The sequence below is a fragment of the Megalobrama amblycephala genome, linkage group LG1 (assembly GCF_018812025.1).
Source record: "Megalobrama amblycephala isolate DHTTF-2021 linkage group LG1, ASM1881202v1, whole genome shotgun sequence".
In the NCBI taxonomy this organism is placed as follows: domain Eukaryota; kingdom Metazoa; phylum Chordata; class Actinopteri; order Cypriniformes; family Xenocyprididae; genus Megalobrama; species Megalobrama amblycephala.
In genome coordinates, this window is record NC_063044.1 from 67,598,077 (window position 1) to 67,705,907 (window position 107,831).

Genomic DNA, 107,831 nt, shown 5'->3' on the forward strand with positions numbered 1-107,831 from the left:
ATGTTTTCAGATCTGCTGTAAATTGACACTCATTTCATTGGTGTAAAATGACTGTGGGCGTTTGTTGGTTTCAAATGTACATGTTTTCACTGTTATACACAATGGGGCTCAATTACACATCTCCCGAATGAGTGCAGAATCTCCCAATTAAAAACAGACTCAGATACAAATTCAGAAAAACAGAAACAAGCAATCTCTAAGCAGATGCATATGAAAATTAATATGATCATCAACATAAAGCAGCTTATAAATAAAAACTACCTGATATTTCCAAGTGAAATGTTGATCCAGGAAGTGGTATAAGTTTCTGCAAGCTTTGGGGGTGGAAGTGATATACGACATATATGCTTTGATCATCATGCTTAATCTGATCCAGATGCAGTCTTTGAGAAAAGCTCAAAATGTTGCTTTTTATGAAACTTAAGCTATCTACATGCAAGTGTTAATAGAAATGAAAGCTTGAAAGTAGAATAAAGATATTTGTTTGAAAGCAGAGGCTCTGTTCTTTATTTGGATGTATTGCATGTTCAGATATTAATGCAACAACATATCCTGACGGCCATGAAAATTCAGTGAAAATGATCAAAAACGCTGGTGGAAAAAGAATTAATGAAGAAGAAGGATAATATCTTGCAGGCTAGCCATACAATTAATGTGTGAATTAGCATGAGTTACTTTGTGACATACAGATAACGTAACATAAATACTTAGATGTGACATTTACTATAAAATCATCATCAATGAAGCTCCTCCCACATCAATCACATCATCAGTGAAGCTCCTCCCACATCAGTTCTCCAATAAATGCTGGAATATTCCCATCAGACGAGCATCAGAGCATCAGGAGGAGCTGAAATCTGCAAAGACTGAGTTTATTAAAGAGGACAGTGAGAACATGAGTGATCCAGAACCCTGCAGAATGAAACACACTGAAGATACTGAAGAACAAAGAGGTTGGTGTTTATTCTTCATTCATTCATGATGCTGAACAACATTCATGATAGAAAGATTCAAACACTTCTGCACATTTACATTCAGATTTACTGCTAAAGTTTTTTTTATAGAAGTTATTCATAGTTATATAGATATTCTTCGTACAGTAACTTTGGTAACAGGGTCGATGAATGTGATCAACACTGTACAGTTTGTGTAAAACTGAGACAATGGATTGAGAGTTTTTCTTGTCCTCTCATCATGCTTTAGAAAGAGCCCAAATGATGTCACAATTTTAAGAAATTATCTGTTTTAAAAGGAGGAAAATACAAAAGTCAGATGTAACAGGGTTGAGGAGTTAAGTAATGTTAATAAAAATTGTTCATTTAAAAATAGTTAAAGTAGTACTCACAATAATTATTTATAAGAACACAACACAGCTATTAATATCTGAATTACTAAAATGTCATTGTAAATATAATAACATTATAGCACTGCAGGTTGCATCTTTATAAGTACATTCATGGAAACATACGACTGAGTAATTAATACTTATAAATCAGTGTTTAATAAATTATGAGCACAAGAATTGAAAAAGCAAATGCATGACTTATAAGTAACAATAAAATAATATAAATGTAACTATAACTGTTCTTATAATGCATTATAGGTCATAATGAGTCTTTATAAATATGTTTATAAATTAATTCACTATACAGATGATCTTCAGAGAAAGTGTTACCAACAGATTTGGTAAAAACAAATATCAATCTAAAAGTTGATGTCAAAATATGACAGAAATATATTTAATACTTCTCACTACAGAAACATGAGATTTGTCTGTAATGTTTTAAATATAATAACTGGAAGATCAATGTACCTCATTCATGTAAAGTTTCAGGGACGTATAATTAATTTATAAAAAGGCATTAAAGTTATTATTATATTTTATATCAGTTTTCCACTTTGTTACCTGAGAGTTCACTTTTATGCCTTTTCACTTTAAATTCTTTGTTTTTGAATTTGTTTTTGAAAAAATGAAGTTTATTCTTTGATTTCAGACCTGATGGAAGAGAGCGAGGAGAGTGAAGAACTGAGTGAAGTGGAGGAGGAACATTATGACAAACCTGGAGAAAAACCTTTGAGTCGCTCAAAGACGAAAAAGACATTTATAAAGGAAAGAAGAGCAAAGAAATTGACAACCTGCACTCAGTGTGGAAAGAGTTTTACATCTAAACATAGTCTTGAGATTCACATGAGAGTTCATACAGGAGAAAGACCGTTCACATGTGATCAGTGTGGGATGAGTTTCTCAACCAAAGGTAATCTTGAGGTTCACATGAGAGTTCATACTGGAGCGAAGCCGTTCACTTGTGATCAATGTGGGAAGAGCTTCACGAACAAACGTAATCTTGAGCTTCACATGAAAATCCACACCGGAGAGAAGCCGTTCACATGTGATCAGTGTGGAAAGAGTTTCATATACAAAGAAAGTCTTAAGATTCACATTAGAGTTCACACCGGAGAGAGACCGTTCATATGTACTGAATGTGACAAAAGATTTCTTCAGGCATCAGACCTAAAGAAACACTTGACAGTTCATAGGAAGGAGAAGCCACATTCATGTTCTGTGTGTGGAAAGAGTTTTTCACGGTGGTCATATTTACATGCACATCAGAAAATTCATACTAGTGTGAAAGAGTTCATGTGCTTTGAGTGTGGGAAGAGTTTTATTTATGAAACCAGTTTAAAACAGCACCAGAGAATTCACACTGAAGAACAACCTTACAAGTGTTCACACTGTGACAAGAGATTCAGTCAGTCATCAACTCTGAAAACACATGAGAGGATCCACAGTGGAGAGAAGCTGCACACGTGTGATCAGTGCGGAAAGAGTTTCTCTTGTAAAAGTCACCTGAAGCGACACATGAAGATCCATGAAGTGGAGAAACCACGTCACTACAGTCTGAGATCACGGTGAGTAGTTCATCTGTATGAGCTGAGCAACAAACATTTCTGCCGATAATGGAGTTTCCAGTGACCCTTTTCTCATCCTGTTGCTGTTTTTCCAGCAGCATCAGCTTGATCTGATCTTTCCTCTCAGGAACCTGATGAATTTGAATCTTCAGCTGGAGACTCTCCTGAAACTACAACAGAACGATCAAATCACTGTTAAAACACTCTGTATGGATTCTTCCCTTAAGATCAGTGTGACAAACAAAATGCTTACACTTAACAAACTGCCATATGTTTCTATTGTTATTGTAATTTACAACATAAACAACAATAAAACAACCTTGACAATATTGACTTTGCTGTCACTCCTCTTAATTTGTTCTGTTGGATGAACAGTTTAGGACCCTCGACCAGATATGTTGAATGAAAGACCAGGAGGTAGAAGTGCAATTAATTGAATAATTGACTGAAGAATAGTTTGCAGTTTAATCATTTCTTTAATCTTTTTAAACACAAAAGAGCAACTGAGTCTAATGTGCTGGAAAAGACAGAGGCAATAGTTTCTGTCAGGGTTCTGTCACTTCGGTCTAGTTTATTTCTTGGTTTTGTGACAGAGCTCTGACACTCCCGTTCTTGTCGTGTTTTTGTGTGAGCGTACAGTCTCGAGTGTTCTCGGGGCTGTGCGCTCTCTTGTCTGCGTGCCTTGTTTCATGTTGGGAGCGTGGCGTTCGGATCCCGGCACTCGTGTCTAGTTTGGTTTCGGTTTCGTGTCGGGATTCGGACACTCGCACTCCCAGTCCTGTCTTTATTGTGAGCGCACGGTTCGTGTGTACTTTCACTTGCCGTGCGCTCTTGTCTCGTGTTTTGTGTAGCACGCGGTTATTCCACCTGCCGCGTGCTTTCATGTTGTGTTTTTGTCTTGTGTTGTGTAGCACGCAGTCTGTGTTTCATGGGCTGCGTGCTCTCATGTTGTCTTGTTTTGTGTGAACACGTGGCTTATGAGTTTTCATAGTCACGTGTTCATGTCTCGTCTTGTGTAAGCACATGGCTTGTGATTTGTCTTCCTTGGCCATGTGCTTGTGTTTTTTGTTTTGTTTGGTGTGAGCACATGGCTTGTCATGTGTTTCTTTGTACCATGTGCTCTCATGTCTATTGTCTTGACCCCACCCACCTTGTTACCTGATTATTGGTTGATTTGCCCCACCTGTCCTCCCTCATTACCTGCCTTGTTTGCTCTCCTATTTATTCTCCTTGTGTTTGCAGTCCTGTGCTGGTTCGTTGTCGTTTATTCCCTGGTGTTTCCATGAGTCAAGCCAAGCCAAGCCAAGCCAAGCCAAGTCAAGTCAAGTCAAGTCAAGTCAAGTCGAGTCCTGTTTGTCAAGTCTGTTTTTCCCCCACGGGGTAGTTTTTCTTGTCTTGTTTTGTTTTATTTTTATTATTAATAAAGCCCTTCCTTCCCTGCATTTGAGTCCTCGCTCCTTCCCTAAACCTGACAAGTTTCTGTTTCAAGGTCTTCTAAGCTATCTGGTATGCTGAGGAGATGAAACTGATCAGTAAGATTAATTATAAACCAAACTTTAGTGAAAGAAGTGATAGTTCTAGTACATTTGTAGCCGGGAGTCAGCTTTGCAGCATTGCCTAAATGTATACATGAGACTAGATAATGATCAGCATCAATATTGATTCCATGTGACAATATTAGATCTAAAGTATGATTAAGATAATGAGTGGGTCCTGACACAATGTTGTTTACCCCCAATAGAGTTTAAAATATCTCTAAATTCCAATCCCAGTGTGTCTTTTTCCTTATTTATATGGATATTAAAATCACCAATAAGGACTTTATCCGCAGCCAGTACTAACTCTGATAGAAAAACAGCAAATTCTTTGATAAAGTCTGTATGGTGCCCTGGTGAAGTCTGTATACAGAAGCCAGCACAAATATTAAACGGGATTCATCACATACACTAGATAACATTACATAAAGCACCATCACTTCAAAAGAATTCTATTTGAAACCAGACCGCTGAGTAATACTGAAGATATTGCTATAAATTACATCAACATCTTCCCCTTTGCCTTTCAGACGAGGCTCGTGTTTATCACAGTAATCTTGAGGGTTGGACTCATTTAAAGTAATAGCCTGGTTATAGCCAGGTTACTGTCAAACACAGCACATCTAGGTTATAGTCTGTAATCATATCATTTACAAAGAGTGATTTTTTTTTTTTTTTTTTTTTTTAAGGGATCTAATATTAAGCACACCAGGCTATATAAGTATCTTCAGTGTGTTTCTGTCATGGTAAAATCACAGAGATGAACAGACAAGATCCAACTGCAGCATATTTATTGTAGGGTCATCCAAAATCGTCATCCAAAACACAGGTAAGGGTCAAAGTCCACAGTAACAGTCAATAAAACAGAAAGCCAGAAGTACAAGGTGCACGTAACACAAATTAACGAACCAGCAACCAAGGACAGAAACAACTGAGTATAAATAGACAGACACTAATGAGGAAACACAAAACAGCTGGGTGTAATGACATGGAATAATGAGTCCGGGAAGTGAGTAATGGGTAATGAAGTCCAAGGGGTGAAAAACAAGAGTCTGGGATGGATTGCCCTCTAGTGGCTGATAGGGCACTCTCACTAGTGATCATGACAGTTTCATTCTGCAGGGTTCTGGATCACTCATGTTCTCACTGTCCTCTTTAATAATTTGCAGATTTCAGCTCTTCTTTGATACTTGTCTTCAGTTGTAGGCTGATGGGAATATTGCAACATTTCGTGCTGAATTACTGTGGCAGAAGCTGATGTGCTAAAATAAAAAAATATATACGTGTCAGTATATGAATATACATATATATACATATATGTATATGAATTTGTTTTTATACTAAATGTCACATCTAAGCAATTATGTCTGTATATTGTAAAGTAACTGATGTGAGTGCATAACTTCACTCTCCTGCTTCTTCTTTAAAATATAGGCAGATATCTAGAATTAAAAATATAAAATATATAAACATCGTAATGAAATGCCTTCCAAATATAAACCCTGGTCAAAAAAGCAGTTGAAGCATAGAAATAAACTCATATTTATAAGGACCAAATACAGTCTGCTGACAGCAATGAAATGAGCTTTAAGTGTCAATTTACAGCAGATCTGAAGACATCAGCATAATAAATGAGGTGAAAACAGGAACTATTGACATGAAATAAAGAGTGTTTTTAGCAGTTTCTCTGTTAATATTGATGATTCTCAGACCTGTCTCCTTTAAGAAACAGATTATTGGAGTCAGGATATTTGCCAATAGTCTATAAAACAGCTCTACTGAAAAGCAATAATTTTATTTCTCACAATATGACACTAACTCATCTTCATGAACCATTACATCTAAATAACTGTCATATAGACTCAAGGATGATCCAAGGCACTCGAATTAGGCAAAAGGTAATATTAAAAAGGCTTTATTTCATCTTGGCTATTATTTAAAAACAGATGATACACACAAGCTGCACACCTTCGCGTTGCGGCTAGTATTGCCTTCGTCAGGATGTGAATAGCAAACACATTGAGAGGTCATCTTGAGCAGCAGTTAATTAGTCTAATGACAGTCACCTGGTTATGCTACTCCAGGGAAACATGAAATAAAGAAATTGGAAGGTTACATATCAAATGATATCAAACACAGTATACACAATAAAAACAAACAAACAAACAAACAAACAAACAAATAAATAAATAAATAAATAAATAAATAAATAAAAACATGATCACAATATGCATTGATTTTCTTTGTGTAACTGTCATATACTTTGATTTAGTTCATTTACTACATTCATTGCACTAATGTTTATTAGATCTGACAAACTTCGGAAACATAAATTAACTTCAGCTCAATTCTGTTCAGTTTATAAGCAGTCAGATGAGACCAAACATGTTAGAAGACACTAGTAGATCAGTAGTATGTAGTGAAGAAGCATGTGTGTCCTGTGAAGCAAACAGCACAGATTAGAGGTGTAAGAGACTCAACTGTCCTCAATCAGCATAATGACGATTCCCTCGCATCTGATTCAGAGCATTAGCATACTGTGATGATGATGAAGGCCATTTATTTAACTCTCATGAATACTAGGCCAGTTCTACCCATATTTCATGTCAATAGTTCCTGTTTTCACTTCATTTATTATGCTGATGTTTTCAGATCTGCTGTAAATTGACACTTAAAGCTCATTTCATTGGTGTAAAATGACTGTGGGTGTTTGTTGGTTTCAAATGTATGTGTTTTCACTGTTATACACAATGGGGCTCAATTACACATCTCCTGAATGAGTGCAGAATCTCCCAGTTAAAAACAAACTCAGATGTGGAAGACACAGAAACAGGGAATCTCTAAGCAGATGCATATGAAAATTAATATGATCATCAACATAAAACAGCTTATAAATAAAAACTTCCTAATTTTCCAAGTGAAATGTTGATCCAGGAAGTGGTATAAGTTTCTGCAAGCTTTGGGGGTGGAAGTGATATACAACATATATTCTTTGATCATCATGCTTAATCTGATCCAGATGCAGTCTTTGAGAACAGCTCAAAATGTTGCTTTTTTATGAAACTTAAGCTATCTAAATTCAAGTGTTAATAGAAATGAAAGCTTGAAAGCAGAATAAAGATATTTGTTTGAAAGCAGAGGCTCTGTTCTTTATTATGATGTATTGCATGTTCAGATATTAATGCAACAACATATCCTGACGGCCATGAAAATTCAGTGAAAATGATCAAAAACTCTGGTGAAAAAAGAGTTAATGAAGAGGAAGGATAATATCCTGCAGGCTAGCCATAAAATTAATGTGTGAATTAGCATCAGTTACTTTATGACAGACAGATAACATAACATAAATGCTTAGATGTGACATTTACTATTAAAACAAACCCAGTAACTGATTTTTGATTTTGGCAGATCAGCTCCACCCACACTGGAAATCATCATCAATGAAGATCCTCCCACAGCAATCGCATCATCAGTGAAGCTCCTCCCACAACAATTCCCCAATAAATTGCTGGAATATTCCCATCAGACGAGCATCAGAGCATCAGGAGGAGCTGAAATCTGCAAAGACTGAGTTTATTAAAGAGGACAGTGAGAACATGAGTGATCCAGAACCCTGCAGAATGAAACACACTGAAGATACTGAAGAACAAAGAGGTTGGTGTTTATTCTTCATTCATTCATGATGCTGAACAACATTCATGTTAGAAAGATTCAAAAACACTTCTGCACATTTAGTTAGTCTTAAAGGATTAGTCCACTTTTAAATAAACTTTTCCTGATCATTTACTCACCCCAATGTCATCCAAGATGTTCATGTCTTTCTTTCTTCAGTCAAAAAGAAATTAAGGTTTTTGGATGTTTTTCCATATAGTAGGCTTGAATGGGCACCAAACAGTTGAAGGTCAAAATTAGTTTCATTGCAGCTTCAAATTGTTCTACACGATCCCAGACGAGAAATAATGAAAATAAAAGTCTTATCTAGAGAAACAATCACTCATTTTCTAAAAAATAAATAAATAAATAAAGTTTTATACGTTTTAACCATAAATGCTCATCTTGAACTAGCTCTCTTCTTCTTCTCTATTTGAATTCCAGCAGTGTAGACACTGATAAGTGTGTTACTGCCCTCCACAGGTCAAAGTTTGAACTAATTGTTATATACTATTGAACTAGCATATTGCATATAAAAATTAGTTCAAAACATTTTTTTGACATCATTTGACCTGTGGAGGGCAGTAATGAGCGATAGTTTGAAGTCCACTGAAGTCAACTATATGGAAAAAAAATCCTGAAATTTTTTCATCAAAAAAAAGGAAGAAAGAAAGACATGAACATCTTGGATGACATGGGGCTGAGTAAATTATCAGAAAAAGTTTATTTAAAAGTGGACTAATCCTTTAAGAGCTCTGAAATAAAATAAACTATGAAACGGGTATCATTTATTATGATTATTATTTTGATTTTGAATTAATAGTCTGTAAAGGGAAGTTTGACACACTTAGATAATGATTGTCAACATCAGGACACTAAATATTTTAGTTGTTTTATTTATATTAACATTTATTTAAATACACTGTTTTTGCAAAAGTGTTTGACATTTCTCAATATAGTTTACAATTTTTTAATCTTTGGAGTAAACAGGAAATACCAAACTGTCTCAAGCAAATTCACTTTCCAGAATGGCTGACAGTTTTAAGAAATGTTGTATTTTTCAAGGAAAATAATGCCAGAAGTAACAGGTTTGAGTGAAACATGTAAGACAAAGATAATGCTAATAGAAGTTGTTAATATAGTTAAGTTGTACACACACAAAACACACACATCAAAATAATCATAATTATCGTTATCAAAAAAATCAGATTTTTTTTTTTTTTTTTTTAATTTTCAACATCCCTAGACACTGTTGTATAAATGTTAATATTACGTTAGATAATTGCCATTATTCAGATATATTTAATAGTCCTCACTTCAGAAACATGCAATTTGTGCCTAAAATGTTTTGAAAGTAACTGAAAGATCAATGTTCCTCATTCATGCAATTAATTTATTAAACCAAACTAGAATGATCATAATATTTTATAGAAGTTGTCTATTACTGCTATTACATCAGGGCTCTCTTTCATATTTCTCTCTTTGAAATATTTTGGTGATTTTTTTTTCTTTGATTTCAGACCTGATGGAAGTGAAGGAGGAGAGTGAAGAACTGAATGAAGTGGAGGAGGAACATCATGACAAACCTGGAGAAAAACCTTTGAGTCGCTCAAAGACTAAAAACACACTTTTAAAGAAAAGAAGAGACAAGAAATCTGCATCCTGCACTCAGTGTGGGAAGCGTTTCACAACCAAACAAAGTCTTGAGGTTCACATGAGGATCCACACTGGAGAGAGACCGTTCACATGTGATCAGTGTGGAAAGAGTTTCACATACAAATGTCATCTTGAAATTCACATGAGAGTTCATACTGGAGAGAAGCCGTTCACATGTGATCAGTGTGGGAAAAGCTTCACAAAAACATCAAATCTTAAGACACACATGAGGATCCACACCGGAGAGAAGCCGTTCACATGTGATCAGTGTGGGAAGAGCTTCAGTCAATTATCAGACCTTAAAGAACACATGAGGATCCACACTGGACAAAAGTCATTCATGTGTGATCATTGTGGAAAAACATTTATACGGGCAACAAACCTGAAGGCACACCTGACAGTTCATATGAAGGAGAAGCCACATTCATGTTCTGTATGTGGAAAGAGTTTTCCACTGCTGGGAAATTTACATAAACATCAGAAAATACACACTGGTGTGAGAGAGTACATGTGCTTTGAGTGTGAGAAGACTTTTATTTCAGCAAACTGTTTAAAAGTGCACCAGAGAATTCACACTGGAGAAAAACCTTACAAGTGTTCACACTGTGACAAGAGATTCAGTCAGTCATCAAATCTGAAAACACACAAGAAGATCCACAGCAGAGAGAAGCCGCACACGTGTGATCAGTGTGGAAAGAGTTTCTCTTGTAAAAGTCAATTGAAGCTTCACATGAAGATCCATACAGTGGAGAAACCACATCCTATTTGACACCTGATGTCACCTGTTGGAATTTGAGTTCCTTGCCGCTGTCGCCTTTGGCTTGCTTAGTTGGGGACACTTGACATTTGATATTCAACAGTGTTTTGATCTGCCTGCATTGACACCATTTTCTTTAAGAGCTGCTGTGCAGCCAAAATGATATACCAGTTATCACTGTAAAGCTGCTTTGACACAATCTGCATTGTAAAAAGCGCTATATAAATAAAGGTGACTTGACTTCTAACTATTTGGGAGAGGTTCGTCCAGTTATATTCTTTATTTACACATATTTGTTTGAGTTTTGGTGTGAAACGATGATCTGTCAACAATTGTTCTCACATTTTTGCATAGTTTAGAGGCCTATAAATAGGTAAAGCAATGCTTTTCTTCAACATTTTTCTTTGAGCAGCTTACAGCAAACACTGAACCACTATTTCAATATCGAACAAGCAAGTTCATGAGCTTGAGTCTTGTAGGAAATGATGTGATATCTTACAGGTTACATGTCAAGCCTGCGCCATCTAGAGTTTCATGACCAAACTAGTGATTTATAACACAAATCATCTTCATGACATTAAAATAGTTCATAATCGTGACACAGCAGTTGTTGATGGGATTAAAATGACTATTGAACTCATCATGAGCTTTGAGCTTCACTTTTCATTTCACATTTGTCTCTCATTTGAAGTCTCACTTGATTTAATGTTTCTTTTAGACCTGATGGATGCCAAAAAAACTGCCCCCTGCTTTCAGTGTAAAAAACGTTTCAGATGTAAATCAAAGCTGAAGATTCACATGAGATTCACACTGGGAAGAAGCAGATCAGTGAAATCAAATCTGCCTTCTCATTCTGAAGAAACACAATTTAACTGTGATCAGTGCGGTGAACATTGAGCATCAGTCCTGAAGAAACAACTGAAGATTCACACAAAGGAGAAGATTAATTCGTAATATTACAGCAGAGAAAAAACACGGCGTTTTTTCAGATTTTTCAACTTGCGTGATTCACGTGAATCACGTGTTACGCACGTCAAACGCCCAAAACTCTCAATCCGTGCCGCATCATTCGCGCCCTTCGCGCCGCTGGATCTATTCACGTCTTTGCATTGACTTAACATGTAAATCACTCGTGCTTAATGCTATAAAGCACCATAACCGTGCTGAATCGTTCTGGTAGAATCTGTGAAGTGATGTCGACACAGGATTGGTCACTTCTGTTGCCTGGCTACCAGTTTCTCCATAAACACTCTATTTGAGCAACGTAAACACAAATTAATGATACAATTAAAATAAAAATCGAATCATTTGCTATAACACAGTCGTTATTAATAATAAGATGGTCCGTTTAGCCAGTCTGTCTGCTTCCTGACCTGGGCCATAGTTTGTCATGTTTCATTTCTAAGACTATGTGCCATATTAATAGAGAGAAGAGGAGCACCATCCCAGGAGGGATGAATACCATCTCTTTTCAACAGGTCATTTCTGCCCCAAAAACCTTTCCAATTGTCTATGAACCCTATATTATTCTGCGGACACCACTTAGACAGCCAGCCATTGAGTGATGATAATCTGCTAAGTATGTCATCACTCTGGCAAACAGAAAGGGGGCCAGAGCAAATTACAGTGTCTGACATTGTCTACTCTGAGAGCTAAGTGTGGTAGATGGGTCGTGAAACCTGTAAGGCTTAACCTGTAAACAAATTGTATTTTACTATTTTACTATTGCACTATTGTGGACAATGCACTACCACTTAATGTACATATTTGTAAAGAAAAAAACTGAGAAATTGTTCAAAATGCAAAGAAAAATGTTGTAATTGCCTGTTTTAGAATTTAGGAGCAGACCTTCCATAAAAAAGGCAGAATGCAAGATGGCGGCTCGTTTGTAGACGTGTGTTTGTTGCTCTGTCTTCTTATTCGTTTTATTTCTAAAACATCTTTTCCTATCAACAGGTTTCCTCAGACTTTATATTTAAATATGTTTTTTCCAATATTGAAAACTCAATTATTAATTAAAACTGCTAATAAAATAAATACAAACCCATGAGTATGCAGGGGGTGTTTGCGATGCACACTACAGCAGCAGTTATGTCCTGTCAATAGAAAAGAAAACAACAAAATATGAATCTGCAAACTAAAGAGGAGAGACCTGGTAAAGAATGATACAGCATAAATATAGAGAATAGCAGCCATGTTAAAAGTAATGAATCTGTCAAGGCCATTATTTTGTGTTTAAATACAAGTCATTTCGAAAGTGTATTATTTACATATACATACAAATTATCGTTATATATATATTTATACACACAATAAAAAGTCTTAACATACCTCATCATCTCACAGTGATGGTGTTTTCTTTAAAGAACTTCGCGATGCCAGTCTTGCCAGTCAGATGTTACTGGATCTTCAGATATCTTCATCCCTTCACCCCCAAGTCTTTACTGGCCTTTCCTTTTCATGACAGTTCATCTGGTAGCCTTTATTCGAAGGCATTAAACCGCTTTAAACACAAAAGTAGGCCGGTGCGCGTTATGACGAGCGGTTAACGTTCCAACACCTGGATGTGTGAAACTAAGCACGAACCGCATCACTGACAAATAAAAGTTAATTAACGTTTACAACACACTATAACACATATGCAGTAAGGGAACATCCACGAATATGAACTAAATTATTCAATGTGTGACGATATGCATATAATGATAAATGCGATGGCTCCCGCATTCATTTGCCTAACAAGCCAGACGGCAACCAATAACTTTACTTAAACAGCTTATTTGACATGTAACAAAACATAATTCTAATATTTTACCACAGTAGTGTTAGAACTGCTTCCACAAATCCGAAATCCGACTTTAAAAAGAAACTGTGACCGAGAACATCTGCGTGTGTAATGGCGCTTGCGTCTCAAACTTTTTGCGCCGACCAGGCTCTTGTTCCCACAATGCAACGCGTAATTAAAAAAAACGGATAAACCCCTGTAAAACTCAAATACGGAAAATTCGTTCAGATTAATACAGTACATTGTACCGTATTTTTACGGAATTTTTTTACAGTGCATTGATCTCTAAGTACAGCGTCCCTGGGAAGGCCAAACAAAGGTGATTGGACTGCGGGATGAAAATAACAGCGTTTCGACGACATGGCGACAAACACACTCTACAAACGCAACTCTTGCTCTTCTCCGTGGGAGCGCAACAAGACCACGCCCCCTTTTTTGTGTATTCCTGTGGGCGGAGGTTAGTCAAAAAACTGTTTTAGTGACGTCATTAAAGAAGGAAGTAGAGGGATGTAGTCCAAACTGGCCGTTCGATGTAGGCGACTTCTGTTAAATAAAATATCTCGCTTGGCATTGAACTTTGAGCTTTAAAATTTTACAGATTTTATTTATACTCTAACAACAACATTACACACTAACTAAAGTTTGAAACATGGGATCACAAAGAACGGGACCTTTAATTCCACTAATGCTTAGATCTGACAATGATAATAAAAACCTCATCATAAACTCATGTATTTGGCAGTATCTGTTCCAGTGTATTTTAACAATGTAACGTAACAGATTTTATTTGCTAAAGATGGAATAAAATGGCAGCAACAACAATGGATCGATTCCCATCAATTCCCCCCACAGATTTCAAACATTGACTTTTGACTTGACATTGAGTAACAGTTCTCACTCCAAACATTGAAACAACCACATAAAATCACTAGGTTTGGATGAATTCAACATATTTCCCTCACATTCTCGCTGCTGCTTCACTAAATGTCACTTCAGTAGGAAGACGCCAGAAAAGACGTAAAAGTAGCAACACAGAATAAGCCTGTAAATTGTCGCTTAAACAAACTAAAGTGTGTTTGATGCTTGTGTAAATATGTGAAAAAAAAGAACTGCTCCACTCACCGACTCTTCTTCTTCTTCTTTATTGGCAGCTTGTACTAGAGCATTAGTGCCATCTGCTGGGGTTTATGGATTCAGAGAATCATTTTACTCCTCTATCGGGACTCGATGAGGCTGTATTCCTGTCGCATTCCTCTAGGAGGAACGAGAAGGAACCCAAACACACAAATATCACTTGTATAAGCGGTTTTCAGCTGATAGCCAATGAGCTGTGATCACGAAAATGTAGTTTCATTTTCACTTTAGGCTCATTTGTGTTTCCTGAAGTCACACGATCCGATAACTGAAAGTGAAATATTAAACCTCTGGTATATGTCTGAAATTAAAAGCAAAACAAAAGAGGAACTATTTTAATCTTACTGAAAATATCATCATAGCAACAGCATCAGACCTCTTCTCTTGATTTGCACATGCAGCTGTAAACACATAGTGACTTTTTAATTTTATTAGAAGCAACAATTTCCAAATGTAAAGATTTTTATTTTTTGTTTTTAAAACACAATCATAATATTTTACTTAAACCACAGAAGATCCAAATAAACAGCAACGTGTTTAATTGTCCAAGAAAAGAACATAATCATCCATACATCGTCTTAAACAGAATTACGAACCAGTGTGACTTTATTTCTGTCAGGCATCTGCATCTATAGCTAATGGCATAATTTGGTTCTTCAAATGAATTAGTGGATGTTATTAAAATGTCTTCATTAAGTTATCTGTTTCTGTGTTCATTTTAAACAGTTAATGTATCAATAATCAAAACACTGTACTGACAGATGTCTTTAGTACCTTTCTGGACCTTGACAGTGTTAAATTGCTGTCTATGGAGAAGGGTTTGTATTTAATCAAAAATATCTTAATTTGTCTTCTGAAAATGAATTACAGAAATTTCATTTTTGGGTGAACTAATCCTTGTGTAAGACACAACTGTCCTCAATCAGCATAATGACGATTCCCTCGCATCTGATTCAGAGCATTAGCATACTGTGATGATGATGAAGGCCATTTACTTAATTCACATGAATACTTTTAAAGTGATAACTGCTGTACTAGGACAGTAAATAGTCCAGTTCTACCCATATTTCATGTCAATAGTTTCTTTTTTCACCTCATTTATTATGCTGATGTCTTCAGATCTGCTGTAAATTGACACTTAAAGCTCATTTCTTTTGTGTAAAATGACTGTGGGTGTTTGTTGGTTTCAAATGTACATGTTTTCACTGTTATACACAATGGGGCTCAATTACACATCTCCTGAATGAGTGCAGAATCTCCCAATTAAAAACAGACTCAGATACAAATTCAGAAAAACAGAAACAAGCAATCTCTAAGCAGATGCATATGAAAATTAATATGATCATCAACATAAAACAGCTTATAAATAAAAACTACCTGATATTTCCAAGTGAAATGTTGATCCAGGAAGTGGTATAAGTTTCTGCAAGCTTTGGGGGTGGAAGTGATATACGACATATATGCTTTGATCATCATGCTTAATCTGATCCAGATGCAGTCTTTGAGAACAGCTCAAAATGTTGCTTTTTATGAAACTTAAGCTATCTACATTCAAGTGTTAATAAAAATGAAAGCTTGAAACTAGAATAAAGATATTTGTTTGAAAGCAGAGGCTCTGTTCTTTATTTGGATGTATTGCATGTTCAGATATTTATGCAACAACATATCCTGACGACCATGAAAATTCAGTGAAAATGATCAAAAACGCTGGTGGAAAAAGACTTAATGAAGAAGAAGGATAATATCCTGCAGGCTAGCCATAAAATTAATGTGTGAATTAGCATGAGTTACTTTGTGACAGACAGATAACATAACATAAATGCTTAGATGTGACATTTACTATAAAATCATCATCAATGAAGCTCCTCCCACATCAATCACATCATCAGTGAAGCTCCTCCCACATCAGTTCTCCAATAAATGGTGGAATATTCCCATCAGAGGAGCATCAGAGCATCAGGAAGAGCTGAAATCTGCAAAGACTGAGTTTATTAAAGAGGACAGTGAGAACATGAGTGATCCAGAACCCTGCAGAATGAAACACACTGAAGATACTGAAGAACAAAGAGGTTGGTGTTTATTCTTCATTCATTCATGATGCTGAACAACATTCAAGCTAGAAAGATTCAAACACATTTAGATTTTGAGAAATCTTCATAGTAATTGTCAACATCAGGTTTTATTTTACTTTTATTTTATATCTGCTAACAATATTCAACAATGTTACCAACAGACATGTTTCAAAAATAGTTTACATCAGTATTTTTTTAAGGAATAAACTGAAAACATCATACTGTATCAAGTACATGAAGTTCCAGAATGTCTGTCAGGGTTGTAAGCATAAATTAAGCAAAATCTGATTTATAGATACTGGAGAAAAATTGTATTTTTCATAAATGTAATATGTTATTCATAGTTGTCGAGATTATTCTTCTTACAGTAACTTTGGTAAGAGGGTTGATGAATGTGATCAAAACTGTACAGTTTGTGTAAAATCTGAGACAATGGATTGAGAGTTTTTCTTGTCCTCTCATCATGCTGTAGAAAGAGCCTAAATGATGTCATAATTTTAAGAAATTATCTGTTTTAAAAGGAGGAAAATTCAAAAGTCAGATGTAACATGGTTGAGGAGTTATTTTAATGTTAATAAAAATTGTTCATTTAAAAATAGTTAAAGTAGCATATTTATAGAGATTTGTAACTATTATTACTCACAATAATAAAAAATATTTATAAGAACACAACATGCTATTAATATCTGAATTACTAAAATGTCATTGTAAATATAATAACATTATAGCAATGCAGGTTTTATAAGTACATTCATGGAAACATATGACTAATTAATACTTATAAATCAGTGTATAATAAATTATGAGCACGACAATTGAAAAAAAAAACAAATGCATGACTTGTAAGTAACAATAAAAATAATATAAATGTAACTATAACTGTTCTTATAATGCATTATAGGTCGAAATTAATTCACTATACAGATGATCTTCATAGAAAGTGTTACCAACAGATTTGGTAAAAACAAATATCAATCTAAAAGTTGATGTCAAAATATGACAGAAATATATTTAATAGTTTTCACTACAGAAACGTGAGATTTGTCTGTAATGTTTTAAATATAATAACTGGAAGATCAATGTACCTCATTCATGTAAAGTTTCAGGGACATATAATTAATTTATAAAAATGCATTAAAGTTATTATTATATTTTATATCAGTTTTCTGGTTTGTTACCTGAGAGTTCACTTTTATGCCTTTTCACTTTAAATTCTTTGTTTTTGAAAAAATGAAGTTTATTCTTTGATTTCAGACCTGATGGAAGAGAGCGATGAGAGTGAAGAACTGAGTGAAGTGGAGGATCATGATAAACCTGGAGAAAAACCTTTGAGTCGCTCAAAGACTAAAAAGACATTTATAAAGGAAAGAAGAGCAAAGAAATTGACAACCTGCACTCAGTGTGGAAAGAGTTTCACATACAAATGTAATCTTGAGATTCACATGAGAGTTCATACAGGAGAAAGACCGTTCACATGTGATCAGTGTGGGATGAGTTTCTCAACCAAAGGTAATCTTGAGGTTCACATGAGAGTTCATACTGGAGCGAAGCCGTTAACTTGTGATCAACGTGGGAAGAGCTTCACGAACAAACGTAATCTTGAGCTTCACATGAAAATCCACACCGGAGAGAAGCCATTCACATGTGATCAGTGTGGAAAGAGTTTCATATACAAAGAAAGTCTTAAGATTCACATTAGAGTTCACACCGGAGAGAGACCGTTCATATGTACTGAATGTGACAAAAGATTTCTTCAGGCATCAGACCTAAAGAAACACTTGACAGTTCATAGGAAGGAGAAGCCACATTCATGTTCTGTGTGTGGAAAGAGTTTTTCACAGCGGTTTTATTTACGTGCACATCAGAAAATTCATACTAGTGTGAGAGAGTACATGTGCTTTGAGTGTGGGAAGACTTTTATTAATGTGAAACATTTAAAACAGCACCAGAGAATTCACACTGGAGAAAAACCGTACAAGTGTTCACACTGTGACAAGAGATTCAGTCAGTTAACAAATCTAAAAACACATGAGATGATCCACAGTGGAGAGAAGCCGCACACGTGTGATCAGTGTGGAAAGAGTTTCACTGTTAAAAGTCACCTGAAGCGACACATGAGGATCCATACTGGAGAAAAACTTTACAAGTGTTCACACTGTGACAAGAGATTCAGTCAATTAACAAATTTAAAAACACATGAGAGGATCCACAGTGGAGACAAACCTTACTGTGACAAGAGATTCAGTCGGTCAGCAACTCTGAAAACACATGAGAGGATCAACACTGAAAAACAACCCTACAAGTGTTCATACTGTGAGAAGAGATTCAGTCATTTAGCAAATCTGAAACCACATGAGAGGATTCACACTGGAGAGAAGCCGTACACATGTGATCAGTGCAGAAAGAGTTTCACTGTTAAAAGTCACTTGAAGCGACACATGAGGATCCACACTGGAGAAAAACCTTACAAGTGTTCATACTGTGACAAGAGATTCAGTCAATCAACAAATCTAAAAACACATGAGCGGATCCACACTGAAGAAAAAACATACTGTGACAAGAGATTCAGTCATTCAGCAACTCTGAAAGCACATGAGCGGATCCACAGTGGAGAGAAGCCGCACACGTGTGATCAGTGTGGAAAGAGTTTCACTGTTAAAAGTCACCTGAAGCGACACATGAAGATCCATGAAGTGGAGAAACCACGTCACTACAGTCTGAGATCACGGTGAGTAGTTCATCTATATGAGCTGAGCAACAAACATTTCTGCCGATGATGGAGTTTCCAGTGCTCCTTTTCTCATCCTATTCCTGTTTTTCCAGCAGCATCAGCCTGAGCTGATCGTTCCTCTCAGGAACCTGATGAATTTGGATCTTCAGCTGGAGACTCTCCTGAAACTACAACAGAACGATCAAATCACTGTTAAAACACACTGTATGGATTCTTCCCTTAAGATCAGTGTGACAAACTAATGACTTACACTTAACAAACTGCCATATGTTTCTATATGTTAATGTAATTTACAACAATAAAACAACCTTGACAATATTGACTTTGCTGTCACTCCTCTTAATCAGTTCTGTGGGATGAACAGTTTAGGACCCTCGACCAGATATGTTGAATGAAAGACCAGGAGTCAGAAGTGCAATTAATTGAAGAATTGACTAAAGAATAATTTGCAGTTTCGTCATTTCTTTAATCTTTTTAAGCACAAAAGAGTGACTGAGTCTAATGTGCTGGAAAAGACAGAGGCAATAGTTTCTGTTTCGAGGTCTTCTAAGATGTCTGGTCTGCTGAAGAGATGAAACTGATCAGTAAGATTAATTATAAAGCAAACTTTAGTGAAAGAAGTGATAGTTCTACTACATTTGTAGCCGGGAGTCAGCTTTGCAGCATTGCCTAAATGTATACATGAGACTAGATAATGATCAGCATCAATATTGATTCCATGTGACAATATTAGATCTAAAGTATGATTAAGATAATGAGTGGGTCCTGACACAATGTTGTTTTAACTCCAATAGAGTTTAAAATATCTCTAAATTCCAATCCTAGTGTGTCTTTTTCATTATTTATATGGATATTAAAATCACCAATAAGGACTTTATACGCAGCCACTACTAACTCTGATAGAAAATCAGCAAATTCTTTGATAAAGTCTGTATGGTGTCCTGGTGAAGTCTGTATATAGAAGCCAGCACAAATGTCAAACGGGATTCATCACGTACACTAGATAACATTACATAAAGCACCATCACTTCAAAAGAATTCTATTTGAAACCAGACCGCTGAGTAATACTGAAGATATTGCTATAAATTACATCAACACCTTCCCCTTTGCCTTTCAGACGAGGCATGTGTTTATCATAGTAACCTTGAGGGATAGACTCATTTAAAGTAATGGAATTGTCTGGTTATAGCCAGGTTTCTGCCAAACACAGCACATCTAGGTTATAGTCTATAATCATATCATTTATAAAGAGTGATTTTTTTTTTAAGAGATCTAATATTAAGAAAACTAAGCTATATAATTTGCTCATCTGTATTATATCTGTTTTTTTATTCAACATCAATTAACTTTTTACACTCAAATGGGTTTGAGAATTTTTTGTATTTACTAATTCTGGGAACAGACACAGTCTCTGTGATGATATCTAGATGAAAGAGTGTTTGGATTTATCTGACTTCTGCAATGAAAGACAGCTAGCAGATGGTCAGTTTAACCAGTCTGTCTGCTTCCTGACCTGGCCGTAGTTTGTCATGTATCAGCTCTAAGACTATGTTCCATATTAATAGAGAAGAGCAGCACCATCCCAGGAGGGATGAATACCATCTCTTTTCAAAAGGTCAGATCTGCCCAAAAACGTCTAGTTGTCTATGAAACCTATATTATTCTGCGGACACCACTTAGACAGCCAGCCATTGAGTGATGATAGTCTGCTAAGTATCTCATCACTCTGGCAAACAGGAAAGGGGCCAGAGCAAATTACAGTCTGACATTGTCTACTCTGAGAGCTAAGTGTGGTAGTGGGTCGTGAAACCTGTAAGGCTTAACCTGTAAACAAATTGTATTTTACTATTGCGGAAAAATGCACTACCACTTAATGTACATATTTGTAAAAAAAAAAAAAAAGAGAGAGCGAGAAATTGTTCAACATGCAAAGAAAAATTTTGTAATTGTTTGTTTTAGAATTTAGGAGCAGGCCTTCCAGAAAAAGGCAGAACAATCCTCTAAGGTCTGTTGAGACAAAGGTAGCCTACCCTTTGATCTCTACAAGGGGTGATGTGGTGATGTTGCTATGGTTTTCTAGGTTGACATGAGTTATATGATGTCACGAGATGGCAACATGGACATGCCAGTGTAATGTATGTATGTATAACATTGCCAAATATTAATTTAACATCGCCGTTAAATTAAGCCTTTGCCATGACACTCAAAATTGAGCTCAGGTGCCAATGATCATCCTTAAGATTTTTTTACAACTTGATTGGACTCCACCTGTGCTAAATTCAGTTGATTGGACATAATTTGGAAAGGCACATACCTGTCTATTTAAGGCCCCACATTTAACAATCCCTGCATTCCATTCGGAAGGGCTCATCCCTATGCCCTAATCCCTTCAAAGGGTTTACCCTCCGGTGTGAGAGCTTCGAAGTGATGAAGGATGTAGGGGTCAAAAAAAAAAAAAAACATTTTTTGGCACACATTTCCATGTCATCTTAACAAGACAATGGGGGAGTAGATTGTGCAAGATGCGTCCTTTGTTTAACGTTTGTTTATTTATTTTTGGTTTATCACACCATATCGTATATGTGTTTGAAACATTTGAATGGACTGATAAAGGGAGCTGTAAAGTATTTTTGTTGAAGTACAATGTCATTTTGACCATAATAATGCACCAAATCGAACTCGTATAAATATTACAGTGGTGTAGAAAAATACTATACATACATTTATAGGTCAAATCAAACTCCTAACCTCCTGTGCCCATTCTGTGATGTCAAAGAACTTCCCTGTGCAAAGGACCATGGGGGCCCAAAGTGTCCATCAGTTGTACCCTTCGAAATCCTTCATTTCGAAGGGCCCTTTCAAGAGGCCAGTTTTGAGTACTTCGGTTTGGAAAAGCCCTTCAATTGTCAAAGCCCTTCAATATGGCGGCCATGATTATTTTCACTCCGAAGTGCCTTTCAGAGGGCAATATATCCGGTTTGGAACACACAGAGTTTCACAGTCACCGTCTCGTCCCTTTTGTTTTGATTGTCATGTGCTTCTTTGTTTTCAGTTCCCGCCACTCATTATTCACCATGGACACTAATCACCCTCACAGCTGTTTGGTATTGTTTGATGTTATTTGTTTGCTGTCACCAGTGCTTCCATTCCTTGAGATTAAACTACGTTGTGTTAATTGTATTACTTGTCCTCGTCTTCCTGAAAGTGGTGCCAAAGGTGCTTCAACAAAGTATTGAGCAAAGGCTGTGAATACTGAAATACATGTGATTGTTTTTGTTTTTTATTTTGAATAAATTTGCAAAGATTTCAAACAATCTTCTCTCACATTGTTATTATGGGGTATTGTTTGTAGAATTTTGAGGAAAATAATGAATTTAATCCCTTTTGGGATAAGGCTGTAACATAACAAAATTGGGCTGGGCTGGGCTGGGTTAGTTTTACCTACAGTCACCAAACTTGGTACATATATTTACAGTCATTAGCTCTGATCAACAGGAAGTCCGCTATTTTGGTTTGAATATGGATTTTTTGAAAAATCGGGCTATGAATTTTAAACTACTACTTAGAGGGTTTATATGATTCAGTCTAAAGATTTTAATATGGTGCTTAGACATTAAAGATGTTAAACTGAGAACGGATAATGGATAGCTCGAAATGTGTTGCCATGGCAAGAGATTAAATAATGTCAAAACTGTAATATATATGAATAGATATGAGTCTCATATCTTCTAAACAATACACAATACATTCATTTCTATATAAAACAATACAAATCTTAGAAATAAACACTTTATTTATTTATTTATTTTCAATTCAAGAAGCATGTCTGAAAAAAATTGTAAATTTGTCTTTTTAACCTCTGGTTGAAAAGGTAATACATACTGTAACCACTAGATGGCAGAATTTGCATATTTTTAAACTGGGTTGAAAAAGCTTGAAGACATTGTTTGATAAGAACGTGTGGTATGAAAGCCACAAATGACTTTCTCACAAGTCATTATTAACATTTCACAATAATGAAAAACTTTCCAAGCAGATACTAAGCAGTCAGAAAATGTCCTTTTTGGTCATCATGACTATTAGGAAACTAACTGTTTCTCAGCACATGAAGATGAACTACTTAACATAATTTCAGACTGCGGTCATGTGGTTTCTCCACTGCATGGATCTTCATGTGTATCTTCAGGTGGCTTTTAAAAGAGAAACTCTTTCCGCACTGATCACACATGTGCAGCTTCTTTCTGCTGTGCATCTTCTCATGTTTTTTTTTCAAATGTGATGACTGATTGAATCTCTTATCACAAAGTAAAAACATGTAAGGTTTCTCTCCAGTATGGATGATCTCATGTGTTTTCAGATGTTCTGACCGACTGAATCTCTTGTCACAGTGTGAACACTTGTAAGGTGTTTCTCCAGTGTGGATCCTCTCATGTGTTTTCCAACTTGTTAACTGATTGAATCTCTTGTCACAGTGTGAACATTTATAAGGTTCTTCTCCAGTGTGGATCCTCTCATGTGTTTTCCAACTTGTTAACTGATTGAATCTCTTGTCACAGTGTGAACACTTATAAGGTTTTTCTCCAGTGTGAATCCTCTGGTGCTGTTTTAAACAGATCGCTGTAGTAAAAGTCTTCCCACACTCAAAGCACATATGATCTTTTACACCAGAATGTATTTTCTTGTGTTTATGTAAATATGGCAGCCGTGAAAATCTCTTTCCACACAAAGAACATGATTGTGGCTTCTCCTTCGTATGCACTGTCAGGTGTGCCTTCAGGACTGTTGATGTTTTGAATGTTTTTCCACACTGATCACATGTGAATGGCTTCTCTCCAGTGTGGATCCTCATATGTTTCCTAAGTTGTGCTGATTGACTGAAACTCTAACCACACTGATTACATACATGTGGCCTCTCTCCAGTGTGAATCTTCATGTGTTCCTGAAGATTTCCTTTTCCTTTGAAGCTCTTCCCACATTGATCACATGTGAATGGCTTCTCTCCAGTATGAACTCTCATGTGACGCTCAAGACCTCGCTTCGTTGTGAAACTCCTTCCACACTGAGTGCAGGTATTGTTGAAAAGTCGTTATTTAGTTTATACAAAAAGTATTCTCGTTGCTTTATAATATTATGGCTGTGCCACTGTAGTGACATGAACTGTTTTAAATATGTTTTAATGGATCTTGAGAAGTTCAGTAGCATTGTGTTTCAAAGATGAACAAAGGTCTTGCCGGTGTAGAACAACATGAGGGTAAGTAATAAATTACATTATTTTAGTTTTTTTGGTGAACTAACCCTTTAACTTGATAGAACTTGGACAATACAGCGTAATTATTGTTAAATAATTACATTAGTTAAGTGTCATTGATCAAATATATATTTATTGATATATACAGAAACATCGGATTTGTCTCTGTAAAAATAATAACTGGTAGATCATTGCAAAGTTTTAATTAAATTATAAAAATGCATAAAATATTAATGCAAAATGTCATTTAACCTCATATTTCGCTCTTTTAATTATTTTTATGCACTGTTACAATGCAATTAAACTGTTTCTTTTGATTTCAGACTTGATGGATGAGAGTGAAGAACCGAGTGAAGTGGAGGAGGAACATCATGACAAACCTAGAGAAAAACCTTTGAGTCGATCAAAAACTAAAAAGACATTTTTAAAGAAAAGAAGAGCCAAGAAATCTACAATCTAGTGTTAGCCGCTTTCAAAACACTGCTTTGAAGTTTTAACAATCTTTTGTTTTGAATCAGTTGTTCAGAGCGCCAAAGTTTTGTTTCTTTTTGGTGTCACTCAAGGTTAAAACACTGTAGTAACATGAACTGTTTTAAATATGTTTTTAGTACCTTGATCTTGAGAGGTTTGGAGACATTGCTGGAAATGCAGGCCTCGCTGAGCCATCGGATTGCATCAAAAATATATTAATTTGTGTTCCGAAGATGAACAAACGTCTCACAGTTGTAGAAGGACATGAGGGTGATTAATAATAAATTTTCATTTTTGGGTGAACTAACCCTTTAAGATGTGTGACTTCAGTTACTTCACATAATATTTATCATACCATAATATTTTATAATAATATAATATTTTTATAGTTTTAATGATGTGCAAAGCTGACATTATAAAGTATTTCACTTAATTGAAAAAAAAAACAAAAACACATCTTGAGAGTCCAAACACATCACTGTGTCACAACCGCACTGCCTGCACCATCAGACACGGACACTTACGCCACGCCCACTCGTTCACAATCACCAGAATTCTGATCACCTGTGCATCATCACCAGAGCCACATATAAGCACGCCACACTCAACCACTCACTGTCTGGTCTTGTACCTAACCCCTTACTGTTATCTGCGTCTACTAACCTGTGGATTACTTACCTGTTCCTGTCTTCATCATCATCTTCATCTCCTGCCTCGTCTTCATCGTCTTCCTTGTCCTCCCTGTCTACAAAGGAAAGTAAGCTGTTATCACCCTAGTTTTGTTATCTACATGTCAAGATATCCTCCTGTGTTCAGCTTGTGTCCGATACCTCTGTTTAATAAACTGTTTCACATTGCACTTACCTCTGTGTCCTCGTCTGTGTCTGACAGAAGACCGGACCCAATGCAGAGCTCTCCGGACACAGGCGGGGACCGCACCGCTGACCCATTCACTGCCCTGGTTCAAGCTGTACAGTCCTCACTGATGCAAGACACCACGAACACCAACCCCTCACCACCAGCGGCCAGCACGACCGTACAGCCATCACCTGCAGCACCCGTCACTTCTTCAGCTAACTCTGCGAGTCCCATGGCCCGACCAGCGACATACAGCCGCGGGGCAGAGGATTGCAGCGGGTTTCTGTTACAGTGTTCGCTGTACATGGAAGCGAACTCCCACCTGTTCCAACATGAGAGAGGCCGAGTGGCATTCACTTGCTCTCAGGACGAGCACTGCAATGGGTGAAGTCCTTGTGGGAATCGAATGCTCCGGTCACTGGCTCTGTCTCCGCATTCTGTTCTCATTTAAAGGAAGTCTTTGGTCAACACGCTGCCGAACTGTCTGTTCATGATCAACTCTTCAACATTCGACAAGGAAAGAGAGAGACCGCTATTTCCTATGCTTTACGTTTCCGCACGTTGGCATGTATTAGCGGTTGGAATGAAACCGCCCTCATCACTGCATTCCACCACGGCCTCCGAGATGAGGTAAAACAACTAACCGTAGTTTATGAAGATTCCATGGGTCTTGAGTTATTAATCCAGAAAACTGTCTGAGTATCACAACGTCTATCAGCCTGTGGTATCACCACGCCCGCTGCCAATCCTCTGCCCATCCAACCATCTGTCGCACCTCCAGCACCAGAACCCATGCAGATTGACACTCAACATCTCACCACTACAGAACGCCAACGCCACATTAACCAACAGTTGTGTTTGTATTGTGGGGGAGATGGACACGGGATTTCCACCTGCCCGGTGCGACCTCCACGCCCAGCGGTGAGTACAATTCAGTTACCTCCACATACTGCTCATCTTACTAAGACCCTTGTGTACGTTAATAATTCTCACTCCTCCATTTCAGCGCAAGCCCTCATTGACTCCGGGTCGGCTGGGAACTTCATCAGTCAGCAAACCCTCCAAAGACTGAATGCACGTCACCAACGCTGCCCAGTCGACCTCAGGATCACCACGATACATGGAAAGCCGCTGGGCCGAGGTCATGTCCACCATTTCTCCCCCACACTTACTCTCTGCATCGGTCATCTGCATGAGGAGACCATCACATTCATGGTGCTGGAGGAGTCAACCGCTGATATCATCCTGTGACGCCCATGGTTAAACCTGTATCAACCCCACATTCATTGGTCCTCTGGCGAAATCCTCAAATGGGGTGAAAACTGCTTCCAGAGCTGTATAACTCGTCCAATCAAAGTCAAACCCAAATCCTCTCCACTCTACCAACAGCTTCCAGTGCAGTCTACATCTGTGGAAAGTCCTGACTTTCCTGACACCCACGTCAAAGTAACCATCCCTCCTGCTTACCGAGCGTTCCAGGATGTCTTCAGTAAGCGGTTGGCTACCAAACTTCCACCTCATCAGCCATGGGACTGCGCCATCAACCTCCTGCCTGGGGCTACCTTACCCAAAGGCCGCATCTATCCACTGTCCATCCCGGAGCAGCAGGCCATGGAGGAGTACGTGCACGAAGCGCTCCAACAAGGGTTTATAAGACCATCTACCTCCCCTGCCGCTTCGAGCTTCTTCTTCGTGGCAAAAAAGGACGGAGGCTTGCGGACGTGTATTGATTATCGTCATCTCAACTCCCAAACCGTTAAATTCAGTTATCCCTTCCTCTGGTCCCTGCAGCCCTTGAGCAACTCCGAGGTGCCACCATCTTCTCCAAGCTCGACTTAAGAAGCGCCTATAACCTCATTCGCATTCGGAAGGGTGACGAGTGGAAGACCACCTTCATCACCCCTTCCGGACACTACGAGTACCGGGTGATGCCGTATGGGTTGTCCAACTCACCTTCTGTCTTCCAGAACTATATGAACGAAGTCTTCCGTGAATTCATGAACAAGTTCATCATCGTCTACATAGATGATATCCTCATCTACTCTCGAGACATGAGAGAGCATGAAGACTCCAAGTTCTCCAAAAACTTTGTGAGCATCACCTTTATCTCAAGTTGGAGAAGTGTGAGTTCCATACCACCTCAGTCCAGTTTCTAGGATACATTATTGACAACCACAGCGTCAAGATGGACCAGAGGAAGGTAGACACCATTCTTCACTGGCTGTTACCCAACACCATCAAAGAACTACAGAGATTCCTGGGATTTGCCAACTTCTACCAACACTTTATCCACAACTACAGTCTACTCAGCTCACCTCTCACCTCCCTGTTAAAGAACCGGCCCAAGTCTCTGTCCTGGAACACCTCTGCCAAGGAAGCCTTCCATCAGTTGAAGCTTGCCTTCCAGTCCGCTCCGATCCTGGTCCATCCGGATCCTAACCGCCAGTTCATCGTGGAGGTGGATGACTCCTCTACCGGGGTCGGAGCGGTGCTGTCACAGTGGCAGGGGGAACCCTCATGACTCCATCCATGCGCCTTCTTCTCGAAGAAGCTATCCCCGGCAGAGCAGAATTATGATATTGGTAATCGGGAAATCCTGGCTATCAAGCTCGCCCTGGAGGAATGGAGACATCGGCTGGAGGGAGCTAAACACCCCTTTGATGTAATCACCGATCACATATCGTCACATATCGTCCTGGAGATCAAAACAACAGAGCTGATTCTCTATCTCGACTATATCAAGCGGATCCTGAACCTGAAAACCCCGAGACCATTCTCCCTCCAGCCATGCTCGTCAGTCCCATTCAGTGGGCCATCCATCAACAGATCCAACTGGAGAACACCCAAAACCCTGCTCCGCCAGGAGGTCCAGAGGGGCACCTGTATGTGCCACCTAACCATCGCCTTCCCCTCTTGGACTTAGCTCATTCTTCACTGGGCTCTGGACACCCAGGCAGGAGAAGGGCCCTCTCGCTCCTATGTCAGCATTACTGGTGGCTCTCCATGTCTCAGGATATCTCCCGATACATCAAGGGGTGCTCAGTCTGCGCCATTCCGGATACTCCTAGGAGATTGCCTGAGGGGAAGCTAGTGCCTCTGCCCATCCCTGAACGCCCTTGGACTCACATTGGGGTGGATTTCATGACGGATCTACCCCTTTCTCAAGGATTCACCTGTGTCTTGGTCGTCGTGGACCGCTTCTCGAAGTCATGCAAGCTCATTCCCCTCAAAGGGTTGCCTACCGCTCTGGAAACGGCAGAGGCACTCTTCCAACACGTCTTCCGTCACTTTGGGCTCCCTGAGGACATCGTATCCGACCGTGGACCCCAGTTCATATCCCGAGTCTGGTCAGCCTTCTTCTGTCTCCTAGGAGTATCTGTCAGCCTATCCTCCGGGTACCATCCTCAAACTAATGGCCAGACTGAGCGCAAGATCCAGGAAATCGGGAGATTCCTGAGGGTTTACTGCCATCGGAACCAGGATTGTTGGAGTCAATATCTACCCTGGGCCGAGTACGCCCAGAAAGGATGTTTGTCCCTGGAACAGGCACTCACCCTGTTCCAGTGCCTCCTGGGATATCAGCCTCCTCTCTTCCCATGGTCGGGTGAGCCCTTGGAGGTCCCAGCGGTAGATCATTGGTTCCGACAGAGCGAGAGGGTCTGGAGACACAAGGCACAAGCTGACGTCAGGAGACGACCCACACCGCAATACCAACCTGGGCAAAAGGTTTGGTTATCCACCCGGGACATCCGTCTCCGGCTGCCCTGCCGTAAGTTGAGTCCCCGCTACATTGGACCTTTCACCATCGAGGGGCAGCTTAATGAAGTGACATACCGACTCAACCTCCCTGCACAGTACCGCATATCACCATCATTCCACGTATCACTACTATGCTAAAATATTACACTGCTCTACTGAAAGATGACTGAAAAGCGCGAGTTGTGACATAATAGGTCGTCAACAGTAGATGCTCAAAGATGTGCCAAATACTGTCCACAACGACAAAACATCAACATAATCACACACACAAAACACAAAGAGTACACTGCACTTATCTTTATTTCAGCTGCTCTCTTTCTGCTGGTTGTGTAAAGCTGTGGTGAGATGGTAGCTTTACAAAAAAGTTCATTTAAGGAAGTACACTTATATTATGATCAAGTATTTTTTTAAGTATGTAGTAAGTGTGATATCAATGTACTAGTAAACTTGTAAAATGTTCTGCTTGAAACTAAAGTTGCCTGATTTAGTATATAAAAAGCATATGTTTTATTGTACTAAGTGTTACAGTAGTAAACTTTAAGTGCACAACCTTGTTTCTCAGTTGTACTGAATCTGTACTACTGAGACACAGGAGACAGGTAAGTTGCAAAGGAAGTCCTTGAGGTAAGCATAGAGGTAAGTCCTTTGATGCGAATGAGACGGGACAATGTGAGGATGTGTGTGAGTGTCTTTTGTACTGGTGCTGATTAGTGAGTTGATGAGGAGATGGAGTGCGCTGTGATTGGTGGGTGTTGTTGCGTGTCTGTGACAATATAATTTTTGCACTTTAATTATACTGCTATGTTTATATATGTGTATTACATTTTAAATGCTTGAAATATGTCTTTAACTGTACTTTAAATTTAAAAACATTTTATTCTAGCTTCATTGATCCTTTTTCTCAACACTTGAATGAGGGTAATTGTTCTGACTTCATGAAGCCTCATGGTGTGAATGAACATCAAACTGACAAGAACAAACTCTTTGAAAAGTATAAACATGATATCAATGGTGAAATAATAATGTAGACAGACAACAATCTAATTCAATGACAGTCATGTGTGTGGTGAAATATGATTTATTATGCATTAGTAGAAGAGAAGCAAAGTGTCCAGTTTCAAGGCTATATGAAAGTATATCTTACATTTGAATGGAAGAGTAGAAGTGGAAGAGAAACTAGATGTTTTAATGAAAAACAATAAAGAACGATATAAAAAAATATCAGATTGTCTTTCTATGCCTCTTCTTCAGCTCCCTGAATATGAGCACAACAAACAAAAACAAATACTAGTTTCCTTTTTAAAAGAGAACTGAGTGATACAAAAGCATTAGGAACATTAACACAAACTGCTGAAGATGAACTTTGGTGATGTTTCTTTGTCACTCATTGACACAACCTCTTTGTTCTTCAGTATCGTGAAGTTTCATCTGCAGGTTCTGGATCACTGGATCTCTCTGTCCTCTCCTTCCAGATGCTTTCTGGTGGTTCTTCATAAAAACAACAGGCATACAGACATGAACAGATATCAGATCAACCAACAAAATGTCATGTCACTCACTGTGGCTGTAAAGAAACTAATGAGTAAATGGATGAATGAATGAATGAATGAATGAGGCACTTATATACTGAACACACAAACTGCTTCACATTCACACCAAGTGTCTCTTCACAACACCATCAGCTATAGGTGGAGAGGAGAGATCTGACTGACTCACACAGAAAAGACTTTGTTGATGATAAAGATGAACAACTTACTGTGATTTCAGACTGTGGTGATCTGGTTTCTCCACTGCATGGATATTCATGTGTCGCTTCAGTTGACTTTTAAAAGTGAAACTCTTTCCACACTGATCACACGTGTGCGGCTTCTCTCCAGTGTGGATCCTCTCATGTGCTTTCAGAGTTGTTGACCGACTAAATCTCTTGTCACAGTGTGAACACTTGTAAGGTTTTTCTCCGGTGTGAATTCTCTGGTGACGTTTTAAACGGTTTGCTGTAATAAAAGTCTTCTCACACTCAAAGCACATGTACTCTCTCACACCAGTGTGTATTTTCTGATGTTCCTGTAAACTTTGCAGCAGTGAAAAACTATTTCCACACACAGAACATGAATGTGGCTTCTCCTTCGTATGAACTCTAAGGTGTGTCTTCAGGTTTATTGACCGAGTAAATGTTTTACCACATTGATCACATGTGAACGGTTTCTCTCCAGTGTGGATCCTCATGTGAGCATTAAGGGATGATGATTGATTGAAGCTCTTTCCGCACTGATCGCATGTGAACGGCTTCTCTCCTGTGTGAATCCTCATGTGAGCATTAAGGGATGATGATTGACTGAATCTCTTTCCACACTGATCACATGTGAACGGTCTTTCTCCAGTGTGGATCCTCATGTGAACATCAAGATGTTGTTTGTTTGAGAAACTCTTTCCACACTGAGTGCAGGTTGTAGATTTCTCAGCTCTTTCCTTTAAAAATGTCTTTTTAGTCTTTGAGCGACTCAAAGGTTTTCCTCCAGGTTTGTCATGATGTTTCTCCTCCACTTCACTCAGTTCTTCACTCTCATTGCTCTCTTCCATCAGGTCTGAAATCAAAGAATAAAAGTTTATTTTCATTTTCAGTACATCAAAATAATAATAAAAAAAATAAATAAATAACAGTGTAGGCTCAACTGAATTAGATTCCTGAGTGTTGATTCAGAATTCAATGGGATATTCTGTTTGAATGAATCATCTGCAAGATTAATTTGTGTCTAGTTCACCCTCAAATTCTACACACTAGACAACTGCTATAAAATATTACTATCACTTTGATGTCTTTTTAACTGTGACATACAGGAAGTGACATGATCTGGTCTCTTTCTACAGCATGATGGGAGCACAAGAAAATAATCTCAATCCATCGTATTTAGTTTGTACAGTGTTGACCGCATTCATCAACCCTGTTACCAAAGTTACTCAAAGAAGAATAATCTATATAACTTCTATATCAGGAACTATAAATCAGATTTTGCTTAATTTAATCTTACAACCCTGTCAGCCATTCTGGAAATTGTACACCGGCATGAAAAGTATGTGAACCCCTTGCAGAATCTGTGAAAATGAGAATTATTTTAATAAAATAAGAGGGATAATAAAAAATGCATATTATTTTTTGTTTAGTACTGTCCTGAGTAAGATATTTTACATAAAAGATGTTTGCATTTTAGTTCACAAGACAAAACAATAGCTGAATTTATTAAAATAACCCCATTCATAAGTTTGTGAACCATTGATTCTCAATACTGTGTGTGGTTACCTGATGATCCACGACTGTCTTTATGTTTTGTGATGGTTGTTCATGAGTCTCTTGTTTGTCCTGAGCAGTTAAACTGAGCTCTGTTCTTCAGAAAAATCCTCCAGCTCCTGCAGATTCATCAGTTTTCAAGCATTTTTGCATATTTGAGCCCTTTCCAGCAGTGACTGTAGGATTTTGAGATCTGTGTTTTCATACTGAGGACAACTGAGGAACTCAAACTCAACTATTAAAAAAGGTTCAAACATTCACTGATGCTCCAGAAGGAAACACGACGCATTAAGAGTCCGGGGGGGTTGTGAAAACTTTTGAAATTCAAATATCAAGGTAAATTGTACTTAATTTTTCTGCCGGGAAACATGCAAGTATCTTCTGTTGGTTCCGAAGGGTAGTACTAAATGAAAAACAATGATATTTAAACAAAATAAGAAAAATTGTGACATCTTCATCCTGTTCAAAAGTTTTCACCCCTCGGCTCTTAATGCATCGTGTTTCCTTCTGGAGCATCAGTGAATGTTTGAACATTTTTTAATAGTTGTGTTTGAGTCCCTCAATTGTATTCAGTGTGAAAAGATGGATCTCAAAATCCTACAGTCACTGCTGGAAAGGGTTCAAATATGCAAAAATGCTTGAAAACTGAAGAATCTGCAGGAACTTTCTGAAGAACAGAGCTCAGTTTAACTGCTCAAGACAAACAAGAGACTCATGAACAACCATCACAAAACAAAAAAACAAGTATTGAGAACCAATGGTTCACATGCTTATGAATGGGGTTATTTTAATAAATTCAGCTTTTTTGTTTTCTTGTGGACTAAATGTAAACATCTTTTATGTAAAATATCTTACTCAGGACAGTACTAAACAAAAAATAACATGCATTTTTTATTATCCCTCTTATTTTATTAAAATAATTCTAATTTTTAACAGACTCTGCACGGGGTTCACATACTTTTTCATGCCACTGTATTTACTTGACACAGTTTGCCGTTTACTGTTTATTCCTGAAAAAAAAAAAAATCAATGATGTAACTATATTAAAAAATTATGGTTACATTGCAAATTGTGAACCAGATATAAATTAAGCAGTAAACTAATTTCAAACAATATTTAGTATTATTTAATATTTAAAGTTTCTCAAACCTCCCTTTATTCAACATTTGTTTAAAAGGAAAAACAGATCATTCTGTTTCATAGTTTGACTGTTTATCTAAATGTGCAGATGTGTTTGAATCTTTCTAGCATGAATGTTGTTCAGCATCATGAATGAATGAAGAATAAACACCAACCTCTTTGTTCTTCAGTATCTTCAGTGTGTTTCATTCTGCAGGGTTCTGGATCACTCATGTTCTCACTGTCCTCTTTAATAAACTCAGTCTTTGCAGATTTCAGCTCTTCCTGATGCTCTGATGCTCGTCTGATGGGAATATTCCAGCATTTATTGGTTAATTGATGTGGGAGGAGCTTTTTTTCAAGTGTCAGTTTATCTGAAGACATCAGCATAATAAATGAGGTGAAAACAGGAACTATTGACATGAAATAAAGAGTGTTTTCAGCAGTTTCTCTGTTAATATTGATGATGCTCAGACTATCAACACTCATTCAACAAGACATTCAGATCATTAGCAGATCATCTCACTTTATTCTGAGTGTTTGCTGACAGAAACTGATTTGAGTCAGGATATATGCTAAAAGACTATAAAACTGCTCTATTGAAAGATAATGATTGAAAGGGAAGGTGTGAATAGTGACATAATAGGCCGTCAACAGTAGATGCTCAAAATTGTACCAAATACTGTCCACAATGACAAAACATCAACATAATCACACACACAAAACACAAAGAGTACACTACACTTTATCTTTATTTCAGCTGCTCTCTTTCTGCTGGTTGTGTAAAGCTGTGGTGAGATGGAGACAGTTCCTTACGAAGAAGTTAATTTAATGAAGTACACTTAAATTATGTTCAAGTATATTTTTTGTATGTAGTAAGTGTGATATCAATGTACTAGTAAACAGTGTTGGGGAAAGTTACTTTTAAAAGTAATGCATTACAATATTGCGTTACTCCCTAAAAAAGTAACTAATTGCGTTACTTCGTTACTTTTTATGAAAAGTAATGCGTTACTTTACTTTTGCGTTACTTTTTTCTCACTGGGGATGGGCTTGTTTGTTTTTTAATAACAACAAAAAAGTTCTATTTTTTTGCAAAAAGGCCCTTTCACACCAAAAGTGAAATCAATAAGCCTTAGGCTGAAGGAAAAGCATATTTACACCTGTACAGTAGAGGGCGCAGCTCAAACAAACCTTTCAGATGTTCTGTCGTTCTGGATTTAAGAAGAATAGGATACAGGAGAAGGAAGTTCTAGTTCTTATTTCTAAATCTAATCTAAAGTATTTTTTGCTTATTAGTATGGTTGAATTGAAGGTCAGCAGCAAAGACATTGGTTAATAATTGAGATTAAATACATAAAGTATATTTGTGTAATTTAATATAGTTAATTATTACAGGTTTGCAAAAATTCTGAGATTGCATTTCACTGTTTTTATTCATTTTGAGGAATACTGAATGATTTCGTGCAAGTGAGATGAGTAAATGCATGTTCACATTTAGTCTAGAACTACAATAACCATCATTGCTTACACAGCGCACACAATATCTTTGCACTGTATTCCTCTCAACATGGGGACAACATGTCAGTCAATAAATGTGAAAAAGTAACTTGGGTTACTTATTTGAAAAAGTAACATAGATATTTTGTTGTAAATTGAAAAAGTAATGCGTTACTTTACTAGTTACTTGAAAAAGTAATCTGATTACGTAACTCCAGTTACTTGTAATGCGTTACCCCCAACACTGCTAGTAAACTTGTAAATGTTCTGCTTGAAACTAAATTTGTCTGATTTAGTATATGTTAAAGTGTTACAGTAGTAATCTTTAAGTGCACAACTAGTTTACAACCATGTTTCTCTATTGTACTAAATCTGTACAAGTGAACTTACATATATTAGTAGTTTACTATGTTACTACTTCAAGGACATTTGCTTTATTAAAATACACTTTGAAGTATACTCTCAGTAAACTATTTAGTTACTAGTTTATACTGCAATAAAGTTTTAAGGTAACAACATCACACTTATAGTTTACAATTGATATATCATTTTTGCACTTATACTGCTATTTTTATTGCTTTGTACCACACTTGATCTGCATCTGCTTGGTCATTCTCCCGAGATCTCGCGCTGCTGCTGCCACACATCACAGGGGTTGAGGCACCTGTTTCTTAACTGATGACTGGGATTACAAATATTCTACCTATTATTGAGATTTTGATCTAACAGTTCCTATTTAGGTATTACATTTTTATGCTTGAATTATGCCTTTAAGTGTACTAAATAAAATTTAAAAACATTTTATTCTAGCTTCATGGATCCTTTTTCTCAACACTTGAATGAGGGTAATTGTTCTGACTTCATGAAGCCTCATGGTGTGAATGAACATCAAACTGACTAGAACAAACTCTTTGAAATGTATATACAGGATATCAATGGTGAAATAATAATGTAGACAGACAACAGTCTCATTCAATGACAGTCATGTGTGTGGTGAAATATGATTTATTATTCATTAGTAGAAGAGAAGCAAAGTGTCCAGTTTCAAGGCTATATGAAAGTATATCTTGCATTTGAATGGAAGAGTAGAAGTGGAAGAGAAACTAGATGTTTTAATAAAAACAATAAAAAAAGGATACAAAAAAATAACAGATTGTCTTCCTATTCCTCTTCTTCTTCTTCAGCTCCCTGAATATGAGAGCACAAGAACACTTATTTAGTTTATTATTAAAAAAAATACTAGTTAATTAGGTACATTAACACAAACTGCTGAAGATGAACTTTGGATGATGTTTCTTTGTCACTCATTGACACAACCTCTTTGTTCTTCAGTATCGTGATGTTTCATCTGCAGGTTCTGGATCACTGGATCTCTCTGTCCTCTCCTTCCAGATGATTTCTGGTGGTTCTTCATAAAAACAACAGGCATACAGACATGAACAGATATCAGATCAACCAACAAAATGTCATGTCACTCACTGTGGCTGTAAAGAAACTATTAATGAATGAGGCATTTATATACTGAACACACAAAGTGCTTCACATTCACATCAGGTGTCTCTTCACACCACCATCAGCTATAGGTGGAGAGGAGAGATCTGACTGACTCACACAGAAAAGACTTTGTTGATGATAAAGATGAACAACTTACTGTGATTTCAGACTGTGGTGATCTGGTTTCTCCACTGCATGGATCTTCATGTGTCGCTTCAGTTGACTTTTAAAAGAGAAACTCTTTCCACACTGATCACACGTGTGCGGCTTCTCTCTGCTGTGGATCCTCTCATGTCTTTTCAGATTTGATGAACAACTGAATCTCTTGTCACAGTGTGAACACTTGTAAGGTTTCTTTCCAGTGTGAATTCTCTGGTGCAGTTTTAAATCACCGGCTGTAATAAAAGTCTTCTCACACTCAAAGCACATGAACTCTCTCACACCAATATGTATTTTCTGATGTCTCTGTAAATTTCCCAGCTGTGAAAAACACTTTCCACACACAGAACATGAATGTGGTTTCTCCTTCGTATGAACTGTCAGGTGCTTCTTCAGGCCTGATGACCCAAGAAATGTTTTTCCACACTGATCACATGTGTACGGCTTCTCTCCAGTGTGGATCCTCTTGTGCATATTAAGATATTGTTTTTTTGAAAATTTCTTTCCACATTGATCACACTTGAATGGCTTCTCTCCGGTGTGGATCCTCATGTGAACCTCAAGAATATGTTTGTATGGGAAACTCTTCCCACACTGATCACATGTGAATGGCTTTTCTCTCAAGTGGTTCTCAAGGTTTGCTGATTGTGTTAAACTGATTCCACACTTCTTCTGTCCAGTGTGAATCCTCTCATGTCTTTTCAGATTAGATGGCTGACTGAATCTCTTGTCACAGTGTGAACACTTGTAAGGTTTTTCTCCAGTGTGAATTCTCTGATGCAGTTTTAAAATACCGGCTGTAATAAAAGTCTTCTCACACTCAAAGCACATGTACTCTCTCACACCAGTGTGTGTTTTCTCATGTCTGTGTAAATTTTGCAGCTGTGAAAAACTCTTTCCACACACAGAACATGAATGTGGCTTCTCCTTCGTATGAACTGTCAGGTGTGAACTCAGGCTTGATGCCTTATGAAAAGTTCGGCCGCATTGATCACATGTGAACGGCTTTTCTCCGGTGTGGATCCTCATGTGAAGCTTAAGGACTGATGATTGTGTGAATCTCTTTCCGCACTGATCACATGTGAATGGTCTCTCTCCAGTGTGGATCCTCATGTGACTCTGAAGATGTTTGGTTGATAAACTCTTTCCACACTGAGTGCAGGTTGTCGATTTCTCGGCTCTTCTTTTCTTTAAAAATGTCTTTTTAGTCTTTGAGCGACTCAAAGGTTTTTCTCCAGGTTTGACATGATGTTTTTCCTCCACTTCACTCAGTTCTTCACTTTCCTCCATCAGCTCTGAAATGAAAAAAATATGTTGGTTTATTGAAAAAAATATAAATATTATTCAAACAGAGAAATATTAAGTGAAATGACATAAGTGATGTAGCCTAATATACAACTGCAATAAAATATTATGATCATTTTGATGCATGTTTCTGTAGTGAGAACTATGAATTATATTTGATCAAAGACACGATTATCTAATGCGATTAACCCCCAGTTTCACAGACAAGGCTTAAACTAGTCGAAGATTATTATTATTTTTTTTTTTTTTCTGGTGGACTTTCAATAAATGCTACTTAAATATCCTAATTGAACTAAGGTTTAATCCTGTCTGTGAACAGACCATTAACATTAAAATATACAATCCTGCCATATTTTGACAAAAAAACAGTTAGACACTGTTTAATTAATTGTACTAAAGACTTTTTAATAAGTAAGGGCCGGTCAAATTATTTTTTCCTTCCATACACATGTGAATGTGGGACATAAGAAACACAATATCAAGCAAATTTCCCTGCATTTCAGTTTAAGTTTACTGTGTCCGTAAAAGCATTTCTTAAAATTGTGACACCCAGGAAGTGACATCATCTAGGCTCTTTCTACAGCATGATGGGAGGAGAAGAAAATAATCCCAGTAGTCAACATTTGAAGTGGATCATCAAAGTTGTCCTAAAACCTTCTATTTTGATCCACTTCATATGTGTATCACTGTATATTCACATACCTAGAAATATTGTGTGAATATGCTTGTGAATGTTTACTAATAAACACCAACCTCTTTGTTCTTCAGTATCTTCAGTGTGTTTCATTCTGCAGGGTTCTGGATCACTCATGTTCCCACTGTCCTCTTTAATAAACTCAGTCTTTGCAGATTTCAGCTCTTCCTGATGCTCCGATGTTCGTTTAATGGGAATATTCCAGTATTTGTTGCTGAATTAGAACTCCAATGATGATGTAATTGTTGTGGGAGAAGCTTCACTTATGTGCAGATTTCAGCAGATTTGCTGAAATCAACAATACATCATTTATGTTTGAACTAATTTACAAGTAGTAAAATAGTAATGCTGCATTCACACCGAACATGCCTGGGGCGTCAAATTCGCGTCAGACACGTCTAGTTGGACGCTTGAACATTTTGAAGTCAGACGCGCGTCTAAACAAAGTGTGTTCAGACATGAATTCGCGTCATGGGAGGGGCTTTCATCTCTTTCTGCACAGATCCTCTGAATAAACACATCATCTCATCAGTTGGAAACCAGTAGCGGCAATTAAACTCGGTTATGCCAGCCGGCTTTTGCTAGCTAGCAGGTGGGCTAGTATCGACGGCTAAAATTATGCAAAGCGTTTTACAACTAACCAGATTGTCTGATTTCTTCGCTTATTCTCTTCCAGGCAAGGTCCTTTTTATTCCTGTCTTGATAAAAATATGATGACACATCATAGAGCTCAGGGAGGCCATACACAGCGACTATTATCTTTGTTCTGGTCTCCACTGCTGATCACGTCATAAACAAGTTACAACCAAAGCGTTACAACACGTTTCAACTCGGGCGTCATGGTGCGTTCACACCAGACGCGAATATTCGCCTCATTCGCGCAAATAGCGCCACAAGATGTAAATTCGTGTCTTTGCATTGACTTAACATGTAAATCACTCATGCTTAAAGGGTTAGTTCACCCAAAAATGAAAATTCTGTCATTTATTACTCACTCTCATGCCGTTCCACACCAGTAAGACTTTCATTAATCTTCAGAACACAAATTAAGATATTTTTGATGAAATCCGATGGCTCAGTGAGGCCTTCATAGGGAGTAATGACATTTCCTCTCTCAAGATCCATTAATGTACTAAAAACATATTTAAATCAGTTCATGTGAGTGCAGTGGTTCAATATTAATATTATAAAGCGACAAGAATATTTTTGGTGCGGCAAAAAAACAAAATAACGACTTATTTAGTGATGGCCAATTTCAAAACACTGCTTCAGGAAGCTTCGGAGCGTTATGAATCAGTGTGTCGAATCATGAATCGGATCGCAGTTCAAACCCGCCAAATGGCTGAAATCACGTGACTTTGGTGCTCCGAACTGCAGATTCGACACACTGATTCACTGTGCTCCGAATCTTCCTGAAGCATTGTTTTGAAATCGGCCATCACTAAATAAGTTATTTTGTTTTTTTTGGTGCACCAAAAATATTCTCGTGGCTTTATAATATTAATATTGAACCACTATACTCACATGAACTGATTTAAATGTGCTTTTAGTACCTTTATGGATCTTGAGAGAGGAAATGTCATTGCTCCCTATGAAGGCCTCACTGAGCCATCAGATTTAAACTAAAATATCTTAATTTGTGTTCTGAAGATTAACGAAGGTCTTACGGGTGTGAAACGACATGAGGGTGAGTAATAAATGACAGAATTTTCATTTTTGGGTGAACTAACCCTTTAACGCTTAATTCGACGCTCAATTCGCGCGTCAACGGCTGATTTGACGCCGATTTGCGCCGCACTAGACACTTGATTTGCGCCGCAGGACGTCTAGACATGCGTTTACATTAACTTAACATGTAAATCAGATGCCCCAGTTATGTTCAGTGTGAACGCAGCATAAAGCAGACATCTTTGAAGATCCCATAGCCTTCTGGTTTATAGCAGCTCTAGAATTCAGCACTCTGTGTTCAAGTCACGCCACATTTACTTGGTTTGCTTCTTAATTATTAAAACCAGGCAATTGGTTGATGAAACATTGATACAATTTTTACAAAATGAAATTCACTTTAAAGAAAATCTTTCATTAAAACTTAATGAAGTGGTCAAAATCATGTCTGACCCACTCCATGTCTCCCGACATAAATCTCATGATAGTCTATCTTACTCATGCTCTTCACATTTCATTTCATAATCAACATAGATTAAATAAAAAATAATATTGCAATATTTAAATATATATATATATATATATATATATATATATATATATATATATATATATATATATATATATATATATAATGAAGTTATTCAGTACACTTCAATCAAATTGTGATGCATCTGTGAATATTAAACTGCAAAAAACTAATAGAAATGTTTTGTTTTTTTAACTATTAATATGGTTGTTTTTATTCATTTAATTAATTAGCATTATTAAAAAAAAAAAACATTTCATACTAGGGCCTTAAATGTCATTATAAGTGTTTCATCACCATATTTGAGTGATCAAAAATGTGAAAAGTATTATATTCTGTTTATGTACTATATTCTATAAGGTATGAGTCAAATGTTTGGACATGAATTGGAAAGTGTGTCCATACTTTTGACTGGTACTGTACTAAAAAGTTTCCAGTGTCTATTTGATTTTAGATGTCCCCCATGGCTCATTATATCGGCTCAGTAGGCTATTAAGTAACTATCTGATCTGAAATGTACCCATATAAAGTAACTACAACAGATTTGATCTACCAAATCTGAGAAAAAACAGTTGGTAACATCGCAGCATCAACACAGAGATAAGTTTGCATCAATTCCCCTCATTCAGTAACAGCAACATTATCACTGGAAACATTGAAACAAACATTCACACAATCGAACTGAATGAACTTCTGATTTCCTCACAAGCTCGTCGTGATTATTTAAGTCATTAAACACACAAACAGCGCTATACTGTTGCAAACAAACTGTGTGAAGAGCATTTTACAATAGTTTAAATGTGCAAAACACTATGAACTGCTCACCTCTCTTCAGAAGACTCGACGCTGAACGAGCGCGCGCTGCGCGCGCTAGTGGTGACGTCATCGCCGCGAGGCTACGTCATCATATCGTCAGCAGGGTTGTAGAAAAACTTCCAGCTACTCAAAAACCACCCACCCAAAATATTTTAAAGCCTTAAATCTATTCTGTGAATAAATTGTAATGTCTATACTTGTTTATACATGTGACATTTTTGCTCCTTTCTCTTCTTTTTTTAATTCATTAAAAAAAATATATATATATATATATATATATATATATATATATATATATATATATATATATATACAGTACAGTCCAAAAGTTTGGAACCACTAAGATTTTTAATGTTTTTAAAAGAAGTTTCGTCTGCTCACCAAGGCTACATTTATTTAATTAAAAATACAGTAAAAACAGTAATATTGTGAAATATTATTACAATTTAAAATAACTGTTTTCTATTTGAATATATTTGACAAAGTAATTTATTCCTGTGATGGCAAAGCTGAATTTTCAGCATCATTACTCCAGTCTTCAGTGTCACATGATCCTTCAGAAATCATTCTAATATGCTGATCTGCTGCTCAATAAACATTTAATGTGTACAATTGTACAAAATATTTGTGTACAATATTTTTTTTCAGGATTATTTGATGAATAGAAAGTTCAAAAGAACAGTGTTTATCTGAAATCTAATCTTTTGTAACATTATAAATGTCTTTACTGCCACTTTTGATTGATTTAATGCATCCTTGCTGAATAAAAGTATTCATTTCTTTAATTTCTTTTCAAAAAAATAAAAATAAAAATTCTTACTGACCCCAAACTTTTGAACGGTAGTGTATAATGCTACAGAAGCTTTGTATTTCAGATAAATGCTGTTCTTCTGAACTTTCTATTCATCAAGGAATCCTGAAAAAAAAAGTACACAACTGTTTTCAACATTGAAAATAATCATAAATGTTTCTTGAGCAGCAAATCAGCATATTAGAATGATTTCTGAAGGATCATGTGACACTGAAGACTGGAGTAACGATGCTGAAAATTCAGCTTTGCATCACAGGAATAAATTACTTTGTCAAATATATTTAAATAGTACACAGTTATTTTAAATTGTAAATATATATAAACATTCCAGGATTTTTCTCCATATAGTGGACTTCACTGGGGTTCAGTGGGTTGAAGGTCCAAATGTCAGTTTCAAAGCAGCTTCAAAGAGCTCGACATGATCCCAGACGAGGAATAAGAGTCTTATCTAGAGAAACCACTGGTCATTTTCTTAAAAAAAAAAAAGTGTGTCTTGGTCGTCGTGGACCGCTTCTCGAAGTCATGCAAGCTCATTCCCCTCAAAGGGTTGCCTACCGCTCTGGAAACGGCAGAGGCACTCTTCCAACACGTCTTCCGTCACTTTGGGCTCCCTGAGGACATCGTATCCGACCGTGGACCCCAGTTCATATCCCGAGTCTGGTCAGCCTTCTTCCGTCTCCTAGGAGTATCCGTCAGCCTATCCTCCGGGTACCATCCTCAAACTAATGGCCAGACTGAGCACAAGATCCAGGAAATCGGGAGATTCCTGAGGGTTTACTGCCATCGGAACCAGGATTGTTGGAGTCAATATCTACCCTGGGCCGAGTACGCCCAGAACTCCCTCCGGCAGTCCACCACAGGGCTCACGCCGTTCCAGTGCGTCCTGGGATATCAGCCTCCTCTCTTCCCATGGTCGGGTGAGCCCTCAGAGGTCCCAGCGCTAGTCATTGGTTCCAACAGAGCGAGAGGGTCTGGGACTCAGCTCACGTGCAACTCCAGCAGGCAGTCTGGAGACACAAGGCACAAGCTGACGTCAGGAGAGGACCCACACCACAATACCAACCTGGGAAAAAGGTTTGGTTATCCACCCGGGACATCTGTCTCCGGCTGCCCTGCCGTAAGTTGAGTCCCCGCTACATTGGACCTTTCACCATCGAGGGGCAGCTTAATGAAGTGACATACCGACTCAACCTCCCTGCACAGTACCGCATATCACCATCATTGCACGTATCACTACTAACACCCTTCACTGACCCTTTGTCTCCTCCTTCCACAGAGCCTGGTGATGATGCCGTACCTCCTCCTCCTGTCATCGATGAGGACCCCAACATCTACCGGGTGAGAGCTATCCTCGACTCGCGGCGGCGGGGATCACAACTGGAATACCTTGTGAACTGGGAGGACTACGGCCCTGAGGAGCGGTGCTGGATCAACCGTTATGACATCCTTGACCCCAATCTTCTGACTCATTTCCACCAGGACCACCCTGACCGACCCGCTCCTCGAGGCCGTGGTAGACCCCATTGCCGCCAACCATCACAGTCGTCCTCCCTGTCTACAAAGGAAAGTAAACTGTTATCATCCATTTAGTATTCTACGTGTCAAGATATCCTCCTGTGTTCAGCTTGTGTCCGATACCTCTGTTTAATATACTGTTTCACATTGCACTTACCTCTGTGTCCTCGTCTGTGTCTGACACACTGCATGATGAAGCCTATAGAATGCAGTCAGAATAACTGTATAATTCAAGTTATGAAAGCAAAAAATATCCCTATGTATGGGTTTTTGTTTTTATATTTATAATATGTGATGTAGTTCAGTAATTTTAACAAGCTAGAGTGCTGTTTTTCTCGAATACCATGTGAACACTGTCTATGAGGGTCATTGCAAGGGTAAAATTGATTATAACACTTCAACAAACAAGTTAATATAATGAGCTGCATTTTAGACAACATTGATTGTTTTTGCCAACAAAAATGTTCAAACAAAGCCATATCTCAGAGATTTGCCAGATTTTACCATCTCGTTCCTGAATTAATCTGATTAAATTTTGAGCGAATCAATGATCCATACAATAAACCATATCTGCCCTAAATATTAATGAAAATTAGTAATGTCACATACTATTTAGGATGGATAGTATGCACAATGAGACGCAGGCAAAAAAGGGTAAAGGGTGTTGCTCTTTGTATTGTCATGAAATACATTGAAGAAAAATAAGTAACATTAAATTGTATTTATAATTACTATAAAATGTAACTATAAACTAGAAATTAAATGTATACCACAGCTTATTAATGAGGCAGTAACATATGATAGATACGACCGAACAAGATATTAATATTCTATTCTATTAATAACCGTTCAATGTGTAAAAGTATTATAATATTAAAGGCTCCAAATACAGAGCGGGAAAGCACAAAGAAAAATAGAAAATATATAGATTTTTGGTCCGATATGCAGTAGAAAGATGACATGATTTAGAAACAAAAATAAACTACAGCAAGACAAAGTTTTTTATACAAAACCACAGACCTTTTTTACCTACAAATAAAATATAATAATACACTGATCTTGGAGGGAGTTTTATCTTATTAATTTGTGATGCACTGTTAGAATGCTGAATGAAGAATGACTGAGGAAAGATGATTTTTCATTAACTTAACATTATTCATTTAACAATATTCATTGATTCAACTTATTCATTTTGTACCGCACATTATATTGAATGGCTTCAGAAGTCTTGGAATACAGTGCACAATATAAAAAACGCATCATGAATGAATGAAGAATAAACACCAACCTCTTTGTTCTTCAGTATCTTCAGTGTGTTTCATTCTGCAGGGTTCTGGATCACTCATGTTCTTGCTGTCCTCTTTAATAAACTCAGTCTTTGGAGATTTCAGCTCTTCCCACATAGCAAATGTTTTCTGGCCCAGCTCCGGGCCACACGATCACGTTTCCCTCGGCCCAAGTACCGCAAAGAATGACGGCCCTGAAGTGGCCCAGAACTGGATTAAAGACAGGGGTCACACATGGGCCATAACCGGCCCGAATCTCAGCCAGTTAATCACCCTTAACTGGCCCTGAAGTGGGCCAATACAGGTTTTATTATTGGTACCAATTCTCAGCCATATGTTAACCATATCACCACCACCCTTTAACCAGAAACCCCAAAAATGAGCCATAACCCAGCCTAATCTTACCCAAACCATGTGAACAAATGAGTCACAAGAAAATTCAATTCTCAAAATTAGTTTATTTAACAATATTGCACAAGCCAATAATAATAATAATAATAACCACATTCAGAATTGTGTAACTGTGTGAAGGCTATTTTATTTAGTACAATCAAAGCATATCTTATTACCACCTCATGAATATATGAATGAATCTAGCACTGAAATGTAAAGATATTATAATGTAATTTTACTCTCAACAAATATAGAGCAAATTAAAAAAAAATACTTAAAACAAATTTACACATCAGAATGTTTGTATGTGTGAGGGAGAACGTGATCCTATTTAGGACTGTCCTCAGGAAGTGAAGTACAGCTCTGCAGCCCCTCATTTCTCCACAAGTGCTCTCTCCTTATTCCAGCAGACTATTAGTCTTGTCCCTGACAGCAACATAGTGTCGGGCCAGATCCGGCCCACATCTAGTCCGCGTGTAAACCACATGTACCAGATGTGGGCCGGATCTGGGCCACACTATGTTGCTGTCTGGGGTGGTGTCAGACAATTTTTTCCTCACAGCAGCTAAAAGACAAAATAATAATACAAAATTAATAAATACATATACAAACATTCATCCATCTACTGTAAATAAATGTAGGTAACAAATGAAAAATAAGGTTGCTTTGGTGTTTTTTACAGGAAATGATTGCCAATAATATGGCACTACTGAATGACTAACTGGCTTGTCAGAGTTTGACAACAGTATTATGACAAATAAGACCATTTTAGCAAACAAAAACCTTAAAAATGTTGAGATATGGAAACTGTGGTGTAAACAGAGTAACCAATGCACTGTTGAAGTACTAATAATGTAACGCATTCAAAGCATAACATCTTATTTCCACCTCAAAAAAAGTGCATTTAATTTCAAAATGTACTGGTCTGTCTTAAACAGTTACTTATTGCATAGGTTAATGTAAACTAACAATGACCTCCTACAAATACCAAAAACATGTCTTTGTTTATGTGACACAATGATTATTCCAGATTTGATTCTACATGACTGATGCAAAATGCTTACGAAATAACAAATTGCTTTCTTATTGTTTTAAGAATGTCTACTAGCTAAAACAAAAATATCAGACATAGACCTATCCTGATTATCAAAGATTATCAGAGATTAGATTTAGATATAATTAAATCTGATTGTACAACCTTTGAATCACTTTCAGTTAAAAAAGTCAATTACTGTTGCTGATTTTGCTGTGATTTTTTAACAACAGTGGGCTACATTGTTCCGCACACTGGACAGGAAGCACCGCGCCTCGGACATCCCGCAGGCCGGTCTATCTCACCCCGGTCGCGTCAATCCTCATATCTGGGTTCTCAAGTTCAAGGGGCAGTGAATCAGCTACCTTATAGGCAAAATTCACTTCAATAAAGAACTAAGTGGCATCCGAGTTTCATGTATTTCAAAAAGCGCCAAAAATGGGTTGTTATTCTATTTTTAAAGATAACGTTAGCTGTTACGAGTGATGGAATTCATTAATCATAATAACCAAAATAATCTGCGAGTTTTAACCGCATTTGGCGGCTTTTTTTGTAAAAAATTTTAAGTTCAATTCTTTCCAAAAGGCCAAATATTGATTCAAAACATCTAACATAACATAACATCTAATGTTAGGTCGTACACAACATAACTTCACTTACCTAGAACAGCGGTTGTCCGACAGACGTCTTCACCCTTCAGTGGGAGAAATTTCAACCGACGCATCACGTGAACCTCATCCACCAACCAGAAAAGCTGCTGTTACCGTGGAGATCGCGCCAAAATAAACAATCCGCTTGTTAAGTCGTGACGTAAGGAACGCCGTTTCCGGGTCCAAGCCTCAACTCATTTCACTTGAGAATGCCATCGACGGCCGTTTATGAGCGCTATTTATTCATATTAAACATCAATCATTTAAAAAAGTTAAACATTTTAAATACTTACAGTCTACACAACAGTCGTCGTGCTCACAGCATCACAGACATTAATATTTTAATGATTTATAAAAGATGAAAAGATGAGTCTGGCCATCTGGAATTTTGGCATGGAGATAAAGGTTATGATTATAATTTTTTTGTAGTATTACACCACATCATGTGTGTATAATAGCACCATTTGTTGTTTTCTTATGGTATGAAATAGAGCGTTAGGACCCGGAAGCGCTGCCGCGTGACGTCAGACTTAACAACCGGATAGTTGACCGCCCAGTTGTATAACTATAACTTTACATATATTTTTAAATAAACTGTTATGTAGGGAAAATATATATATATATACATATATATATATATGTGTGTGTGTGTGTGTGTGTGTATATATATATAACTGTAAATCTTGCCTTGAATATAGCAGGCCTAAATACTTATAATTGTCCAGTACACAGAGTATGGCCCATAATCGTTACACTGATCTGGGCCACACACCTCACATCCACAATCGGCCCAAATGTTGTCTGCCGTCATGCATGCAGTGCCATCATTGCCACACATGGCCCACGGTTGGCTGACATGATGCATGCCAGTGCCGGCAACACGCCAGCAGTGCCATTATGAGGCCACATTTGGGCCAAGTCTGTTTGCTATGTGGGTTCCTAATGCTCTGATGCTCGTCTGATGGGAATATTCCAGCATTTATTGGAGAACTGCTGTGGGAGGAGCTTCACTGATGATGTAATTGCATGACAATACTGTTATCTGAAGACATCGGCATAATAAATGAGGTGAAAACAGGAACTATAACATTAACAAGAATGTTTATATAGGCCTATGCTAAAATATTAAACTGCTCTACTGAAAGATGACTGAAAAGCTCGAGTTGTGACATAATAGGCCGTCAACAGTAGATGCTCAAAGATGTGCCAAATACTGTCCACAACGACAAAACATCAACATAATCACACACACAAAACACAAAGAGTACACTACACTTTATCTTTATTTCAGCTGCTCTCTTTCTGCTGGTTGTGTAAAGCTGTGGTGAGATGGTAGCTTTACAAAAAAGTTCATTTAAGGAAGTACACTTATATTATGATCAAGTATTTTTTTAAGTATGTAGTAAGTGTGATATCAATGTACTAGTAAACTTGTAAATGTTCTGCTTGAAACTAAAGTTGCCTGATTTAGTATATAAAAAGCATATGTTTTATTGTACTAAGTGTTACAGTAGTAAACTTTAAGTGCACAACCTTGTTTCTCAATTGTACTGAATCTGTACTGCTGAGACACAGGAGACAGGTAAGTAGCAAAGGAAGTCCTTGAGGTAAGCATAGAGGTAAGTCCTTTGATGCGAACGAGACGGGACAATGTGAGGATGTGTGTGAGTGTCTTTTGTACTGGTGCTGATTAGTGAGTTGATGAGGAGATGGAGTGCGCTGTGATTGGTGGGTGTTGGAGCCCGGCGTGTCTGTGACAATATAATTTTTGCACTTTAATTATACTGCTATGTTTCTATATGTGTATTACATTTTAAATGCTTGAAATATGTCTTTAACTGTACTTTAAATTTAAAAACATGTTATTCTAGCTTCATGGATCCTTTTTCTCAACACTTGAATGAGGGTAATTGTTCTGACCTCATGAAGCCTCATGGTGTGAATGAACATCAAACTGACTAGAACAAACTCTTTGAAATGTATATACAGGATATCAATGGTGAAATAATAATGTAGACAGACAACAATCTCATTCAATGACAGTCATGTGTGTGGTGAAATATGATTTATTATGCATTAGTAGAAGAGAAGCAAAGTGTCCAGTTTCAAGGCTATATGAAAGTATATCTTGCATTTGAATGGAAGAGTAGAAGTGGAAGAGAAACTAGATGTTTTAATGAAAAACAATAAAGAACGATATAAAAAAATATCAGATTGTCTTTCTATGCCTCTTCTTCAGCTCCCTGAATATAAGCACAAGAACACAAGAGTTTTTTTAAAAGAAATACTAGTTCCCTTTTTAAAAGAGAACTGAGTGATACAAAAGCATTAGGTACATTAACACAAACTCCTGAAGATGAACTTTGGATGATGTTTCTTTGTCACTTATTGACACAACCTCTTTGTTCTTCAGTATCGTGATATTTCATCTGCAGGTTCTGGATCACTGGATCTCTCTGTCCTCTCCTTCCAGATGATTTCTGGTGGTTCTTCATAACAACAACAGGCATACAGACATGAACAGATATCAGATCAACCAACAAAATGTCATGTCACTCACTGTGGCTGTAAAGGAACTAATGAGTAAATGGATGAATGAATGAATGAATGAATGAATGAGGCACTTATATACTGAACACACAAAGTGCTTCACATTCACATCAGGTGTCTCTTCACAGCACCATCAGCTATAGGTGGAGAGGAGAGATCTGACTGACTCACACAGAAAAGACTTTGTTGATGATAAAGATGAACAACTTACTGTGATTTCAGACTGTGGTGATCTGGTTTCTCCACTGCATGGATCTTCATGTGTCGCTTCAGTTCATTTTTAACAGTGAAACTCTTTCCACACTGATCACACGTGTGCGGCTTCTCTCCAGTGTGGATCCTCTCATGTGTTTTCAGATTTGTTGACCGACTGAATCTCTTGTCACAATGTGAACACTTGTAAGGTTTTTCTCCAGTGTGAATTCTCTGGTGACGTTTTAAACGGTTTGCTGTAATAAAAGTCTTCTCACACTCAAAGCACATGTACTCTCTCACACCAGTGTGTATTTTCTGATGTTCCTGTAAACTTTGCAGCCATGAAAAACTCTTTCCACACACAGAACATGAATGTGGCTTCTCCTTCGTATGAACTCTAAGGTGTGTCTTCAGGTTTACTGACCGAGTAAATGTTTTACCACAGTGATCACATGTGAACGGCTTCTCTCCGGTGTGGATCCTCATGTGAGCATTAAAGTTTGATGATTGATTGAAACTCTTTCCGCACTGATTACATGTGAATGGTCTTTCTCCAGTATGAACTCTCATGTGAACATCAAGATGTTGTTTGGTTGAGAAATTCTTCCCACACTGAGTGCAGGTTGTAGATTTCTCTGCTCTTCTTTCCTTTAAAAATGTCTTTTTAGTCTTTGAGTGACTCAAAGGTTTTTGTCCAGGTTTGTCATGATGTTTCTCCTCCACTTCACTCAGTTCTTCACTCTCATTGCTCTCTTCCATCAGGTCTGAAATCAAAGAATAAAAGTTTAATTTCATTTTCAGTACATCAAAATAATAATAATAATAAAAAAATAACAGTGTAGGCTCAACTGAATTAGATTCCTGAGTGTTGATTCAGAATTCAATGGGATATTCTGTTTGAATGAATCATCTGCAAGATTCATTTGTGTCTGGTTCACCCTCAAATTCTACACACTAGACAACTGCTATAAAATATTACCATCACTTTGATGCCTTTTTAACTGTGAAATACAGGAAGTGACATGATCTGGTCTCTTTCTACAGCATGATGGGAGCACAAGAAAATAATCTCAATCCATCATATTTAGTTTGTGCAGTGTTAACCGCATTCATCAACCCTGTTACCAAAGTTACTCAAAGATGAATAATCTATATAACTTCTATATATAACTTCAATAAGAGAAATACAACTTTATCAGGAACTATAAATCAGATTTTGCTTAATTTAAGTTTACAACCCTGTCAGCCATTCTGGAAAGTGTATTTACTTGACACAGTTTGGCATTTACTGTTTATTCCTGAAAAAATCTCAATGATGTAACTATATTAAAAAATAATGGTTATGTTGCAAATTGTGAACCAGATAAATATTAAACAGTAAAATAAAACAGTACAAACAATATAGTATTATTTAATATTTAAAGTTTCTCAAACCTCCCTTTATTCACCATTTCTGTAATGAAGTGTTTGAATCTTTCTAACATGAATGTTGTTCAGCATCATGAATGAATGAAGAATAAACACCAACCTCTTTGTTCTTCAGTATCTTCAGTGTGTTTCATTCTGCAGGGTTCTGGATCACTCATGTTCTCACTGTCCTCTTTAATAAACTCAGTCTTTGCAGATTTCAGCTCTTCCTGATGATCTGATGGTCATCTGATGGGAATATTCCAGCATTTATTGATGAACTGCAGTGGGTGGAGCTTCACTGATGATGTGTGATGAGGGAGGAGCTTCACTGATGGTGTGAGTGATGAGGGAGGAGCTTCATTGTTGATGATGAATTTCAGCGTGGGAGAAGCTGATCTGCCACAATGGAAAATATATCATTAACTGAGTTTGTTTTTAAATATAATATATAAATATAAATAATGGTCAGAAAAAGAGTTGAAAGCATAAAGACAGAAATAAATGTACATATCTGTAGCCATCAAACACCCCCAGTCTGTTGAAAGTAATGAAATGAGCTTTAAGTGTCAATTTACAGCAGATCTGAAGACATCAGCATAATAAATGAGGTGAAAACAGGAACTATTGACATGAAATAAAGAGTGTTTTCAGCAGTTTCTCTGTTAATATTGATGATGCTCAGACTATCAACACTCATTCAACAAGACATTCAGATCATTAGCAGATCATTTCACTTTATTCTGAGTGTTTGCTGATAGAAACTGATTTGAGTCAGGATATATGAGAAAAGACTATAAAACTGCTCTATTGAAAGATAATGATTGAAAAGGAAGGCGTGAATAGTAGAGGTGCCACGGTTCAAAATGCTCACGGTTCGTATCATGGTTTTAGGGTCACGGTTTCGGTACAGTTCGGTATGTGCCATGTTCGGTATGTGCCATGTGCCATGTCAAATAAAAATTAGGAAAATAAGAACAAATAATCAAACTACAAGCAACATCACAATTAAATACAATAGAGCAAATATTCAAATAAACTGTGATTTTAAATAAAATAAACTGATTTTTCAGGTATCTAACAGTAGTTTTCAGGTACACAAAATGGATAACGTAATCAAATCTAAAATAACACTACATATTAACTTCACTGTATGAATTAAATATTAATCATTATTTAGTTACAAAAGCTATTCATTCAAGAGCAGTGAGTGATTTCTTTCATTTGTTGTTTGATTTAACATTAAAAACGCTTTTATACTTTAAAAAAGTTCACAGATGCAGTTAAACAACTCTCACTGGGACATTCGCCTGGCATTGATGGAATAACCACAGATTTCCATTGTCATTTCTGGAACATTTTGGGGCAGTATTTTTATGAAGTAACAAAAGAGTCTTTTAAAAATGGTTGTCTTCCAAGCAGCTGTAGAGGGGCAGTATTGTCTCTATTACCTAAAAAATGGGATTTAGGTTTTTTGAAGAATTGGAGACCTATTTCTCTTTTTATGTAGGGATTATAAAATTGTGATTACATGTTTGATGGACAGGTTAAAATGCTATCTGGACACAATTTTTTATGATAATCATACTAACTGTGTACCCAAACTGTCTATTATGGATAATTTGTTTCTTTAAAGAGATGCAATTGCTTTTGGTGACAAGTTTATTTCTTGGATAACACTGTTATATTGTGATGTTTCTGTACAAGTGAAAGTGGGAGGAAGGTTGAGTGCCTCAATTTGAAAAAACAAACAAACAAAAAAAAAAAAAACGAGGAATTAGACAGGGGTGCCCACTTTCTGCATCAAACTTTAGGTGACATTTATTTCTTGGATAAAACTGGGGTGAAGTAAACATCAGAGATGCTTTGCCACAAGCTGTACCTGTAGGAACTACGCTAACTATGGTGATGCAGATCTACTTCTGAGGTGGTATTCCTGGAGCATCCACATTGTTGGAACCCTTCCGCATCGTCAGCAGGGATCTCAGGGTCTCCAGTGTTTTGCCCCTTAACCTGAACACCTCGCCTGAGTGGGGCAGCAAAGACTGACTAGTCTTCACCTGCAGAAGGGTTCCAACTGTGGGCTCTCTTCAGCCACAGCCATCTTGAACTAGACTCGGCTGCTGCAGCAATGTCCCTGGTGGCTTTCTTCAGTTGTTTAGACTCCAGGCCCACACTATGGAGGAAACAGCGCACCGGTTTTGCTGGGAACCCACGGCAGCCGACTTCAATGGTGTAGCTGATTGCATGCCACCCCTTTAGAACAGCATCGTCAACCAGGTCTTGGTACTTGGCTTTTTTCAGTTGGTGGGACGTGGTTAGCCTCTCTTCCCAGGGCACAGTGAGCTCGCTCAGCAATTATGATGGTTTTCGTGCTCATGAATAACAGGACCATATCTGGTCGCAGGGAGGTCACTGCCACATCCTGTGGGAAGACAAGCTTCCGCTTCAGGTCTACTCTCAACTCCCAATCAGAAGCTTGTTGCAAAATAGAGGGTGGGTTCTTGGCCACCATGCCGGTCTTATAAACCTTGTCTCCTTTCCTCACAAAGGTTATGGCTTCAGGCAGATGGACCTGCTTGTTGTTGGCTTTGACTCGCTGCTGTTCCACCCATTTGGCAATTTCCGTGAGGACCTTGTCGTGCCTCCATCTGTACCGCCCCTCTGCCAGTGCCTTCGGACACGCGGTCAGGATGTGTTTCAGTGTACAGGAGGCTGCTCCACATTGGTTGCAAGATGGGTCTTCCCCTCCACCCTAGATCCTTATGTTTCTTGGTGTTGGCAGCAGGTCAGTCACTGAATGCAGGAGAAAGCTCAAATTCTCTTGGTCAGTCTGCCACAGTTCCTTCCAAGACAGAGGTCGCTCCTGTGCCTGGTCCCACTGCGTCCATCGACCCTGAGAGGCAAGTCCAATCGCTTTCACCTGACGCTTCTCCTCTACTGCCACACGGACTCTTTGCACCACAAGGCCTCTTCTGGCTCTGGCATCCCTGCTCCACCTCTTCTCGCTGTAGTTTCTAAGGCCCAGGCGTCCCTTGCATACCACACCCACAATTTCCTGGTGTTTCCAGTAGGATTCTGCTTCCATCACGGCTTGCTGGGGTTTCCACTTTCTGCAGCATTTGATGGTCTTGTTTGCAAATCTTACTTTCCCATCTTTAGACGTGAGGAGTGTACTGACTGCCCTTGCCTTGGTGGCTTTAAACTCCTCGACCACTGATGAAACTGGCAAGGGAAGCTTAGAGGTCTTGCTGTAAAGGTTAATTGTGCTGAATGATGGGGGAACTCCCAGCCATTTCTGCAAGAACTTACTGCACAGTCTTTCCATTCCTTCCACCTAGGGCATGGGAAAGCCATAAAGTAGGAACGGCCACTGCAGCTGGGGTATGATGCCATACTAAAAATACCAGACTTTAAACCTCCCGGGCAGTTGGCTGTGCTCGATTGCCTAAAGCCAGGTGTTCAGCTGGGCCTTGGTATTAGTGAGATTGCTGCTGTCCTTTAAGGAGCTGTCGTACTGCTTTCCGAGGCATCGGATCCCTTGCTCTTGAATTATTGGGATCTCAGAGCCTTGGATATTAAAAATGTTTCCTGTTAGCTTCCCCTTCACAATACTGAGGCTCCTTGATTTTTCCGATTTAAACTGCAGACATGACCATGTTGCCATCTTTTCCAATGCGCTCAGGATCCACTGTGTCCCCTGTATAGATGGAGTCATCACCGTTACGTCGTCCATGAAAGCTCTACAAACAGGGTGTCTGATGCCGTCATCTGCTTTCGGGCCTCTGCACGGCGTTCCTCATGCATTTAGTAACAGGTTCATAGCCGCTATGAACAGGACCACGGAAATCGTGCATCCTGCCATGATGCCCTTTTCGAGCCATTGTTATTTGGTAGTGACACTTCCCACGATGAACCTCATCTGTTGCGCATCCATGTGTGCCATTACAAGCTCAACTACCTCTGATGGAACACAGTAGTGATCTAATGCCTTTCGGATCAGCTGGTGTGGGATACTTGAACAGGCTTTAGTGAGATCCAGCCAAATAACAGAGAGTGTGTTATTGTTACTCTTGGCTTCATTGATGAGCTGGCTAATCACTGCTTTATGCTCCAGGCAGGCGGAATATCCTGGTACTCCTCCTTTTTGGACACTGGGATCGATGAATTCATTGACTAGCAAGTATGTTGTTAGCCTTTTAGCGATGATGGACCAGAATATTTTCCCCTTTACGTCCAGCAGGGAAATCTCCCGAAACTGGTCAAGTCTTGTGGAATTTAGCTCTTTTGGCACAAAGCAGCCCTCAGCGAGAGTCCAGAGCCCAGGTTCCAGCTTTTTCTTCCACAGTGTCCGTAGGAGCTTTGAGAGCCTCTTCAGCAGCAGTGGGCAGCATTTGTAGATTTTATAGGTGGTGCCTGATGGTCCTGGGACTGATCCTGCCCGTGCTTTTGTCACCACTGCCCTCACTTCATCCATGGTGAAGTCTGCCATGTTAAAAGGGGTGTGTGGTGTAAGAATTGGCAGTTGGAAAGGACACTCACCCAGGAATACCTTTGGAGGAGTTTCCGTGTGCGGTTGCCACACTGTTTTCTATTTCCTCCTTTGCACATGACAAAGTCCCCCCTTGGGCTTTCCTAGAAGGTTCGCGGTGAATTGGAAAGGGTTGTTAAAAAGGCTTTCCTCTTTCGGCGCTTCTCCCTCTGTTTCTCCCGTGTGGCGTCAGGTCTCCGAAGCTGGATTTAGCCTTTTCCATGTCTCTGTACTGATCTCATCCAGAGCCGCTCTTTCCTCGTCCCTTGCTTCCTGCCACCTTCTCTTGAGTGTCTTTAATTCCTCCTGCAGCTCTGCCGCTGTCTCCTACTCGGTCCTGCTGGTGGCTGTACAAGTGAAAGTGGAAGGAAGGTTGAGTGCCTCAATTTGAAAAAAAATTAGGAATTAGACAGGGGTGCCCACTTTCTGGTCAATTATAGACTATTGCCTTTGAACCATTATTAAGAAGAATGAGAATAGATGTTAAAAAATGTTTTTATTACCAAATGATTCTAAAATGGTAGATATAATGGTAGGAAATTCCAAATGTACTTGATAGGGATGTGATCTCTTCATCTTGCCATGCGGTTTTTTAGAAGAAATATGCTCCTTTTTGCCAGGATTTTATAGAGAAGTTATAAAAAGAAAATATCTGAATGTACAGACTGATGATATTCCTCAAAAACTATTAATTTGTTATGCTTATGACAGCAGTATGTTGGAAATCTCTATTTAGATCATTTTAAATGCTTGAAATATGTCTTTAACTGTACTTTAAATTTAAAAACATTTTATTCTAGCTTCATTGATCCTTTTTATCAACACTTGAATGAGTGTAATTGTTTTGACTTCATGAAGCCTCATGGTGTGAATGAACATCAAACTGACTAGAACAAACTCTTTGAAATGTATATACATGATATCAATGGTGAAATAATAATGTAGACAGACAACAATCTCATTCAATGACAGTCATGTGTGTGGTGAAATATGATTTATTATGCATTAGTAGAAGAGAAGCAAAGTGTCCAGTTTCAAGGCTATATGAAAGTATATCTTACATTTAAATGGAAGATTAGAAGTGGAAGAGAAACTATATGTTTTAATGAAAAACAATAAAGAACGATATAAAACTATCAGATTGTCTTTCTATGCCTCTTCTTCAGCTCCCTGAATATAAGCACAAGAACACTGAGGTTTTTTTAAAAAGAAATACTAGTTCCCTTTTTAATAGAGAACTGAGTGATACAAAAGCATTAGGTACATGAACACAAACTCCTGAAGATGAACTTTGGATGATGTTTCTTTGTCACTCATTGACACAACCTCTTTGTTCATCAGTATCGTGAAGTTTCATCTGCAGGTTCTGGATCACTGGATCTCTCTGTCCTCTCCTTCCAGATGATTTCTGGTGGTTCTGCATAAAAACACCTTCCAACAGACATGATATGAGATCAACCTGTCCTGTCACTCACTGTGGCTGTAAAGAAACTATTAATGAATGAGGTATTTATATACTGAACACACAAAGTGCTTCACAATCAGATCAGGGGTCTCTTCACACCACTATCAGCTATAGGCGGAGAGGAGAGATCTGACTGACTCACACAGAAAAGACTTTGTTGATGATAAAGATGAACAACTTACTGTGATCTCAGACTGTGGTGATCTGGTTTCTCCACTGCATGGATCTTCATGTGTATCTTCAGGTGACTTTTAATAGAGAAACTCTTTCCACACTGATCACAAGTGTGCGGCTTCTCTCCAGTGTGGATCCTCTCATGTCTTTTCAGAGATGCTAACTGATTGAATCTCTTGTCACAGTGTGAACACTTGTAAGGTTTTTCTCCGGTGTGGATCCTCTCATGTCTTTTCAGATCTGATGACTGACTGAATCTCTTGTCACAGTGTGAACACATGTAAGGTTTTTCTCCAGTGTGAATTCTCTGGTGCAGTTTTAAACAGTCTGCTGTAATAAAAGTCTTCTCACACTCAAAGCACATGTACTCTCTCACACCAGTGTGTGTTTTCTCATGTTTATGTAAACTACACCTCTGTGAAAAACTCTTTCCACACACAGAACATGAATGTGGCTTTTCCTTCGTATGAACTCTAAGGTGTCTCTTCAGGTTTATTGACTGAGTAAATGTTTTACCACATTGATCACATGTGAACGGCCTCTCTCCGGTGTGGATCCTCATGTGAGCATTAAAGTTTGATGATTGATTGAAGCTCTTTCCACACTGATCACATGTGAACGGCTTCTCTCCAGTATGAACTCTCATGTGAACTTCAAGAAGACATTTGTGTGTGAAACTCTTTCCACACTGAGTGCAGGTTGTAGATTTCTCGGCTCTTCTTTCCTTTAAAAATGTCTTTTTAGTCTTTGAGTGACTCAAAGGTTTTCTCCAGGTTTGTCATGATGTTTCTCCTCCACTTCACTCAGTTCTTCACTCTCCTCGCTCTCTTCCATCAGCTCTGAAATCAAAGAAAAAAGTTTAATTTCATTTTCAATAAATAAAAATAATAATAATAAAAAGAAATATGAAAGGACATAAAAATGAACCATTGTAAGAGTACACAGTTCAATTTAGCTCAAATGGAATTATTAGTTAATTTATAGGGAATTTTACAGTCACTTATTTTATGACTGAGCAACTGAATCGTCCAGCATTCATTTGAACAGGCCATAACTATCAGCTCTGTAGCGTATATAAATATCCAATCTCTAGTGACAACAATATTTATTATCAAGGTAACAGAGATCGGCAGTTTAACACATTAAATTCATAAGCACACAAGACACTTCTCTTTAAAGTCTTTTCGTGTCTGGATTGATGTTGTGGGAAGCCAATCACATTCTGGTGTGTTGGCGGAGGAGTGGAGTCTCATTCGTGGCTGAGGTTTGAAGTTTTGAGGCAGCAAAGACTGTAGAGTTGTTGATTAAACTTTGCGGGATAAACCTAACTTAGAACACAAGACTCTCAATGTAAAATAAAACTAAAACAAATGAAAGTGAGACGAGAGTGTGATGGCTTGAATGAAGCTGATCTGCCTTTATCTTCTTGTCATTGTCTTGTCTACTCGTCTGAAGCTTTGTTCGTATTCTGAGATTTTAAACTTGAATTTCTGTCCAGCCTCTGAAGGGAGTACTGACCAATTAAACATTGTCTTTTGTATGATGTATACATTTCTCCTCCTCTCACCATAAATCACATTATCTGATGGTCTCTTATCTCCCTGATCTACCCAAGAGTACAGTTTAGACATGATTTCTAAGAATACAATGAATTTAATTCAAAGAATGATTAAAGCGGTAAGAGGACATTCACACTGATACCAAACACTCCATGCTCCCATTAAACCATTCGACAGTTATAACAATTTCATGAATTATGTGTGATCTAAACAGGGGTGTAAAATATCAATGATGTAAATATATTAAAAAAATAATGGTTATGTTGTAAATTGAACTGTTTTATTTTACAGTAAACAGTAAAATAAAACAGCTCAAACAATATTTAGTATTATTTAATATTTAAAGTTTCTCAATCCTCCCTTTACTCACCATTTGTTTAATATTTTATTAAAATATTCCAAATTTTAACTGTTTATCTAACTGTGCAGAAGTGTTTGAATCTTTCTGACATGAATGTTGTTCAGCATCATGAATGAATGAAGAATAAACACCAACCTCTTTGTTCTTCAGTATGTTCAGTGTGTTTCATTCTGCAGGGTTCTGGATCACTCATGTTCTCACTGTCCTCTTTAATAAACTCAGCCTTTGCAGATTTCAGCTCTTTCTGATGCTCTGATGCTCGTCTGATGGGAATATTCCAGCATTTATTGGGGAATAACAGTGGGAGGAGCTTCACTGATGATGTGAGTGATGAGGGAGGAGCTTCACTGATGATGTGAGTGATGAGGGAGGAGCTTCATTGATGATGATGAATTTCAGTGTGGGAGAAGCTGATCTGCCAAAATAGAAAATATATCATTAACTGAATTTGTTTTTAAATATAATATAATATAATATAATATATAAATAATGGTCAGGAAAAGAGTTGAAAGCATAAAGACAGAAATAAATGTACATATCTGTAGCCAACAAACACCCTCAATCTGTTGACAGCAATGAAATGAGCTTTAAGTGTCAATTTACAGCAGATCTGAAGACATCAGCATAATAAATTAGGTGAAAACAGGAACTATTGACATGAAATAAAGAGTGTTTTCAGCAGTTTCTCTGTTAATATTGATGATCCTCAGACTATCAACACTCATTCAACAAGATATTCAGATCATTAGCAGATCATCTCACTTTATTCTGAGTGTTTGCTGATAGAAACTGATTTGAGTCAGGATATATGAGAAAAGACTATAAAACTGCTCTTCTGAAAGATAATGATTGAAAGGGAAGGCGTGAATAGTAGAGGTGCAACGGTTCAAAATGCGGTTCGTATCACGGTTTTAGGGTCACGGTTTCAGTACGGTTCGGTATGTGCCATGTTCAGGGAAAATAGGACTACTGTCAAATAAAAATAAGGAAAATAAGAACAAATAATCAAACTACAAGCAACATCACAAATAAATACAATAGAGCAAATATTAAAATAAAATAAACTGTGATTTCAAATAAAATAAACTGATTTTTCAGGTATCTAACAGTAGTTTTCAGGTACACAAAATGGATAATGTAATCAAATCTAAAATAACACTACATATTAACTTCACTGTATGAATTAAATATTAATCATTATTTAGTTATAAAAGCTATTCATTCAAGAGCAGTGAGTGTTTTTTGTCATTTGTTGTTTGATTTAACATTAAAAACGCTTTTATACTTTAAAAAAGTTCACAGATGCAGTTAAACAACTCTCATTGGGACATTCGTCTGGTGTTGATGGAATAACCACAGATTTCCATTGTCATTTCTGAAACATTTTGGGGCAGTATTTTTATGAAGTAACAAAAGAGTCTTTTGAAAATGGTTGTCTTCCAAGCAGCTGTAGAGGGGCAGTATTGTCTCTATTACCTAAAAAATGGGATTTAGGTTTTTTGAAGAATTGGAGACCTATTTCTCTTTTATGTACGGATTATAAAATTGTGATTAAATGTTTGATGAACAGGTTAAATGCTTTCTGGACACAATTTTTTATGATAATCATACTAACTGTGTACCCAAACTGTCTATTATGGATAATTTGTTTCTTTAAAGAGTCAACTGCTTTTGGTGACAAGTTTACTTCTTGGATAAAACTGTTATATTGTGATGTTTCTGTACAAGTGAAAGTGGGAGGAAGAAAAAACGAGGAATTAGACAGGGGTGGCCACTTTCTGCATCAAACTTTAAGTGACACATTTATTTCTTGGATGAAACTGTTATATTGTTATGTTTCTGTATTTGTAAAGGTTGAGTGTCTCAATTCTTGGAAAAAGAGGAATTAGACAGGGGTGCCCACTTTCTGGTCAATTATATACTATTGCCTTTGAACCATTATTAAGAAGAATGAGAATACATGTTAAATTTTTTTTTTTTTTTTTTTTACCAAATGATTCTAAAATGGTAGATATAATGGTAGGAAATTCCAAATGTACTTGACGGGGCTGTGATCTCTTCATCTTGCCATGTTTTTTTTTTTTTTAGAAGAAATACACTCCTTTCCTTTGTATTTATAACTACTATAAAATTTAACTAGACGTTAAATGTATACCACAGCTTTTTAATGAGGCAGTAACATATGATAGGACTGAACAAGATATTAATATTCAATTCTTTTAATAACTGTTCAATGCGTAAAAGTATTTTAATATTAAACAGAGCGGGAAAGCGGTTATGCGCATCCCGTGCACAGAATGATGCGCTTGAAGCATCATGAGTCACAGCGTTCCGCGCTCCGCGTTTAAAAGTTCAAAGCACAAAGAAAAATACAAAATAGGCTATATAGATTCTTGGTCTGACACGCGGTAGAAAGATGACATTATTTAGAAACAAAAAAATAAACTCCAGCAAGACAAAGTCTTTTTATGCAAAATCACAGACCTTTTTACCTACAAATAAAATATAATAATACACTGATCTTGGAGGGAGTTTTATCTTGTTACTTCGTGATGCACTGTTTGAATGCTGAATGGAGGATGACCGAGTAAAGATGAGTTTCCATTAAGTTAACATTATTCATTGATTCAACTTATCCATTTTGTACCTCAAATTATATTGACTGGCTTCAAAAGTCTTGGAGTATAGTGCACAGAAACGCTATAGTGCTTTACAATGTTTTTATCCCTTTAGTGGGGCTTAAAGATAACATAGACATACATTATCAGATGTCAAGAAGCTGCAGCCTACAAAAAACGTAAACAACATACAAAAAAAAAAAAAAAAAAGAAATACGCTCCTTTTTGCCAGGATTTTATAGAGAAGTTATACAAAGAAAATATCTGAATGTACAGACTGATGATATCCCTCAAAAACTGTTAATTTGTTTTGCTTATGACAGCAGTATGTTGGAAGTCTCTATGTAGGTCTTACATTTTAAACGCTTGAAATATGTCTTTAACTGTACTTTAAATTTAAATAACATTTTATTCTAGCTTCATGGATCCTTTTTATCAACACTTGAATGAGGGTAATTGTTCTGAATTCATGAAGCCTCATGGTGTGAATGAACATCAAACTGACTAGAACAAACTGTGAAATGTATATATAATACTTGATATCAAGAGTTAAACTGAGTTAAATAATGTAGACAGACAACAATCTCATTCAATGACAGTCATGTGTGTGGTGAAATATGATTTATTATGCATTAGTAGAAGAGAAGCAAAGTGTCCAGTTTCAAGGCTATATGAAAGTATATCTTACACTTGAATGGAAGAGTAGAAATGGAAGAGAAACTAGATGTTTTAATGAAAAACAATGAAGAACAAGTTAAAATTAATATCAGATTCAATTAATATCAGATTCACTGAGTTCATTTAAAAAAAAAAACAAAAAAAAAAACTACTACTTTCTTTCATAAAAGAGAACTTGATATGTTCAGTATGATATGAAAGTGATACAAATCCATTAGGAACATTAACATAAATTCCTGAAGATGAGCTTTGGATGATGTTTCTTTGTCGTATCTCTCACTGCAGCTGATCAGGACAGATTTCTATGGAAGAGATGCTTTATCGTGTTTGGTTTAATCTCTTGTCTTAGTTTTGTTTTTTCCCAGTGTGAATTTTCTGCTGCTCTTTTAATTCATCATCTGTAGTAAAGGACTACCTGCTTTTAAACACACACCACCATGTCTTTTCTGCTGTAATATTATGAATGAATCTTCTCCTTTGTGTGAATCTTCAGGTGTTTCTTCAGGACAGATGCTCAGTGTTCACCGCACTGATCACAGTTAAATGGTCTTTCTTCAGAATGAGAAGGCAGATGTGATTTCACTGATTCGCTTCTAACCAGTGTGAACTCTCATGTGAATCTTCAGCATTGATTTACATGAGGATCGTTTTTTACACTGAGGGCAGGTGACTTTTGGCTTCTGTTGTTCCTTTCTTGTTCACGTCCATCAGGTCTAAAAGCAACATAGAAAAGTTCTAGAAAAAATATTCAGTTCACTTGGGTTTTTATGTGCTTGAACCCTTTTTAAACTGGACAACCAAGCTGTCTTCATGTTCCCGTAACTCTTTAACCATTTGCACTATTGTAATAAAATGGCTGCAGACAGTAGACAACAGGGCTGGGTATTGACACAATTTTCAGGATTCTATTTGATTTCTATTCACATGCTTGCGATTTGATTTTTTTTATTCGATTTGATTCAATATTGATTATTTTGGATGTACATCAGATACAATATGTGGCAAATTTTCTAGAGGAAAAAACATCTCTCAATGAATGCTGTAAACTCCACATTGGAGTCAGTTGGTACAACATTACTATAATATTGAAGGTTAAAATTTAACTTATTTATATACAAACACTTAAATTACACTCAATGGTGATTTTTATAACAAATAAAGTTTAGGATTACATATTCATATTTCAACTTTTTTTCAAATCTTTTACTTTTTTTTTTTTTAAATCATGGCCGTCATTACTAATTTATTCAAACATGCATTAAATATTGAATAACAGTAAAAAATCATATCTTCAAATCATATATCAAAAGTAACAAAGCACAAAGATTATTGTGATTTATTGGATGGGAGGTGCTACATATTCTTCTCATTCATCAACTGAAAACAGACTAATCGATTCTTGGGATTTAAAAATCGATATCGGTTCGTAAAAATGAGAATCGCTTAAAATCGAGAAACTGATATATTTTACCCAGCCCTATTAGACAACGTGGGCTTTTCAGTAATTTATGGGCTATTATGGTGATTTGCCTTTCTTTTGGGGAAAGTGGGTGGAAGGAGGATTTGAGCGGAGAGATATGGAGCGTGGCATTTAGGGAGTTTTGGATTGCATTAATAATAGAAGAAACAAACACAAACATGGCGAAGAAGTACACAGAATGATTTTTGATCAAACTGGGGAGGAGGCGAGACTCTTTCACATTTGGTGTGTGTATCTGATTCTGTATTGTGTGTCTGTGCGGTAAATATATGCCTACAAATATGCAGGCATATGTAGTATATGTATGCGTGTATGAAAAAGAAAGAAAAATCTCCTGAATGAAAACTGTGCAACCAAGTGTCACAAAAGGACTTGTATATATGTAATATAGTTGAATTTTCAAGTTTGAAGTGTTAAATTCTTTTGATCATCATTTTTTCTCTTTTTTTCTAAATAAAAATCAGAAAATGTATTCCCTTTTTTTTGTCTGTTTACAAACTCAACATACATATTAATGGTCAATAACTAATTTATTGAAAGCCATTTGTTTTCTGAAAAAAAAAGTGCTTGAAGATAGCACATTGTGTGAGAATTTATAAAATAAATAAATAAATGTGAAAACCGGCTTTTTTAGCTTTAGGTTTAAAGGGTTAATTCGTCATATTTTAATTGTGGACCTGAAACAATGTAAATCTGGTGATTATCAGCATGTTCTTCAGTATCATGATGAATGAATGAGGAATGAAAAATAAACTCCAACCTCTTTGTTCTTCAGTATTGTGATGTTTCATCTGCAGGTTCTGGATCACTGGATCTCTCAGTCCTCTCCTTCAAGATGTTTTCTGGTAGTTCTGACAAAAACAAATACGTTACCTTCCAACAGACACAATATGAGATCAACCTGTCCTGTCACTCACTGTGGCTGTAAAGAAACTATTAATGAATGAGGCATTTATATACTGAACACACAAAGAGGAGAGATCTGACTGACTCTCACACACACACAGAAAAGACTTTGTTGATGTAGTGGCCGTTTGTCAAAAAAAAAAAAAAAAAAACTCAAATCAAACTTTCAAACGACAACTTCTAGCATCCTGGGCAGGTAATGTACGCAGGCAAGCAATGAGTCTACTTCCAAACTGGATTCAGGATTTTGTGGCTGGTTTATTTGTTCCAACTGAGCAAGCAATACAGCATTTCTCACGCTGGTAAAAAACCATATGCCCATCACCCAGATGCCTACAGGTAACTAACTACTTCCTGCCTATATTCACCTTTGCCTGTGCCCACTACTGCCCCCAGGTGTCTAAAGCAAACATTATAATGATTAAACTAACCAAAAATAAAGACTAAACAAACAACAAAATAATTTTACCAAAATATATTACTAATGTGAGCAAAAATCATAATAATAAACAAATTAATTAACAAAATTACCACTACTGAAAACAAACTAATGTAGCTCCAACAGTTGATGATAAAGATAAACAACTTACAGTGATTTCAGACTGTGGTCATGTGGTTTCTCCACTGCATGGATCTTCATGTGTCGCTTCAGGTCATATTTAATAGTGAAACTCTTTCCACACTGATCACACGTGAAAGGCTTCTCTCCACTGTGGATCCTCTCATGTCTTTTCAAATATGATGTCAGACTGAATCTCTTGTCACAGTGTGAACACTTATAAGGTTTTTCTCCAGTGTGGATCATCTCATGTTTTTTCAGATCTGATGACTGATTGAATCTCTTGTCACAGTGTGAACACTTGTAAGGTTTTTCTCCAGTGTGAATTCTCTGGTGACGTTTTAAACAGTCTGCTGTAGTAAAAGTCTTCTCACACTCAAAGCACATGTACTCTCTCACACCACTGTGTGTTTTCTGATGTCTCTGTAAATTTTGCAGCAGTGAAAAACTCTTTCCACACACAGAACATGAATGTGGCTTCTCCTTCGTATGAACTCTAAGGTGTGTCTTCAGGTTTATTGACTCAATAAATGTTTTGCCACAATGATCACATGTGAACGGCTTCTCTCCAGTGTGGATCCTCATGTGAACATTAAGGGATGATGATTGATTGAAACTCTTCCCACATTGATCACAGGTGAACGGTCTCTCTCCAGTGTGGATCCTCTTGTGAATCTTAAGATCATATTTAGTTGTGAAACTCTTTCCACACTGAGTGCAGGTTGCAGATTTCTTGGCTCTTCTTTTCTTTAAAAATGTCCTTTTAGTCTTTGAGCGACTCAACGGTTTTTCTCCAGGTTTGTCATGATGTTTCTCCTCCACTTCACTCAGTTCTTCACTCTCCTCCTTCACTACCATCAGCTCTGAAATCAAAGAAAGAAGTGTAATTTAATTTTCAGTACATCAAAATAATAATAATAATAATAAAAGAAATATGAAAAGGACATAAAATGAGCTATTGTAAGGGTACACAGTTCAATTTAGCTCAAAGAGAATTATTAGTTAATTTATAGGGAATTTTACAGTCACTTATTTTATGACTGAGCAACTGAATCATCCAGCATTCATTTGAACAGGCCATAACGGTAACACTTTAGAATACTGATCCTTCATTAATGAATAACAACACAGGAACAAATAAGTAATGCATTATTAACACTATAGTAACTACTATTAGTAGTAACTAACAAACTCTGATGAATGAATTAGTAAGTAATAGTGCTCAGTTGAAGGTGGTAGTTCACTATTAACTAATCAGTAACTACTGTTTTTTTTTTCATACCTCCCAGAGAACTACTACATACAGGTTCATAATTAACATGAATGATGCATAATGTATAATTAATTCTAAAGTAAAGGCCTTGGTAACCCACTAGTAATGATTGAAGTGTTACTAAATACTTAAGAAGGAATGACTAATTATTTGGATCAGTATTCTAAAGTGAGAAACATGATAACTCTCTAGTAACTACTGAAGTCTTTGTAAACTTTTCATTCAAACCAATCCATCTTTTACAAACTGCTTGACATCTCCTTCCTCAGCTAGACTCAACTGAATTAGATTCTTGAGTGTTGATTCAGAATTCAATGGGATATTCTGTTTGAATTAATCATCTGCAAGATTCATTTGTGTCTGGTTCACCCTCAAATTCTACACACTAGACAACTGCTATAAAATATTACCATCACTTTGATGCCTTTTTAACTGTGACATACAGGAAGTGACATGATCTGGTCTCTTTCTACAGCATGATGGAGGCACAAGAAAATAATCTCAATCCATCGTATTTAGTTTGTACAGTGTTGACCGCATTCATCAACCCTGTTACCAAAGTTACTCAAAGATGAATAATCTATATAACTTCTATATCAGGAACTATAAATCAGATTTTGCTTAATTTAATTTTACAACCCTGTCAGCCATTCTGGAAAGTGTATTTACTTGACACAGTTTGGCATTTACTGTTTATTCCTGAAAAAAAAAAAAAAAAAATCAATGTAACTATATTAAAAAATTATGGTTATGTTGCAAATTGTGAACCAGATATAAATTAAACAGTAAACTAATTTCAAACAATATTTAGTATTATTTAATATTTAAATAAAGTTTCTCAAACATCCCTTTATTCACCATTTGTTTAAAAAGAAAAAACAAATCATTCCGTTTCATAGTTTAACTGTTTATCTAACTGTAATGAAGTGTTTGAATCTTTCTGACATGAATGTTGTTCAGCATCATGAATGAATGAAGAATAAACACCAACCTCTTTGTTCTTCAGTATCTTCAGTGTGTTTCATTCTGCAGGGTTCTGGATCACTCATGTTCTCACTGTCCTCTTTAATAAACTCAGTCTTTGCAGATTTCAGCTCTTCCTGATGCTCTGATGCTCGTCTGATGGGAATATTCCTTTTATTGGGGAATTGCAGTGGGAGGAGCTTCACTGATGATGTGAGCGATGTGGGAGGAGCTTCATTGATGATGATGAATTTCAGTGTGGGAGAAGCTGATCTGCCAAAATGGAAAATATATCATTAACTGAGTTTGTTTTTAAATATAATATAATATATAAATAATGGTCAGAAAAATAGTTGAAAGCATAAAGACAGAAATAAATGTACATATCTGTAGCCAACAAACACCCTCAGTCTGTTGAAAGCAATGAAATGAGCTTTAAGTGTCAATTTACGGCAGATCTGAAGACATCAGCATAATAAATGAGGTGAAAACAGGAACTATTGACATGAAATAAAGAGTGTTTTCAGCAGTTTCTCTGTTAATATTTATGATCCTCAGACTATCAACACTCATTCAACAAGACATTCAGATCATTAGCAGATCATCTCACTTTATTCTGAGTGTTTGCTTTTAGAAACTGATTTGAGTCAGGATATATGAGAAAAGACTATAAAACTGCTCTTCTGAAAGATAATGATTGAAAGGGAAGGTGTGAATAGTAACATAATAGGCCGTCAACAGTAGATGCTCAAAGATGTGCCAAATACTGTTCACAACGACAAAACATCAACATAATCACACACACAAAACACAAAGAGTACACTGCACTTATCTTTATTTCAGCTGCTCTCTTTCTGCTGGTTGTGTAAAGCTGTGGTGAGATGGACACAGTTCCTTACGAAAAAGTTAATTTAATGAAGTACACTTAAATTATGTTCAAGTATATTTTTAAGTATGTAGTAAGTGTGATATCAATGTACTAGTTGTAAACTTGTAAATGTCCTGCTTGGGACTAAATTGGCCAGATAGTATATATAAATATATAATATATAGTATATATAAATATATACTAAATATATTTAGTATATAAAAAGCGTATGTTTAAGTGTACTAAGTCTTACAGTGGTAAACTTTAAGTGCACAACTAGTTCACAACCATGTCTCAATTGTACTGAATCTGTACAAATGAACTTATATGTATATTAGTACTTTACTATGTTGATACTTGAAATACATTTGCTTTATTAAATTACACTTTGAAGTATACTCTCAGTTCTGATTTCATGAAGCCTCATGGTGTGAATGAACATCAAACTGACTAGAAAAATCTCATTGACATGTATATGATACTGGATATCAAGGGTGAAACTGTTAATAATGTAGACAGACAACAATCTCATTCAATGACAGTCATGTGTGTGGTGAAATATGATTTATTATGCATTAGTAGAAGAGAAGCAAAGTGTCCAGTTTCAAGGCTATATGAAAGTATATCTTACATTTGAATGGAAATGTAGAAGTGGAAAAGAAACTAGATGTTTTAATAAGTGACACTTTAATAAACTTTTCTATACTCTTCTGATTACATAATGGTAAATATTACAATATCACAGCACAACAACAGTGGTCAGCAATAATGATAAGCCTATTAATCACAATAAAAATAATATAGCTCAACACAGTCTCGGAGGTAAGAAGTGGATTATCCTTCACCTGAAATGTTTGTCTTTCATGCTGAAATGCAAGGCAAATGTTGTATCACAATAATTAGAAGTTTCCACAAATCCCTTCACACGATTGGGATGTTCTCTTTTATTCTGGACGGCAAGGGCAGTGACTGTAACGTCTAGCATATTTTTTTCTGGTTTCTCCACTGCATGGATCTTCATGTGTATCTTCAGGTGACTTTTAAAAGAGAAACTCTTTCCACACTGATCACACGTGTGCGGCTTCTCTCTGTTGTGGATCCTCTGATGTGTTTTCAGTGTTCCTGACTGATTGAATCTCTTGTCACAGTGTGAACACTGGTAAGGTTTTTCTCCAGTGTGAATCCTTTGTCCTTTGGTGCTGTTTTAAATGTCCAGCTGAAATAAAAGTCTTCTCACACTCAAAGCACATGAACTCTCTCACAGCAGCATGTGTTTTCTCATGTTTATGTAAATATGACAGCAGTGAAAAACTCCTTCCACACTGATCACATGTGAATGGCTTTTCTCTCAAGTGGTTCTCAAGGTTTGCTGACTGTGTTAAACTGGTTCCACACTTCTTCTCTCCAGTGTGGATCATCTAATGTCTTTTCAGATTTGATGAAGAACTGAATCTCTTGTCACAGTGTGAACACATGTAAGGTTTTTCTCCAGTGTGAATTCTCTGGTGCAGTTTTAAACAGTTTGCTGTAGTAAAAGTCTTCTCACACTCAAAGCACATAAACTCTCTCACACCAGCGTGAATTTTCTGATGTTTATGTAAAGTTTGCAGCTGTGAAAAACTCTTTCCACACAAAGAACATGAATGTGGCTTCTCCTTCGTATGAACTGTCAGGTGTCTCTTCAGGTGTGTCAGGTTATGAAAAGTTCTGCCGCATTGATCACATGTGAACGGCTTCTCACCGGTGTGGATTCTCATGTGAACCTTAAGGACTGATGACTGCATGAAACTCTTCCCGCACTGATCACATGTGAACGGTCTCTCTCCAGTGTGGATCCTCATGTGAATCTCAAGTTTACAATTCTTTATAAAACTCTTTCCACACTGAGTGCAGGTGAAAGACTTCTTGGCTCTTCTTTTCTTTAAAAATGTCTTTTTAGTCTTTGAGCGACTCAAAGGTTTTTCTCCAGGTTTGTCATGATGTTCCTCCTCCACTTCACTCAGTTCTTCACTCTCTTCCATCAGGTCTGAAATAAAAAAAAAAAATGTTTATTTACTGAAAAAAAAATTAAAATAAAATATATATATATATATATATATATATATATATAAAAATTGTACTATTATATATATATATAATTCAAACAGAGAAATATTATGTGAAATGACATAAGTGATGTAGCCTAATACACAACTGCTATCAAATATTATAATTATGATGCATGTTTCTGTAGTGAGAACAATGAATTATATTTGATCAATGACAATTATCTAATGTGTACGTTCATAAAAGCTACTTAAATAAAATATCCTAATTGAACTAAGGTTTAATATTGGCTTAGGCTAATCCCTGTCTTTTTCCTTCCATACACACACGTGGGACACAAGAAACACAATATCAAGCAAATTTCCCTGCATTTCAGTTTAAGCTTAATGTGTCAGTAAAACCGTCACATGCTAAAAGTAGAGTAACCGCACGTTTAACTTAAATTCTAAATTAATGATTTTTACTAGCATTTTCATTTTCCTCCTTTCAAAAAGAGCATTTCTTAAAATTGTGACACCCAGTAAGTAACATCATCTAGGCTCTTTCTACTGCATGATGGGAGGAGAAGAAAATAATCTCAGTAGTCAACATTTGAAATTAATCAAAACCTTTCATCAAATTTGTCCTAAAACCTTCTATTTTGATCCACTACTGCATTTTCACATACCTAGAAAAATTAGATAATATGCTTATCAATGTTTACTAATAAACACCAACCTCTTTGTTCTTCAGTATCTTCAGTGTGTTTCATTCTGCAGGGTTCTGGATCACTCATGTTCTCACTGTCCTCTTTAATAAACTCAGTCTTTGCAGATTTCAGCTCTTCCTGATGCTCTGATGCTCGTCTGATGGGAATATTCCAGCATTTATTGGTGATTTAGAGCTTCAATGATGATGTAATTGTTGTGGGAGGAGCTTCACAGAACATGAACGTATGTGCGGATGCAGCAGATTTGCTGAAATCAACAATAAATCATGTACGTTTTAACTAATTTACAAATTTAGGCATTTATATGAGTAAAGCAGACATCTTTGAAGATCCCATAGCCTTCTGGTTATTAGCAGCTCTAGAATTCAGCACTCTGTGTTCAAGTCACGCCACATTTACTTGGTTTGATTCTTAATTATTAAAACCAGGCAATTGGTTGATGAAACATTGATTAAAATTAAGATTACATTTTTACAAAATGAAATTCACATTAAAGAAAGTCTTTCATTAAAACTCAATGTAGTGATCAAAATCATGTCTGACCCACTCCATGTCTCCCGACATAAATCTCATAAAAGTCTTACTCATCTTACTCATGCTGTTCACATTTCATAATCAACATAGATTAAATAAAAAATAATATTACAATATTTAATATATATATATATATATATATATATATATATATATATATATATATATTATGAAGTTATTCAGTACACTTCAATCAATTTGTAAGGTGTCTGTGAATATTAAACTGCAAAACAGTAATAGAAATGTTTTTTTTTTTATTATTAATATGGTTGTTTTTATTAATTAAATTAATTAGCATTATTAAAATGTAATTAAACCATTAGCATGGAATTTGAAAAACCTATTTCATACTAGGGCCCTAAATGACATAATAAGTGTTTCATCACCATATTTGAGTGATCAAAAATGTGAAATGTATTATATTCTGTTTATGTACTATATTCTATAAGGTACAAGTCAAATGTTTGGACATGAATGTCAAAAGTATGGACACCCTTTCCCAGGTAATGTACTATAATTTACACATTAAGAAATAATATCGATATTACCCCAGGCTCAACTTACAGATATAAAGTGTTGCCTCTTTGTAAATCATTATATTACTATATTAAAAATAACAGCATCAACACAAGGAGCACTTCAATTTAAAATGCTCATTTAGTGACACTGATTTATTTGACTCACATCTGTGGAAATTCACACATTTCTATTTTGTCTGATTGTTAACATTTCTATCCATATTTATTAATTCTGCCCCCTAATATCAATGATTAAGATATCTTTCTATAAATATTGAAAATAATATACTGTAACGATAAATAACAGTTTGAATTAAGAAATTAAAGAATAAACAGAAATAAAAATTTGCTTCATTCATATCTACACATAAATAACTATACTAGAGCACACAATATCTAAATACACTTAGTAAAAGAAATAATTAACATGATGCAGTTTTATGAAACGAACAGTGATAAAAAAATAAAAATAATTATTTTTTTTTAAACAGGCTTAGTACCAAAAAAAAAAGAAAAGAAAAAGTTTCTAGTGTCTATTATTTTGTGTATGATTTTAAAATGAGGTCTGGGCACTGATATGAACAGAAATATTATGATAGTATTATTTTTCCATATCACATGATATAGATATTAATCACAATATTAATTTACCATTAATGGGGAGGGATATGCTCTCCACATGTTTGCTGGACCTTGAGAATGAATGTAAACTTGTTTGTTCACAAGTAAATTGCATTAAACCACCTTTTAATTTAGGTCCCTATTAAATCTATTTTATTTTCCCTGTTTTTTATGATTGAATACAAATTCAATATCAACAAATGTGTTAAATTAAATGAATTAATAACACCTTAATTAATTATCAACTAGTCAATCTTAAATGAAAATATAACAATTTACAACAAAACACTGCATTTGAATTTTTTGTCAAATAAGATGATGCATGGCAAATCTGTTTGATATTAAAATATCGATGAAAAATATTTTGGTTGCAGGCCTAAGATATTCCTTACAAACAATGGTAATATTATAATTGTATTATTTATATAATTTTACTATATCATAGTAATATATTTCTGTTAAAATTTCTTCCAAGTTAAAGCAAACATTTATATATTTTTTGGTTTGCCGTGAAGTTTTTCCAGAAGAAACTGTGAAAATCTCGAGATAAAATTCATGTGTTCATGTCCTCATATATACAAATGTTGACACTGTAAGCGTCATGTGTGTTTAGTTTGTGCAGCTGAAACTATGCTGTTCATTTACACAGAGACATGTAAAACATGCTGACTTATAGTGACATGCTTTGACTGGCTGTTGTGGCGTTTATTTCTGCTGTGTGTAAGCCTTGAAATTTCTGCTGTTAGAGAAACTCATGTAATAGTTTGTGGTTACATCAAACCCCCCCACACAGTCTCTCCTCCATCCGTTTCAAGGCATTTCATTTCTTTTCTCTAGATTAGACAGGTTTTATATAAGCAAGGAACCCAAACTCCAACCTGTGACATCAGGTGGTAAACAAGTGTTAAAATAGGGGGGAAAAAAAACCTAGGGAGAAACCAGGCTCAGTCTGGGGACAAGTTGGCCAACAGCGAACAGTGCATGATTATGATTAAGGCAACTTTCATATGTCCGATTGGGATCGCAACAAATTGGTTACAAAGTGAATCTGCAAAGACTAAGTCAAACAGCCTTTACAAAAAAAGGTTAAAAAAAATGTCGGACTGAGAAAAAAAAAAAGAGATGGAGTTTTGAAATGTTTTCCTCAAAATCCTTAATTTCTTTTTCGACTGAAGAAAGGAAGACATGAACATCTTGGATGACATGGGGGTGAGTAAATTATCAGGAAATTTTAATTCTGAAGTGAAATAATTCTTTAAGAAGCAGGTTGCCAAGCCAAGAGAAAGGCTTGAGATCTCTGTGATGTATATATTATGGCAGATATGAATGTGAATTGCATAAAACTGAAATTAAATGATTGATATCCAATGCACAGTAAATAATTCTTAGTAAAGTAAAAACACAGAAAACAATAGTTTTAAATTAATTAAAATTTTAATCGAACAATGAACAAGTTAACATTAGTATAAACTGTAAAACATTTTGCTGCAGGTCTAACATTACTTCTTAGACCAGGAACATGTTTGATCATTATCTATCCTGACAAAACTATTATATTATTCTTATACTTTCAATCATCCAGGACAAAGCACAGATTCAGTAGAACGAGAAGGCAGATGTGATTTCACTGATCCGCTTCTTCCTAGTGTGAACTCTCATGTGAATCTTCAGCCTTGATTTACATGTGAAATGTCATTGAGGACATGAGATTTCCTTTCTAGTTCATGTTCAACAGGTCTAAAAGTCAAATTTATAAGATGTCAACAATTTAAAAAGTTCTTGAAAAAAAAATCAATGCACTTGGGTTTTTATGTGATTTAATTTCTGATGTTTTACAATGTAAATGTGGTGATCATCAGCATGTTCTTCATGAATGAGGAATGAAGAATAAACACCAACCTCTTTGTTCTTCAGTATTTTGATGTTTCATCTGCAGGTTCTGGATCACTGGATCTCTCTGTCCTCTCCCTCCAGATGCTTTCTGTAGTTCTGCATAAAAACAAACAAGCTTCATTTCCAACAGACATGATGCGAGATGAATAATAAATATTTAAGACTAATCATGTTCAAAAAATAAAAATAAATAACAGCCAAACTGATTACAGTTTAATCATGTACGAGCACTGTGTGTGAATCTACAAACATGTTGATTTTCAACAGTGACAAAAAAATAAAATGTCACATGGTGAGCTGGTGCAGGAAACATGCCTGGGCCAAGTTGTCCTCAACATGATAACGCTTCACATCAAGTGCTTCAAATAAACTTAGAAGCAATTATCCTGGATGCTGCTGTGTACTCTGATGTGGTATTAATTACAATTAATACTTACTCTGATGAGTTCAAATTCAGTATACAAAGTGCACTGTCAATTTTATAATGGATGTAGGACAAGGAAACAAATTGCAAATCATGAAAAAAGTATGTAAATATGTAAAGGAAAATTTGGGCTAATAAACCATTGAATCGCTGTCTGTGAAAGAGACCTCCGATTGGCTGTTCAATAGGGCTAAAGATTCATCAAAATTAAACCACATGTGATTTAACAGAGGCTGCATTTGCAGTGAAGCATGGCTCTGTGATCTGTAAATGCTGCTTCTTCTGAAAGCCAGACAATGCACGTTGTTCCAGGAAATCCTTACACTGTAAGCCGTAATGCTCAAAATACTAAACTGGTTTGAGTAGAACAAATTTAAATTGAACCAATTAGCTCAGTTAAATTAACTGTTATGAGTATTTAGAACTTTGTCTTTTATGTTCACAGCACTGACATATTTCAAGTAAACTGAACTTTTTCATTGTTTTGAGTTGTATGAACTAATTTCTTTTCATTTAGATGAACTTAAGCATACATCGTCTCAATCGTGTATTTATTGTCTTGAAAAGTGTTTTGAATAGCCATAGTTAGCGATCTCTGGCCTCTGTTAGTTCGGTTAGTTCCTGGATTGCCTATTCTTCTTTAGCAGGCATTTGTGGACAAAAGGGGCAGAGCGCCCTCCAGCTGCAAGTATGAATTGAAAACACAGTATCCAGCGCTCATAGTAATGCTTTTAAGCTAAAAGCCTATATGAAATGCCATAGAGGTAACATAATTGTTCAGACACTTTGCATCACACAAATACATTATATTTTAAAAGAATATAACAGAATACCATTATTTTAAATTGTAATAATATTTCACAGTAGGCCTATTGCTGTTTTTTCTGTATGTTTGATATACACCACATGATCACAGAGGGTTTTTTCACAGCCTACCTGACTGAAAGAGCTCATTATTTATGCAGGTCATTAGAGCTCTTTATGCGATTCTTTTGTCTTCTCAGGTGAGAATCACCCATTATTCATGACGATTCACGCCTGCACGCATACTGTGTTTCTTGACCAAAGATGTTTTAGAAAATTTAAATCTCTCTATTGTTTCATATGAAGGAGTAGGCAGCATAATTTTTACATAATTCTGGAGCAAAAACTCTAGTACCCAGAAGTCTTGTGAACACAGATTTAATATTATTTTTTTGGCCTTATTTCAGTGACTTAAGTTTTTTGTTTTTTCAATAACCACGCATAAACGTTATTCCTTGAAAAACACCAACATGTACATACATGTTCCTCACATATTATGGTAGCCTAGTTTGTGCTGAATACAGTGTAATGACACTTTTGTCATTAATATGTTTATGAACAACTGAAAAAAGCACAAATGTCAGGGCATGTCAAAACTTCTTCAGGCCCCAAATCATCCTCAGACTCCAGGGGGGTTAAGCTACAGCAATAGTATGATATCCATACACTTTAAACTTGAATAAGTTGGACTAACTCAAATTTTAGGTAATCAGTTGCATCAATTTTGAGTTATGATGTTTCCAGTTTTAAGTAAGCAGAACTATCAAGATTTGAGTTTGTAGTACTCATGCATGATAATTGCTCCTAACTTGATGTACTCAGTGAGCTAACTCATACATTTTGATAGCAATTAACATAAAATATTTAATTAACTTTTTTATTTTGAGTTCTTCCAAATCAAGTGAGTTATTTACTGTACTGTAAACCCTAATAAGAAAATTCAGAAAATGCAACTTGCTCATTAACATGTTAACAATAGCATAGTATAACACTTACTGAATGAGTACAAGAACATGTGACTTACCTCGTTCAAACTAAGCTGCATGCGCTACTTGTTACCATGATGGTTACTCTCCAAAAACCCACATTAACAGAAACTCTTCTAAATAAGCCTAACAAAAGTTTAATCGCTACTAAATCTCCCTTACCATTAATTTTGCACATTTTTTTTTTTTAACATTTACTCTCCCTTTCGAGTGCCATGGGCAAAGCATGCTGGGAATTAGAAATCCCAGCCCAATTTCAGTTAAACTGCATGTATTGACTGAATTTGCATCTGAATAGCGCTGGCTCCGTGGGCGTGGCCGCATTAGCGGATAATGAGCTGAATCAAGGACTTCTGACATGGCTCTCTTTTCATACGGATTACATAAACAGAGAATATTTGTTTTCGATTTGACTTACACGATTTAAAACCTGACATTTCAACGTTTTTTTTAGACATAAGTCATTTTGTGATTAGTATTCACTAAGTTACAGTTCATTTTCTGAGAACTATCAGATTGGACTTCGTTCAGAGGGAGACGAGAGATCACGCATCATGTTAGTTTTCTTTATTTTGCAAAAAGCACAACATTTTGTTTTTACTCTGTGTGCACACAAATAAAAGAAGATATTCCACATATTAAAATGGTGTATAGCTCTTAATTGTATGTGCAACATTGACAGAGTATTTTGAGTCTCTTTCACACTGGTAAGAAAAAAAACCACGGTGGTATCGCCGGCGATACCTCAGACCTCAGAGTGTTAATAAGGGGTAATAAGAAGATTGAAAAGCTTTAATGAAACACACAACAACAATATAGGGTTATCCGAGTTCTTCAAGCCTTCTCTGGTATTTTCATGATAGAGTATATTTATACTTCAGTGCTAATCGACATAGCCTTTATCACTATATTGAATACTATGAAATAATATGTAGTGTGCCTTATTCTATGCCAAGCAGCCACATCATCTCAAGATGAAGCAGCACTTACAACTGATCACAGAGCTGTGCTTCACTGACAATATGCATATAAAAAATACATTAAATAAATATATTATATATATATATATATATATATATATATATATATATATATATATATATATATATATATATTACGGTCGTCATGGTTTGGTTCATGCAGTTACATGGCGAATACAGTCGATTACAGGAGACTACACAGTGAGGTTTTGTCGCCGCTAGTTCTTTGACCTCAGTGTGATGTGTCCCAGGCTTTTGGTGTGCTTTTTAGTGTGCGCAAACGCAAGCAGTCAATACATGCTGCCTAGAACATTTATCTTTGTCCATTGTCTAAGCTATTTCTCTCCAGAAGTTATGAGTGATTAAAAAAAAAGTCTAAACTAAAGTCGCATCTCATAAACGCCTAAGATAAGGGTTTGACTACGCGGCATCTGTTGTTGCAGTCTCTGGTATTTTGTTGTTCTTTCGTCTCTTTAGTTAAATTTTCTACTGTGAAACAACGCCCCGGGCTACTGCTGCCACCTTGTGAAACAACTGATTACTGCAAAACTAATTCAATAAGCATGTGCGACCTGCATAGCGAGGTAAAATTGGGTAGAGCATGAACTATTCTAAAAAGGAAAACTACGTCACGCACACTGTGCATGAACCCTTGCGTTTGAGCAAAGACCCAAGCAGAAATAATCTGAAAAGCATCCCTCTATTATCTGTATTCTTGATAAGCATCATATCAAATACAAAAATATGAACGGCTGCTTGAAAATACTGTTTTATGTTCTTTCTTCTCCGTAATGCTTGGTACTCATTGTAGGATTTAGGACTGTACCAGACAAAAGATGAAGCATTTTCTGTGGCTGTGAAGATTGAATGTGGTTGAATGTGCATTTATTGCCATTTCTTTGCATTGGTCTGAACAGACAAATCTCAAGTGAAATTTGTACTGAATAGTGTAAAAACGTCCTGTCGCAGATTGTGGTTGTTAGGAAATTAACTTACACAAAAGAGATTTTGCTGTGCATCACATGAAGATGAAAAGCTTACCTTGATCTCAGACTGCGGTCATGTGGTTTCTCCACTGCATGGATCTTCATGTGTATCTTCAGTTGACTTTTACAAGAGAAACTCTTTCCACACTGATCACACTTGTGCGGCTTCTCTCTGCTGTGGATCATCTCATGTGCTTTCAGTGTTCCTGTCTGACAGAATCTCTTGTCACAGTGTGAACACTTGTAAGGTTTTTCTCCAGTGTGAATTCTCTGGTGCAGTTTTAAACAGTTTGCTGAAATAAAAGTCTTCTCACATTTAAAGCACATGAACTCTGTCATACCAGTGTGTATTTTCTCATGTGTATGTAAATTTCCCAGCAGTGAAAAACTCTTTCCACACACAGAACATGAATGTGGCTTCTCCTTTGTATGAACTCTAAGGTGAGTCTTCAGATTTGATGGACTAGAAAAAGGTTTGCCACAGTGATCACATTTGAACGGCTTCTCTCCAGTATGAACTCTCATGTGAAGCTTAAGATTTGGTTTGAATGAGAAACTCTTTCCACACTGATCACATGTGAATGGCTTCTCTCCGCTGTGGATCCTCTCATGAGCTTTCAGATTTGCTGGCCGACTGAATCTCTTGTCACAGTGTGAACACTTGTAAGGTTTTTCTCCAGTGTGAATCCTCTGGTGCAGTTTTAAACCATCTGCTGTAATAAAAGTCTTCTCACACTCAAAGCACATGAACTCTCTCACGCCAGTATGTATTTTCTGATGTACTTTTAAATTACTCAGCAGTGAAAAACTCTTTCGACACACAGAACATGAATGTGGCTTCTCCTTTGTATGAACTACCAGGTGTGTCTTCAGGGTTGTTGCCTTATTAAATGTTTTGCCACAGTGATCACATTTGAACGGCTTCTCTCCAGTGTGAACTCTCATGTGAAGCTTAAGATTTAGTTTTTGTGTGAAACTCTTTCCACACTGATCACATGGGAACGGCTTTTCTCTCGTGTGGACTCTCATGTGGGCTTTAAGGTATGCTGATTGTGTGAAACTCTTCCCACACTGATCACACGTGTATGGCTTTTCTCCAGTGTGGATATTCATGTGCCCCATAAGATATACTTTTTTTGTGAAGCTCTTCCCGCACTGATTACATGTGAACGGCTTCTCTCCAGTGTGGACTCTCATGTGACGCTCAAGATTTGGTTTGATTGAGAATCTCTTTTCACACTGATCACACATGAAGGGCTTTTCTCCAGAATGAACTTGCATGTGACGCTCAAGTCTTTTTTTGAACAGAAAACTCTTCCCGCACTGATCACATGCGAACGGCTTCTCTCCAGTGTGGATCATCATGTGACACTCAAGACTATGTTTGCATGAGAAACTCTTCCCACATTGATCGCATGTGTGTGGCTTCACTCCAGTGTGGACCTTCACGTGTACATTAAGATGTGTTTTTTGTAGAAATCTCTTCCCACACTGATCACATTTGAACTGCTTCTCTCCTGTGTGGATTCTCATATGAAGCTTAAGGGTTGATGATTGTGTGAAACTCTTCCCACATTGACCACATGTGAACAGCTTCTCTCCAGTGTGGATCCTCATGTGATTCTTAAGGTGTGATGAATGACAGAAGCTCTTCCCACACTGACCACATGTGAACGGTCTCTCTCCAGTGTGGATCCTCATGTGAAGCTCAAGATTTTGTTTGTTTGAGAAACTCTTTCCACACTGAGTGCAGGTTGAAGATTTCTTGGCTCTTCTTTTCTTTAAAAATGTCTTTTTAGTCTTTGAGAGACTCAAAGGTTTTTCTCCAGGTTTGTCATGATGTTTCTCCTCCACTTCACTCAGTTCTTCAATCTCCTCGCTCTCTTCCATCAGGTCTGAAATCAAAGAAAAAATAATTTCAAATTCAGTGCATCATAATAATTCAGATTGAAATATGAAGTGAATAGCCATAAAAAAGGAATGTCCCTGAATCTTTCCATGAATGAGGTACTTTGATCTTCCAATTATTATTTTTAAAACATCATAGGCACTAGGGGTGCAACGGTTCTCGGTAAAAAAAAAAATCGAACCGTACGGTTCTCCACTTACGGTTCGGTACGCGCTTGCACCGCAGTCCATCTCGAAAGACGACGCATCTATTGGTTAATATGGTTTGTTTAAAATAGCAACGTGGAAAACAGACAGAGTTCAGATAATGTATGTTTCAGTCGATGGATGCGCAAAACGTTACAACAACGATAATCAAAGAGCGTGGACAAAACAGTCACTCTTTGTAAACGGTTAACTGCGAGTGCCGTATGCTCTTATGTCCAGTCATTTACGCCGTCATCACCCGGGTGTTGACAGCGCGCGAGCACAGGTGAGACCTGAACAGCACACGTTGCGATCGGTGTTTAAACTAAACTCATTTAAACCTTCAAGAACAAGACGCGAAAGAGAACTCGCGCGCTGTGAGAAGATTTGTGTGCGCTCATCCGAAGCGCGCACACGCTTATTTCCGTCAGTGCGCAAATACTGAGTTCTCTTTCAAGTCTTGCGCTTCAGGGGACAAATTCATACAAAAATTATGTCAGCATGCCCGTCTTGGCAAGTATCCTAGCAAACATAGTCGGTTATATCTTAAGTGAACGTATATTAGTCGAGAAAGACAGCGCATGTGTAACAGTATGTACTGGATCGTGCATGTCTTATAGGGAAAAAAAAAAAAACTATTTCTGCTGCCTGTTTTTAATGTTGAATCAAACAACAAATAAAGAAATCACTCACTGCTCTTGACTGAATAGTTTTTGTAACTTCAATAATGATTAATCTATTTATTTTATACAGTAAAGATAATATGCAGTTATTTTATATTTGATTACTTTATCCATTTTCTGTACCTGAAAACTACTGTTAGATACCTGAAAAACACTGTTTATTTTATTTGAATCTTTGCTCTATTGTATTTATCTGTAATGTTGCTTGTAGTTTGATTATTTGTTCTTATTTTCTTTATTTTTATTTGACAGTAGTCCTATTTTCCCTGAACATAGCACATACCGAACCATACCAAAACCGTGACCCTAAAACCGTGATACAAACCGAACCGTCAGCAATTTGAACCTTTGCACCCCTAATATGCACAACTCCAATGTTCCTGTAGAGAGAACTATAAAACATATTTCATCAATGACACAATTATATAAGACAGTTCTTGCATTAAAATCAACACAATAGTGCCATTATTTTTATATCAACTTTAAGATTGATATCAAATTTAAAGGTGACCTAGAATGTTTTTTCACAAGATGTAATATAAGTCTAAGGTGTCCCCTGAATGTGTCTGTGAAGTTTCAGCTCAAAATACCTGCGTGAAGTTGGCCCCCCACCCAACGCAAAATGTTGGCAAAATAGTCTTAATTGTTTGTGCTCTGTTTGTGCTGGTTTGTGCCGTAAAAAAAAAAAAGTGTTTTCGTTTGTGTTTCGTTTCGCTGTGTTTAGGCAAAATTTCTTTAACCTTTTACTTGAAGACTTAAAATAGCCTATAGGCTATTTCTGATTCATTCAGGCAGGTGAGGTCATTGCGTATAATTAAATATCTTAAATATTTTAAAAACCAAAGCAGAACAAACAAAACTTTTATCGGCACAAATGAAGCACAAACAAACGAGACTATTTTGGGCGAATTTGGAGCATATGGGGGGCTGAGTGACCTGAGAATGACCTATAAAAGTTCTTTTAATATTTTAAAAACCAAAGCAGCACAAACGAAAATTTTTATGGCACAAACCAGCGCAAACGGAGCACAAACGATTGAGACTATTTTGCTGACGTTTTGCGTTGGGTGGGGGGCCAACTTCACGCAGGTCAAATACCCCAGATTTTTTTTAATACATTTTTTTTAACTGAGATATTTACAATCACACTCCCACCACAAAAAATCTTAACCTCCTGGTATATAAAATCTGTGAGATTCATAAGCAATAAACATGTAATTTTGATGGTTTAACACTGTCTGTTGCTAATAATTGACTGTACAAAAACACATTATGGTTGTCCCAAACCATCATTGTAACTGCTCATATTATATTATTATAAAGAATTGAACTGTCCTGCAGGAGGACAGAAATTATGTTTAATAGAATTTCTTGCTAAAGACTGGTACAGTAAATACAGCAATGTGAAAAAATCTCAAGTAACCTAAAATGTGCTTAATTTAGTGACTGAACTGCTTGTTTTCAAACATATTATTTAATAAATCACTAAGTTACATCAAGGGTCAAATAAAATAGAAATGGCACATTAAAGTTAAATGTTACAGTTGTATGATAAAACCATTTTGTGTGTGTGTGTGTGTGTGTTTACGTTCATTGTACAGGTCTGATATAAAGTATGTTTTTGCTCAGGTGGCCAAAATGTGCACTCAACAGAGAAAAGTTTTGCTCAGCGAAAAAAAAATTTAGAGGGAACATTTCCAAGGACCGTCGAGGATCCAGCTGTGCACAGATCCAGATGTTAATACTGGCTTATCTAATGCCTTGAACGTGGGCTGGCATATGCAAATATTGGGGGTGTACATATTAATGATCCCGACTGTTGCGTAACAGTCGGCATTATGTTAAGATTCGCCTGTTCTTCAGAGGTCTTTTAAACAAATGAGATTTACATAAGAAGGAGGATTTACATACATTGTTTAATGGTGTTTGAGACTCACTGTATGTAATTTCCATGTACTGAACTCTTGTTATTCAACTATGCCAAGGTAAATTCAATTTTCAATTCTATGGCACCTTTAAATTGAGGGCAGTCACACTAGACTTTTAATTGCATTGTGAAGTTCACTTAAAGGTGCCCTAGAATTTAAAATTGAATTTACCTTGGCATAGTTAAATAATTAGAGTTCTGTACATGGATAGGGCTGTCGTGATAACCGCAATATCGTAATACCACGCTTTTGATGAGCCAACCGCAGAGGACTGTAAAAACCACAGCAACCGTGATATTTGCATGTTTTCTATTTTTTGAAAGGTTATGTCCTTCTTGTTTTACACTTCATACACGTGTACTAAATATTAAATAGGTTAATAATGATAGCATAACGTGTGCCATGGTGATTTGTACAGAGGCTCCATAGATTTACATTTAACAAGCCTAAACAGACAGTGAATGTAAGAGAGATCGACTGAGCGCGAGCGATTACCTGCGTCTGTCCTTCAGGCCGAGAGACATATTCGTGAAAAAAAAAGTTGTCGTGTCCAAGGATAGGGAAATCTCTGCCTCAGCATCGAAGCATTACTGATCAGCTGAGTCTTATAAATTGGCGCTCAACGTTAAAATTATTTCAACAGCTTATTTCATTTCATCTCTCTTTGAATGAATCTGCGTTTTTGAACGTGCAGTTGAATGAACGGTTTAAAGACTCAAAGACAGTCCCTTGCCGCCACCTTGTGGTGCAACAATGTAATTGAACTGACTGACAGCCCGTCTAGAACGCGCAGAGAAGAGTAAAGTTAGTTCTGCTTATACTCATGAAATATCAGCAGAAAGTGTCTTGTTTAGTGAGATTCGAGGATCGGAACTAATTATTATACATACAACAATAGCCCTACGATCTTATTGTCAGGTTTATGTTTTGTTTTGTAGACCCTTATTTTGACATTCTCTTTTTACTTCACTTCCTGTTTTAATGCTCCATTTAGTTTCGTTATTGAATATGACCTCAATATATAAATATATGGCGGTAATACCGCATATCGCGCTATTGAGCCACTCAAAAATACCGCAAGGGAAATTCCTTAACCGCGACTGCCCTATACATGGAAACGGGATACAGTGAGTCTCAAACACCATTGTTTCCTCCTTCTTTTGTAAATTTTATTTTGTGCAAAAAACATCTGAAAAACAAGTGAATCTCAACATAACACTGACTGTGACGGGTTATTAATATGTATGCCCCAACTGTTGCATATACCAGCCCATGTTCAAGGCATTAGGCAGTATTAACGTCATGGAGCTGCACAGCTGAAACATCAGAAGGTAAGCAGGTATCGTGAAGCAAGCTAGGACAATAGTGAAAATGGCAGAAGGAGCGATAACCGTTCATGATACATGATATCATAGTGCCATCTACTGTTAAAAACTATGCTCAGAAACAATTCGGGAAAGATTTGTGATACATTGGAAAATATCAGAATTATTCTAGATTATTTGTAGCGTGAATCGAGATGCATTGTCCCAACCCTACTATATAACATTAGTTTTCTCTCTATAAATGTATCCAAACAGTAGCTCCCTTGTGTAATAAAACATGTAAAACAGGGGTGCCCAATAGGTTGATCGCGAACTACCAGTTGATCGCAAAAACAATGCTGGTAGATCCCACACAATTTTAATAAAAAGACAATAAAATGTATCAATGTCCCAACTTCACCTTTTAGTTTCTGTATTATACTGTAGTTTCTGACTTGCATGTGACTAATCATTTTTGACCAGGCGAGATTTTTGTTTATTCAGTTGCCATGACAACTAGCCTGCTTCACGTGAATCGCGCCTTCCAAAAGCTTTGAAGTTTGGAGAAGAGAGCACAAAGTCAACTTCCTCAAAATACGCACAAAACAGCCGTCTCTGAAATAAGCGTGCATGTACCGAGCAGGAGATTTTTCATGGACACATCCATGATCTCTTTCATGTTAAGCATTTTCACAGATAGAGCTTGTTGGTGTATAATATAATGATAATTAAGGAAGTTGGGAAATGCATCCTTCTCCTTGTTCTTGGCAAGTAATCAGAATAAGGTAAATGCCCCGGCTATTGCTGTATGTTTTTGAGTTTATTGTTAGAATTAACTGTTTTCAAACACCCGTCCCCTAAACCACTCTTACTCTTATGTAGTGAAAAATACAATCACAGTGCAAAGAAGACATTGACAACGCCTCGACAGACAAGACAGAGCAGGTTACTTTTGATGTGAAATGTCTCAAATTTTAACAAAACATACAGTTTTGAGACTCAGTGTCATCTCAGTTCAAGTGCTGGTGAACCGATCATCTCTTCCTACTAGTTCATTTTTAGCATCAAATAAACATGAACATCAGAAGGAATGTTGTTCAACCACAGAAGGACGTCAGTACACACATTTTTCAAGTTCAAGTCCACCAGCGTTAATCTACTAACTCCCCTGACTGCTTTGGTGATCATTTAAGATGTTTTAATGACAATTAAAGTCTTATTTTTACTTTAGGGATTGGCAGACACACTGTGTCTAAAGCTTTGTTTGCTTTATCGTATCAAAACACTAATTAAAGATGAATCAAGAATACACACCAACCTGCTTGTTCCTCATGTTTTATTCTCCAGGGTTCTGGTTCACTCGTGGCCTCCTCATTCCCCTCTTTAACAAACACCATCTTCTCCGATGAGTTGCTGCACCTCCAGATATTCCTGCTCGTCGGAAAACTTTGAGGATGGAAATTACAGGTATTTATTGACCAAATTCAAAATCTTTTATATGAACAAAGCACATTTATAACAGTTTTCATTAAGCCAGTGGCAGAACATATTACCAAAGACCAAGCTGAAAACAAATCTTTTTTCTTTTGAGGTTTAATGGTGGTTGGCAAACAAACTTGTGTGAATTACCACCACCCATTGGACTGGAAGCGCAGAGAGGAAAGAAAATATTAATATAGAGAAAAATGCTTAGCGCTTGTACATGCTGTAGCCTACTGTTTTTAGGTAATGTTTAAAATAAATGTTTGATTGTAACCAATGGCACTATATATTTATAGGCATTTTATTATAGGCCTACATGGATACTTACATTTTTTTCATTCTTGTTTTTTTTTTTTTTATACTGTGATGTGTGGTGTTTGGAATATCATCCTGACCACTAATTGAATGAGGAACACCGGGTATTCAGAGACTGGGGAGAGAAGGATTAAAAAGAGTGCGAAAGAGAATGGATTTACAAGCCGAAATAGAAAAAAGTGGTTTTATGTCTTTTTCTATGTTTTAATTTTAAGCTGATATATTTAATAAAGCTGTGCTCCAAGAGAAAATATAGAGGGTGACAGTGAGGGTGGGTTGGAGTGTCATACCTTATGCTAGTCGGGCCCTTACTAATGAGGAGCCTAAGTATGCAACTACAAAGAAAGAGTTGTTGGCGATGGTGACTTTCACAAAGTACTTTAAGAATTTTTTGCTAGGTAAAGAGTTTGTATTGCGCATAGCCCATAACTTATAGCTCACTAACAGGAGGCCACCTGGGAATTCAGAAATTGCAAGAGAAAGCAAGCAATCGTTTTTATTGGCCAGGGTGGTTTGCAGATGTAAGACAATTGTGTAGATTGTGATTCTCGAAAGACGCATAGAAGAACCCCCTGTGCCCCAATGAATCCTTCAGTTACATCCCCTCCTCATGAACATTTTGGCTTTGATATTTTGGGGTCTTTACCCGAGTCATCTAAACAGCATAGGTACATCCTTGTTGTAAGTTATCTCTTTCCTAAATGGACTGAGACATTTTCCCTTTCCAACCAGGAGGCACAGACAGTTGCTTGTGTCCTGGTTGAGGAGTGGATGTGTCATTTTAGCACTCCCCGTAATATTCATTCTGATCACATTTACATTTATTCATTTGGCAGACGCTTTCATCCAAAGCGACTTACAAGTGAGGGATACAACAAGCGAGTTGTCATGACGAATAGACACAAGAAGCGCTCACAAGTTTCAGGCAGTGCTCAGAGTATCATGAACTACAATAGAGAAGGATTAAAATAAGTGAAAGGATAGGTATAGCCTCTCAGTGATGAGACCACAAGCCTTCGCTCCTTTAATGAGCATAGGCTTCTGGTAGGAGTGTAGACTCGTAAGAGTGAATGGAAGTAGGAGGGTACTGAGCCTTTGGCAGATCTGTAAGCAAGCGTCTTGAATTTGATGTGAGCAGCAAGTGGTACCCAGTGCAGAGAGATGAAGAGAGGCATGATGTGGGCTCTTTTGGGCTTGTTAAAGACAAGACATACTGCAGCATTCTGAATCATTTGTAGAGGCTTGATTGTGCATGATGGCAGTCCAGCCAGAAGAGCATTGCAGTAGTCAAGCCTAGAAATGACCAGGGCCTGGACGAGAAGTTGTGTTGCATGTTCTGTTAGAAAGGGCCTGATTTTCCTGATGTTGTGTAGTGCAAATCTGCATGACCGAGCTGTCTTTGCAATGTGGTCTTTGAAGGTCAGTTATTCATCAAGGATTACTCCAAGATTTTTTGCCCGAATTTGATGGGGCAATTGAGGATGTACCTAGCTGGATGCTGAAATCATGATTTAGAGTCAGATTGGCAGAGAAGCGAGAAGCTCTGTCTTTGCCAGGTTGAGCTACAGATGATGTCCTTTCATCCATGTCGAGATGTCAGCCAGACACCTTGAGATTCGATCAGGGGCGCAATTGAGTCTGCCCTGTTTAAAGAATTGTGCCAATTGTTGGATATAATTGAGACGCATAGCTCCCCCATATCACCCACAATCTAATGGTTTAGTGGAGCGATTTAACCGCAATTTTAGTCTGTTTGTTAATGAGAATCAAACCAACTGGGACTGTTTATTGACATATGTTATGATGGCGTATCGAAGTAGTGTCCATGCCAGTACAGGGTTTTTACCTTACAAAATCTTGTTTGGACAGGAAATTGTTCTTCTTCTGGACGTGATTCTGAATGTAGGACATCAGCAGTTTCTGTTAGCCAGTGAGTATGTGACTGGGTGAGTATGTGACTTGTCAACACGAAAACTTTAAATAAAATTTTTACCAAGATAATTCAATGTTCCTATTAATTTACTTGATCTATGAATAAAGGTCTATGTTTATTAAAGGTCTGAGTTTATTGCTGTTTCTAAAACATGTTACTTTCTTCTGGCTGTCTGTAAAATCATAACACTGAAGTAGAAACTTAGAAAGCACTATGAATTGTTCTTCACGCACACAGTAATTGAAAATTAAAAACTGTTAAAAGTAAAGGCTCAAACTGTTGCAAATATAGGGAGTGCAGAATTATTAGGCAAGTTGATTTTCTGATCATATTTTTTTCCCAAGCACATTTTACCAATTCCAATCCACATCAATCTTAATAACTACTATTAATATTGTTTTTAATCATTTATAAGTGATATATAATTGTTCATGAAGGCTGGAAATGAAAAATGCCTTATATTCAGGTGTGCAGAATTATTAGGCAAGTTTTCTTTTACAGGCAAAATGAGCCAAAAAAGAGATTTAACTCAGACTGAAAAGTCAAAAATTATTAAATACTCATGAGAAGGACGCAATACTAATGCAATACTAGAAATTGCAAAGTTAAAGCATGACCAAGGGACAGCAAAATGCTCATTGGGTCAGCGGGGTCAGACAAAAACAGGTGGAAAAGAAAAGACACATGTTAACTGCAAAATAATTAAGAATTAAGGTGAAGAATTAAGTGTGAAACCATCAGGAACCCTTTAGTCTCCAGCGCCACCATTTTCCAGAGCTGCAACCTACCTGGAGTCTCCAGAAGTGCAAGGTGTCAGGATCTCAGAGACTTAGGTTAGCTAAAGAATCCTAAAAAATGACCTGCACTTGATAAGAATCACAAGCTGAAGTGTTATAAAATACATGAAGACTGGGTTTTAATAGGGCTTATAGACAGACAGCTTGAGAGTGACTCCTGATGGACCAGCACCACATCCTCTTGTACCACTGTTTGAAGAATTTATCCAGAATCTGGCAGTAAGGTGTTTGAGTTCACTTTTAGTCCATCTCTTATCCTGAAATGTCTGTCTTGCAGAGATGGACTAAAAATGATCTTCCAAAACTTACTGCCAGATTCTGGAAGATAAATTCTTCAAACAGTGGTACAAGAGGATGTGGTGCTGGTCCTTCAGGAGTCACTCTCAAGCTGTCTGTTTATAAGGCCTATAAAAACCCAGTCTTCATGTATTTTATAACACTTCAGCTTGTGATTCTTATCAAGTGCGGGTCATTTTTTAGGATTCTTTAGCTAACCTAAGTCTCTGAGATCCTGAGACCTTGCACTTCTGGAGACTCCAGGTAGGTTGCAGTTCTGGAAAATGGTGGCGCTGGAGACTAAAGGGTTCCTGATGGTTTCACACATAATTCTTAATTATTTTGCAGTTAACGTGTCTTTTCTTTTCCACCTGTTTTTGTCTGACCCCGCTGACCCAATGAGCATTTTGCTGTCCCTTGGTCATGCTTTAACTTTGCAATTTCTAGTATTGCATTAGTGTTGCGTCCTTCTCATGAGTATTTAATAATTTTTGACTTTTCAGTCTGAGTTAAATCTCTTTTTTGGCTCATTTTGCCTGTAAAAGAAAACTTGCCTAATAATTCTGCACACCTGAATATAAGGCATTTTTCATTTCCAGCCTTCATGAACAATTATATATCACTTATAAATGATTAAAAACAATATTAATAGTAGTTATTAAGATTGATGTGGATTGGAATTGGTAAAATGTGCTTGGGAAAAAAATATGATCAGAAAATCAACTTGCCTAATAATTCTGCACTCCCTGTATATAATAAACTATGCATTAATATCTTGTCCCTTTGTGCTTTTTGATGCGAAGAGCTGTGACTTCATGTTGCTTCAGGCATTCTGTGCACAGGATGTGCATGAATGCTCTGTGCAGCTTTGTATTGCAGCCTTTTATTTTATAATATTTTTGCGCAATGAAAGATTATTAATAGCATTCCTTGTTCTGTCCTATCTATTTCCTATCATTTGTTGCTGCCTCACTGAAAAGCTGTGCTATAGATTAAATAGGAATGGATTTAAATTTTATAGCATACTTATATATAGGGCCGGGCGATATATCGCATGCGATTGTCACGCGCATTTCGTCAGTAAAGCCGGTTCCCTGATTACCGCTAAATCGCCATCACCTGCTTTCAAATGGAGCGGCATTTAATAGACAGAGCCGTAGATCACTGACAAGCTACGCAATATCACGTTCATTATCGAAGGCGATTCATCTGCAATAAAGAACGCGATATTGTGTGGCTTGTCAGTGAACTACGGCTCTGTCTATTAAATGGCGCTCCATTTGAAAGCAGGTGATGGCGATTTCGCTGTAATCAGGGAACCGGCTTTACTGACGAAATGCGCGTGGCAATCGCATGCGATATAACGCCCAGCCCTACTTATATATAAATATTTACTTGTTTTTCATTAATGTATTTTACAGCAAATCAAAGAGCAATGTGGTAACATTTTACCTAATGCTACACTACTACTAAATGTTTTTTTTCCACTAAATGTTTAGATTTTATAAAATTGTGCACTCATGAATTTTCTAGACTAACTTTATAATATCCACTAAACCTATAATAGTGTTTTTGTCATTGATTATGATTATATATTTTTCCATTTTTTTTTTCTTTATAACAAAGTTGTCTATATTTAGTAGATAGTGTTTAACACTTAAAAGATTGATTTTCAGTTCAACACACAGAGGTATAGAAATTCTATATTGATTACTGTGCTGGTATCTGATTGGTATCGGTATCGGCCGATACTCAGAACTTTTGGTATCCTATTGTTCTATTATCCTACTGTCAGATATTGAGTTTGCATTTACTGCCATTTATTTGCATTGGACTAAACACAAATCTCACATGAAAATTGGACTGAATTCACATTCATGTTAGTGTAAAAACGTCCTGTTGGTCACAGTGGCTGTTAGGAAATTAAATTACACAAAAGAGATTTTGCTGTTCAGCACATGAAGATGAACTGCTTACCTTGATCTCAGACTGCAGTGATGTGGTTTCTCCACTGCATGGATCTTCATGTGTATCTTCAGGTTACTTTTAATAGAGAAACGTTTTCCACACTGATCACACGTGTGTGGCTTTTGTTCACTGTGGATCATCTCATGTGCTTTCAGTGTTCCTGACTGACTGAATCTCTTGTCACAGTGTGAACACTTGTAAAGTTTTTCTCCAGTGTGAATTCTCTGGTGCTGTTTTAAACAGTTTGCTGAAATAAAAGTCTTCTCACACTCAAAGCAAATGAACTCTCTCACACCAGTGTGTATTTTCTCATGTGTATGTAAATGTTCCAGCTGTGAAAAACTCTTTCCACACACAGAACATGAATGTGGCTTCTCCTTTGTATGAACTCTAAGGTGAGTCTTCAGATTTGATGGACTAGAAAAATGTTTACCGCATTGATCACATTTAAACGGCTTCTCTCCAGTATGAACCCTCATGTGAAGCTGAAGATTTGGTTTGAATGGGAAACTCTTTCCACACTGATCACATGTGAATGGCTTCTCTCCGCTGTGGATCCTCTCATGTGCTTTCAGATTTGCTGGCCGACTGAATCTCTTGTCACAGTGTGAACACTTGTAAGGTTTTTCTCCAGTGTGAATTCTCTGGTGCAGTTTTAAACCATCTGCTGTAATAAAAGTCTTCTCACACTCAAAGCACATGAACTCTCTCACACCAGTATGTATTTTCTGATGTACATGTAAACTTTGCAGCAGTGAAAAACTCTTTCCACACACAGAACATGAATGTGGCTTCTCCTTTGTATGAACTACCAGGTGTGTCTTCAGGGTTGATGCACTACTAAATGTTTTGCCGCAGTGATCACATTTGAACGGCTTCTCTCCAGTGTGAACTCTCATGTGAACCTTAAGATTTGGTTTTTGTGGGAAACTCTTTCCACACTGATCACATGTGAACGGCTTTTCTCTCGTGTGGATTCTCATGTGGCCTTTAAGGTATGCTGATTGTGTGAAACTCTTCCCACACTGATCACACGTGTATGGCTTTTCTCCAGTGTGGATATTCATGTGCCCCATAAGATATTCTTTTTTTGTGAAGCTCTTCCCGCACTGATTACATGTGAACGGCTTCTCTCCAGTGTGGACTCTCATGTGACGCTCAAGATTTGGTTTGATTGAGAATCTCTTTTCACATTGAACACACATGAAGGGCTTTTCTCCAGAATGAACTCGCACGTGACGCTCAAGACTTTCTTTGTATGGAAAACTCTTCCCGCACTGATCACATGCGAACTGTTTCTCTCCAGTGTGGATCGTCATGTGACACTCAAGACTATGTTTGCATGAGAAACTCTTCCCACATTGATCGCATGCATGCGGCTTCACTCCAGTGTGGACCTTCATGTGTACGTTAAGATGTGTTTTTTGTAGAAATCTCTTCCCACACTGATCACATTTGAATGGCTTTTCTCCAGTGTGGATCTTCATGTGTACGTTAAGTGTTGTTTTTTGTAGAAATCTCTTCCCACACTGATCACATTTGAACTGCTTCTCACCTGTGTGGATTCTCATATGAAGCTTAAGGGTTGATGATTGTGTGAAACTCTTTCCACACTGATCACATGTGAATGGCCTCTCTCCAGTGTGGATCCTCATGTGAAGCTCAAGATTATGTTTGTTTGTGAAACTCTTTCCACACTGAGTGCAGGTTGTAGATTTATTGGCTTTTCTTTTCTTTAAAATTGTCTTTTTAGTCTTTGAGCGACTCAAAAGTTTTTCTCTAGATTTGTCATGATGTTCCTGTTCCACTTCACTCAGTTCTTCACTCTCCTCGCTCTCTTCCATCAGGTCTAAAATCAGAGAAAAAATTAGTCATTTCAATTTTAGTGCATCAAAATAATTCAAAGACAAAAATATGAAGTGAATAGACATAAAAAAAAAACTTTTTTTGAAAAACCTTGAAACTTTTCATGAGGTACATTGATCTTCTAATTATTATTTTTAAAACATTACAGTCACAAATCCTATGTTTCTGTAGAGAGAACTATTAAACATTTAATCAATGACACAATTATCTAACATAGTACTTGCATTAAAAAAAAAATAACACAATAGTGCCATTATTTTTATATCAACTTTTAGATTGATATCAAATTTAAATTAAGGGCAGTCACACTAGACTTTTAATTGCATTATGAATCCTATTTCAAATGATTGTTCAATTAAGATTTGAGAGTTTCTCGAATTAGAAGCTAATCATAAATACTGGTTACGTATTAATTTAGGATGGCTTGAGTTTGAGTAAATCTTGAGCTAATTTTCATTTAAAAATGAACTTATCTTTTAACCTGTTTAATGCCAAATTTTTCCCAGAGATGACATATATGAATTTGTATGGTATTTGTAAGGATATTAAACAAATCAATGTCAATTATGCAAAAAAAAATATTGAAAAGTCCATGAAAAATTGGGTTTTTTGTCCGGTAACAAAAGTGACCAGTGGTAGAACACAGGGAGTCTAGGTCTATGGTGTCAATGCATTTACAAAATGACAAACCTCCAGCAATTATTTTAAAGATTGGGTTAAATAAATTAAATTAGTGTTTTATTCTATTAACAAAGAATTGTTGTGACTGTCTTCATTTATCTGCAGTCTGACAACAGAATAAACCATGTATTAAAGGTCCTGTTCTTCGTGATCCCATGTTTCAAACTTTAGTTAGTGTGTAATTTTGTTGTTAGAGTATAAATAAAATCTGTAAAATTTTAAAGCTCAAAGTTCAATGCCAAGCGAGATATTTTATTTAACAGAAGTCGCCTACATCGAACGGCCAGTTTGGACTACATCCCTCTACTTCCTTCTTTAATGACGTCACTAAAACAGTTTTTTGACTAACCTCCTCCCACAGGAATACACAAAAAAAGGGGGCGTGGTCTTGTTGCGCTCCCACGGAGAAGAGCAAGAGTTGCGTTTGTAGAGTGTGTTTGTCGCCATGTCGTCGAAACGCTGTTATTTTCATCCCGCAGTCCAATCACCTTTGTTTGGCCTTCCCAGGGACACTGTACTTAGAGATCAATGGTTACAATTTATGTTTAACTTGGTTAATTATAATCCACATGTAAAACTATGTGCACTTGTGCAACACACGTTATGGTAAGAGGCGTGACCTTTCTGGGCAAGGTGCGCTCTCTCTATGGCTCTGGGTACGCTAAGCTGCTGTCGAATCACAACACAGGAACCGCTGGCACAATCAGAACTCGTTACGTATTTCTGAAGGAGGGACTTCATAGAACAAGGAAGTCATCAGCCCGTTTTTATGACAGTGGAAACAGCGGTATACAGATAAGTAAATTATGTGAAAAATACTGTGTTTTTTTTACACGCGAAACATGAGCACGTTATATTGCACACTATAAACACAATCAAAGCTTCAAAAAACCAGGAAAAATGGGACCTTTAATATAATTTCAACATGTATGTATAGATAACCCATTCCTGATGATGCGTGCAAAAAAATTATGAGCTATTCAAAAATTTACTTCGAAAACTTAACAGTCATTTCTGAGCTTTAACGTCATATTCGTGTTAAGATGGCAGTACCAGGAAATAAATATGTGTGGTCACATGATTAAACTACACAATCATGTTAGACCTGCCCAGAACTCATGCAGACATCTTAAATTTGCATTATAAATGAACATGTGCTTTATAATAAGAGTTGCTTTTTAATACCACATCAAAATATGTGAGAAAAATTTTGTGGTCACAATAGTGTCCGTGGGATTAAATGGGTTAAGAATGTCTATATACCATATATGATGCATCGTTTGAATCTATTGTTTTTGCCTTTCATGTTTGTAAGCAGAGTACGAGCGTTTCTAAAGTATGCAGTGCCATCTGCTGTTAAAAACTATGCTCAGAATCAATTCGGGAGAGAATCGCATTACGTTGGAAAATAGGGGTATGCACAAATAGTCAAATATTCAATCTATAATTAATATTCGAAAAATATAAATACTATTCTAATTTTCCTATGTTGGTTAGCTGGGTGTAAATGCAGTGAAATGTGTTATTTCCTTTTTCTTTTTTTTTTTGCATATATTGTTTAATACGGAAGCCCTAAACGGCCATGGATTATTATTTTATCTTGTTTTCTCGTGATCACGACTTATTTTCTTGTGATCTCGAGATAACAAAAGCTGTTTTGTCATGATAACGACAATCTCTGCTCTAAATTACACAAATGTGCCAACAGGTGGCAGTATATTACTAAATATAACTGATGATGTGCTGTAAATGTCCACTTTACTGTGTTAGTTCATATTGGCTCAGATTGTACGAGTTTCGAACAGAGAGAGTTTTCGTGATTGCTTTATTTTGTGCAGTATTGTGTGTGTTAAGTGATTAACTTAAAGGTGCCATTGAATTGAAAATTGAATAACAAGAGTTCAGTACATGGAAATGACATACAGTGAGTCTCAAACTCCATTGTTTCCTCCTTCTTATATAAATCTCATTTGTTTAAACGACCTCCGAAGAACAGGCGAATCTCAACATAACACCGACTGTTACGTAACAGTCGGGGTAAACGCCCCCAAAATTTGCATATGCCAGCCCATGATCGAGGCATTACACAAGGGCAGAACGTCTGGATGTGCACAGCTGAATCATCAGACTAGGTAAGCAAGCAAGGACAATAGCGAAAATGGCAGATGGAGTAATAATAACTGACATGATCCATGATATCATGATATTTTTAGTGATATTTGTAAATTGTCTTTCTAAATGTTTTGTTAGCATGTTGCTAATGTACTGTCAAAGTCCCTTTAAGTGTTATTCTATAGTCTTTGGTACTGTTAAATGTGATTAAAGTTACCATCGTTTCTTACTGTATTCATGGAGACAAGACTGCCGTTATTTTCATTATTAAACACTTGCAGTCTGTATAATGATTAAAGACAACTTCATTCTTTATAAATCTCTCCAGCTGTGCAGCATTAGCCGTTAGCCACAGAGCACAGCCTCAAACTCATTCAGAATCAAATTTTAACATCCAAATAAATACAATACTTGCACGATTAGACATGTTGCATGACGAACACTTTGTAAAGATCCATTTTGAGGGTTATATTAGCTGTGTGAACTTTGTTTATGCTGTTTAAGGCAAGCGCGAGCTCCGTGGGTGGGGAGCATGAGCATTTAAAGGGGCCGCAGCGTAAATTGGCTCATATTTAATGATGCCCCAAAATAGGCAGTTAAAAATATATATAAAAAAAAAAATCTATGGGGTATTTTGAGCTGAAACTTCACAGACACATTCAGGGGACACCTTAGACTTATATTACATCTTTTAAAAAAATCATTCAATGGCACCTTTAACTGTTAAATGACTGATTATAATTATTTTGCTTGAAAGTGTATCTGCTATCGTTCTGACTAGTTGCCTCACCACAGTTTCACGACCGCAATAGGTTGTGTGATACTAAACTTATTGTTTATTAATACTAATTTTGATGACACTGCATAGTATTCTGTTTGAACCTTATTGTGTATCTTTAAGACGCTATTTTAATCATCATATTTTCAGTTTTTGTTTACCTAAATATGTCACTCAATGTATATTGATAAGAAATGTGATTTATAGCCTTTGTCATTTAATTCAGTGATAGTGAAAACCTTGTATTTTCTACATTTCTTTGTAGGAAACAACACATACACATAAACATGCTTCTCAAACAGCATCCCAAGATTGTTTTAGCCTATATCAACTGGATTAAAGTTTTTTTTGTTTTGTTTTTTGGAAATCTAGAGTATTGCACCTCTTTTTAATGGAAGATAGGAGGAAGACAGTTTAAAGCCCCGGGTATACTTCACTTTCCACGCCCGGACGCGTCATGCGCGCAGTCACGTCCGCGCGTCTTTCAAAGTATACTACACCACGGATGCACGCGGATGAACGTGTTCGTCACATGCACAGTACAGCTTTTTTCTATGCTCTACCTGACATCGGAGAGCAGCACTGAGTCGTGTCATCAATGTGACATTCACTGGGCATGATCGGAGAAGAAAAGAAGTGCATCCTTTCCCATATTTTACTTATCCCCCTCCATAAACACGTCTCTGTACTTTGTATTTAAACATGAATTGTACAAATGTGGTTACTTTCTAATCTCTTCGCACAAACGCTGGTCAAGTTCGCTGTCCATTGTCGTGTTTTTCTCTTTTTTCAAGTGTGTTGTTTTTAAACCGGTCTTTTCACACTCTTCTTTGACGGCTGAACACTGTGCTCAATACTGTGCATATTGCCACCTAGTGGACTCTTCTATACTGCTCGCGCATGCGCTGTTGCACGTGGACTGTCCCCGCGGTCTTGAAATTTGGCCTGCATGCAGCCAGGGTGTGCGGCCGGCCGTGAGCCCTCCGCATGACGAAAATTACATCATGCGGACGGTGCACGAACGCGGACGGCCGAAGTATACCCGGGGCTTAACGCACATGATATCACAGTCTATCCTACATGACGAATAAAAATAACGAACACATTATGTAATATATGTATTTTTTAAATGAGTATGGAAAATAAAGTTGGTTTAATCTAAAAGGTTTTAGAATTATAGAATAATCTGGCATCTTTCTGAAGGCACTCTGCCTGCGCTTGAGATGCTCTGTTGAATATTATGTTAATTACACAAACAATATATTAGGCGCACATTTATTGAACAGTGATTGATTATCTTAAATGTATTTATTTATTGTAAACTTTATTATTAAGTGAAGTAAACATTTAGTTGAAATATCTGCAAGATATAAGAGCGCATGATTTATCCGTCGATCAGATGCATGTCAAAGTTGTGTTCGTTACTATAGCAACAGTAGAATCCGGGTACACTGCGTTTCAGAATCAATCATTGTAAAAAGAACTTGATCACGGCAAAACAACTTTTGTTATCTCGAGATCACAAGAAAATTAAATTGTGATCATGAGAAAACAACTTTTGTTATCTCGAGATCGCGAGAAAAATAAGACGTGATCACGAGAAAACAACTTTTGTTATCTTGAGATCACGAGAAAACAAGATAGAAAAAAATAATAATCCATGGCCGTTTAGGGCTTCCGTAGTTTAATGCTTTGAACTAAAAGAAAAATAATGTAAGCTTGTTGTGTATATTGCCTAATCGTGAGATTGTTCAGATATGGTTACAAATCTTGATGAATTAAAAAAAAAAAAATAATGTCCTTTTCGTTTAACATCATTCAAATAATCAAATATTCGTTTTTACGAGCACAAATATTCGAATACAATATTTTGGAAAAATACCCATCCCTAGTATTGTCCCAGCCCTATTATATAAAATTAGTTTTCCCTCTATAAATGTACCCAAACAGAAGCTCCCTTGTCTAATAAAACATGCAATATGTTAAACCGTCTTTGGTGTTCCCTTGGTAGGCATGTGACGGTATCAAATTTTCATGTTGCGATTAATTGCTGAAGCTTTTATCACGGTATACGGTATTCAAGATATTGAAATAAGTTGCAAAAAAAAGTGCTGTCATAGTATAACTTTAGGAACTCTTTTTGTACCAAAAATAACTCTGAATGTTTAAATACACTAATATAATACACAAAAAAATATATAAAGTAACATTTTCAAACAGATTAACCCTTAAATGCATGACTGTTTCGCCAATCATTCTTACATATTCGGGTCTTTATCGACCCGGATCTATATCTAACACGGAAGAATCTCTACCTGTCGTGATAATATAAAACTCCTCTGATATTAGAGTAACAATTACAGAAGAATAAAATAAAGCATATTTTGTTACCTTTTGGAGCTTGAAAGGGCTCAGTTTGAGCAGATGTTTTATGCCATCTTCACTGTCCTCGTCAGAGCTCATTTTCCAGTAAATTCAACAAATAATGGGCTAGTTTTATGTTTGAGGTCACGAATATGAGCCCATTCACGATCTCAAAAGTATTCTCAAAACTATATAATTTTCAAGATCTTCAAAATCAATATTTCTATCGCTAACAGCTTCAACAGATTCATCCAGTAACAGTTAGTCATATTTGATTGCGTTCAGTACTTGCTCTGCAGTAAATCGCTGAGCCATTTCATGTTTTTCTTATTATTTTGTTTTCTGTCTGAATGAGTCGTCACTTCAGCATTGTGTATCAGACATTGCCACCTTGTGGAATGAAGGTGAATTGCACTTATTCCATCATCTAAGATTCAATTATTGTTGTGCAGAAAAAAATATACGTACACTCATACACACCTCGGGTCATTTGCAACCCTATACAATCTTTACAAAAAATTAATACAAAAATAGGCATTCTTTTATAATTTTATGATTTTTTTTCTTGTTATATTCTTTATAATGAATTGATTGAGGAATACCAAGAAGGTTGATGTCTAACTTTAAAACATGAATGAGGAGGAGGGTAGTGAATGTCGTCCCGGGTCACTAAAGACCCGAGGTATGCATTTAAGGGTTAAAGTGCAAAAGAATTAGGCTATAAAGAACAACAGATAACACTTTACAATAAGGTCTAATTATTTAATGCATTAACTAAGATTGAGCAACAGCTACATTTGTTACAGAAAGTGTTATTTTTTGTTAATGTGAGTTAGGAAACACAGCTGATCATTGTTAGTTTTATCCCAGGTCCATTAAATAAGTTATTCTGATTTTAGTAATGTTATTAAACAGTAACTAAGAAATTAACTTTAAGAATAATTAATGCTTTAAGTATTTTTCATTGTCAGTTTGGTAATAATGAATTAACATGTTAACTAATGAAGCCGTATCTCTCAAAGTGTTACAGAACAATAACAAATAATCAGAACATTTCTAATCATTAGGGCATGTTGTAGTCCTGATTAAAATATATGTTTTAGGCATTTTAAAAACTTCACCAGTGCAGTTGCTTTGCTTTATTTATGGGGTTTCTGGGGTAACCGTTGCACTCTGCTGTCAGAGAGTGAATGCGCACTTTCTTTCAGCTCGTCTCCTTCACTCGTTCCGCCATGTGCTTCTCGTGCACGTTGGGCCTGTTTACATCTGAGCGCGTGTTCTTTTGACGCAGAATACAGCGGTGTTGTGCATTTTATACGATTGAGGGGAAAGTATTCTTAAATGCATTATAAAAATTTTAATAATTGGTAATAAATTATTATTTACGGTATTTCGAAATGCCCACGATAACAATATTGTGCATATTCATTATCGTGATATATATGTGATATATGTGATATATATAGTCTATTCCATGGTTTTTACAAAATAAAACTGGAAATTGAGGGTAATGCGCAGTGTTGCTACACTGTTGCCGCGGGTTGTTTTTCATGTCCGCAGGTTGAATTGACCCCAAATAACTTTTATTTTACAAATTTTACCAGGGTATACTCACCAAAAATGCAGATTTTTGGTGATGTCACTAATAGGCAACGCACAGACACACTTTGTGTCCTGGTTAAAAATTGCTTATTTCTCTACATTTAAAATTCTTGGAAACATTTAGGATAATACATAAGTCAACAAAATATATAACACTGTTCTAGTGAATTTTTTGAATATTTTAAGCCAAAAATCCTACATATTGTGCCTTTAAAAGGAGTGATGAGAAATCAAATTTTCACTGCCCGTTTAGCCCCACCCACCAATTCATACATGACGTGCAATAGAATAGGTAGCCTAAGTAACATAGGACTATGTTGTGCTAAACCAGATTGAGCTACCAAGCAATAAACATGCTAATGAGGATTACAAAATAAGGTGCAGTGCCTGGACTCGACAGTAATGCAAAAACATATAATTAACTGTGTTAATTCTAATGCCTGATCTGATATTAATGATTCATGTAGGGGAGAGTGGGGTAAGATGAGCCTTTTTTTTTTCCTTTTTTTTTTTTTCTTATGAGGTCCTTAAGATAAGGGAAAATGAGGCAGAAGTACAATGGAAGTATTCAAAATAATTTCAGGATGTTTCGTATCATTTTAATTGATCAGAATATATCTATGTCAAAGGGTTCAAAAATATGGCTTCTTAAAAAAAAGTGTTTCTCTGTGAGTAGGTGTAAACTGATCATCTAACTGAATCTGAATCAAACCCATGTGAAATTTTAAAGATAAAATATCTATTTTAAACACTAATTTAATACTGAAATTTCCTTTAACAAATATTCTTTGCAAAAATATTTTACAAATATTTATTAAAGTTAAATTAAACAACATAAAACCAACCAAATGAAGTTGAAATTTCAGTATCTGTAATTGTTTGCATTTCTGAAACAAGCCAAATTAAACAACATAAAACCAACCAAATGAAGTTGAAATTTCAGTATCTTTAATTGTTTGCATTTCTGAAACAATATGTTGAACATCAAAAATGTAACCTTTCCATAAACAGACTAAACAGAGTTTGTTGAGTAAAATTAAATAAAAACTATATAAGAATGAATAAATGTCACTGAAACTAATAAACATTTTAGTCAAAAGGTTCTTGACATGGTAGTTTTTCTGCAATGTCAACCATGCTATGCATTAGAGACCACAGGTAGAAAGATATATATGTTTAAAGGATTAATCAACTTTTAAATAAAAATTTCCTGATAATTTACTTACCCCAATGTCATCAAGATGTCTTTCTTTTCATCAGTCTAAAAGAAATGAAGGTTTTTGATGAAAACACTCCAGGATTATTCTCCTTATAAATGGACTTCAATGTCCTCCAAACGGTTGAAGGTCAAAATTACAGTTTCAGCGCAGCTTCAAAGAGCTTTAAACGATACAACACAAGGAATAAGGGTCTTATCTATAGAAAAGATCAGTCATTTTCATAAATGTAAATGTATATGCTTTATATAAACAAATGATCACCATTGTAAGTGCTTCCGCTCTATTCTACTTATGGAAAAAAACGAAACTGGCGCTGCAATTGTTCCGTAAGTATAATAGGAAAGGGGTAGGACATCGTAAGCATTTTGGAGAATACTGAAAGTGGAAGCAAGTGCAAGACGATAATTTGTAAAGCATAAACAGTTACATTTTTTTTTAAATGAACGATCTTTTCGCTGGATAAAACTCTTATTCCTCGTCTGGTATTGTTTAAATCTCTTTGAAGCTGCACTGAAACTGTCATTTTGACCTTCTGCCATCTGGAGGCCATTGAAGTCCACTATAAGGAGAAAAATCCTGGAATGTTTTCATCAAAAACCTTAATTTATTTTCAACTGACGAAAGAAAGACATGAACATCTTGGATGACATAGGGGTAAGTAAATTATCAGGAAAATTTATTTAAAAATGGACTAATCTCTTCTCTCTCTCTAATCCTTTCAGAGAAGGATCTGGTGTACTTGTACACAGTTCCTATCAAATAAACTCGAAAATAAAGATAAACTACACCAGTTGCATAATATTACATTGAAATGACACCAGTTTATACTTCTGATTTAACTTAAATTCATTGCCTTATGGTGGGGTAAGTTAAAACACTGGCTCAATTTACCCCACAGCATTTGGCTCACTTTGCCTCATTTTAGGAAAAGCTAGCTAGCTTACCAATTCAGAATAGCTAAATGACTTGCATGGTTTTATATGTTTATAAATCATAATAGTTTTAGACCTGGACAAATTTGCTTTGATGAAACAGCCATTACATCTGATATGTTAAAATTTTACTTTGACAAGCCATAAACAGTTTTTAAAGTATACAAGGAACTTCCACTCCTCCCATGTGCTTCTCCTTTTCAGTCTGGCAGAAATTACGGGTGGTTCTAAAATATATGGTCACATGACAATAAAATGGTAAGGTTGCCAAGATACAGGGAGAGGGTCAATTTACCCACTGGCTCATCTTACCCCACTCTCCCTACAGTCAGATGTTCTTTGTCTGTGTGTCAGTAAATCAATCTCGAGACTAAATGACAACTTGTTGTTTCTCTTAGTAGGATAAAAATATTCTTAACTGTGATTAAATTATAAAGAAAGCGATTAAAGAAAGCCCCCTTTGCAAATGTTGGAGCAGTGCGCGCTGAAGCTATCAGTGACTGACGCATGCAAAACTCCCGTTTAATTCAAGAAATCTTAGTTATATCGCGTTTGCACCGTTAGTGAAGATGAAGCATTTGTTAGTGTACAGAAATTGAGTTGCAATGACGAGATCACTGCTTTAATGCGCTCAAGAACATGTCTGTGATCGGCTACACAGTATTTATCTCTGCAAGGTTTCATGTCACAATCTAAATATAATGCCATAGATCTAGGTAACTATCCCTGCGTCTCAACATGCTCCCTCGCTTCCTAGGTCATGTATCAGTATACCGTGTAAATGAATGTGGCCGACTCCCTGATCAGTGCCCTGACTACTGAACTAAGGATCTGATTTAGACGCATGCCTTGAGAGCTGTAATAGTAAAAAAACGCGGTAAACGAGAGAGTAATAGAGGGTATTCACATGACGTCACCGCAGACCGTTAGAAACAGCTGTACTCCAGCAGAGAAACATGGATTTGCAGTTATCATTTTGTGTCGAATTGTTGGATTTTGGGGTAAAATCATATTGTATTGTTGTTATTGTGTTTGATAACTCAATTAAATATGACCATCTTATATTCTGCAGAATTTTGTGTTTTTAAATAAACACTGACAAGTTTTAAGGGCTGGAAAATATGACGACATAGCATTGATATAAGTGCTCAGATTTAAACCTACCTATATTGAAGTTATATAAAATATTCATAGGCAGATTTGCGTTATGTATTCTATGCATGTCAATATCCATAGGTTTATTTGACAAGTTGTAAGAAACACTTTCGAGCCAAATCTTTAGTGTAATCGTTTGTTTTACTCGTGTTTTCGCAGTTTCCTCTATTAAATCCAGTCATGCAGCAGGTTCTTTTGCCACTCAGTCCAACTGAGGGAGCGCGTTCCGGCGGGAAAGTGATGGAAGCCAATCACAGCAGTGGGCGTTTACACTGAAGTCTCACAGCAAACACGCCACTTAAAACAGAGCGTTCAAACCAGGGGTGTATTCCAGAAAGCAGGGTTAACTTACTGTCACATATACCCTGAACTCTCGGTTGATTAACCCAAACCTTGCTTACTCGAGGTATGCTGGTTCCAAAAATGCATCCGGGAATAAGTTCAGCCAACCCAGAGTATGTTCCCGGTTAACACACAAGACATTCTCAACAGAGCGACGAATCGATGATTCACCATGGAAACAGACGCTAAGAAAAAGCGCGCCATTCTACTTCATTCTTCTTCTTTTGTTTAATGGCGATTTACATAACCTACTTGGTGCACATCACCACCTATTGGGTGGTTGTGCAATAATTTTTAATCTTAATATTGTTTGTTTGATGCTAATTATTTAATAAAATATCACATATATGATATGTATTTTATTATAGAAATTATAGCATAGAAAATGTCCTGTTATAAAGATTAAGAAGTAGATCCATGTGTGCTATGACAATAAAATTCATATATTAGAATTGAATAAACATTTATATATTGTATAATATAACATTGTGTATATAACTGTAACTATATAACAAATTTAGATACATTAATATAACCATATTGATAATATAACACACATCTAAATTCCTCTTAAGCTAACTAACCCTTGAACATAACCTGCTCCGGAGCAGGTTATGTTCAGAGAGCAAGTTGCTATGGTTACTTACATACCCTAAAAGTTACCTCCGTTTTTGGAACCGAAAGTTGAGGTTATCCGCTTACTTACTCTTAAACATACCCAGGTATGTCACATAACCTGCTTTCTGGAATACCCCCCAGAGGTCTAAAATCAGGGCAGGAAAAAAGCCTTTTATTTATAAATTAGGACAATTTTGGATACTAACATCACCCCAGGAAACATTATAAAACAACGCAGTCCATGACCCCTTTAACAGTGAGTTCAACAGTTTTACGATTTCAAAAAGCCATGAGCGAAATTAACAACGAAATTGCATTTTAACACATTTGAAACGTCGATTTAAGACATTTCAAAGACAATGAAGGATCTACGGACAACTTTTTTTAGCTTACAATACTAATTAAAGATGTACACACTAACCTGCTTGTTCCTGATGTTTTATTACTCTGCAGGGTTCTGGTTGACTCGTGTCCTCTTTAACAAACACCATCTTCTCAGACGAGTTGCTGCACCTCCTGATATTCCTGCTCGTCTGAAAACTTTGAGGATGGGAATATTACAGGTATTTATTGACCCAATTTAAAATCTTTTTTTATGAATTAAAAGCACATTTATAACAGTTTTCACTAAGCCAGTAGCAGGACATATCACAGAGACCAAGCTGAAAACAAATCTTTTTTTTTCCCCTCTGAGGTTTGTGGTTGGGAAACAAACGTATTACCGCCACCCACTGGACTGGAAGCGCCGAGAGGAAAGAAAATATTTAGCGCTTGTACATGCTGTAGCCCAGGGGTTCCCAAACTTTTCAGCCCACGACCCCCAAAATAACGATGTCAGTGACTCGCGACCCCCACTATCCTCGGAGGTGGTTAACGAGTTGTGCATAAAGGCGCACACGCACTAACGCATGTTTCACACATACTCTGTTTGCAGTGCGCATTTTTTTCTGTGCACATATTAACGGATTTCACACTGCACGCGGATGCGGTCCGGCAGTGCGTTCCAGGAGCGGTGCGTCTGCAGCAGTGCAGCGATCATTTACGCGCCGTGTCTACTTTTGCTGTGCTGCACAGCGCTGAATTAAAACGACAGCGCACTGTTCGCATTAAAATAAACATGTATTGACGCGAAAAAAATAGTAATTTCACCACAGATTCATATAGTTCAAAGTCTCTGTTACACAGTTTAAACACGGCTTTTTTGCCTCGGGTAAAGCAATGAAAATAACACCTTACCAGGCATTTAGGTGAACAAGGAGACATAAACAATAGCACTCATCTCTTCGTGAAGGTGGAAAAACAGTTCTTTATGATCTGAGGGATTTTAAAAAGATTTAAAAGGAAAGAAAAGACGAGAGTCGCCTGTTTTTGTCTATTTTAAGTTTTTTTAAAAAAAAAACGTTTTTGATTTTAACATAAAGCTTACGTTTAAATGTTTTGTCACTTGCGTGAGCAACATAATATATAAAT

General features: G+C 36.7%; 5 protein-coding genes and 1 pseudogene across 16 annotated transcripts; 2 read left to right on the plus strand and 4 right to left on the minus strand.

Moving 5' to 3' along the window:
- The first annotated feature begins 2,116 nt into the window (after positions 1 to 2,116).
- Positions 2,117 to 10,620, plus strand: LOC125274401 (zinc finger protein 271-like). The gene is made up of 4 exons (XM_048200838.1): positions 2,117 to 2,910; positions 3,038 to 3,143; positions 9,790 to 10,246; positions 10,310 to 10,620. The coding sequence occupies exons 1-4, from the start codon at positions 2,189 to 2,191 to the stop codon at positions 10,519 to 10,521; spliced, it is 1,497 nt and encodes a 498-aa protein (XP_048056795.1). The 5' UTR covers positions 2,117 to 2,188; the 3' UTR covers positions 10,522 to 10,620.
- A 7,270-nt stretch (positions 10,621 to 17,890) lies between these two features.
- Positions 17,891 to 19,692, plus strand: LOC125280728 (zinc finger protein 271-like). The gene has a single exon (XM_048211476.1). It carries the CDS (start codon positions 17,943 to 17,945, stop codon positions 19,230 to 19,232), a length of 1,290 nt encoding a protein of 429 aa, XP_048067433.1. The 5' UTR covers positions 17,891 to 17,942; the 3' UTR covers positions 19,233 to 19,692.
- Positions 19,693 to 22,806: 3,114 nt separating this feature from the next.
- On the minus strand, positions 22,807 to 24,295 carry LOC125247555 (annotated as a pseudogene).
- Positions 24,296 to 30,630: 6,335 nt separating this feature from the next.
- LOC125247492 (gastrula zinc finger protein XlCGF52.1-like) lies at positions 30,631 to 72,333 on the minus strand. The gene is made up of 4 exons (XM_048158825.1): positions 72,232 to 72,333; positions 45,750 to 45,807; positions 31,325 to 32,153; positions 30,631 to 31,056 (listed from the first exon to the last, which is right to left on the minus strand). The coding sequence occupies exons 2-4, from the start codon at positions 45,805 to 45,807 to the stop codon at positions 31,011 to 31,013; spliced, it is 933 nt and encodes a 310-aa protein (XP_048014782.1). The 5' UTR covers positions 72,232 to 72,333; the 3' UTR covers positions 30,631 to 31,010.
- Positions 50,010 to 58,859, minus strand: LOC125274594 (zinc finger protein 271-like). The gene is made up of 5 exons (XM_048200994.1): positions 58,154 to 58,859; positions 52,227 to 52,374; positions 52,097 to 52,145; positions 50,585 to 51,332; positions 50,010 to 50,312 (listed from the first exon to the last, which is right to left on the minus strand). Exons 1-5 carry the CDS (start codon positions 58,789 to 58,791, stop codon positions 50,267 to 50,269), a joined length of 1,629 nt encoding a protein of 542 aa, XP_048056951.1. The 5' UTR covers positions 58,792 to 58,859; the 3' UTR covers positions 50,010 to 50,266.
- Positions 60,299 to 107,089, minus strand: LOC125246199 (gastrula zinc finger protein XlCGF57.1-like). Of its 12 annotated transcripts, none has more exons than XR_007179791.1 (6): positions 106,783 to 107,089; positions 92,701 to 94,540; positions 87,239 to 87,366; positions 79,967 to 81,806; positions 65,602 to 65,692; positions 60,299 to 60,480 (listed from the first exon to the last, which is right to left on the minus strand). XR_007179791.1 is itself a non-coding variant. In XM_048157140.1 (6 exons), exons 1-5 carry the CDS (start codon positions 106,850 to 106,852, stop codon positions 75,749 to 75,751), a joined length of 3,957 nt encoding a protein of 1,318 aa, XP_048013097.1. In that variant the 5' UTR covers positions 106,853 to 107,088; the 3' UTR covers positions 68,679 to 68,815; positions 75,738 to 75,748. The 12 variants fall into 12 exon arrangements, 10 of the variants coding, with proteins under 10 accessions (XP_048013097.1, XP_048013087.1, XP_048013092.1 ...); XR_007179794.1 differs by lacking the exon at positions 60,299 to 60,480 and adding an exon at positions 63,290 to 64,074; XM_048157140.1 differs by lacking the exons at positions 60,299 to 60,480; positions 65,602 to 65,692 and adding exons at positions 68,679 to 68,815; positions 75,738 to 75,827 and having other exon boundaries at positions 106,783 to 107,088.
- Between the last annotated feature and the right edge of the window lie 742 nt (positions 107,090 to 107,831).

What these genes read in the sequence shown, in the direction of transcription:
- LOC125274401 (XM_048200838.1), top strand. Translation starts at nt 2,189, where the DNA reads ATGAGAGTTCATACAGGAGAAAGACCGTTCACATGTGATCAGTGTGGG. An exon ending in CACTACAGTCTGAGATCACG is followed by an intron (nt 2,911 to 3,037) that starts GTGAGTAGTTCA and finishes CTTTCCTCTCAG; the next exon opens with GAACCTGATGAATTTGAATC. An exon ending in ACATCAGAAAATACACACTG is followed by an intron (nt 10,247 to 10,309) that starts GTGTGAGAGAGT and finishes ACTGTTTAAAAG; the next exon opens with TGCACCAGAGAATTCACACT.
- LOC125280728 (XM_048211476.1), top strand. Translation starts at nt 17,943, where the DNA reads ATGAGAGTTCATACAGGAGAAAGACCGTTCACATGTGATCAGTGTGGG.
- LOC125247492 (XM_048158825.1), bottom strand. Translation starts at nt 45,807, where the DNA reads ATGAGTGATCCAGAACCCTGCAGAATGAAACACACTGAAGATACTGAA. An exon ending in AGATACTGAAGAACAAAGAG is followed by an intron (nt 32,154 to 45,749) that starts GTTGGTGTTTAT and finishes CTTTGATTTCAG; the next exon opens with ACCTGATGGAAGAGAGCAAT. An exon ending in CACCACAGTCTGAAATCACA is followed by an intron (nt 31,057 to 31,324) that starts GTAAGTTGTTCA and finishes GTTTTTATGAAG; the next exon opens with AACCACCAGAAAGCATCTGG.
- LOC125274594 (XM_048200994.1), bottom strand. Translation starts at nt 58,791, where the DNA reads ATGAGAGTTCATACTGGAGAGAAGCCGTTCACATGTGATCAGTGTGGA. An exon ending in AATGCTGGAATATTCCCATC is followed by an intron (nt 52,146 to 52,226) that starts AGATGACCATCA and finishes AACATGAGTGAT; the next exon opens with CCAGAACCCTGCAGAATGAA. An exon ending in CACCACAGTCTGAAATCACA is followed by an intron (nt 50,313 to 50,584) that starts GTAAGTTGTTCA and finishes GTTGTTATGAAG; the next exon opens with AACCACCAGAAATCATCTGG.
- LOC125246199 (XM_048157140.1), bottom strand. Translation starts at nt 106,852, where the DNA reads ATGGTGTTTGTTAAAGAGGACACGAGTCAACCAGAACCCTGCAGAGTA. An exon ending in AAAACATCAGGAACAAGCAG is followed by an intron (nt 94,541 to 106,782) that starts GTTAGTGTGTAC and finishes CTCTGATTTTAG; the next exon opens with ACCTGATGGAAGAGAGCGAG. An exon ending in CACTGCAGTCTGAGATCAAG is followed by an intron (nt 87,367 to 92,700) that starts GTAAGCAGTTCA and finishes CCATCCTCAAAG; the next exon opens with TTTTCCGACGAGCAGGAATA.